General features: G+C 38.8%; 1 protein-coding gene across 1 annotated transcript; it reads left to right on the top strand.

Moving 5' to 3' along the window:
* The first annotated feature begins 19236 nt into the window (after window positions 1–19236).
* On the top strand, window positions 19237–69039 carry ELOVL4 (ELOVL fatty acid elongase 4). The gene is made up of 6 exons (XM_036918783.2): window positions 19237–19478; window positions 59917–60104; window positions 61237–61317; window positions 64232–64403; window positions 65461–65588; window positions 67808–69039. Exons 1-6 carry the CDS (start codon window positions 19379–19381, stop codon window positions 68081–68083), a joined length of 945 nt encoding a protein of 314 aa, XP_036774678.1. The 5' UTR covers window positions 19237–19378; the 3' UTR covers window positions 68084–69039.
* The last annotated feature ends 52857 nt before the right edge of the window (window positions 69040–121896 follow it).

Here is a 121896-nt window from a genome sequence, read left to right as displayed (position 1 = left end):
GAAAGCTCAGCCTGCTTTACCATGCCGAGTGGAAAAAGATGCAAACGGACAAAATGTCCCAAGGGATGTGATAGAAGATTACACAGCACGTGATTAATAACATTTTTGGTTGCTTGACCCAATGTCCAGGGGAATCCTTACTAGCTTGGATGGTCGGTATCCATGAGGCTGGAGCCAATGGCATCAGAGTCGAGCCTGGTAATTGTAATTGCTTTGGCGCAGTAAGTGCTGATCCTTATGTGTAACGAGCTATTTAGAGAATGGACTAGAGCCAATGGAAATGCAGACACTACCGTTGTAGTCCTGGCTGTGGATGGGTGTAATAGGAAATATCTGAACGAGTCTGGGTGGCCTGGCTCTGAATGTCCTTGATACACTCTCTGAGACTGTGTGCAAAGGATTAAGGAGGAAGGTATGAAAATGACTATTTTTCTGGGAAATTCAGAGGTGTACCAAAATATTTTGACAATACAGATTCGGATAAAAATAATTAAGTCTGCTTCTGTGGCTGTAGCTCCAGGTGAAAGCGTGTTCCCAACCCGGAGAGAATAAACCAGTGAAACAAGTGAAGCCAAAATCGGTCAAGGGGAAAGCTAAATGGGAGAAGCTCTTTATTGCTCAGAAGAGGCCTGGCTCCGTTTATGTCTCTCCTGCAGCTACCCTCATCTGCCGTTCCTCCCCAATCTGGGCACACACTCGCCGTTCCCCACGCCCCTTCTGGGAGAAACGCTTCAGGCAGAGCCCCCGCGACTGAGCCCCCGCGACTGACGAGTGCCCGGCCAATTGCACAGCCGACGAGAGGAGAGAACAGCTTCTCTCCACCCCGTGTCCTGGAGGCTGCGATGAGCCGCAGTACATGTAAAAGCCAGGCGGGAGATCCTGTAAATTTTGCACTTTTACCCCACAGTGGTCTATTATAAACAAGTGATTTTGACTCTTTTACTGAATGAAACCAAGCAACCCCTTTCAGAAGTTGTTGAAAAAGTACAACAGTTAGGAGATTTGTGAGACTGCTATAAATCTGAGGAAGGAAAGGAAAAAGGCCCTGGGAGAAAATCAGAAGCAACCGCTCAGGTACCTTGGAAGATGTTTTTACAATTCTTACAGAGTGGAGTTCCCAGGGAAATGTGGGATATGCATAAGAAGAAAGGGTCAGATGTCCTTAAAGCAATGACAAAAATGCTTAGTGGTCCTACCCGATTTCCCAAAGAAGGGCTATTCACTCACCCACAGCCCCACTGGAACAAGATCTTACTGGCCTTTACCCCGCTGAGGCCTGGCCCTCATTAAATCCACCAAGGATTTGGAAAGCCTTTCTCTATCTGTATGACAAACAGGCCACGCCACTGTTGCTTCTTGGGCCTGACATGGTATGAGGCCCCATGTAAAAGCTGTTACATAGTTGAAAATGGATCTTAATTGTTAGTGAGGACTTTAATATACAGGGGCAGAGACCTCATTAATCTATGGGAATCCTAAATTGTTTAAAGGGCAAAAAGTAATTATAAGTGGATTAGGAGGCAAACAAATTTAAGCTACTCAAACCCAATTGATGATGAAAATAGGCAATTGCCTAAATATATATATATATATACTTTTATGATAGTTCCTATTAGAGAATATATTTTTGATATAGATACATTAATAGGAATGATTCTTACTTTAGAATATGGAAAAATATCAATTTGGAGTAAAATTGCTAAAATATGCCTATCCTATTTTGGTAGGAAAATTGGACCCTATTGACTCCCCTCACTGCGGCTGTGCCTAACCTGGCACTTTAATAGAAAGAATTAAGGCACATCCTCTAACTTGGTGTGCTTTTGTAGATTTAGCAAATGCTTTTTTACACAATGCTTTAGAAACATGTATTTAATATATGAAAGCTCAGAGATGGAGATAAATCCCTCAAAAATTCAGGGGCTGACTCAAAAAGTAAAATTTCTTGGTATTTACTGGTTCAGAGGATTTATGTAACTGTCTCACATTGATACATATAGCAAAACTGACCCTTTGGAGAGATGGTATAATTCTCTTACAGATGAACAACGCTGATAAATGCATCCAATGTGACCAGTTGAAGAGAAACTTAAAGGTTTGGCGATACGTGCCCATCAAAACTGTGTTCTTTTGGGAGAAAAAGCAACTGACAGGGGGACTACTGAGAGATGGATAGCTTTAATCTTGGATAGTATTAAAGAAAGTATATCTCAAGGCCTTGTTTGCCAGCTCCTGAAACCACCAGCCTTACCCCTGAGTAATTAAATGGCAAATAGAAGGGAGAATAGTGCCTGGACAAATTTGGCAAATTGGTTATATTGGTCCTCTGTTATGTTATAAAGGATGTTAATACTTACTATGTACTGCTATAGACACCTATTCTGGATATTTAATTGCAATTCACTCTGGGAAAGCCACACAGTAAAATACTATAAATACATTAGAAATCATAAATTTACATTATAGTGTACCCCTATAAATCCAGAGTGACAATGGTTCTCATTTTGAAGGAAAATTAATCCAAGAATATCCTAAACAACATAACATTCGTGGGTATTTCATATCCCATATTACCCACAGGCTGCTCATCTTATTGAAAGAATGGAAAGAATGAATGGCCTATTCAAGAAACAATTATATTAACTAGAAAACCAATCGTATCAAAAATGGTAGGATTATTTATATGATGCTTTATTGATTCTAAATAATAAAATAGAAATGTTCCTAATGCAGATGGTAACTCCAAATTTACAAACACATACGCAACAAGTTAAGCCCTCTACTATTGCCTATTGGGAATGTATGTATCGAAGGAGCTAAGAAGCCCTTTAAGGGCTACCTCTGGAGTGGTTGGTCTTGATTAATATTCATTCCAAGAGAAACAATTTAATGTGTCAACCATTGAAATTTTTGCTACTGTTATTGGTATACAAATGCCCTCTGAACATTTTGGACTAATTGCCCCCTGCAGTGGTCTAGCCTTAAAAGGTATTCATGTGCTAGAAGGAATAGTTGATAGTGACTATCAAGAAGAAATTAAAATCATTCTGCAGAATTTAAGAACAGTCGATCTTCTTATACAAAAAGGGGGTCATATTGCCCAACTATTAATTCTTCCTAATTTCCACGGTGATACTTCCCTTAATGAGGCCCCCACGGTGGTAGCTACTAGGGGAGGAAAAGGGTTTGGGTCTACTGATCCCTTGACCCTGGGGACTAAAATTTGGATGACTCATCCTAATTCACTGCACCCCTCAACCCTGTACCTACAGATATCATTGCACAAGGCAATGATACAGTTTTGATAATGACACCAGAAGAAGAAAAATGGCATTGTGTTCCCCTGTCTCAATGTTCTTATCAAGAATAGGTCTTTCTCTCAATGTGCTTCCTGTGCTTATGCCTGTCAACTGGATCTGCTAACCTGTTTTTGCAATGGGCTAATTATCTACACATGTCAACTGGACTAATTGCTAGACCTGCTTGGAATTTCCTCTTACCACATTGCAAGGACTACCTTGGCATATTTGTGTTGCCAACCTCACAGAATGAAATCTCCTTTACTATAATTGGCCACAGAATAAAAATGTAGATGGGTAGCAACCTATAATCTAAGTATTATACTTTTTAAACATATTAGGGAAACTGTTAATAGAACTATTACCCCTGGGTTTACTTATGTTTGGAATGGAGTGACATGGGAAGTTACTTGGTTTTACAATCTAAGGTTGTTCCTTTGTGTGTTTAACAGGAAGGACATCTTAATCGCACTGTAGCCAAAATAGAAAGACATTAGACATGTTAATGGTGGCATAAGGGGGGTATGCACTGTACTAGGAACTCAACGTTGTGTATACATCCCTGATAACTCCCATGATGTTATAGAAGCTAATCCCACCTGTCCAAGCAAATACATGCAATTGACTCTTTATCAACTCACCCCTTTACTGCTTAGTTATCCTCATTGTTTTCCACATGGTAAACTACTTTATTAATTTGTTTTGCTGTTATCATTATAGTATTGATTGCTCCTGTGTCTTATATGCTTGCTGTATAATGGGAATACAGGGATTGACACATATATTGGGTAAAACATGTAAATCTGTACATACTCCTATCTCATATACCTAATCAATCTTGGGGCTGAATGTAGGGAAAATGAAGATTGCTAAGGTCTGTGTTACAGCAAGCTCTGCCCATAAACAGACCTTGAACAGACTATTAAGAGAGTTTGGTTCTTCATAAAGTACTCGCATCCTGGCCAGTTCTGGGGAAATTGGGGCAGCCAATTATCTCAGCAAGGTCGCATAAAATCTCAATAAATGAGACTTATGTAACAATAGTTACATAAGATGTTTGTACAAGAGTATAAAGGGGGAACTCTAAGGCAGTACCCCAAAGCCTCACCTGTAGAATGGACACATTGTCTGGCATCATTGTCCCACCAAGGCTCTGAGGCAGCTGTTACCTACCCACCTAGTGCAACTTGAATGCCGCATACTCAGTGGTGAAGTTTTTATTTTTACTTTTATTTTCCATTTATCTGCTTATTTGCCTTAATGCTTTGCAATAAACATTTATTCACTTAGTATATTATTGTGTGCAGCCTCATTTCTTCCTTATTGGATCCTTTGAACCTTATCTTTAGCTATATGGTATATGAATTCTTCATACATTTTGGATGTCAATCCCTTATTGATAAATCATTCACAAATACATTCTTCCATAATGTAGGTTGCCTTTTTGGTTCTCCTGATGGTGTCCTTTGCTGTGCAGGGTTTTAGTTTGATGCAATCCTATTTGTTCATTTTTTAGTTTGATTCCTTTGCCCAAGAAGACATGTCCAGAAAAAAAATTGGTCATGCTTATATTCAAGAGGTTTTTGCCTATGTTTCCTTCCAAGAGTTTTATGGTTTTGTGTCTTACATTTAGGTCTTTGATCCATTTCTAGCTTATTTTTGTGTATGGGGTTAGACAGTAATCCAGTTTCATTACTTGCATGTAGCTGTCTTGTTTTCCCAACACCAGTTAAGGATGACACTGTATTTCCCCCATTGTATATTCATGGCTCCTTTGTTGTATATTAATTGACCATATATGTATGAGTTTATATCTGGGCTCTCTATTGTGCTCCATTAATCTATGGTTCTGTTCTTGTGCCAGTACCATACTGTTTTGATTACTGTAGCTTTGTAGTATAGCTTGAAGTAAGAAAGGATAATACATCAGCTTTGTTGTTCTTTCTCAGGATTGCTTGGACTATTTGGTGTCTTTTGTGGGTTCATATGAATTTCTAGTTAAATTGAAAATTTCCATTAGTATTTTGATAGGGATTGCATTGAATCTGTAAATTGCTTTAGGCAGATGGCCATTTTGACTATATTAATTTTCTTATCCATGAGCACAGTATAGATTTCCATTTATTCATGTCTTCTTTAATTTTTCTCATGAGTGTCTTATAGTTTTCAGACTACAGGTCTTTCACATCCTTGGTTAGATTTATTCCTAACTATTTTATTCTTTTTGATGCAATTGTAAATGTAATTATTTACTTGAATTCTCTTTCTGCTAGTTCATTTTTAATAAATAGGTATGTAACAGATTTCTGTGTATTGTATCTCCTGTAACTTTGCTGAATACCTGGAATAAATCCAACTTGGTCATGATGAATGATTTTTTTATGTATTTGTAAATTTGTATTGCTAACATTTTGTTGAGGATTTTTGCCTCTATGTTCATCAGGGATATTGGTCTAAAATTTTCTTTTACTGTAGTGTCTGGTTTTGGTATTACAGTGATGCTGACCTCTTAGAAGGGGTTTGGAAGTATTCCCTCCTCTTCATCTTGGAATACTTTAAGGATGATGGGTAATAGTTCTTTAAATGTTTGGTAGAATTCAATTGTGAAACTATGTAGTCCCAGACTTTTGTCTGTTGGGCATTTTATTATTACCAATTCAGTTGCATTACTGGTAATTGGTCTGTTCAGATTTTCTGTTTCTTCTTGAGTCACTTCTTGGAAGGTTGTATATTTCTTTCCATTTCTTCTAGGTTGTCCAATTTATTGGCATATAATTTTTCATAGACTTCTCTAATAATTCTTTGTGTTTTTGTGATATTTATTGTGACTAATCCTTTTTCCTTTTTTATTTTTTTATTTGTGTATTCTTTATTTCCTTGATAAGTCTAGCTAGGGGTTTATTTTCTCAAAGAACCATCTATGGGTTTCATTGACTTTTTCTAGTGTTTTATTCTTCTCTATTTTATTTATTTCTGCTCTGATTTTTACTATGTCCCTCCTTCTACTAACTTTGGGTTTCATTTGTTCTTCTTTCTCTAGTTTCTTTAATTGTGAGTTTAGATAGTTTATTTGGGATTGTTCTTGTTTCTTGAGGTAGGCCTATATTGCTATGTACTTCCTCAAAGAAACACTTTTGTGGTGTTCCACAAATTTTGGACTGTTGTGTTTTTGCTTTCATATCCATGTATTGCTTGATTTCTGTTTTGATTTGTTCATTGACCCATTGATTGTTTAGAAGCATGTTGTTTAGTCTCCATGTGTTTGTGAGCTTTTTTGTTTTCTCTGTGTAATTTCCTAGTTTCATACCATTGTGTTCTGAGAAGTTGTATGATACAATATCAATCTTTTAAAATTTATTAAGGCTTTTTTGTGTCCTAATATGTGATCTCTTCTGGAGAACATTCCATGTACACTTGAGAAAAATGTGCATCATGCTGCTTTTGGGTGGAATATTTTGTAGATATCTGTTGAGTTCTTCTGATCTAATGTGTTGTTCAGTGCCTCTGTGTCTTTATTTTCTGTGTGACTGACCTATGGATGGGAGTGGTGTATTAAAGTCTCCTAAAATGAATGAGTTTCAGTCTATTTCCCCCTTTAATTTTGTTAGTATTTGATTTACATACTTATGTGCTCATATGTTTGGTGTATAGATATTTATATGCTTATTATAGGGATTGCATTATAACAAGAGGTTATACCCTCTTATTGGACTGCCCCTTTTATCATGAAATATCCTTTGTCTCTTGTTACTTTCTTTGCTTTGAAGTCTGTTTTGTCTGATACAAATACTGCTACTCCTGCTTTTTTCTCCCTATTATTTGCATGAAACATATTTTTCCATCCCTTTACCTTTAGTCTCTGTGTGTCTTTGGGTCTGAAATGAATCCCTTATAGGTAGCATATAGATGGATCTTGATTCTTTTTCCATTGCACCACCCTCTGTCTTTTAACTGGTGCATTCAGTCCATCTACATTTAAGGTAGTTATTGCTACATATGTACTTATTGCCATTTTCTGGTTGTTTCTGTAATTCCTCTCTGTTCCTTTCTTCCTCTGTTATACTCACGCTTTTTGTTATTTGATAGTTTTCTTTAGTGTTGGGATTGGATTTGTCTTTTTACCTTTTTTTGTGTATCTCTTATAGGCTTTAGGTTTGTGGTTACCAGAAGGTTCATGGATAGCTTCCTAACTATATAACATTTAGTATTATGTTGATGATCACTCTATTTCAAACACAATAAAAAATTACTTTTTTATTCTTCTTCTTCCCCTATACTTCATGTATTAAATGTCATAATCTGCATTTTTTGTGCAGCTCTTGACTGATTTTGTGTATAGTTGACTTGACCAGTTTTGTTTTATCGTGTTTTGTTTTAGTTTTGTACTTGCTTGGTAAGTAATTGATCTACTGCCTTTATTGTGAGTTTATTTTCACTGTGAAAACTATTCAGGCTTAAGAACATTTCTATCTACAGAAGTCCCTTTAATATATCCCGTAATGCCTGTTTAGTGGTTGTAAATTCCTTCAGCCTTCATTTATCTGGGAAATGTTTAATCTCTCCTTTAAATTTGAGTGATAACCTTGCTGGATAGAGGATTCTTGGTTGAAGGTCCTTCTGTTTCAATACATTAAATATTTCATGCCACTCCCTTCTGGCCTGTAAAGTTTGTGCTGAGAAGTCTGCTGACAGCCTGATGGGGTTTCTCTTATAAGTAATCTTTTTTCTCTCTTTCTGGATGCTTTCAATACCCCCTCCTTATCTTTAATCTTTGTCCTTTTAATTATTATATGTGCTGGTGTTGTCTTTATGGGCTCCTTTTATCAGGTGCTCTCTGTGCTTCCATGACCTGGGTGTCTATGTCCTTCCCTAGATTGGGGAAGTTTCAACAATAATTTCCTCAAAGAGTCTTTCTATGCCTTTTCCTCTCTCTTCCTTTTGTACACCTATTACGTGAATATTTTTTTGTTGGAATTGTCACTCAACTCTGTTAGCCTTCTTTCTTTTCTAGATATCCTTTTTTCTCATTCCTCAGCTTGTTTTCTTGTTCTCTAATTTCATCTCATTTATTGCTCTACTTGCAGCAAATATTCATGCCCTCCATTGCATATATAATTTCAGTTACTATATTCCTCAGCTCGGAGTGGCTTTTTTGCAGCTCTTCTATTGATTTGTTGAAGTTCTCCCTGAGACCTTCAATACTTTTCTGCCTATCAATGAGCATACTTAAGATTGTTACATTGAAATCTTTTATCTAGAAGATTGGTGATCTCCATTTCATTTAGCCCTTTTTCTGGTGTCTTATCCTATTGTTTTGTTTGGAACATATTCCTCTGCCTCCTCATTTTGTCAGTTTCTGTGTTTCTTCCCTCATAGTAGATGGATCTACTATGCTTCCTGGTCTAGAAAGTAATGGCTTTATGAAGAAGGCAATGTGAGCATTGCAGTGGCCCTTTGTAAGCAGAGCAGGTGGGCTTCTACAGGGATTGTTGTGGATGGGGACACCCTCTTCCTGCCCTGCAGTGGTGGTGGTGCTGTAGAGCTGCTGGGTTTGGTGGGGAGGTCATGTGGCTCTGGGGGTGTCCACATCCATGGGTGCACAGTCACCTGGAGTTGGAGGGGCACACAACTCCAGTCTGGAGGAAGGAAGGAGCACTTGGAGCTGGCTCCTGCAGGCACCTTCCTTTTTGGGCTGTGACAGGGCCAAGAAAAGTGCAAAGCCTCCCTTTGATTGCCAGTCATAAAGACTCCCTCTGTCTGCCAGCCAGCAAAGTCTGTCATTTCTTGGCCAAAAGGGAGGACAGGAGGGTGAACGGAGAAGCACCTTGGGCCTAAGCCACCAGTGAGGGGGATGGAGCATCTGGGCCTCCTGCAGTTGCCTGCAATTTTGGGCCAAGGGAGGGCTGAGGAAGTGTTGTCCACCTGCCATTTCTCCTGCAGAGAGAGCTCTGCCCAACCCTTGCCCCTCTGCCTCCCCTCCAGATTTGCTTTCAAATCTTCAAACTGCTGCCTCTGTTTTGGGTCTCAGTGGACTGATGGAGTACACCTGTCTTCCACAAGTAGCTGGAGTTGCAGCTTCCTAGAGTGCCCCAACTCTCCCTCATGTCCAGCCTTGCTAATCATCATAACCCAGGGCAATGTGGACTTGTGTTCCCAGAGCAAATCTCCAGAGCCAGGTATGCAGAGTTCCTGAAAGCCTATTCCTTCCCTGCTCCATTATTCTTCATCCTACCTGTCAGCTGGTATGGGCAAAGGGTTTGGGTCCCATTGGATTGTGGCTCTGCCACTTTACCCTTCTGTGTTGTCTTCTCTTTTTCCACAGGTGTAGGTTGTCTCTTCTAAAGTCTCCAGGTCATTTTCAGGGGTTCAGGACAGGGTTAGGGTTGGTTGTATTTACTGTAGTTGGTGCGTGTGTGGGAGAAGGTTTCTACCTTGACTTCCTACTCTGCCATCTTCCCCCCTTCTTCTAATTTTGATATCAATTTAGTTTTCCCTCTAGTTCTTTAAGTTAGAAGCTTAGAACATTAAGTCTTTCTACTTGTCTAATACAAGTATTCTAAGTTATTAATATTATTAATTTTTCCTCTAAATGCTTCTTTAGCTGCATCCCACATATTATAGTGTCTTTTAAATATCACTCAGTTTAGGGTATTCCCTTGTGGTCAGAGAACAATGCATATTAGTTCATATTTTTGAAATTTATTGAAAATTATTTGATGGCCTGGAAAGTTGTACCTCTTTATGGATATGCTGTGTGCACTACAAAGAATGTATTTTCTGCTGTAATTGGAGATAGTATCTCATAAACTTCAAACAAGTTATATATGGCTTACATTATGATACAAATGTATATTTTTATCCATTTATTCTATCAATTATAAGAGAGGAGAATTACATTCTCTAACAATGATTTGGAATTTTAGTTTTTCCCTTAAGTTTATAAAAGATTGCTCTATGTATGTTTTACTTACCTTTTACTGATCCTTTTCTCTCTAGTAGCTGTGATCTCCCTACCTCCTGACTTCAAGTAAAACAGAAAAAAACTTCCTATCACATTTTAGGCACTCTTACTTGGAGTTTTTCTATAATATATATATCCAGACATAATACAAATTATATTTATATTATGTAAAACTACACAATACCATGAAGGTACATAAAATGAATCCAACCTAGTTATGGGAATCAGGAAGAACTTCTCCAAGGAAGTCATATATTCATGGTAGGGTGGCAGTTAGCTGTAATGGAGATTGTGGAAGAGTATTCTGAAAAAGGAAAATTCACTTGGAAAAGCCTCAAGGCACAGAGGAGCTTGGCTCTTTGTAGAAATAGAAGGTGGTCCAGAATAGCTTCGCTGTATAGTGAAGGCAGAAGTGGCAGAGGAGTGGTGGGCAGGGGCATATTTCGAGGCTTTGGAGCTTCCTGAGTAGTGGAAGCACTCAAGTGGTTTTAAGTCGAGAGGCACCATGATCTGATGTGCAATTTTAAAAGATCACTTAAAAAATTCTCCATTAGAATAAAGTGTAGGAGGCAAGAAATGGATGCAGAGTCCAGTTAAGATGTGATTGAGGTACTTAAGGAAAGGATACGATGGAGGCTTAGGTTAAAGGGTAATTAGTAGAACTGAGGGAAGTCGAAGGAGTCAGTTTATTTTCTTCATAGAAGTGATATGAGTTGGTTATGGATTGGACATGGGTTGTTAAGGAAGAATAAAGTGTCCATGATAACTTTTAGCATGTGTAGAAATAGAGATATATGAAGGAAGAACAGATGTGGGGGAAGAGAATAGATTCTAATGTGCTGAGATTCAGATGCCGAGGTGTATCAGAGAGAAAGTATTACTTTCTCTTTGAAAGTAAAGTAGGATCTATGCTAGAGATATACATTTAGGAGTTATAGGCATATGGCAGCCAATGTCATGAGAATGGATCACATAACTTAGATAGTATAAGAAAAAAAGAGGACTATGAAACAACCAGAAAGAATTCTAACATTCCAAGGTCAGAGAGAAGAGGAACAGCTGGTGAAAATGAATGAGAAAGTGGGACCAGATATATAAGTGATGGTGTAGAAACCAATACTTTACCTCAGTTGTTGCGTTTTAGTTTTGTCTATGGATTCTTCAGGGTCAAGGCTATTTCTCCAAGATCTGAGTTAAGTCATTAATTTTTGTGTAGTCATTCATTTTTTGTGAGTGTCCCACTTGCAAAACTGCTGAGCCCAAAACACTGTAGTTCATTACTAGCAAATTTCTTTAAATTCATCCATACATAGCCATTTTCCTTGAGGCATTCCCAGAATATCAGGATGGCTGGTGAATGATAGCTTCTGGAATAGGCTAAATGCTAGCTTAGAACCATGAGTTGGGCTTTTATACTAAATTCTTGAAATACAGTTTCTTTTCTTTATCATGGTGAATTAATTTCCTCTTACAGGCCCCTTTTTTTTGTCTCCTATAATGAAACCAGACTGACCTTTAGTAATAGAAAGATAAAAGTTGGGTGAAGAGGTGTTCTTCTTAACACTTTCCACTTATTATCAGATTTCTTTGTCTAGGTTTATATTACTGGTGAAGATGTTATAGGATGCAGTCAGTGAAGGAAACTGGAAATTCAGACAATATTCAATTGAGAGTGACAGAACTTTTCTTGGTGCAACCAAGCCAGGAAGAACTGGCAAACATGCCATGATTTGGCACTCTTATCACTATGTCCTTGAATGTATGACTTGGACTGTGGCTACATGGCCTTGAGGTATGGCTCTGTGAAAAGATATTGGACCAGTGGTGTTCACCTATAAAAGAAAAAGATCATAGACTGACTATACATATCGGTTGCTCCCCAAATAATGAACAGCCAATGTAAGATATTTGTAGTTCATATTTTTGTGAAGGGAGAATATGCTCCTAGAAGTGTGGATCAGGACTGTTCAGGGTTATACAGTTTGAAAAAAATCACAAGGCATTTTGATGTATAATTCCAGTGGAGGTGGTGGTGGGCGAGACTGACTTATCCTTGACCTCCAATATGCCCACTTAAAAATTATTATAATAAATCCAGTAAAAGACAAACTGGGAAAATATATTTGCAACATATATAGCTAACTGTTAATAACTTCATTACATAAAATTTCTTATAGATCAACATGAAAAATTGACACAACTAATAGAAAGTGTGCAAGAAATGCACATAGGCAATTCTCAAAAGAAGCTAAAATGCCAAAAACATGATAAACCATTAAACAACAATGAAATATCACTATTTGCCTATCAGATTGGTAATGATTGCATAATTAAATTCAGTAAGGAGAATAGGGTATGGGGATAGGAGTATACTTTCATCGTGGATTTTGGTTGAGTCGTGAATCGACACATTTTTGGAGAGTAATCAGGCATCATGGATCAAAAATTTTAAATTAAAGCTCCCTAACCCAGAAATTTCCCTTGTAGAAATTTATCTAAGAAAATAATTAGACAAGTTCACAAAACTGTGTATACAGGGACACTAACAGTCAAATTGATATAATAGCCTGAATTACAAACAAGCTAAATGCCCATATATATTTTAGTGGCTAAATAAATTATGGTATATCCATATAATGGAACATTAAGTAGTTTGTATTTTTACATTCAAAGGTGCCCCTGATCTATTGTTAAGTTTTTAAAAAAGCAGATTATAAAACAGAATTATAATAAATAGCCATTTGTATAAAGAAAAAAGTTATAGAAGCATGTAAAAATATGGAAAAATAATCTTTATTAAGAATTAGAGATGAGATTATGGAGGATTTTCACTTCATTGTATTGTTTGTTACTTTTACAATAATAATGATTATCAGTAGAATATATATCCATTTAATATGATAAAAATAGTTGTATACAAAGTAGCAAAAAAGTAAATGTCTTAAAAATCTTTAAATGAAAGATGCTTTAAGCAAAGATTGTATCTCCAAGTTAGTTAAGCATCTGTGTTATCTTATGGGTACTACAAATTTTTAATCTTGTGGAATGGGATAGGACTGGTGAGTGGAATAAAAGAAAAGACTGGATGTAATAGACAGCAGTTAGTATTACCAACGACTTTCTTCATTTTTTGTAAGTATTATCTATTTAGCAAAATTTACTTCTGTAAGACTTAGAATTTTTCACAACTCCTCTGTATCAGACTACTTCCTTTCACTCCTTATTCAACAGATTCCTAGGTTTGTTTTTCTTTGAAAAGAAGTTGCCGAAACTCGACAGCTACATGCAAGAGAATGAAACTGGATCATTGTCTAACCCCATACATAAAAGTAAACTCAAAATGGATCAAAGACCTGAATGTAAGTCATGAAACCATACAACTCATAGAAGAAAACATAGGCAAAAATCTCTTGAATATAAACATGAGCAACTTTTTCCTGAATGCATCTCCTCAGGCAGGGAAAAAAATAAAAAATGAACAAATGGGACTACATCAAGCTAAAAAGCTTCTGTACAGCAAAGGACACCATCAGTAGAACAAAAAGGCATCCTACAGTATGGCAGAATATATTTGCAAATGACATATCTGACAAGGGGTTAACATCCAAAATATATAAAGAACTCACACGACCCAACACCCAAAAAGCAAATAACCCTATTAAAAAATGGGCGGAGGATATGAACAGACACTTCTCCACAGAAGAAATTCAGATGGACAACAGGCAAATGAAAAGATGCTCCATATCACTAATTACCAGGGAAATGCAAATTAAAACCACAATGAGATATCACCTCACACCAGTTAGGATGGTCAGAATCCAAAAGACTAGGAACAACAAATGCTGGTGAGGATGTGGAAAAACAGGACTCCTCCTACATAGTTGGTGGGAATGTAAACTAGTTCAACCATTGTGGAAAGCAATATGGAGGTTCCTCAAAAAACTAAAAATAGAAATACCATTTGACCCAGGAATTCCACTCCTGGGAATTTACCCAAAGAATACAACTTCTCAGATTCAAAAAGACATATGCACCCCTATGTTTATCGCAGTACTATTTACAATAGCCAAGATATGGAAGCAACCTAAGTGTCCATCAGCAGATGAATGGATAAAGAAGAGGTGGTACATATACACAATGGAATACTATTCAGCCAAAAGAAAGAAACAAATCCTACCATTTGCAACAATATGTATGGAGCTAGAAGGTATTATGCTCAGTGAAATAAGTCAGGCAGAGAAAGACACATACCAAATGACTTCCCTTATTTGTGGAGTATAACAACGAAGGACAACTGAAGGAACAAAATAGCAGCAGACTCACAGACTCCAAGAAGGGACTAATGCTTACCAAAGGGGAGGGGTGCATCAGGGCAGGTGGAAAGGGAGGGAAAAAGGGATTGTGGGGTATCATGATTGGTGCACATTGTGTGTGTGGGGTCATGGGGGAGACAGTGTGGCTCAGAGATGACAAATAGGGTCTCTATGGCATCTTACTACACTGATGGACAGTGACTGCAAAGGTGTATGGGGGGGGACTCAATAATAAGGGTGAATGTAATAACCACATTGAATTTCTTGTGAAACCTCCATAGGAGTGTATTATCAAGAAGATACCAATAAATGGAAACACATCCTGTGCTCATGGATAGGAAGAATTAATATTATCAAAATGGCCATCCTGCATAAAGCAATCTACAGATTCAATGCAATTACTATCAAAATACCAACAACGTTCTTCAACAAACTAGAGAAAATTGTTCTAAAATTCATATGGAACCACAAAAGACTCTGAATAGCCAAAGCAACCCTGAGAAGGAAGAATAAAGCTGGAGAGATTGTGCTCCCCAACTTTAAGCTCTACCACACAGACACAGTAATCAAGCCAATTTGGTACTGGCACAAGAACAGACCCATAGACCAATGGAACAGACTAGAGAGCCCTGACATAAACCCAACCATATATGGTCAATGAATATATGATAAAGGAGCCATAGACATACAATGAAGAAGTGACAGCCTCTTCAACAGCTGATGTTGGCAAAACTGGACAGCAACATGCAAGAGAATGAAACTGGATTATTGTTTAACCCCATACACAAAAGTAAACTCAAAATGGATCAAAGACCTGAATGTAAGTCATGAAACCACACAACTCTTAGAAGACAACATAGGCAAACATCTCCTGAATATAAGCATGAGCAACTTCTTCCTGAATCCATCTCCTCAAGCAAGGGAAACAAAAGCAAAAATGAACTCATGGGACTACGTCAAACTAAAAAGGTTTTGTATGGCAAAGGACACCATCAACACAACAAAAAGGCATCCTACAGTATGGGAGAATATATTTGTAAATGACCTATCGGACAAGGGGTTAACATCCAAAATATATCAAGAACTTACATGCCTCAACACCCAAAAAGCAAATAACCCAATTAACAAATGGGCAGAGGATATGAAGAGACAGTTCTCCAAAGAAGAAACTCAGATGGCCAACAGACACATGAAAAGATGCTCCACATCACTACTCATCAGGGAAATGCAAATTAAGACCACAATGACATATCACCTCACGCCAGTAAGGATGGCCAGCATCAAACAGACTAAGAACAACAAATACTGGCAAGGATGAGGAGAAAGAGGAACCCTCCTACACTGCTGGTGGGAATGTAAGCTAGTTCAACCATTGTGGAAAGCAGTATGGAGGTTCCTCAAAAAACTAAAACTAGAAATACCATTTGACCCGGGAATCCCACTCCCAGGAATTTATCCAAAGAATACAACTTTTCAGACTCAAAAAGACATATGCACCCCTATGTTTATTACAGCACTTTTTACAATAGCCAACATATGGAAGCAACCTAAGTGTCCATCAGTAGATGAATGGATAAAGAAGGGGTGGTACATACACACAATGGTTCAGCCATAAGAAAGAAACAAATCCTACCATTTGCAACAACATGGATGGAGCTGGAGGACATTATTCTCAGTGAAATAATCCAGGCGGAGAAAGACAAGTGCCAAATGATTTCCCTCATTTGTGGAGTATAACAACAAAGCAAAACTGAAGGAACAAAATAGCAGCAGACTCAGAGACTCCAAGAAGGGACTAGTGGTTACCAAAGGGGAGGGGTGGGAGAGGGTGGGTGGGGAGGGAGGGAGAAGGGGATTGAGGGGTATTATGTTTAGTACACATGGTGTGGGGGATCTCGGGGAAAACAGTGTAGCACAGAGAAGGCAAATAGTGAATCAGTGGCATCTTACTACAGTGATGGACAGTGTCTGCATTGGGGTACGGATGGCGACTTGATAATATGAGTAATTGTAGTAACCACATTGTTTTTTCATATGAAACCTTCATAAGAGTGTGTATTAATAATACCTTAATAATAATAATAATAATAATAAAGTGTATTATCAGTGATACTTTAATAAAAAAAAAGAAAGAAAAGAGGTTGCCAGCAATATTGACAAAGTGGAAAGGTGGTAACACTAGAAAAAGAAATAGCTTGATTTACATTGTTAACTCTGTATGGGCTGTAAGACATTTAAAAATATTTGCTATTTCATATGAAATCATTTTTATTATAATCATATCCTCTCCCCTAGTTCTTATAGATAATTATTTGTATTCAATCCACAACAAAAACTTTTTTCTCAAAATTTTGCAGACACTATGGATGTCTATATTTGTTTTGTCATGATGTCACCAAGATAGCTGTTAGATGGCTGTTACTATAGGTGAGTGGACATGCAGTTCTCCTTCCCTTCGTACAGACTGGGCAGGCTTTGGTTTTTATCAGCCACTGGTATTCGCAAACCACTCCTGAACTGGACTGTTAGTCTCCATGCTGGGTGACAGGGCTCCAGAGTGATGGCTCTGGGTCCTGGTGTATGTTTGCACAGCTCACAAATGCAAATATTCTAATATTCCAGGAAAAATGTGGAAGAGGTGGGAGAGGTGGAAGTGCCTCCCTAACATCTGTCATGGCCTGTGTAGGATTTTCTTATTTGTGACAGGCATCCCCTAGTGAAGGGAGGGACTTAAACTGGCCTCCACTATGCAGAGGAAACGTTTCAACTATTTCACATTGTGTTAAACAAGTAAACATGCTGAGGTTTTGTGGGTGTGAATAGGAGAGAGGATGGAAGCTCTTTTCTCCATAAAAAACATTCAGAATTCCACAATAGAGAAACAGTAATCAATTTTCTAGATGAAGGTAAAATTAATCAGAAATTTGCTAGATCAACAAAGTACATGAGTAGATCACTGGTCTTTATCCACCTTCCAAATGTAGAGACTTGACTAGATCTTTTTAAAATATGGCAACTAGAATCTGTTCGACACACATAACTTGGGGTTAGACTTGAAAAACCATAATCTTAATAAAAAAATATTAATCTGGCAAACGTATTTGATAAATTACATTTTATAAATGTAATATGATCAAATCAAATATAAACTTATTTGATTAATTTCATTTAATGAAGACTGCGTTGCTTGAGGTGATGCATCAAATTAGTTACTTTTAACTACCTCTCCTCTTCCCAAAGTTCCTACCACTTACAATCCTTATTACGTTCTAAAAGAAATGTATGCTATAATTTTGACATCATCATACTTTATTATTTATAGCACTGGATTAGGTCTTCAACAAGGAACCAAAAATAACTTATCCTCTAGGATGCTTCCAATGTAAAATAAAGTCAAAGAATATATCACTGGGACAACTGGAAAATAAATAAAGTATGATAAAAGGTAGTACTCACATTATTTTAACACTGTCATTAGTTTAATCTGTCAAAGAGAAGAAGCATTCACACACTTGACTCAGTGGCCTTTATACGGACCATTCTAAACCAACAATCGGAAAAAAGTACGTAAACAGAAAGTAGGTGACATGGTCAAATAACAAATAAGGTATTGGACTATTATCAAAGGTCTTGTCAGACAATATCAAATTATGAACCGTATGTAGTGTATTTTTGCTACTTTCAGGGGTTCACTTTTCAGATTATCCTGCCTGCTGTATCCTACCTCATTATCTAAACAAAATTAAAGATTTAAAAAAATGTTCCTCTTTCGTCTGGATGGTCTAGATTCCCCTTTTGTCTCCTGAGAAATTATTTATAGATTCACCCCAACTCCTCCAGGTCCAAGCTGACTTCTCAAACTTTAAGGCTCGCCCCAGTCCTCCCTCTTCTCTGAACCCCTAATAACCTCATTTCACACAATTATATTGCTTCGGTTATTCCATGTATATTACAAGGATCTACGGAGCACATGCAAGCATTCATTCAGATTGTTAATTTGTTCATGTGTAGACTCCAAAGTTCGTTCTCCACCACTGTAGCTTGGCAGACAAATATCATTTCACTAATTTAGAGGAAGGATAACGTGTGCATTTCCCTTGCTGGTGGAGGTGAAGGAAATTGGACCCAAGGAAAACTGGAGTGACAGGTTAAGGACCAAAACACCTGGCCTATCTTCATCCTTGCCTACAAAACGCCCATTCTTTGCTGTCTCCTGAGCCGGACCGCGGCAGGTGTGAGTCCCCTGTCGGCCGGCGGCGTACTCCTTCGCAGGGGCCCAGTGCCGAGGAGGGAGGCGGGGAAGGGGACTCGCGCAGGCAGGCGGCAAGGAGGTGCCCAGACTTCTTGCTCCCGCGAGACCAGGGACGGACGAGAGGGACGCGGGGCGAGGGGCGTCGGGCGGCTCGCGCCTGCGCGGACCCGGCTCCGCCGCCTCTCCGCAACCGCAGCATCCCTGTGCACGAGTGTGCGTGTGCGTGCGCGCGGGCGGGGGAGGAGGGGCGCGCGGGTACGTGACGCGGCTGAGGTGACGGGCGGCGGCGGCGCGGGCGGCAGACTGGAGCGGCCCCGGGCGCGCACAGCCGCATCTCCTGCTCCTCCTCTTCCTCTCGGGAGCTTTGACCGCACCTTCTCCTCCCGGCTGCTCGCCGCCGCCGCCGCATCCCCGCCGCCGCGGCGCCCCGAGGAGGAGGAGGAGGAGGAGAAGGCACAGCGGGGCCGCCGCCGTTAGAGGGACCCCCAGCCGCCGCTCGCCCCCGAGGCCCGCCCTCCCGCAGTTCCCTCTCTGTCCCCCTGCCGCCGCCGCGATGGGGCTCCTGGACTCGGAACCGGGCAGTGTCCTGAGTGTCGTGTCCACAGCACTGAACGACACGGTGAAGTTCTACCGCTGGACCTGGTCCATCGCAGGTAAGGCCCTGAGGCGGACGCCGGGCTCCGACCTGGGGCGCCCGCGGCCGTCGGGATGCTGCGAACCGGGGCGGGAGCCGCCCCGGTCAGTGAGTGCTGTCCGAGCGTTAGGGCCCCCTACCCTCCCCCGGCGCCCCCACGGGTGTCCTCTGAGCTCCCGCCGTCTCCCTCACCAGCTTCTCGAATGCAGGGGCTGACAGATCGGACAGAGCCTGTGCTGCTGAGCGCTCGTCGCAGGAACTGCCCCACCCTGCACTCCCACATCTCCCGAGCTCATCTGACAGTTCTAACTTACAAGCAGAATTGGCTTTAATATTTAGTAATATTTCGCGTGGATTGGTGGCTGCGGGAGAGGGGAAGGTCCCAGTAGTAGCTCTTTTTTGCTTCAGCCTGCTGGTTGTTTTGACAAGCTGCTGACCTGCTTATATTTTCCGGTCCAGATCAACCATATATAGGATAATTTGGAATGAAAAGTAAAAGGCCATATTTGCCTCCTTGACTTATAAGAATGTTAGTTACTAAGGCTTTTTCAACAGCAAATATATTTGAAGTGATCGTGTATAATGGCTTTGCGCAGTGCAGTGCACGGCGGTGGGAGGGAGTTAGGGTGAGGTGTGTGTGTGTGTGTGTGTGTGTGTGTGTGTGTGTGTGCTGAAACACCGCGAAAGAAATCAGAAGTCTTTAGAAAGAGGGTCTCTACAGCAGCACCTAGAGGTCGTCAGAGAAGCCTACATACACAAAATTTTCTTGGCAAACTTATCCTTTTAGCTGTTGTAGTTTATTTGGAAGGCAACATAAATTGGTTGATTGATACAGCTCTTCCAGTGGAAGCAGTTGGGATATTATATTGTTTCTGCATTTTACCACTTATTTTCTTTATTTGTTTAAGTTGCTTTTGGTTTTAAAGCCTTTGAAAGTTTTTGAGATAAAAAATTAGGCTAACAGGATTTTAGAAATGATCCTGTGATGTAAATTTTTCTAGTCTTTTTGCAGTATTGCACTGCATCCCAGCAGTTGAGGAAATTAATAATACACATGACTGCCTTCCTTCCCTAGAAATGAAAATATATTCATATGGTTGTGTGTTTGTTATTAGAGTAAAATAAATGGGACATGAATACAGTACAATAGATGAGGTATATGTTGTGGAGAAAACGTGTGCTGAAGTTATTTCTGTGTGAGACAGTGATTTTTTGATGTTGATATGTTTTTAACTTTAGAAGAGTATGTTCTTTTCTCAGGTTTGACACTGATAGTTAAAAGGCAGTTTTTAGTGGAGTCTTTCCTTTGTAAGTCTTTCTTCTATGTGCTGTTAACACTGAGGTTATGCTGTACCTACAAGAACTGGGAAAGATATACCCTTCCCTTTATCTCTGTGATTTTGGTTATTTAAACATTGCATCAGGGTTTCCCATTACACAATTGTTGCAGAGCTGAACATCAGACAAGCTCCTGGCAGATGATTGCGTCTTACATACTTGAGAGATCAGGCATTGCCGAGGTCCTCCGGATCTCCATAAAGCCAGCACCACGCCCAGGAGTTCTCGTTCCTGTCTGTGTCCCTTCCTATCCCAGAACTCTTTTCCACCTCTTGAGTCTCAGAAAGAATGATTGAGAGCAAAGGTAGAATACACCTTTCTGTGATGATTGATTCCTTCCTCATAATGTTTATGTAAAAAACATCATGAATGAAGTAGAAAATGTTCAGTTGCCTCATGCAGAAGCTTGCTGCTAGCTTGTGAAAGGCCTTTAAATAAATACAATGTTGTGAGCCAAGCCTGAGAAGTGAGAGCTGTCGCTGGAACATGAGTGATCTCTCACTAGCTGGTCAGGGGAATGTATTTGCCTGTGCACCGGCTATCTAGTTACGAAATGTGAGACTGCATCCTTGCTTTCTGTGATGAGCTACCTGGTATATAGGTAGATGGTATTTCTAAACCAACTTGGAGGCTTCATGGAATATAGTCTGTTCTGCCTGTAAGGAGGAATATTTTTCATATTAAGACAGAAAAGACCTGAGCCCTATGGTGTCCCATTTTCTTTCTTTCTGTGCTCTCCAGGTTCCTTTTCTTTGACCCAACTCACTTTGCTCTATGTGCGCTTGAGAAGAATGTGTATCCTGTTGCTTTTGAATGTAGGGTTCTGCAGATGTCTATTAGGTCTATCTGTTCTAGTGTGTTGTTCAGTGCCTCTGTGTCCTTCCTTATTTTCTGTCTGGTGGATCTGTCCTTTGGAGTGAATGGTGTGTTGAAGTCTCCTAAAATGAATGCATTGCATTCTATTTCCTCCTTTAGTTCTGTTAGTATTTGTTTCACATATGCTGGTGCTCCTGTGTTGGGTGCATAGATATTTATAATGGTTATATCCTCTTGTTGGACTGAGCCCTTTATCATTATGTAATGTCCTTCTTTATCTCTTGTTACTTTCTTTGTTTAGAAGTCTATTTTGTCTGATACTAGTACTGCAACACCTGCTTTTTTCTCCCTATTGTTTGCGTGAAATATGTTTTTCCATCCCTTGACTTTTAGTCTGTGCATGTCTTTGGGTTTGAGGTCTCTTGTAAGCAGCATATAGATGGGTCTTGTTTTTTTATCTATTCATTGACTCTGTGTCTTTAGATTGGTGCATTCAGTCCATTTACATTTAGGGTGATTATCGATAGGTATGTACTTATTGCTATTTCAGGCTTTAGTTTGTTGTTACCAAAGGTTCCAGGTTACTTTCCTTACTATTTAAGAGTCTAACTTAACTCACTTAGTATGCTGTTACAAACACAATCTAAAGGTTCTTTTCTATTTCTCCTCCTTTTTCTTCCTCCTTCATTCTTTATATATTAAGCATCAAATTCTGTACTTTTTGTCTATCCCTTGATTGACTTTGGGGATAGTCAATTTAATTTTGCATTTGCCTCGCAATCAGCTGCTCCACCCTTCCTACCGTGGTTTTACTACCTCTGGTGACAGCTATCCAACCCTAGGAACACTTCCATCTATAGCAGTCCCTCCAAAATAGACTGCAGAGATGGTTTGTGGGAGGTAAACTCTCTCAGCTTTTGCTTATCTGGAAATTGTTTAATCCTTCCTTCAAATTTAAATGATATTCTCGCTGGATAAAGTAATCTTGGTTCCAGGCCCTTCTGCTTCATGGCATTAAATACATCATGCCACTGCCTTCTGGCCTGTAAGGTTTCTGCTGAGAAGTCTGATGTTAACCTGATGGGCTTTCCTTTGTATGTGATCTTATTTCTGCCTCTGGCTGCTTTTAACAGTCAGTCCTTATCCTTGATCTTTCCCATTTTAATTACTATGTGTCTTGGTGTTGTCTTCCCTGGGTCCCTTGTGTTGGGAGATCTATGGATCTCCATGGCCTGAGAGACTATGTCCTTCCCCAAATTGGGGAAGTTTTCAGCAAGTACCTCCTCAAAGACACTTTCTATCCCTTTCTCTCTTTCTTCTTCTTCTGGTATCCCTATAATACAAATATTGTTCCGCTTGGATTGGTCACACAGTTCTCTCAATATTCTTTCATTTTTAGAGGTCCTTTTTTCTCTCTGTGCTTCAGCTTCTTTGTATTCCTCTTCTCTAGTTTCTATTTCATTTATTATCTCCTCCACCGTATCCAACCTGCTTTTAATACTCTCCATCGTGCTCTTCAACGATTGGATCTCTGACCTGAATTCATTCCTGAGTTCTTGGATGTCTTTCTGTACCTCCATTAGCATGTTGATGATTTTTATTTGGAACTCCCTTTCAGGAAGAGTCACGAGGTCCATATCATTTAAATCTTTCTCAGGAGTTGTATTAAAAATTTTACTCTGGACAAGATTCCTTTGGTGTTTCATGTTTGTATATGGCGCCCTCTAGTGTCCAGAGCTCTATTCTGGAGCTGCTCAGCCCCAGAAGCAATGTCGGGGGTCACAGGGGAGCAGTACTGGTGCCTGGGGGGAGGAAAGAGCTGTTCCCCACCTCCCGTCTCCACTGCCTGACCCCGTGGGCCGGTCACACAGGTATAAGTTTTTGTCCCAGAGCAGCCGGATATGGATCCCCGCTTTCCACCAGCAGCCGGAATCCCAATCTCCCCAGGAACTCTGCTTGTATTAACTTTCCAACCCGGTAGTCATGCGAGTCTCATGAAAGCACTGTGAAATGTAGGTTTGTGCTCCCAGTGCAGATCTCCGGAGCTAGGTATTCAGCAGTCCCAAGCCTTCCACTCCCTCACTGCTCCATTTCTCTTCCTCCCGCAGGTGAGCTGTGGTGGGGGAAGGGCTCAGGTCCCACAGAGCCACAGCTCTGGTGCGTTACCCCGTTCGCTGAGGTCTGCTCTTTTCTCCAGGTGTGTGCAGTCTGACGCCGTCCTCTCTCCTGTTGCTCTCTCAGGATTAGTTGCGCCAATTAAATTTTCTAACTGTATCCAGTTTTAGGAGGAAGCCTCTGTCTCTCCTCTCATGCTGCCATCTTTAATCCCTAAATCCCCACATTGCTCTAATTCCAAGAGAATATCCTCTTGCTATGATTTCAGGAAAATCTGGGTTGAGGGAGTTTCAAAGTAGAAAAGTAATTTAGTGTAAGAGGCTGAAGAAAAAGTTGAGTCAGGTGTTTGGAAAGGGGGAAATAAAAATGGGGTGGAGAGACAGATGGTCTTGAGAAATAGTGATGTGTGGTGAAAGGATACAAATTATTCAGGGAGAGCAAGAAATGAGCTAGACTTTGTCCCTTGAGTGTTTTTATTCCCAGACTGTACTTATATGTCTCTCTCTTTCTATTCTATTATTTCATTAAACATATCTTGCTACTGAGGTTTCTACCAAGTGTAAATACACCATATCTACCTTGGACTGTCGTAACAGGAATAGGTAAAATATTTGTAGAGTGTATTTGATCTTCCAAGAGATTTTGCCCTAGATCAAACAGTTTCTGGGAAAATGTCATTTTGTGCTATTATGTCAAGTGCTGTGTAATAAAACATGTCCAAAACAATGTATAAAGACTGGGCTTTTCAAAGGCACATATCTAGCAAATACAGAATATGGCCCATAGTATATTAACTCAGAAAATCTTACTTTTACTATGTCATTAACACTTTGTATTTTGGAATTGATACTTTTGAAAGAGATGTACTTTAATAAAAGAGACAACAAAATAATTTCCCACTTCCCTGTATTATATTTTTTGATAGTTTGAACAAGTAAGCTAATCTTGGTTTATATTATATAGGAAAATATAGACTGTGTGGGCCTCTATGCAGTTGTCAGCCTGGGAATAGGTACTCTGATGCCATCGTGTTGGTTTTTTCCTTCTACTCTTTCACTTTATGAGTACATTAAAATTATTAGGACTGGGATCCTAGGCTCAAAGTGTTAATCTAATCAAGAAAAGAAAAGTTGTATGTAAATGTTTAAAACTGATGCATCTTAATGTTCTCCAGTCTGTATCACAATCATCTACATTATCCATTGCATTTATTATTTTAATAATAAAATCAGTAGCCTTTTGTATAGCTGACATTTAGCATAGAAACCTGGAAAACCAATAATAGCCCGCATGCCCACAGTAAGCCCAGATGTCTCCTGACCTACCATATTTGTTTTTGACCACATGTTTTTAAATAGCCATTGCTCCTGGAATATGTATGCACATGCATGTGTGTGTGCTGGGGGGTGGTCGGCATTGCTCTCTGTTTTCAGATACAGTGCCCCATATTTTGGTGAAAATTCTGTGTCTGGTTAGGGTTGAAGTTAAAACATAAAAGGCCAACCTAGCTGGCCTTAAATTCCCTTTGGAGGGAGCAAAAGGAAGAAGGGGGTGAATGGCACAGGAGGAGGGAGGACTTCTGTAGGATGATGATGAAATCTGGGGGCTGCACTTATATAATCATTAAGTCTTTCCTCCTCACTCTTCCAGGCATAATTCTGGGCTCTGGAGAGGGAGTGAGGATACTTGGTCACTGTTCCCGTGTAGCTCACAAAGTCTAGGGGGTCATGGCTGTTCCACATCCCTTGGTATTATGGTCTGAAGGCAGTGTCAGGTCTAGCAGGGGCCTAGGGAAGGTCAGAAAGTCCTCTACACTTCTGTCTTCACCTCTTCTGCCTTTACCACAGTCCTGAATTGTGAGAAGAATACACAAGCTCTGTTTTTAGATTATTTTAGCTGTTTCAGCATGTGAAGTTGATGTGGATACTGTTGGAGAGTATTTGGATAGGTAGACTAAGAAAAATGGCGTCAAAGAATGAAAATACATAAAACTGGGAGTGTGTCTAAGGGCTAATTAATCATCCTGATTTGCTGAAATGGGGGGTTTGTGGGAAAGGATGTTTAACTGGACACACATGAGCTGGGGTAAAGACAGGTCTGTCCCAGGGACTGCTAGGCTCCAGAGGAGCATGTGTCTTTAATATTGTATAGTATATTTACAGTAGTTTTATTATTTTTCAAAGTGAATATATAGTGTTTTGTCTATAGGTTTTGTTTGTTTGACCTAGCCTGGAAACCCAACTACCATTTTTGATGTTTCCTTGAGAAAAGACATTCTAAGTCAGGCAGCTAATTAAAGACAAACATGTAGAACATACTCAGCTCCTAACATGGATCTCCCTTAGCCAGTGTTTTCAGTGAGGTCCTAGAGTTTTTATTCTCCTGCACCATCCCTGAAGCCTCTAGGAGTTCCATGACATTTTAGGATTTTTTGGTTGGTTTGGTTCTTGTGGGTATTTCCTTCACCAAAGTCTGGTTTTTGGTGGCAGACCTCTGGATTTTATTTTCTGATGTTCTTGTCCATTCCCTAAGAGCATAGAGCAAAACATCCAATCACAGATGGAATTCCTGGAGAGTAAAACAGTGCAAATTCTAAACTGTGTTTGGCTTAGCAAAACAAAGTTTTAATAATTATATGATGATACCAATTAGTACTTCTGTGATCTTATGGGCCACAAAGAAGTTGGTCATCCTTTTATAAAGCAGTGTTTTATTTTTTTCTCAAGTCATATGATAATGTCATTAGTGAATGATTTTTCTATGCTAATAATAAGTATTTTGGATTTTTTGAATCATTATCTTGAATTAGGCATATATGAGCCCATAGGGAAGAGTTGTGTAACAGAATCTGTCTTTTCACTTTAGATGGCTTTTGTTTCCTTTTCATTATCAGGACATTTCTCCTATTACCAAATCAAGGTGTCATTGCTTTATTTTCCCTTTGAATGAGAATGTATTAGAGTATATTTTAACAAATCATATGAGTTTTAAATTTTAGAAAAAAGAAGAGAGAAAATACATGGCCTTTCAAAACCAAATTTCCAAGTTTCGTTTCTGAACTGATCAGTCAGTATTTCCCTGTCCACAGACTTGCAGCTCTAGCCAGCTTGGATAATTAGCATTTGAGTAAAACATGTACGTTTCCACCTTTATGTTTTTCATCATACTGTTCCCTGCCTTTGCTGCTCTTTGTCCTGTCTGATTCTCCAGGTGCCCTTTTTGAGAGCCACGCCCAGTTTACCTCCTGCACCCAAAGCCGGGATACGCCGGGGCGTTCATTCCTCCATCTGGTCCCATTGCCTTTGGCAGTTACTCGTGCGCCTTCTTGTGCCATTCCTTCTGCGACCCAATTGTCTTAAACTGTCTTAACTTTCATTATTATTTACCTTTTCATTTCTTTGTATTTTTTCCCCAAAACTAGAGTGCGCCCATGTATTTGTTGATTTAATATGTATCAAGAGATGACCCCCCTTAATCTAGCGTAATTTCAAAATGATATATCCTGACTGTTCAACACTAATAATGTTTGGGTCACACTAAATTATAGAAAGGCTTTTTTGGTAATGATTTTTATCATAAATTAGTCCCAAATTCAATTGATGTTGACCAAATTTAATGAAGGAATCAAACCATTAAGTCATTTATTAGCACAAAACAGTTACTTTCAAGAGATGTAAAGTCATATATAGCTCTTCTCTCTTCATTGTCTGTGCAGAAGCATTGTGGTATGTGTGGAAGTAAGGAAAGCATCATGGTATAGAGAATGGAAAGAACACCAGACTGGAATTTAGATGGTCAAGACTTGAGTCTTGGATCTGCTGCTAATTAGCTGTGAGAGAGTTTAAACAAGTCTCTTTGCTTTTCCAATCTTAACGTTTTTCATCTTTAATTGAGGGAGTTGAATTAGGTCATCTCTGATGTTTCACTGGCTCTTAAATTCTGGATATACATGCAACTTTTACATTTGTTAAAAAGGCAAAGCATTTCAAGTAAACACATTGATCAGTACTTCAAAAACCTCATTCTATGCAGCAATGCCAATCTTTTCCAACAAAACTGGTATTAGTGCTGCCCAAATAGTAAAAATAAGAGATTCATATTTAGTCCTTCTTACTTCCTCTTACCACTCCATAAGAAATAGGTAAAGGAATAGAAAAACAAAGAGATACAGATACTTAAGCATCTGCTTTGATAGGCACTGTGTTTGTTGCTATGACTCTATATCTGTTTAATGAATGCAATCATACATCACATTTATTAGGTGATATGCAACTTCTGAGGAAGGCTTGTTACATGGTATTGCACAAGTTATTCATGATTCTCTGGGTCTCTTATTTCTACCTGTACCATGAGAGGACTGAAACTATATGATTTCTTAAGGCTGCTTTATTGAATCCTCATATCTCCTAAAGCAATAGCTTAAATAGTTTGAACCTGGTCTTTATATTTTTTCTACAGAAAATGAATAATTTTTTCATACATTGTTAGAGATATTTTAAGTTATGAGGGCACTTCATCTTTGAGCATTTCTAGCTTAAGTTTGGAATTATGGCTTAAAATATTTTGTAAAATTGCTACAAGTATGTAGGTCTTAGAATAAGGGAAAACAAAAGAAATTGAATGGTTTTTGTGTAAGCATGTTCCTTAAGCAAAATGCTGATTTTAAGTATCTTTTGTCACAATTTTTCTTCATGGAATCTTGTCATTCTTAAATAAATACAAATTAAGAATGTACATCTTGGAATTTGAAAAGCAAATGCATTAATCACTGAAAGAATCAGTTACTGTTAGGTTTAATCTTAAAGGCATTTGTGATTTTGAATTGGAGAATTCAAAGGAGTAAGCTTCTCTTTTCATTTTTTATCAAACAAAAACTTAGATACAGATATGTACAGTTAAGGAATTTCATATATTTTTGGACAGACATGTTCATATCAGCTTTATTCACAATAGCCAAGAGGTGGAAGCAACCCAAATGTCCACTGATGGATGAATGGATAAACATAATGTAGTATACATATGCAGTGGAATATTTTTCAGCCCTAAAAATGAAGGAAATTCTGACAACCTTGAAGATACTACGTTAAGTGAAATAGGCCAGTCTCAAAAAGACAAATACTGATGATTCCACTTATATGAGATAGTCAAATTCATAGAAACAGAAAACAGAATGGTAATTTCCAAGGGGTGGGGGAAGGGACAGATGAGGGAGTTTTTTTTTTTTTTTGATAATTATTTTTTATTGAAGGGTAGTTGACGCACAGTATTACATTACATTAGTTTCAAGTGTACAACACAGTGATAAAACATTTATATACATAATTCTAGGTTCCAGCTATCACCCTACCAAGCTGTTACAATATCTTGACTATATTCCTTATGCTACACATTATATCCCGGTTACTTATTTATTTTACCATTGGAAGTCTGTCCTTTTTTTTTTTTTTTTTTTTTGTGAGGGCATCTCTCATATTTATTGATCAAATGGTTGTTAATGACAATAAAATTCTGTATAGGGGAGTCAATGCTCAATGCACAATCATTAATCCACCCCAAGCCTAATTTTCGACAGTCTCCAATCTTCTGAGGCATAACAAACAAGTTCTTACATGGAGAACAAATTCTTACATAATGAATGTTACATAGTGAACAGTACAAGGGCAGTCATCACAGAAACTTTCAGTTTTGCTCATGCATTATGAACTATAAACACTCAGTTCAAATATGAATACTCATTTGGTTTTTATACTTGATTTATATGTGGATACCACATTTCTCTCTTTATTATTATTATTTTTAATAAAATGCTGAAGTGGTAGGTAGATACAAGATAAAGGTAGAAAACATAGTTTAGTGTTGTAAGAGAGCAAATGTAGATGATCAGGTGTGTGCCTGTAGACTATGTGTTAATCCAAGCTAGACAAGGGCAATAAAACATCCATGTATGCAGAAGATTTCTCTCAGAACAGGGGGGGTGAGGTTCTAAGCCTCACCTCTGTTGATCCCCAATTTCTCACCTGATGACCCCCCTGCGACTGTGCCTGTCTTAGGTTGTTCCTCCCTTGAGGAATCTTACCCGTCTCTGGCTAACCACTCATCTTCTGGGGCCATACAGGGAAATGTAAAGTTGGTAAGTGAGAGGGAAGCCTTAGTGTTTGAAATGGTTAGCTTTTTATTTCTTTGCATATTTATGCCCTGTAGCTTCTATGCCCAGCATTTGTCTTGAGGTATCTTTACCACTTGGAAGAATTATGATACTCGGTAAATTTGATATGAGGCACAAATTCTATTTCAGGGTTGTAATTAGGAAGGAAGAAGAAAAGCTATAGAAGTAGCAGGCAGAAGAAAACATGGGAAGATTGATTATTTCTGTGACATATCTTCTTGTAGAGTAACTTCAGCATGTATAGGTTTTAAGCTACTACTTAAATTGTGCACACACATTAACATAATAGGAGTATAGTTACATAACCAGAGCATACCTGTAATTACCAGCCATCTCCAATGAAACCAAGAAAACCAGTTAGGCACCTTAGGCATTTGTGAAAACTTATCTATGATATGGTGGATATTGTCCAACTGAACCTGAACAGTCTGAGAGAAATCAGACAAATTAAAACAACCCATTCCTGGGGAATGTTCACATCCCTTATGTTCTTTTAACAGTAAATAGTCTGTAGTTGTAAGATTTTGCACTTCTCCTAATTCTTGGTTGAGTTCCAACAGTACAGATCCAGTCAAATTTGTTGTTTTACTGTCTGCACAGGCCAGCTTAGATATCTCCTTCATTCCCATGGCAAGTCCAGGAACTGGTGGGATGAGTGCATCTACAGCTGTAGCAGCACGTGGATCTTTGTTGGGGTTTTTTGATGATCATCTTCTGGCATGAGTCTTCCAGAGAGTGCTGATGTTGGAAGTTCTCTTTCATAGCGTATCTTAGTTCATTTTTGGCGTAGCCTAATTAGGCTTTGATCTTCTGTATAAACACAAACAGACCCCTTGTCTACACTTTTATATGCCCTTTATACCCTTGTGTAGAACTCATTAGAGGTTACCACACAGGAACTGCCCTTTTTTTGTTTGTTTGTTTGTTTGTTTTGTTTTGTTTTGTTTTTGGTATCACTAATCTACACTTACATGAAGAATATTATGTTTACTAGGCTCTCCCCTATACCAGGTCTCCCCTATAAACCCCTTTACAGTCACTGTCCATCAGCATAGCAAAATGTTGTAGAATCACTACTTGCCTTCTCTGTGTTGTACAGCCCTCCCTTTTCTCCTACCACCCCATGCATGCTAATCTTAATACCCCCCTACTTCTCCTCCCCCTTATCCCTCCCTACCTACCCATCCTCCCCAGTCCCTTTCCCTTTGGTACCTGTTAGTCCATTCTTGAGTTCTGTGATTCTGCTGCTGTTCTGTTCCTTCAGTTTTTCCTTTGTTCTTATATTCCACAGATAAGTGAAATCATTTGGTATTTCTCTTTCTCTGCTTGGCTTGTTTCACTGAGCATAATACCCTCCAGCTCCATCCATGTTGCTGCAAATGGTTGGATTTGCCCTTTTCTTATGGCTGAGTAGTATTCCATTGTGTATATGTACCACATCTTCTTTATCCATTCATCTATCGATGGACATTTAGGTTGCTTCCAATTCTTGGCTATTGTAAATAGTGCTGCAATAAACATAGGGGTGCACTGATCTTTCTCATACTTGATTGCTGCATTCTTAGGGTAAATTCCTAGGAGTGCAATTCCTGGGTCAAATGGTAAGTCTGTTTTGAGCATTTTGATGTACCTCCAAACTGCTTTCCACAATGGTTGAACTAACTTACATTCCCACCTGCAGTGTAGGAGGGTTCCCTTTTCTCCACAGCCTCGCCAACATTTGTTGTTGTTTGTCTTTTGGATGGCAGCCATCCTTACTGGTGTGAGGTGATACCTCATTGTAGTTTTAATTTGCATTTCTCTGATAATTAGTGATGTGGAGCATCTTTTCATGTGTCTGTTGGCCATCTGTATTTCTTTTTTGGAGAACTGTGTGTTCAGTTCCTCTGCCCATTTTTTAATTGGGTTATTTGTTTTTTGTTTGTTGAGGCGTGTGAGCTCCTTATATATTCTGGACGTCAAGCCTTTATCGGATGTGTCATTTTCAAATATATTCTCCCATACTGTAGGGATCCTTCTTGTTCTATTGATGGTGTCTTTTGCTGTACAGAAGCTTTTCAGCTTAATATAGTCCCACTTACTCATTTTTGCTGTTGTTTTCCTTGCCCGGGGAGATATGTTCAAGAAGAGGTCACTCATGTTTATGTCTAAGAGGTTTGTGCCTATGTTTTCTTCCAAGAGTTTAATGGTTTCATGACTTACATTCAGGTCTTTGATCCATTTTGAGTTTACTTTTGTATATGGGGTTAGACAATGGTCCAGTTTCATTCTCCTACACGTAGCTGTCCAGTTTTGCCAGCACCATCTGTTGAAGAGACTGTCATTTCGCCATTGTATGTCCATGGCTCCTTTATCAAATATTAATTGACCATATATGTTTGGGTTAATGTCTGGATTCTCTAGTCTGCTCCATTGGTCTGTGGCTCTGCTCTTGTGCCAGTACCAAATTGTCTTGATTACTATGGCTTTATAATAGAGCTTGAAGTTGGGGAGTGAGATCCCCCCGACTTTATTCTTCTTTCTCAGGATTGCTTTGGCTATTCGGGGACTTTGGTGTTTCCATATGAATTTTTGAATTATTTGTTCCAGTTCATTGAAGAATGTTGCTGGTAGTTTCATAGGGATTGCATCAAATCTGTATATTGCTTTGGGCAGGATGGCCATTTTGACGATATTAATTCTTCCTAGCCACGAGCATGGGATGAGTTTCCATCTGTTAGTGTCCCCTTTAATTTCTCTTTAGAGTGACTTGTAGTTTTCAGAGTATAAGTCTTTCACTTCTTTGGTTAGGTTTATTCCTAGGTATTTTTTTTTTTTTGATGCAATTGTGAATGGAGTTGTTTTCCTGATTTCTCTTTCTGTTGGTTCATTGTTAGTATATAGGAAAGCCACAGATTTCTGTGTGTTGATTGTGTATCCTGCAACTTTGCTGTATTCCGATATCAGTTCTAGTAGTTTTGGGGTGGAGTCTTTAGGGTTTTTTATGTACAGTATCATGTCATCTGCAGATAGTGACAGTTTAACTTCTTCTTTACCAATCTGGATTCCTTGTATTTCTTTGTTTTGTCTGATTGCCGTGGCTAGGACCTCCAGTACTATGTTAAATAACAGTGGAGAGAGTGGGCATCCCTGTCTAGTTCCCGAACTCAGAGGAAATGCTTTCAGCTTCTCGCTGTTCAATATAATGTTGGCTGTGGGTTTATCATAGATGGCCTTTATTATGTTGAGGTACTTGCCCTCTATTACCATTTTGCTGAGAGTTTTTATCATGAATGGATGTTGAACTTTGTCAAATGCTTTTTCAGCATCTATGGAGATGATCATGTGGTTACTGTCTTTCTTTTTGTTGATGTGGTGGATGATGTTGATGGACTTTCGAATGTTGTACCATCCTTGCATCCCTGGGATGAATCCCACTTGGTCATGGTGTATGATCCTTTTGATGTATTTTTGAATTCGGTTTGCTAATATTTTGTTGAGTATTTTTGCATCTACGTTCATCAGGGATATTGGTCTGTAATTTTCTTTTTTGGTGGGGTCTTTGCCTGGTTTTGGTATTAGGTTGATGTTAGCTTCATAGAATGAGTTTGGGAGTATCCCTCCTCCTCTATTTTTTGGAAAACTTTAAGGAGAATGGGTATTATGTCTTCCCTGTATGTCTGATAAAATTCCGAGGTAAATCCATCTGGCCCGGGGGTTTTGTTCTTTGGTAGTTTTTTGATTACCGCTTCAATTTCGTTGCTGGTAATTGGTCTGTTTAGATTTTCTGTTTCTTTCTGGGTCAGTCTTGGAAGGTTGTATTTTTCTAGGAAGTTGTCCATTTCTCCTAGGTTTCCCAGCTTGTTAGCATATAGATTTTCATAGTATTCTCTAATAATTCTTTGTATTTCTGTGGGGTCCGTCGTGATTTTTCCTTTCTCGTTTCTGATACTGTTCATTTGTGTTGACTCTCTTTTCTTCTTAATAAGTCTGGCTAGAGACTTATCTATTTTGTTTATTTTCTCGAAGAACCAGCTCTTGGTTTCATTGATTTTTGCTATTGTTTTATTCTTCTCAATTTTATTTATTTCTTCTCTGATCTTTATTATGTCCCTCGTTCTGCTGACCTTAGGCCTCATCTGTTCTTCTTTTTCCAATTTCGATAATTGTGACATGAGACCATTCATTTGGAATTGCTCTTCCTTTTTTAAATATGCTTGGATTGCTATATACTTTCCTCTTAAGACTGCTTTTGCTGTGTCCCACAAAAGTTGGGGCTTAGTGTTGTTGTTGTCATTTGTTTCCATATATTGCTGGATCTCCATTTTGATTTGGTCATTGATCCATTGATTATTTAGGAGCGTCTTGTTAAGCCTCCATGTGTTTGTGAGCCTCTTTGCTTTCTTTGTACAGTTTATTTCTAGTTTTATGCCTTTGTGGTCTGAAAAGTTGGTTGGTAGGATTTCAATCTTTTGGAATTTTCTGAGGCTGTTTTTGTGGCCTAGGTTGTGGTCTATTCTGGAGAATGTTCCATGTGCACTTGAGAAGAATGTATATCCTGTTGCTTTTGGATGTAGAGTTCTATAGATGTCTATTAGGTCCATCTGCTCTACTGTGTTGTTCAGTGCTTCTGTGTCCTTACTTATTTTCTGCCCGGTGGATCTATCCTTTGGGGTGAGTGGTATGTTGAAGTCTCCTAGAATGAATGCATTGCAGTCTATATCCCCCTTTAGTTCTGTTAGTATTTGTTTCACATATGCTGGTGCTCCTGTGTTGGGTGCATATATATTTAGAATGGTTATATCCTCTTGTTGGACTGAGCCCTTTATCATTATGTAGTGTCCTTCTTTATCTCTTGTTATTTTCTTTGTTTTGAAGTCTATTTTGTCTGATATTAGTACTGCAACCCCTGCTTTCTTCTCACTGTTGTTTGCTTGAAATATGTTTTTCCATCCCTTAACTTTTAGTCTGTACATATCTTTCGGTTTGAGATGAGTTTCTTGTAAGCAGCATATAGATGGTTCTTGCTTTTTTTATCCATTCTGTTACTCTGTGTCTTTTGATTGGTGCATTCAACCCATTAACATTTAGGGTGACTATCGAAAGATATGTACTTATTGCCATTGCAGGCTTTAAATTCGTGGTTACCAAAGGTTCAAGGTTAGCCTCTTTAGTATCTTACTGCCTAACTTAGCTCGCTTATTGAGCTGTTATGTACACTGTCTGGAGATTCTTTTCTTCTCTCCCTTCTTGTTCCTCCTCCTCAATTCTTCATATGTTGGGTGTTTTGTGCTGTGCTCTTTCTAGGAGTGCTCCCATCTAGAGCAGTCCCTGTAAGATGTTCTGTAGAGGTGGTTTCTGGAAAGCAAATTCCCTCAGCTTTTGTTTGTCTGGGAATTGTTTAATCCCACCATCATATTTGAATGATAGTCGTGCTGGATACAGTATCCTTGGTTCAAGGCCCTTCTGTTTCATTGCATTAAGTATATCATGCCATTCTCTTCTGGCCTATAGGGTTTCTGTTGAGAAGTCTGATGTTAGCCTGATGGGTTTTCCTTTATAGGTGACCTTTTTCTCTCTAGCTGCCTTTAACACTCTTTCCTTGTCCTTGATCTTTGCCATTTTAATTATTATGTGTCTTGGTGTTGTCCTTCTTGGATCCTTTCTGTTGGGGGTTCTGTGTATTTCCGTGGTCTGTTCGATTACTTCCTCCCCCAGTGTGGGGAAGTTTTCAGCAATTATTTCTTCTAAGATACTTTCCATCTCTTTTCCTCTCTCTTCTTCTTCTGGGACCCCTATAATACGGATATTGTTCCTTTTGGATTGGTCACACAGTTCTCTTAATATTGTTTCATTCCTGGAGATCCTTTTGTCTCTCTCTATGTCAGCTTCTATGCGTTCCTGTTCTCTGATTTCAATTCCATCAATGGCCTCTTGCATTCTATCCATTCTGCTTATAAACCCTTCCAGAGTTTGTTTCATTTCTGTGATCTCCTTTCTGGCATCTGTGATCTCCCTCCGGACTTCATCCCATTTCTCTTGCGTATTTCTCTGCATCTCTGTCAGCATGTTTATGATTCTTATTTTGAATTCTTTTTCAGGAAGACTGGTTAGGTCTGTCTCCTTCTCTGGTGTTGTCTCTGTGATCTTTGTCTGCCTGTAGCTTTGCCTTTTCATGGTGATAGGAATAGTTTGCAGAGCTGGGACAAGTGACATCTGGAAGAACTTCCTTTCTTGTTGGTTTGTGGCCCTCCTCTCCCCCTTCGCGAGGCGCTGGGTTCTCTCAGGTGCGGATGTGGTCTGGATATTGTCCTGTGTCCTCTGGTCTTTATTCTAGGAAGGGTTGTCTTTGTTATATTTTCATAGATATATGTTGTTTTGGGAGTTGATTTCCGCTGCTCTACTCACGCCGCCATCTTCCCAGTGTTTTTGAGGGAGTTTTTTAATAGAATTTCAGTTTTGTAAGATGAGAAAGTTCTGGAGATTGGTTGCACAACCAAACTGCACACTTAAAAATGGTTAAGATAGAAAATAGTTACTTACCACAATAAGAAGAATTTTATGTATTATAAAATTTATATAGCACCTCTAGAAGTCATTGCTCTTCAGTGTTCTGTGATAAAACAGTTGAGTCTTTGAAAATAAGTAAAGGAAAACCTCCTCGAAAATGGAGTTGGGGAGACCTGAAGGGGGAGCTCTCAGGCATGTACCACTCCTTGCAACCTACTTTATGGCAGGTTTAACCAACTTCCTTGACAGGAAGAGGCTTACCTTACTACCACAACAGGAGGAAGGAAGATTTTTCTCCTGCCCAGCCACAGCCGAGCCATGAAAACTAATACAACTGGGTACAATGAGACAGGGCACTATGTGAGATATATCTAGAAATGAGGCACAGATTCTAAAGATGGTGGGTGAATAGAGTCAGATCAGTTTCCTGTAGACTCAGGTAATGAGCAGGGAAAATATCTGCTTTAAACCAATATGTATTCAGGAGAGGGGATAATGACTTTGACTTGGCTTGGAGAATATATTAAGCATCACATTTTAGTCTAGAACCTAGAAGAACCTTTATGGTGTTATTTAGTTTACCACTGTCATAGAGATAAGATACTTGTCAGACTCTTCTTGACAATAGTTATTTACATTATTCATTAAAAATTTCTTTTAACGAATGTTTGAGGGTGCTCATATATAAGGTGTTGTTATAGAGATACATGAATGAATAAAGACTGCAGCCCCAGCCTTCAATGATACTTATAATAATGGAGGAAGACATTGACTGCCTCCTTAAGGAAAAGACCTCCTTGTCCCTTTGGGTACTTTAGTGTACAATGTGACACTGAATAACAATTATAACCATTATTTTTGTGTAGTCAGTAAAGGCAAATGGATTTTTAACCATATGACTTGTATATTACAGATTAGTAGCCAAGCATTAAAAAAATTGAGTTGATTTGCAACTATTGCTTCTAATTTATTAAAGAAGGATGAAACATTTTAGAGAATAACATTTAGTAAAACTTTTTGATTTCTTGAATGTATTTTTTAAGCTACTCAGTATCTCTGGCTTTTAGACTTGTGTTTTTCTTTTGTTTTGGTTGGTTAAATAGATGTAGCTGTTAAAAGGAAAAGATGTGGCTGATTCATTCAGGCAGACTCAAGGATCAAATAAATCAAACTTTTATAATGTTTATGTATTATATAAAGTAGGCCTATATTTCTGAGTAGTAGACTAGAGCAGTTCTTAGACTTTAATGTGTAAATCACTTGGAAATTTTATTAAAATACAGATTCTTGGTTAGTAGGTGTTGTGTGAGGTCTGAGGTTTTGCATTTTTACTAAGCTTCCAATAGGTGCTTTTCTATAGGTGCATTGGATAACACTTTGAATAGCAAGAGAATGGAGTATTCCTAATTTCATTGGTAATCTGCTACTGGGTACTCCTATGGAAACAGAAGAATTTTTAAATGTCCTTAAGCTATTGATTTTAAAGTTATTTAAAAAAACAAACAATGGCATGGATTTGTATACATTTCGTTGTTGTTGTTTTTTACCCCAACAGGGACTTTATTTATTTTTTAAAACCATATTGATAAGTAACTATTGATCATTTTACCTAAATCAAAAGGGCGGTTTAGAAATGTCTTGAATGTCTATTCTCAGTAGCAGTAGCCATAATAATAATAATATTTATTTTCTAGTACTTTATGGCTTTCATTCATACTGCTAAGGCCCTCGGCCATTTAGTACATCCAAGGTGCAAGCCTTTGTGGCTATAGAGATAATGGATACAGTCCTGCCCATCTGGTATGGGACATAATTAAGCAGACAGGGTCACAACAGTTGCATGATAGAGGATCACAGTGTGCTTTAAAGTGTCAAAAGAAATACATATTTAATATATATATATATTTAAGGTAAATAGGTGTGTGTGTGTGTATGTGTGTGTGTGTATATATATATATATATATATGGTATCATTAATCTACAATTACATGAAGAACATTATGTTTACTAGGCTCCCCACTTCACCAAGTCTCCCCCACATACCCCATCACAGTCACTGTCCATCAGCATAGTAAGATGCTGTAGAATCACTAATTGTCTTCTCTGTGTTGCACAGCCCTCCCTATGCTCCCCCCAGATTATACATACTAATCGTAAGGCCCCCTTTTTTTTACTCCCACCCTTATCCCTCCCTTACCACCCATCCTCCTTAGTCCCTTTCCCTTTGGTAACTGTTAGTCCATTCTTGGGTTCTGTGATTCTGCTGCTGTTTTATTCCATCAGTTTTTCTTTGTTCTTATAGTCCACATATGAGTGAAGTCATTCGGCACTTGTCTTTCTCCGCCTGTCTTATTTCACTGAGCATAATACCCTCTAGCTCCATCCATGTTGTTGCAAATGGTAGGATTTGTTTTCTTCTTATGGCTGAATAATATTCCATTGTGTATATGTACCACATCTTCTTTATCCATTCATCTACTGATGGACACTTAGGTTGCTTCTATTTCTTGGCTATTGTAAATAGTGCTGCGATAAACATAGGGGTCCATCTATCTTTTTCAAACTTGGCTGCTGTGTTCTTAGGGTACATTCCTAGACGTGGAATTCCTGGGTCAAATGATATTTCTATTTTGAGCTTTTTGAGGGACCTCCATACTGCTTTCCAGAATGGTTGAACTAATTTACATTCCCACCAACAGTGTAGGAGGGTTCCCCTTTCTCTGCAATCTCGCCAACATTTGTTGTTGTTTGTCTTTTGGATGGTGACAATCCTTACTGGTGTGAGGTGATATCTCATTGTGGTTTTAATTTGCATTTCTCTGATGACAAGCGATATGAAGCATCTTTTCATGTGTCTATTGGCCATCTGAATTTCTTCTTTGGAGAACTGTCTGTTCAGCTCCTCTGCCCATATTTTAATTGGATTATTTGCTTTTTGTTTGCTGAGGTGTGTGAGCTCTTTATATATTTTGGATGTCAACCCTTTATCGCATCTGTCATTTATGAATATATTCTCCCATACTGTAGGATGCCTTTTTGTTCAATTGATGCTGTTCTTTCCTGTACAGAAGCTTTTCAGCTTGCTATAGTCCCATTTGTTCATTTTTGCTTTTGTTTCCCTTGCCCAGGAAGATATGTTCATGAAGAAGTCGCTCATGTTTATGTCCAAGAGATTTTTGCCTATGTTTTTTTCTAAGAGTTTTATGGTTTTATGGCTTATATTCAGGGCTTTGATCCACTTCGAATTTACTTTTGTGTATGGGTTTAGACAATTGTCCAATCTTATTCTCTTACATGTAGCTGTCTAGTTTTGCCAACACCATCTGTTGAAGAGACTGTCATTTCCCCATTGTATGTCCATGGCTCCTTTATCATATATTAATTGACCATATATATTTGGGTTAATGTCTGTAGTCTCTATTCTGTTCCACTGGTCTGTGGCTCTGTTCTTGTGCCAGTACCAAATTGTCTTGATTACTATGGCTTTGTAGTAGAGCTTGAAGTTGGGGAGCGAGATCCCCCCACTTTATTCTTCTTCCTCAGGATTGCTTTGGCTATTTGGGGTCTTTGGTGTTTCCATATGAATTTTTGAACTATTTGTTCCAGTTCATTGAAGAATGCTGCTGGTAATTTGATAGGGATTGCATTGAATCTGTGTATAGCTTTGGGCAGAATGGCCATTTTGACGATACTAATTCTTCGTAGCCAAGGGCATAGGATGAGTTTCTATTTGTTAGTGACCTCTTTAATTTCTCTTAAGAGTGTCCTTTAGTTTTTCAGGGTATAGGTCTTTCACTTCCTTGGTTAGGTTTATTCCTAGGTATTTTATTCATTTTGATGCCATTGTGAGTGGAATTGTTTTCCTGATTTTTCTTTCTATTAGTTCATTGTTAGTGTATAGGAAAGCCACAGATTTCTGTGTATTAATTTTGTGTCCTGCAACTTTGCTGAACTCTAATATTAGATCTAGTAGTTTTGGAGTGGAATCTTTAGGGTTTTTATGTACAATATGTTGTCATCTGCAAATAGTGACAGTTTAACTTCTTTACCAATCTGGATTCCTTGTATTTCTTTGTTTTGTCTAAATGCCATGGCTAGGACCTCCAGTACTATGTTGAATAACAGTGGGGAGAGTGGGCATCCCTATCTTGTTCCTGATATCAGAGGAAAAGCTTTCAGCTTCTTGCTGTTCAGTATGATGTTGGCTGTGGGTTTATCATATATGGCCTTTATTATGTTGAGGTACTTGCCCTCTATACCCATTTCGTTGAGATTTTTTGTCATGAATGGATGTTGAATTTTGTCGAATGCTTTTTCAGCATCTATGGAGATGATCATGTGGTTTTTCTCTATCTTTTGGTTTATATGGTGGATGATGTTGATGGATTTTCGAATGTTGTACTATTCTTGCATCCCTGGGATGAATCCCACTTGGTCATGGTGTATGATCCTCTTGATGTATTTTTGAATTCGGTTTGCTAATATTTTGTTGAGTATTTTTGCATCTATGTTCATCAGAGATATTGGTCTGTAATTTTTTTTTGGTGGAGTCTTTGCCTGGTTTTGGTATTAGGGAGATGTTGGCTTCATAGAATGAGTTTGGGAGTATTCCCTCCTCTTCTATTTTTTGGAAAACTTTAAGGAGAATGGGTATTATGTCTTCTCTGTATGTCTGATAAAATTCTGAGGTAAATCCATCTGGCCCGGGGGTTTTGTTCTTTGGTAGTTTTTTTATTACCGCTTCAATTTCTTTGCTGGTAATTGGTCTGTTTAGATTTTCTGTTTCTTCCTTGGTCAGTCTTGGAAGGTTGTATTTTTCTAGGAAGTTGTCCATTTCTTCTAGGTTTTCCTGCTTGTTAACATATAGGTTTTCATAGTATTCTCTAATGATTCTTTGTATTTCTGTGGGGTCAATTGTGATTTTTCCTTTCTCGTTTCTGATTCTGCTGATGTGTTTTGATTTTCTTTTTGTCTTAATAAGTCTGGCCAGAGGCTTATCTGTTTTGTTTATTTTCTCGAAGAACCAGCTCTTGGTTTCATTGATTTTTGCTATTGTTTTATTCTTCTCAATTTTGTTTATTTCTTCTCTGATCTTTATTATGTCCCTCCTTCTGCTGACTTTAGGCCTCATTTCTTCTTCTTTGTCCAATTTCAATAATTTCGACTTTAGACTATTCATTTGGGATTGTTCTTCTTTCTTTAAATATGCCAGAATTGCTATATACTTTCCTCTTAAGACTGCTTTCACTGCGTCCCACAGAAGTTGGGGCTTTGTGTTGTTGTTGTCATTTGTTTCCATATATTGTTTGACCTCTATTTTAATTTGGTTGTTGATCTGTTGATTACTTAGGAGCATGTTGTTAAGCCTCTTTGTGTTTTTGAGCCTTTTTGTTTTCTTTGTAAAATTTATTTCTAGTTTTATACTTTTGTGGTCTGAAAAGTTGGTTGGTAGAATTTCAATCTTTTTGAATTTACTGAGGCTCTTTTTGTGACCTAGTATGTGGTCTATTCTGGAGAATGTTCCATGTGCACTTGAGAAGAATGTGTATCCTGTTGCTTTTGAATGTAGGGTTCTGCAGATGTCTATTAGGTCTATCTGTTCTAGTGTGTTGTTCAGTGCCTCTGTGTCCTTACTTATTTTCTGTCTGGTGGATCTATCCTTTGGAGTGAGTGGTGTGTTGAAGTCTCCTAAAATGAATGCATTGCATTATATTTCTTCCTTTAATTCTGTTAGTATTTGTTTCACATATGCTTGTGCTCCTTTATTGGGTGCATGTATATTTATAATGGTTATATCTTCTTGTTGGGCTGACCCCTTTTTTCATTATGTAATATCCTTCTGTATCTCTTGTTACTTTCTTTGTTTTGAAGTCTATTTTGTCTGGTACTAGTACTGCAACATCTGCTTTCTTCTCTCTGTTGTTTGCATGAAGTATCTTTTTCCATCCCTTGACTTTTAGTCTGTGCATGTCTTTGGGTTTGAGGTGAGTGTCTTGTAAGCAGCATATAGATGGGTCTTGCTTTTTTATCCATTGTATTACTCTGTGTCTTTTGATTGGTGCATTCAGTCCATTTACATTTAGGGTGATTATTGAAAGATATGTACTTATTGCCATTGCAGGCTTTAGATTCGTGGTTACCAAAGTTTCAAGGTTAGCTTCTTTACTATCTTACTGTCTACCTTAACTCGCTTATTGAGCTATTATAAACACTGTCTGATGTTTCTTTATTTCTATCCCTTCTTATTCCTCCTCCTCCATTCTTTATATGTTGGGTGTTTTATTCTGTGCTCTTCCGTGTTTCCTTTAACTGCTTTTGTGAGTAGTTGATTTTATTTTTTGCCTTTAGTTAGTATTTGGTTGATCTACTTTCTTTGCTGTGATTTTATTTTCTCTGGTGACATCTATTTAGCCTTAGGAGTGCTCCCATTTAAAGCAGTCCCTATAAAATACCCCGTAGAGGTGGCTTGTGGGAGGCAAATTCCCTCAACTTTTGCTTGTCTGGGAATTGTTTAATCCCTCCTTCATATTTAAATGATAATCGTGCTGGATACAGTATCCTTGGTTCAAGGCCCTTCTGTTTCATTGCATTAAATATATCATGCCCTTGTCTTCTGGCCTGTAAGGTTCCTGTTAATAAGTCTAATGATAGCCTGATGTGTTTTCCTTTGTAGATGACCTTTTTCCTCTCTCTAGCTGCCTTTAAAATTCTGTCCTTGTCTTTGATCTTTGCCATTTTAATTATTATGTGTCTTGGTGTTGTCCTCTTTGGGTGCCTTCTGTTGGGAGTTCAGTGTGCTTCCATGATCTGAGTGACTATTTCCTCCCCCAGTTTGGGAAAGTTTTCAGCAATTATTTCTTCAAAGACACTTTCTATCCCTTTTTCTCTTTCTTCTTCTTCTGGTACCCCTATAATGCAGATATTTTTCCTTTTGGGTTGGTCACACGGTTCTCTTAATATTGTTTCATGCCTCGAGATCCTTTTGTCTCTCTCTGCATCAGCTTCTCTGCATTCCAGTTCTCTGGTTTCTATTCCATTAACAGCCTCTTGCATCTCGTCCATTCTGCTTTTAAGTCCTTCCAGAATTGTTTTATTTATTTATTTTTTTTGAGAGGGCATCTCTCATATTTATTGATCAAATGGTTGTTAACAACAATAAAATTCTGTATAGGGGACTCAATGCATAATCATTAATCAACCCCACGCCTAATTCTCAACAGTCTCCAATCTTCTGAAGCATAACGAACAAGTTCTTACATGGTGAACAAGTTCTTACATAGTGAATAAGTTCTTAGATGGTGAACAGTGCAAGGGCAGTCATATCACAGACACTTTCAGTTTTGATAACACATCATGAACTATAAACAATCAAGTCAGATATGATTATTCGTTTGATTTTTATACTTGATTTATATGTGAATCCCACATTTCTCCCTTATTATTATTATTATTATTATTATTATATTTTTTTAATAAAATGCTGAAGTGGTAGGTAGATGCAAGAAAAAGGTAGAAAACATAATTTAGTGCTGTAAGAGGGCAAATGTAGATGATCAGGTCTGTGCCTATAGACTAAGTATTCATCCAAGCTAGACAAGGGCAACAAAACATCCACAGATGCAGAAGATTTCTCTCAAAACAGGGGGGGTGAGGTTCTAAGCCTCACCTCTGTTGATCCCCAATTTCTCACCTGATGGCCCCCCTGCGACTGTGCCTGTCTTAGGTTGTTCCTCCCTTGAGGAATCTTACCCATTTCTGGCTAACCAGCTGTCTTCCAGGGCCATACAGGGAAATGTAAAGTTGGTAATTGAGAGAGAAGCAATATTCTTTGAAAAGGTTAGCTTTTTACTTCTTTGCATATTTATGCCCTGTGGCTTCTATGCCCAGCATTTGTCTTGAGGTATCTTTACCACTTGGAAGAATTATGATACTCGGTAATTTTCGATATGAGGCACGAATTCTAATTAGGAAGGAAGAAGAAAAGCTATAGAAGTAGCAGACGGAAGAAAGCATGGGAAGATTGATTATTTCTTTGACATAACTTCTTGTAGAGTAACATAAGCATGTACAGGTTTTAACAAACTACTAATTAAATTGCATACACACATTAACATAATAGGAATACAGTTACATAACCAAAGCAGACCTACAATTACCAGCCATCTCCAGTGAAACCAAGAAAACCAGTTAGGTACCCTAGGCATTTGTGAAGACTTATCAATGATATGATCAATATTGTCTAACTGAACTTGAATAGTTTTAGAAAAATCAGACAAATAAAAACAACACATTCCTGGGAACTGTTCACATCCCATATATTCTTTTAACAGTAGATAGCCTATAGTCACATGATTTTGGAGCCCTGCAACTTGCACTTCTCCTAATTCTTGGTTGAGTTCCGACAGTATAGATGCAGTCAAATTTGTTGTTTTACTGTATGCACAGGCCAGCTTAGATAGCTCCTTCTTCATTCCAATGGCAAGTCCAGGAACCGGTGGGATGAATGCAGCTACAACTGCAACAGCACCAGGACCTTTGTTGAAGTTTTTTGATGATCATCTTCTGGAATGACTCTTCCAGAGGATTTTGATGTTGGAAGTTCTTCTTCATATCGTATCTTAATTCTTTTTCTGGGTAGCCAAATTAGGCTTTGATCCTCTGTATAAACACAAAGAAACCCTTTGCCCACACTTTGATATGACCTTTATACCATTGTGAAGAACCTATTGGAGATCACCACACAGGAACTGCTTTTTTTTTTTTTTGAGAAAGGAATATTATCAGAAAAATGTACTTCCATAGCTGATCATCTGACACCCCTTGAAAGATCAAAATTAAGGATATGTAAAGCATGCATTAATCATTGATTTGCAGTTAGTACTATCCTATCAGGGAGTAAACCCCATTTTCTTTCCCCTTTTTTTTTATTATCATTAATCTACAATTACATGAAGAATATAATGTTTACTAGGCTCGCCCCTACCCCAAGTCCCCACCACAAACCCCATTACAGTCACTGTCCATCAGCATAGCAAAATGTTGTAGAATCACTACTTGTCTTCTCTGTGTTGCACAGCCCTCTCCTTTCTCCCACCCCCCACATTATGCATGCTAATCATAATACCCTCTTTCTTCATCCCCCCCCCGTAGTCCTCCCTACCCACCCATCCTCCCCAGTCCCTTTCCCTTTGGTACCTGTTAGTCCATTCTTGGATTCTGTGACTCTGCTGCTGTTTTGTTCCTTCAGTTTTTCCTTTGTTCTTATACTCCACAGATGAGTGAAATCATTTGGTATTTGTCTTTCACTGCTTGGCTTATTTCTTAATAATACCCTCTAGCTCCATCCATGTTGTTGGAAATGGTAGGATTTGTTTTCTTCTTCTGGCTGAATAATATTCCATTGTGTATATGTACCACATCTTCTTTATCCATTCATCTACTGATGGACACTTAGGTTGCTTCCAGTTCTTGGCTATTGTAAATTGTGCTGCGATAAACATAGGGGTGCATGTGTCTTTTTCAAACTGGAGTGCTGCATTCTTAGGGTAAATTCCTAGAAGTGGAATTCCTGGGTCAAATGGTAAGTCTATTCTGAGCATTTTGAGGAACCTCTATACTGCTTTCCACAATGGTTGAACTAATTTACATTCCCACCAGCAGTGTAGTAGGGTTCCCCTTTCTCCACAACCTCGCCAACATTTGTTGTTGTTTGTCTTTTGGATGGTAGCCATCCTTACTGGTGTGAGGTGATATCTCATTGTGGTTTTAATTTGCATTTCTCTGATAATTAGCGATGTGGAGCATCTTTTCATGTGTCTGTTGGCCATCTGAATTTCTTTTTTGGAGAACTGTCTGTTCAGCTCCTCTGCCCATTTTTTAATTGGATGATTTGTTTTTTGTTTGTTGAGGTGGCTGAGCTCTTTATATATTTTAGATGTCAACCCTTTATTGGATCTGTCATTTACAAATATATTCTCCCATACTGTAGGGTACCTTTTTGTTCTATTGATGGTGTCTTTTGCTGTACAGATGATTTTCAGCTTAATATAGGCCTACTTGTTCATTTTTGCTTTTGTTTTCCTTGCCCAGGGAGATATGTTCAAGAGGAGGTCACTCATGTTTATGTCTAAAAGATTTTTGCCTATGTTTTTTTCTAAGAGTTTTATGGTTTCATGAATTACATTCAGGTCTTTGATCCATTTTGAATTTACTTTTGTGTATGGGGTTAGACAATGGTCCAGTTTCATTCTCTTACATGTAGCTGTCCAGTTTTGCCAGCACCATCTGTTGAAGAGACTGTCGTTTCCCCATTGTGTGTCCATGGCTCCTTTATCAAATATTAATTGACCATATATGTTTGGGTTAATGTCTGGAGTCTCTATTCTGTTCCACTGGTCTGTGGCTCTGCTCTTGTGCCAGTACCAAATTGTCTTGATTACTATGGCTTTGTAGTAGAGCTTGAAGTTGGGGAGTGAGATTCCCCCCACTTTATTCTTCTTTCTCAGGATTGCTTTGGCTATTTGGGGTCTTTGGTCTTTCCATATGAGTTTTTGAACTATTTCTTCCAGTTCGTTGAAGAATGTTGCAGGTAATTTGATAGGGATTACATCAAATCTGTGTATTGCTTTGGGCAGGGTGGCCATTTTGACAATATTAATTCTTCCTAGCCAAGTGCATGGGATGAGTTTCCATTTGTTAGTGTCCATTTTAATTTCTCTTAAGAGTGTCTTGTGGTTTTCAGGGTATAGGTCATTCACTTCTTTGGTTAGATTTATTCCTAGGTATTTTATTTTTTTGATGCAATTGTGAATGAAATTGTTTTCCTGATTTCTCTTTCTATTGGTTCATTATTAGTGTATAGGAAAGCCACAGATTTCTGTGTGTTAATTTTGTATCCTGCAACTTTGCTGTATTCCGATATCAGTTCTAGTAGTTTTGGAGTGAAGTCTTTAGGGTTTTTTATGTACAATATCATGTCATCTGTAAATAGTGACAGTTTAAGTTCTTCTTTACCAATCTGGATTCCTTGTATTTCTTTGTTTTGTCTAATTGCCATGGCTAGGACCTCCAGTACTATGTTGAATAACAGTCAGGAGACTGGGCATCCCTGTCTTGTTCCCAATCTCAGAGGAAAAGCTTTCAGCTTCTTGCTGTTCAGTATGATGTTGACTGTGGGTTCATCATATATGGCCTTTATTATGTTGAGGTACTTGCCCTCTATACCCATTTTGCTGAGAGTTTTTATCATGAATGGATCTTGAATTTTGTCGAATGCTTTTTCAGCATCTATGGAGATGATCATGTGGTTTTTGTCCTTCTTTTTGTTGATGTGGTGGCTGATGTTGATTTATTTTCGAATGTTGTACCATCCTTGCATCCCTGGGATGTATCCCACTTGGTCATGGTGTATGATCCTTTTGATATATTTTTGAATTTGGTTTGCTAATATTTTATTGAGTATTTTAGCATCTACATTCATCAGAGATATTGGTCTGTAATTTTCTTTTTTGGTGGGGTCTTTGCCTACTTTGAGTATTAGGGTGATGTTGGCTTCATAGAATTAGTTTGGGAGTATTCTCTCCTCTTCTATTTTTTGGAAAACTTTAAGAAGAATTTGTATTATGTCTTCTCTGTATGTCTGATAAAATTCTGAGGTGAATCTGTCTGGCCCAGGGGTTTTGTTCTTTGGTAGATTTTTGATTACCGTTTCAATTTCTTTGCTGGTAATTGGTCTGTTTAGATTTTCTGTTTCTTCCTTGGTCAGTCTTGGAAGGTTGTATTTTTCTAAGAAGTTCTCCATTTCTCCTAGGTTTTCCATCTTGTTAGCATATAGGTTTTCATAGTAGTGTTTAATAATTCTTTGTATTTCTGTGAAGTCTGTCATGATTTTTCCATTCTTGTTTCTGATTCTGTTGATGTGTTTTGATTCTCTTTTTCTCTTAATAAGTCTGGCTAGAGGCTTATCTATTTTGTTTATTTTCTCAAAGAACCAGCTCTTGGTTTCATTGATTTTTGCTATTGTTTTATTCTTCTCAATTTTGTTTATTTCTTCTCTGATCTTTATTATGTCCCTCCTTCTGCTGACTTTAGGCCTCACTTGTTCTTCTTTTCCAGTTTCGATAATTGTGATGTTAGACTATTCATTTGGGATTGTTCTTCCTTCATCAAGTGTGCCTGGATTGCCATATACTTTCCTCTTAAGACTGCTTTTGCTGCGTCCCACAGAAGTTGGGGCTTTGTGTTGTTGTTGTCATTTGTTTCCATATATTCCTTGATCTCTATTTTAATTTGTTCGTTGATCCATTGATTATTTAGGAGCATGTTGTTAAGCCTCCATGTGTTTGTGAACCTTTTTGTTTTCTTTGTACAATTTATTTCTAGTTTTATACCTTTGTGGTCTGAAAAGTTGGTTGGTAGAATTTCAATCTTTTTGAATTTACTGAGGCTCTTTTTGTGACCTAGTATGTGGTCTATTCTGGAGAATGTTCCATGTGCACTTGAGAAAAATGTATATCTAGTTGCTTTTGGATGTAGTGTTCTATAGATGTCTATTAGGTCCATCTGTTCTAGTATGTTGTTCAGTGCCTCTGTGTCCTTACTTATTTTCTGTCTGGTGGATCTGTCCTTTGGGGTGAATGGCGTGTTGAAATCTCCTAAAATGAATACATTGCATTCTATTTCCCCCTTTAGTTCTGTTAGTATTTGTTTCACATATGCTATTGCTCCTGTGTTGGATGTATATATATTTAGAGTGGTTATACCCTCTTGTTGGACTGAGCCCTTTATCATTATGTAATGTCCTTCTTTATCTCTTGTTACTTTCTTTGTTTTGAAGTCTATTTTGTCTGATATTAGTACTGCAACATCTGCTTTCTTCTCTCTGTTGTTTGCATGAAGTATCTTTTTCCATCCCTTGACTTTTAGTCTGTGCATGTCTTTTTGTTTGAGGTGAGTTTCTTGTAAGTAGCATATAGATGGGTCTTGCTTTTTTATCCATTGTATTACTCTGTGTCTTTTGATTGATGCATTCAGTCCATTTACATTTAGGGTGACTACTGAAAGATATGTACTTATTGTCATTGCAGGCTTTAGATTCGTGGTTACCAAAGCTTCAAGTTTAGCTTCTGTAGTATCTTATTGCCTAACTTAACTTGCTTATTGAGCTATTATATACACTGTCTGGAGATTCTTTTCTTCTCTCCCTTCTTATTCCTCCTCCTCCATTCTTTGTATGTTGGTTGTTTTATTCTGTGCTCTTTCGTGTTTCCTTTAACTGCTTTTTGTGGGTAGTTGATTTTATTTTTTGCCTTTAGTTAGTATTTGGTTGATCTGCTTTCTTTGCTGTGATTTTATATTCTCTAGTGACATCTGTTTAGTCTTAGGAGTGCTCCTGTCTAGAATAGTCCCTCTAGAATACCCTGTAGAGGTGTTTTTTTGGAGACAAATTCCCTCAGTTTTTGCTTGTCTGGGAATTATTTAATCCCTCCTTCATATTTAAATGGTAATTGTGGTGGATACAGTATCCTTGGTTCAAAGCCCTTCTGTTTCATTGCATTAAATATATCATGCCATTCTCTTCTGGCCTGTAAGGTTTCTGTTGAGAAGTCTGATGATAGCCTGATTGGTTTTCCTTTATAGGTGACCTTTTTCTCTCTAGCTGCCTTTAAAACTCTGTCCTTGTCCTTGATCTTTGCCATTTTAATTATTATGTGTCTTGGTTTTGTCCTCCTTGGGTCCTTTCTGTTGGGAGTTCTTTATATTTCTGTGGTGTGTTCGATTATTTCCTCCCCCAGTTTGGGGAAGTTTTCAGCAATTATTTCTTCAAAGACACTTTCTCCCTTTTTCTCTCTCTTCTTCTTCTCGTACTCCTATAATACGGATATTGTTCCTTTTGCATTGGTCACACAGTTCTCTTAATATTGTTTCATTCCTGGAGATCCTTATATCTCTCTGTGTCAGCTTCTATGCGTTCCTGTTCTCGGGTTTCTGTTACATCAATGGCCTCTTGCATCTTGTCCATTCTGCTTATAAATCCTTCCAGAGTTTGTTTCACTTCTGTAATCTCCTTCCTGGCATCTGTGATCTCCCTCCGGATTTTGTCCCTTAGCTCTTGCATATTTCTCTGCATCTCTGTCAGCATGTTTATGATTTTTATTTTGAATTCTTTTTCAGGAAGACTGGTTAGGTCTGTCTCCTCAGGTGTTGTCTCTGTAATCTTTGTCAGCCTCAAATTTTGCCTTTTCATGGCGATAGAGACCTCTACTGGCTGTGCTGGGCAGATGCAAGCAGACGGGGCTTCTGATTCTTGCCCAGTCGCTATGGAGTTTATCTCCACTGTTGCTTTGGGCGTGGACTGCCTTCGGCAGCTCCTCCGATATGGTGGAGCCGTATTGGAGGCGGAATGGCCAGGAGGCTGTTTATCTCCGTGGGGGGCCTCTGAGCTGCCCTGCTATCCAGGGGTTTACAGTGCCCAGAGTTCCTGCTGCTGGACTAAGTGTCCCAGGACACTTCCGTCCAGCTGTGGTGTCCCTGTCCCTTTAAGACTTCCAAAAAGCACTCGCTTTTCTTTGTTCCTGGGGCTCTGGCTGCAGGGACTCACTCACTGGTTTTACTGTTCTGTATCCCTAGTGTCCAGGACCCCACACTTGCACTCTGTCTGCACTCTGGTGCAGATAGCTAGGGCTGGCTATTTAGCAGTCCTGGGCTCACTCTCCCTCCCTGCTCCAACTCCTCTCCTCCCACTGGGAGCTGGGGTGAGGGGCACTCGGGTCCCACTGGGTCAGGGCTTGTATCTTACCCCTTTTGCTAGGCGCTGGGTTCTTGCAGGTGTGAATGTGGTCTGGATGTTGTCCTGTGTCTTCTGGTCTGTCTTTTAGGAAGAATTGTCTTTGTTGTATTTTCAAAAATATATGTGGTTTTGGAAGGAGATTTCCGCTGCTCTACTCACGCTGCCATCTTGGCTCTGCCTGAGATTGTTTTATTTCTGTAGTCTCCCTCTCTACTTTGTCCATTACCTCTTGCATTTTTCTCTGTGGCTCCATCAGCGTGGTTATGACCTTTATTTTGAATTCTTTTTCAGGAAGATTGGTTAGGTCTGTCTCTCCAAGCTCCTTCTCAGGGGTTGTCTCTATTAGTCTGGTCTAGATCAAATTCTTCTGCCTTTTCATGGCGATAGAGGTTGTTGTTGGGAGTTGGCACGTGTGTCGCCTGGGAGAACCTCCCTTCTTGCTAGTTTGTGGCCTTCCTCTCCTGGGAGAACAGGGACCCCTAGCGGCTTGTGCTGGGCAGCTGCGCGCAGACGGTGTCTCTGATTCTTGCCTGACTGCTGTGGAGTAAGCTCTGCCCCGTTGCTGTGTGCATTGCCGGCCTCACTCTGCTGCTCCACTATGGCGGGGCCAGGCTGGAGGGGGAACAGGCAGGAGGCTGTTTATTGCCATGAGGGGCCTCCGAGCTGCACTGCCACCCAGAGGGTTTGGGCGCCTGGAGTTCCCCGGGATTCCCAGCTGCTGGGCTGTGTGTGCTGGGATGCTTCTGTCCAGCGTTGAGGCTCCTGGCCCTTTAAGACTCTCAAAAAGCACTCGTTTTTCTTTGTTGCGGGGACCCTCTTGCAGGTTTTGCTGTCCGGTTTCCCTAGTATCCAGCACCCCATGCACACACTGTGTGTCTGCACTCTGGTGCGGATGGGTAGGGCTGGGTGTTTAGCAGTCCTGGGCTTCCTCTCCCACCCCGCTCTGACTCCTCTCCTCCTGCTGGGAGCTGGGGTGAGGGGCACTCGGGTTCTGCTGGGTGACTTGCATCTTACCCCCTTCACGAGGTGCTGGGTTCTCGCAGGTGTAGATGTAGCCTGGCTGTTGTCCTGTATATTCTGGTCTCTCTTTTAGGAATAGTTGTATTTGTTGTATTTTCAAAAATATGTATGGTTTTGGGAGGAGATTTCTGCTGCTCTACTCATGCCGCCATCTTGGCTCCTCCTCCCATATTTAATATTTTTAAATGCAAAAAGAGTTATAGTTGGCCTACAGAGGGCTTTCAATTTGCAACTGAAAGCAACTCTGTGATTTCGGTAATCTTTTATCACCCCCATATTACATAGGAGGAAACTGTGGCTCAGAGAGTTTCAGTCCTGGGGCTAGAAAATGATCCCGGTGAAGCTGGAATCCAGGCTTTTGATTAGGGTCTTGCTCCTTCCCCTGCGCCGTGCTCCCTGTGCTTCGTGTGGCTTCCCAAGTCATCACCCCAATAGGATTATTTCCTATTGTAACCCTGTGCTCGTCCTTGTTAGTTCTAAGAATTCGAATATTAAAAATTTATTAATTTTTCTTTTGGGAGATGATGACCAGGTCAGACTACCTGGGAAAGAAAGCTCATTTTGACTGGTAGAAATCCTGAGTTGTATAAAACTTTGAAAGATGATCAGGTTTTCAAAGAAAAAACAAGGTCTATTAGAGATTTTTAAAAGATGCTTTAATATACATAGTGATAATTTGTTTTAAAAATTAATTATAGTTTGTATATTGAATTAAGTACCAGGTTCTAAAGGACTTGGGTTACTTCAAAACTATTGGATTACAAATATTTTTTATTTATTAAAATCTGGTTTACATTTTCTTAAAAAAAGTCTTTTTAAACACAGTCTCTAAATATTCAAAATCCAGAATTAGACTTGTTATACGTTTGTTCTCCTGAATAAATTACAAAATGTGCTATCTTGGTATATTTTATAAAATGTTGTGTCTTCTCAGTGAAACTCTTCTCCTAGGATTATTATTGATGGTAATTTTTCTCTAATTTGGTTTAAGTCTTCTCTTAGAAGAGAGGAGGATTTAGTGGTTTGATTATTGTTAGTAATAATGACAATACCAACACTTCTTGAGCTTTTATTCTATGTCAGACACTATACATCTAGTATCTTACTCTTTCCAACAACCTGTTACCAGTCATAAGGCCAGAGAGACTAAGGGACTTGCTCAGGTTTATTCAGCTGTTAAATGAGGGAGCTAGGATTTTAGTGCTGGTAGTCTGACTTGAGAGTCCGTGTTCAGAACCTAGAAAACTCCTCTAGAGATCTGGAAGAAAAAGCCTAGAAGACAGATAGGGCTTGACTTTTAATGGGATGGACTCAGATTATTCCTGTTAGGAGACACACACATGGAAAGATTTGGAGTGGAGAGGAAATAGAGTACAGCAACATCCATGTGTGCCAGGAACTTTCACATTAAATCATCATGTATCAATCCTATAAGATAGTTATTTCCTCATTAAAAAGAAAAGAAAGGAACACTGGATTCTGCATCTGTAGTATCAGCTGCCTACCCTATCATAGTGGAGACATCTTACTATATTGATCTCCACAATGTCATTTTTCTCTTTTTTCTTCCTCTCTGGTTCTTTACTGCCATTTCTCCCACTCTTCCCTTAAGTGTTCCCCAGGGCTCAATGCTTGTTCATTTTATTTTGTCACTCTATATACTTCTACCCTTGTGACCTCAAACTCCAATACGATTTTTATTGCTAGTGACTCCTCTATGTGTCTGAAGCCCTGGCAGTCCTCTGCAGCTCCAGAGCCTACTGGACACCTCCACCTAAGTGTCCCACAAGTACTTCAAACACAAGGTGTTTAAAAATTCACTTGATGGTCTCCTTTCAGATCTGCTCCTCTCCTTTATGCTCTGTCATCGATCATGACTGCACCATCTATGCTACCAGCCAAGCCAGAAATCTGGGAGTTAATCCTGAACTTTTCTTTCACTCTCACCTCTCACATCCCTGTCCTTCACCAAGTCTGTAGATCTTACTCTTACATCTTTCATATCTGCCTGCCTCTGACATCACCAGTGCAGCCCCGTGAATCTAGGTTTCCATCATTTCTTGCATTATAGCCATCTCCAAGCTTGGCTGGTCATTACCAGGGGAACGTGGAGATCAGTGCTGGGCTCCACCCACAGAGATTTTGATTCAGGAGATCTAGAGTGGAGCCTGGGAATCTATATTTTTAACAGGCAGATGATTCTTATGTGGGAAGTCTAGTAACAGACATATTTGAGAACCACTGATGCAACTGGTTTCCCTGCCTCTTGACATATCCCTTTCCCCTTCAGTTCATCTCCCACTGCCTCCACCACGATCTTTTAATTTTAAATGCCAAGTGTGATCTTCTGTATTTAGCCAGTTAAGTATCTCCCCATTATCTACAGGATAAATCCAGGCTCTTCAGTATAGTTTTTGTAAGACACTCCCAAGTCTGATCTGACCTATAAATTACAAATTTGCAGTCATTTCCTGACATCTTTCCTTATACATAAATCCTCTACCTCAAGCCTGCTCATTTTCCAAAATAGGTGTTTTATTTATTTCTTTTGGGCTGTATATACATATGGTTCTCTCTGCAGAAGACCTTCCTCCCTCCTGTCTGCTAGCAAATTCTTCTTTTCTTCAAGAAACAGTTCAAATGTCTGCTCCTGAAGCCTGTCTTCTCCCATCTCTCCTCTCCTACCATTGTTGTTAAGACTGGCCTCTGGTACTGCAATCATCAGCCTGCAAAGCAGTTGATTTTTTGTATCTGCCTTCCCCTGTAACAGAGAATGTGTTCTGAGAGGTCAAGGACCGAATAACCTGCCCCAAGTTAGTCAGCTCAGAAGGGGTGGATGGTCTGACTTCAAAGTCTGTTCTGTCTATCCACCACACTGTGTGATTTTAAGGTACAAGTCAGGTTAAGAATAAACATCTGTTGGTGGAAGGTGTTCAAGGGAAGCCCCACTTCAGATGGATGATTTTTCCTCCCATTTTTTTTATAAAGGTATAACTTACACATAATAAAATGAATGCTTTTTATTAAATAGTTTATGAGTTTTGATGTGCACACACAATTGTGTAACCATTACACAGCTTTTTAGTACAGAAAAAATTGAATGATTGATGACCAAACTAATGTTTGTGAATAAATCAGTCCCACTTGGCATGAGGTTTGTGTTCTAAATGAGTCAAAGGAATTCAAATGTTCTAAATGGAAACGATTTCCCAAGAGAGAGTTAACCCTTAAGAGTCTCGAAGGGTTGAGGAAATGTGTCTTAGTGATTCTTATTATTAAAGTGTCTTGCTCCTAAGCTTGATTTGCTACATATTTAGCTTTAGATTTACTTAAGTTTCATTTAAAACTAGGGTAAAAAAATCATTACCAAAGGAAGAATTCTAGTAACCACAATGTTGCTCATGTAAGTGTATATTAATGATACCAAATATATATATATATATATATCATTTGTACCTATAATTGAGGAAGAAATTAATGGGAAATTTTCTCCCTTTACATTAGTGCACATGATGACCGAGTGGTACTGGAATGGCTGTTAGGATACATGAGGCTCTTTGTCCACCTTCTTAGGCAAGTCTCTTGACCTCTATGAATCTCATTTTAAAGATTAAGGGATCATTTCTAAATAAAAAATTCTACAACTCTTAGTGTAGGTGAAAGGGACCAAATCTCATATTGCCTTTCATGCAACACGAAAGGCTTAAAATTGTTAATCAGTAGGCTCAAAATAAGAGTAAAATCACTAAGACATAAAGGCATAAACATATTAATAGTATAAAATACAAAAGTAAGACAATTTGACAAGTCAACTACAGGTGATTTATATTTGTGACATATTGATTCCCTGCACCAAAGCTTTTCAAATACAGAATTCCCAATAATGTTACATAAAATCCATTTGTATCTTAGTATTCCTTGATGACCGAATTTGACTTCAGTAGTGGCAGAAGGGTTTCCATAAATTATTCTTGTTTTTGTTTTCCTAATAAATTCATGATATGGGATCCCATCCATAATTGTGTAGATTAGGATATTGACAGTATACTGGAAATATATCTTTTATTCTAATATGCATAATTCATATTTAGATTCAGTGTAACTCAAACAACTAAACTCATAGAAAAAGAGATGAGATTTGTGGTTATCAGAGGTGGAGGGTCGGGGGGATGGGAAACTGGAAGAAAGTGGTCGAAAGATACAAATAAGTACTAGGGATATAATGCACAACAGTGCTGGGTGATATACAGGAAAGTTAAGAGAATAAATAAAAGAGTTCATAACAAGGAGAAATTTTTTTCCTTTTTCTTCCTTTTTTATTTTATTCTATCTATATGAGAAGAAGGGTGTTAGCTGAACCTGTTGTAATCATTTCACAATATATGTAAATCAGACCATCATCCTGTACACCTTAAACTTAGTGAGGTTATGTACATTTTTTCTCAAAAAACCTGAAAAAAATGTAAGCAGATATGCACATCTTTCTCAGAAGAATGCAATATATAAAACACAAGTTATTTAGACACTTGAATTAATGAAAAGCTGGATAATTCATTATTTAAGGTTGTATTTTACTGTTTTAACTGTGGAGAAGATCTGTTGGTGAATTTTCATATCATTTTATGACACTGTTGTGACAAGCTCATTCCTTTTTAGTGGAAAAGGAGACGTGGAAGTATAGGGTATTTGAATCTTGTCAGAAGTACTAAAGGAAATATTGATGCAAATAAATTCAGGAAGATAAATGCAAAGACATGGAAGAATCTCACACAGAGTGGGAGTTAACCATGCTGTGGTTCAGGTTGCTGACAGTTGCTACAACCTCCATAATAATCATTGCAGGTGGAATTTTTGAGCGCTCTCTCACCTTTGTGAATTGGAAGAGCTGTTTGAGAAGGATATGGTGTGAAGTGTGGTCTTTTATAGTCTGTGAATGGCTTTGTTAAGTGGTTGCTTGAATGAATGCATGACTTGCCTTATCGGGTAAGGACATTGACTTTTTTCTCTGGAGAAAGCAATGAAGGAAAGACATTGAGCCTTATGGAGCATATGTACTCACTGAATACCGGGTTGAAGAGTTGTTGACTTTAGGCTAAAGTTGTATGCCAATGAAGGAGGATCTGGGAAGACCTTAGGAAAGAGTTGTTGGACACTGAAGAAGCCTTGAGTATCAATGTACTATTAGATTTTGCAGTTGCGATAGAGAATAAAGGACTAATATGAAAAAAAATTACCACTCCTCATTTATTCATCAAATAAATGTTTAGGAACCTTGGCAGGCCTTGCAATACAAGAATGAAAGACCCAGACTCTGCCTTCGGGGATATCACAGTCATCTTGAAGGATGGTCACAGGACAGTGTGAAGAGTGCAGCTGTGGGACAGAACCACGTGCAGGTGCTCTGGCAGTGCAGAATATCTTCCCTGACCAGTGAAAACTGCCTATTTTCTTGATCCAGTTTTTATCACTTTGAATTACATTCTTCCTCTTAATTATTATTTTAAAAAGTAACAGTTTTCAGAGGTTAAAAACTTAACGGGCCACTTACTTTCTTGCTATACTCAAATGCAGAAAATGCAGAATCTTCCTAAAAATGGGCTGCACCCCAGGCCTTACTGAGTCAGAAGATAAATTCATATTGTCAGATCTTGAGCTTCCTACTCATGTCTCTTTTTCTGTCTTTGTTAGTTCTCTCTTAAAAATTTCTCTGTTGAATGAGAGAATGGTACAGGTTACCCACACTATACATAATGAACATTTTTTAAAATTCTTGAATTGGGGTGAATTTTTGGACCTATTTCTCTAATTTTTTTCTACTTGCTGCTCAAAACTTCCTTTGAAGTCAGAAATCCTGCTATGTAGTAAGAGTGAGAAATAACCCATGATGTTAGAAAATAGAATCTCCTTTCAGAGGAATTTATCTTCCTGTCTTTGTTATGTGGATTATCTCAGAACAGTCCTTTTGCTCTTACAAAAAACTGCCTACCCTCTGGTTTGCAGGCAGGAAGAGGGCACCAAAGCCTCTCCTCTAGTGACTTGGAATAGAGCAGCATTCTAGGGCCTAGGGGTGTTGTACTAAATTTTCTTCTGTAATACAGAAAAATAAAGACCTGAGTAGATAAGTAGCCCATATTTTGAGGAGGCCTTTGGCACAATCACTGATAAGACCATAGTGGCACAATGCCTTCAACAAATGTCAGCCACCCCATCTTTTAAGTCACTTCCTCCTTGTATGAGGATTACTTATAAACTCTAGAATATGTTTGGAGTAACAGAACCATAATTTTCATGGATAAATAGTAGGCTTCCTTTGTAAACTATTAAAATTCAGTTTTCGGTTTTTTTATTCTCTTATACATGTTTTTCTTTCAAGTTACTATCCTACCTTTCTAACAACTCTTATTTAATAGAAACCATAGTTATTGTGTCTCTTTCCGACTTTGGAGACTATGTGATTAAATATTCTACTTGTGTTTCATGTCGTGCATCTCATTTTCTATTGACAGCATATATATAGAAACAGACTAATTAATTTTTACGTCAACTATTTTGAAACACAGCTATCTAATCCAGAGCTATTTTGCATATATAGACTTAGTACACTGACAGTTTAAATAGGGGGACATTGTAATCAGCAATTAAATTCATTTAAGCTAGGTTTTATGAATTGGCTGGAAGGTAGACAATCTTTTAAAATTGTAGTATAGTTTATATATTGGGGTATACAGCATAGTGATTTGACAATTATATGCATTACAAGATGCTCACCACAACAACGAGTTACCAGCTGTTACCCTACCGAGATATTACAGTATTGTTAACTTCCCTGTACTGTACTTTTCATCTCTGTGACTTATTTATTTTATAATTGGAAGATTGTACCTCTTTATCCCCTTCACCTGTTTATTTCACTCATCCCCCAACCTGCCCTCCCCAGTGGCAACCACCAGTTTGTTCTTTGTGTTTATGAGTCTATACTTTGTTCATTTGTTTTAGTTTTTAGATTCCATATATATGTGAAATTATATGGAATTTTTCGTTGAGAAAGTAAATCTATTTTTAATATTACAAAAAATACATTTTTTCCTCAAAAAAACATAGAAATGTTTGCATTACCAAGAATAAACCAGACATTAGATTAACAACCTTTAAAATCTGTTTAGCTTTTAGAAATAAATTAATTTCAATATCTTTTTATAATGAATTAGAAATTAATTTTTGTTAACCCACATTTCAATATTTTGCTTCTCCTAGAAATGTTTAACCTGTGGTAAAACTCTTATAAAATTGTTTCAGGGTTGCAGATTGGAATATTAAGGACCGCTGATTCATTTTAAATTAAATAATGAGTTGCATTATGTATATATTTACACATAGGTAAATGATTTACAGTTTTAGAAAAAAACCACATAAATTGGTTACATGCATGGGTAAAAAAATGCTCATGTTCTCAGGGAAAAAGTTAGAAAAATATCTTGACTATGGTAAATATTGAACTCGTAATGAGCTCTAACTTAGTGAACTTTATTTCTTGTCTTTGTCCTCTAGGTTCTCTGTAAGAACTAATGTGTGCCGCGTGTAAGGAATCGGTGTTTGATTTTTATGCCATGAATTTTTTTTTTTTGGTCAGGAAATCAGGAAAACTAAGTGAAAACATAACCTAATGAGTTCATTTTATAAAATATTTATTGTTTAATGAATCTTTTTATTTTGTTTTCCCTATAGATAAACGTGTGGAAAATTGGCCTCTGATGCAGTCTCCGTGGCCTACACTTTGTATAAGTACTCTTTATCTCCTGTTCGTGTGGCTGGGCCCGAAATGGATGAAGAACCGAGAACCTTTTCAGATGCGCTTAGTACTCATTGTCTATAATTTTGGGATGGTTTTGCTTAACTTTTTTATCTTCAGAGAGGTATGTTTTCTAAAGTCACTAATTCCCCAGAATGATTGTAAATTAAAAAATTAGAATATGTAAAACCATCATTGTAATACTGTACCCCCAAATAACAGCTACTTGAGAATTAAATTTTATATTTTTTTGGATAACAAAAGTATGAAGCATACTTAACTTGTAGGACAGTCATTTAAAATGGATTCTAAAATAATGCTCATTAGCTCTTCTAACAATGGAAGCTATTTAACTTTTCTGAGACTCATTTTCCCCATCTGTAAAATGGGGATACTACCTCCCCTCCAGGCTATCAGAGATAAGTGAGGTGATTTTGGCATAGTGTTTGGCACATATTAAGCACTCAGCAAATTTCAGTGTTTTTTTTAATAATTCTTATTCAACACTTCCAGATTTGGTAACTGATGAAAACATTCAGATTTGTAAAATACAGATTCAAGTGAAATCTTGTTGCATAGTTTTCTAATTCAGGTTGGAACTAAAATGAGTTAGCTATTTTACAACTGCTGCTACTACTCATCATGTACTTTCCTGGGCACCAGCACGTTTTCAGCACCAGCACATGAACTTTGGAAAGGAAATCCTAAAGGCTAGATTGACACTCCATTTTTCAAATTGTAAGAGTGAAAGGGAATTTGTTTCCCAAGAGGCTTGTTAAAATTCTTCTGAACTCAGAGAGCTGGACTGGTGATGCTAGGAAAATAAATAGTATTGTCCTTTAAAAAAAAATATTTCTTTAATTGACAAATTGTCTTATAGAATCTCAAGACTTTAATTTATTTGGGTAGTTTTACCTGATTTGTTACATGCAGACTGCTCTGGATCAAGAGTAGAAACCAATGCAACTCTTAGATCTGAGTCATGGTTAATCAAAATTTATCTTACTATTATTAAATAGGTAGAGTTGTCTCAGTCCAAAAATTACATGTTTTTTAATTTAGATTTCAATCTTAGAATAAATTGACACACACTAACTGTTAGAAATTCCAACACATTAAATGTTTAATGCATTGAAAATTTTTTAGGCAATGATTCTTTTTCAAATAATTCTAAGGTTGTATATATTGCATTTAGTATTTTTAAATGCTGTATCTACCTAAACTTCACTCCAAATATTACTCTCCTTTTTTCCCAGTTATTCATGGGATCATATAATGCGGGATATAGCTATATTTGCCAGAGTGTGGATTATTCTGATAATGTTCACGAAGTCAGGGTAAGTACATTAAAAATACTGTTAGTCAGTAGAAGTGGGTTTAATTTTATAGTGCCCAGTCTATGAAAAATGCACTTTAATATAGTGGTAAAAAATGTACTGGATTGTTTTGAGTCAATAAAGCTATGCTTTTTTTAAAAAGTACGTAATTGCAAATTTGTTTTCATAGCTTGAACATCATCTTCCATTTGGCGGTGTGACCATGAACACTAACTGTTAGAAATTCCAACACATTAAATGTTTAATGCATTTGAAAAATTTTTGGCAGTGTTTCTTTTTAAAATAATTCTAAGGTTGTAAAAAAGAATGCAGTTCTTTTTTTTAAAGTTCCATGTTTAATGTGAAGATTGTATTTTGGATTTTTGTTGTTTTTGGCCAAGAATAGAAACTCATAAAGAGTAATTCATTTGTTAAAAAAGTGGGAAAACAAATGTTTCATAAACTATTTAATGTCTAGCAAATTAAGCACAGCATAATTTATATAAGTATAAACTCAGTTTTTATTTTATTTGCAGAAAAATAAACCACTATATAATGTTATGATATTTTATTTCCAATCACTGATATCAGTAAAATTACCACTTTACTCAAGTGGAAGAAGCAATAAGTTATTAAGTATTTATTGAACTTCTCTGTGTGCTGTCATTTATATAGAAAATTTTACATAAAACATACCTATAATGCATGTTGTATATATTTTTTCTTACACATAATACAGGTGGTAATAATTTAATATGTAGTAGCTTTCCTTGAGAAAAAAATAGCTTTCTGGCATTGGGGTTGAACAATATTAATATCACCGAATTGCTTTAATGTACTTACCATTTTATGTCCACGTCTTCCTTTCCCTGTTAGTAGACTTACTTGCTGATGAAAAATCACTCCTTTTGTTGTTATGTTGGTTTTACTCCTTCAACAAATGTATATTGAACATGTACTGTATGCAGATACTGTGAAGAGCACTGGGCACACAGGTGAAAAGGCAGATGAGCTCCCTCTCTTTGTGGAGCTGATATTCTAGTGAAGGATAGGAGAGGCAGATAAAAGTCATGTACACAAATGGTTAACAATAAAACAAAACTTGTGATGTGACTGAGAGAGAATGAGAGGAGCTACTTTATCGAGATTTATTGGCTAGGAAAAAGTGTCCTTCTGATAATGTTATTGCCAGAGGACCTCCTCAGTGGAGAGCTGATGGCTGTGGTCTTGCCTGGTTTGGGAGGTGGAGGGATAAGGAAGGAAAATGTTTAATTTGCTTTCTTTCAGGAGTGCACTTAGAAAAACCCTGTGGGTGAAGCAGCATATTTTTAGAATAAAAGGTTTTTTTTAGGAAAAGATTAAAAATACTGCTCTGGTCATTGTGAACCTACCCTCCTGGCATGCACAAATGGTTAGTTCTTTCAAAAAAAGTAGCTACTGGGAGAAGCTAATCTAGGAAGAGAAAGAATCAAAGATGTACAACAGAATTCATTTGTAATTTTCTTCCCTCTGTGCTCTCTAATATTAGACTTAGAATAAACATTTTACTCAGGGACTCATTTTAGTATTCATTGTTATGTAGGCAAGAAGTATCATTTTTCACTGTGATGTAGCTGGCTATTCAAAGATACCTAATGTAGCTTACAAACTAGAGAGAAGATTATTTATTCCCATTTGTGAATTGTGAAGAATGTAGAGGCCCAGATAGTGGGAAAATGAGACATTATCTCTTACATCCTAGGTAATGTTTACTATGCCAAAATGGTTATAGTTATTTTACTTTGAAGTACTAAATAATAGTAAACATTAAATATAGTGTTGCTCTGAATAGTTAACTATTTCAAGCCTATTTTCAACCAGTGTTATCATTTTCAACAATATTTTTACTCAAGCAAATCCAGTAAATAATTCTCAACCTGTACACACAAGACTTTATTTTTTCTTTGGCCTTTTTCTTTCCTCTGTGCCCATATTTTAAAATTGTAATTTTGTTTTTCAAAAACAAAAACCAAAACCAAACCCCTTGACATCCAACAGATGCAGATATAAGATGAGGAGGACTATCAGCTCTAAACCACCTAAGCCTGTCTGTGAATGAACCTGTCAAACCCTTGACACACACAAGATTTATATCCAGATTTCTGTTACATACTGACTTATTTGTTGTTTCTATGTGGAACACATATCATAGAAAATACTTGACATAAAAAAAGTTGAGTTTTGGTTACTATTATAGTAGAATTCTTGTAACTATTTTAAAACACACATACAGAGGTCACCTCTCACTGGATCTTTGGATCCTTAATGTCAGCATGTGATGTAATCTTTCTGTACCATCTGGTGTCTTAATTAGAGCCCAGGAAAAGACTTATTTATGTAAGCAGGATTATATTTATGACTAGGAAATACTTGTTTTTTGTTTGTTTCAACTTATCATGCTAAAGGTTTTACTAATACAAACAACTATGATTAGATACTAACTTTCTTGCACATATTAAGGTAAGATACAGACATTAACAGAGACCAGTTGCTTCACAAGCAAACTTGCAAGATTATTGAGGTATAATATAGGTTAAGCATGAACAACTGAAATAATGCTTACAAAGCAAATGTCTCGGTTCTCTACCAGATTGAAAAACATATTAGTGTAAATGTGTTTATAGCTCTGTATTTAGTAATTTGATACTGTGGGACATCCAGCTGTGTGGCAGACTAAAAATTTTCTTTAAATTATTGGCATTATGTAGATACATGTTTGGACTCTTCCCCATTTTTTCCCCATAAATGCCTAGGTTTCACACCTACTTAGGCAAATATGATTTCATGCTTCATTCATTTTATGCAGTGAAGATTATTTAGGGCTTATTTACAATGAGTAAAAACCATGATAGTGTTACTTTGGCATTTGTAACATGCTTTTCCCTTCTGTTGACAGATAGCTGCCGCTCTGTGGTGGTACTTTGTATCAAAAGGAGTTGAGTATTTGGACACAGTGTTTTTTATCCTGAGGAAGAAAAACAACCAAGTCTCTTTCCTTCATGTGTATCATCACTGTACAATGTTTACACTGTGGTGGATTGGGATTAAGTGGGTTGCAGGGGGCCAAGGTGAGCATTTTGAGAAACATATCCCCATTATCAAATTATGTAAATGTCAGGTGGAAAGTAATGAGAACCTGGGAATTTGACTTGGTCTATAATTTAACTTGTATTCATGGTTAATTATTTCTGTTAATTTCATTCTAATCAAATTTGAAGAAGGTACAGCTTTAGCATTTTATCTGTGATCAATACCTAAAGATTCACCCCAGAGATGAGCAGAAACTAATCCTGAAATGTAGCAAACAATGTTTTGGTGGGGAGTAGTTTTAATAGTGCTGATCCAAAGAATACCCAGGGAGAATGTCACAGTCTGAAGGCTCTGTCTCCAGTCCAAGCTCAAAGCCTACTCCTGCTTTCAAAATAGGCCTTAAATGAACCTGTCAGTTCTTCCTCAAAGGAAATTGTATATAGACTTGTTAATGTTCAGGAAGATCTAAAATACAGTTTGGTCCAGTTCTGCCTCCAGCTTTTCACATGCTCGGAGACTGAAGACGCTCCTATCACTGAGCTGGACAAAGACCACCCCTTGCGTGGGGACCCAGAGCATGAGTGGTCCCAGTGCCATATGCCTTGCTGCCTGTCCCTTAAGGCTATGTAGGAACCTAAGAAATAAGTACTGGTTTGTTGTAGATGTGTATATTGGCAGATCTAAAGGCAACTATGAGACATTTACAAATATACTTACACAATTATTTGTAACCTGACATTTTTCCCCACAAATAATAGAATGAAAAGTAATATAAGCAGTAGTTCTTTATTAGGGTCTAGTAAGCCACTTGAATACCCAGTTTGAAAACTTGCCACTTTGAAAGTCCTTTGCATTTGAAGAACAACCATTTTTTAAAATATGGTAAGAACATGAATCTGAACTTTAAAAATGCCTACTTAATATGAAGAAAAGGCTTCTTGCATTCGTGCTGCTTTACAACTTTTATTTCTAGTCTGTACTAACGATTACATGTTAGAACATAGTATGGATTCATTTATTTTATATCCAGATGGTTTATTGCATTAAGCTTTATTAACTTTTCTGCATCTTATAATAACTTCTATTTCTCTAAAGCGTTTTTTGGGGCCCAGCTGAATTCCTTCATCCATGTGATCATGTACGCATACTATGGGTTAACTGCATTTGGCCCGTGGATTCAGAAGTACCTTTGGTGGAAACGATACCTAACCATGCTGCAGCTGGTGAGTTACGTGCCTCTAAGGTTTCTTCTGGTGAAATGCAGAAAATGTTTGGATTTATTAATTGTAAAGTTCAGAATCATTTTTGACAACTTTCTATTACAAAGTCGACTTTGTCCATCCTTCAGCTGTGGGAATTGAGACTGCTTAGCTCTGAGCTCCCTGTTCATGTACTCTAGTAGTTGCTGTCTCTGGCTTTTTAAATATCCTTGAAGGACTAGACACAGTTCTTGCCTCTGTAAGAAAAATACTCTTTAAAAATATCTGTGAAGTGATTGAGTAAAAATCTAAGCACACTACAAAGTGCATGGACTCATATGTAACTAGAAAAATAATGTAACTTCTTAGGTAATTTTAAAAAATTAAAGTATTATTATCTCTCTCATCCTGCTCTCGCTTAAATTTTCTGTTTTCTAGTCCATTTTTCAGTCCTTGTTAGCAGATCCCACACATTTAGAGTATAAAAGCTGAAGAGAAGGCAGAGAGCCAAGGAAGGGAATAAGGACCAGAGAAGTCTTAGTTCTCTATCACACATTCCTTAAAGAGCAGAGCCAGGTGTATCTCCAAATGCTAGTCTTCAGAGTAGACAGCTTTAGCACATGCCCCTGGTAGGACATCCTGTAGCGTCTGGGTACCCCAGGGTACCGCTCGGAGGTAGGCTGTAGCCCAATAATGAAATTGGAAATCCAAAACCAACGTGGTAGCCATCCTTCAAGCCTTGGAATTTATAATTTACTTTAAACATAGCATATACCCAATTTTATCAGTGGAATCATATTTAGAAATATTATTCATCTCTGCTTTAAGTTGCTAAACACCTGGCTAACCAAACAGGAAACACAACTTTTGGGGAATGCTGGGTGTGAAGGATTCATTTGTAACTAAAATGCTATGGGAAGCTTCTTCCAGTTTTTGTATAAGCTATATACAGTTTGTGTAAGTCATTTCTCTTAGTAATTACTAAATGGTCCCGAGAAGATGAAAAGATGACCAGAACCCTGCAAACTGTTTGTTTAGTTGGATCCTGCACCTGACTTGCCTTGAGTGACGCCATAATAACTCACACCTGCATACACACCCTTTTTGGGTGATGCAGGTTCTAAGAACCATTGTGAAATCGGAAGTTCTTAAAATATGTATTTGCTATGGAAAACTTAAGCTTTTTAGTCTGATGTAAATTTTGGGCTTACATAGATAAGCTATTTTAATAATGTTTAATACAATAATTAATATTGATAGTGCTGTCCTTGAATGATAAACCACAGTTACCCATTCCAGATAGGATGTTAATTTTGTGAGGGGAGTATATTTCCAAGCCAAGTTAATCATATAAGTTAATCTTGAAAAAAGTTAACCCTTGTTAACAGCATGGAATTCATAATTCTTATATCAAGAACAATTCATTTATTGATATATCAGAATTTAAACATTCACCTCAACTTAATTAAATTAAAGCATCTTACTTTAGGCTTTTTTCCTTTAAAAAAATTTTAACGTTGATAGTGATCTCTCTTTTTGTTATTCTAATAAGTTTTACCAAAAATCTTAGTTTTTAAAAAACAGTGTTAGTTCAAATGCATTATTACCTGTCTGTTGTTCTGTAAGAAACAAATGAATCACTTTGATAAGTCTATTTTTAAAAATACATGTACCAGCTTACAGACAATTTTGTGGAAAGAAATCATTCTAAAATATGACAGAAAACAAAAATTGAAGAGCCTATAATATCATTACCTTACTCTGGTAGGCTATTGGTATTTCCTCTTATTAGGTAACATTATTCAACATTATCCAACAGATACTCATTGACTCTAGACACTGTACCAAGGACTCAGGAATCAGATAGTATGTTATATATAATCAGTTATATACTAGTGGAAATATAGATAATCAAGAAGTCAATAAATGCAAAAGACAATTTCAGATAGTTGTGATTCTTAAAACGAAAAAAACTCATACAAAAAAAGGACCTTTGGGTTCATGGGATTGAGAAGACTAGTTGGATGAAGGTACTTCGGTTCTAGTTTTCAGGAAACCCTTGCTGAGGGATGGCATTTGAGCAGGACCTGAATGAGAAGCAGCCAGGTGTGGAAGCTAGGGAACTACTGGACAGTGTGGCAAAATCTGGGCCCGTCTCAGCTAGATAGAAGATTCTGATATTAAGAGTTGTTTTCTATCCACAGTAAACGTATCCTGCATTGCTGTCTTTTTTTTTTTTTCAGATTCAGTTCCATGTGACCATTGGACACACAGCACTGTCTCTCTATACTGATTGCCCCTTCCCAAAATGGATGCACTGGGCTCTAATTGCCTATGCAATAAGCTTCATATTCCTCTTTCTTAACTTCTATGTTCGGACATACAAAGAGCCTAAGAAACCCAAAACTGGAAAAACAGCTGTGAATGGTATTTCAGCAAATGGTGTGAGCAAATCAGAGAAACAGCTAGTGATAGAAAATGGAAAAAGGCAGAAAAATGGAAAAGTGAAAGGAGAGTAAATTGAACTAGGCCTTATCTGTCGTTGACAGTAAGGAAGCTCCCATTTCATATAAAATTTCAGGGAAAACAGAAGCAAATGAGAGTTTGGGGGTGGGGAGAAAAAGTCAAATGTGCTCTATGTATTAGTAACCTTTAGATTGAGTAAAGTGTTAAATATAATACCCACATGTTCTATTTATGAAGTTTTATTTTAAACATTTTTTATTAGCCTAGATATTGTCCAGACAAAAGCAATTGTTACGTGACTTTGGAGGCTCTCCCCGTTACATCCATTTGTCTAGTGCATGAGATTTTTCATGTATCTTAAAATAGAGTCATTCTTCAGTCTGATGATTGCAGAAACAGTCTTTATGAACTTTTTGGCTAAATTACTAATTACCTACTAATTAAAATCAGTTACCTTACATTTTCTGGTCTGAAGCTGGAAATGTGGATACTTTAAAATTTGCACATTTGAATTCATTTGCTGACTGGAATGGCTGAATCTCTCCACCTCTAGTCCTGAATATACCCTTTTAGGTTGTAATTAAATTTTAAGAACCTGATGATCTCTGTTAGACTCTTAGAGGTTTAATGATGATGGGGTTGGTGAAATAAGAAAGAATTACAGTAAAATCTTGTCAGGCAACCAAAAGGTCACCATGACTTGTGGCAGAAATCACTATGGGAAGCAAGTTTTGTGATGAAAAGGCAGCCTTTCAATACTCCTATTACTATCAGTAATATATTACAAAAATTAAGATTATTGTCTAATTGGAACATGAAACAATTCATGTCTTTATTAGTAACATAAAATAGTTACATATATGTGCTGTTAGAAGAGAGTATGTTGATATTATCGGGCTTTCCTTGTTTTGATTTGTGGCTGTTACCAATTTTTCATATGTGGAAATATACCTACCTCTTCTGTTGGAAAGAACATTTAAAATTAAATAAATTTTAATTAAAAAATCAAGGAGTCCTCTAATGCAAATTTTAATATTAACTTATGAATCCACTAGTATTTTTTTGCTGTTTTACAAATAACATACACCCAACTTTTCTGTGAAACTATCCTTCTCTTTCAATGTGTTTAATTTTCAAGTTGTATTTTCCTTGTGACAAAGTTGCAAGATCTTATTTGCTACCTAGATATGGAAGTGTAAACTCATTTTGGTGCAATATTCTTGACTCCTTGGTGCTAAAGATCTTTAAATTCAGTGCTTGATTGTTACAAGGCATTAAGACACAAAATGAATAAAAGTGATAGTAGTCAGAACCTGAAAAATAAATTTGCTACTTACAAATTAAGTATATCATATAATATGAATGAACAACTGGAAATTCACTAGGAAAGAGAACTTGTACAGTATCTTATTACATAGGTTTATTTGTTAGGGGATGTTGCACAGGGATCATTATAGAAAGAAAATGTGACAAAAACACAAATATTTCTGAGTATTTCAAACCTGTCAAAACTGCATGTGCAGGAAGTATGCTATTTGTGCAAACTATTTCAGAATATTTTGTAAACTATAAAATATTTATTGTGTATTAAAATTACACACATTTTTTCCCCAGAAGCATGCAGTCATTAGAAATACAGAATATTTGCAACACATATAATAATCCTTTGGTCTAAGAGGATTCAGAACCTCTGTTTTTGCTGCTCAGTGTATAATGACTAGAGACTTGTAAATCTTCATGAACACTCTGTACTGGTTCCCCAGAGCTATTCATTCCTGCTCCTAGATTTCAGCACAATAAATATACTACTGCTGTGGGAAAAATGATTTTTTTTGGTTAATCAGTTTATTATAATATAAATTATCTGCCAGATGTTTATTTGATTAGGTTGTTAATATTCTACATTCTTTTCTGCTGTCAATATCTAATGTAGAAAAAAAAAATGAAACCTGAACTTGGCTGTCTGTAATTTCTTTTAGTAAAAGCCTTTTTATGATGGCATATTTTTACTTAAAAAATTAGTTGCCTTTAGAAAAGCTTTTGGATCCAGACATAAAACATGCCATTTTCTTCTAAATTATTCTTACATTTTTCATTTCAGATATAAGCTGTAGCACTTTTTAATGCTGTGCTTTTTTGTTCCAGAAATAAAGTGGGGAGCTCGTTTGTTCTTGTATCTAAATATTCATTCCTTACTATACTTTATGGTTTTTTATCAGAGATGATTTTAAGATGTGATAAACATAGCCCTTTTTAGTAGCTTTCATAGTTTCTCTAGGATCACACTTAGTTGCATGCCTCATACCTAAGTATCAGTGAAGGGGATTGCATCCTCTTACTGCTAAAACTTTGTCACTAATTAAAGAAAATTTTTATTATGTAGAAAGCAGAATCTATTAAATATTTGCTGTAACTAGAAATACCTGAGTCATGTAACAGTGCATTTTCCAAAAGAATTGATGTTTATAATTTTTTTTTTCTCTTTTATTGTCACTTTTGTCTCTGTTGTGCTGATGGGCACTAACTGATAACTAGTTTCAGTTTTATTCATTTAGTCATTCTCTTTTTCTCTTTCCACACACTCTCTAGTCAATCAAAAATATTTTCATGTGGGTTGTTATAATCACATTTTAAAACATGGAATCTAGATGTGTTTTGTGGTTTATTAGGAATATGTTAATTTACAGGTTTGTTCCATATATGCAACTCAGTTACCATATAAGAAAGAGAACCTAGAGGTGAAAGTGATTTTTGCTGTCTTATCAATTTGATAATACAATTCAGTCATTTATGTGTTGACTGTTGGGGCAGAGCTCCTGAATCTCACCTTCATAAGGGTGTGACATCATGTAGAACTGTTTACACTCTCTCGACTCTGTCCTTGTTACACCCTTAATCTCAGCCAACTGTACTCATAAAACATTGTCCTTACTGAGAAAAAGACAATTGCAGGTGGACAGGCTATAGAGTGCTCCGTACAGACATGGATAGTAAATATGGCTGCAGATTTCAGAGCCACTGTGATAATGACCTACATACACAGGAGCACAGACAGTCTACTTAGTGAGATTTGGTCACCTGCCATTCTGCACGCAAGCAATTTTGACAAGTTACCTTGGAAAACAAGTTATTAATAGTGTATTTTAGAATCCATGCTTAATCTTAGTATTTTAGGTAGATGACAACTGAACAAGAAGAATTGTGCAAAGGAAGAGAAGCAGAAACAAATTCCTTGCTTCAAAACACTACATACAAGTAGAGAAGTTGGTTTTCCCAAAGTAAGTTATGGAGGAAAAACACAGCTGTGTTTTTGTTTTCTTTTTTTTTAAGTTTTTAAAATAAGTGGATATAACCTAACCTAATTTTCCATCCTGAAGGGGATTCAAAGTCCTAAATTAAAAACCGCAGTTCACATGTAGAACCACTCCGAGCTGCAGAGGGACGCTCCAGAATGTACCGCTGAAAGAGCATTATGACTTATAAAAAAGGCACTGAATAGTTGTCTTTGGATGATGATTAATTAATAGCAATTTTAGGTGGGCAAGAGATAATTTGAGTTACCTGTTAGTGTTCTTTAGACAGGTCTAGGTTTTGCTGTATTCTTTGAGAAATTAAACATTTTTCTACCTGTCAAAAAAAAGCCCAGAATTTAAATCACTTTACTACATAAAAGCATGTTTACATGTACACATGTGGTCTTAAAAAGAAACTGAGCCAGAAGTTTCTTATTTTTCCCATTCTCATAGGTGAGGGTTTCCCAGGGAATGTATCCTTAAAGTAGTGTCTCCTTTGAGAATAAATACATGCTGAAACACATTACTTGATAGCTAATTATAATTAATGTAGCTGTCAGAAGGTCACATTGTAATTGAACATCTATGCAGAGATTATGTCCAAATTAAAAGCCATTCTAAAAACAAAAATCTTGGAAGGCTTAAGTAATAAACCCATTTCTAAAATGATAGGGTCTTAAAATTATTGGTTATTTCTCAATTTAAATGCAAGACTAAATTATAGAGTATTGTGTCAGTCTATATGCATTTTCCATACATTCAGTCAGTCTCCAGGTATACCCAAATCCCTTTTCTACCAATTCTAGAGAAGCCAATTAGGTTGTCCCTTCCTCAGTTTTAAAATTTTTCTTTGGATTTGCAGTGGGGGAAAGGAAAGCATCCAGTTGAAATTCCTTCTTTGTCATCCCTGATGTATTCTTCTTAAACTGAGTTTCTCCTCCCTGTGAGGAAGCTATCCTAAGAACCAGTCTTTCAAGAATAATGATTACCTAGCTGTTTGATAATGAGGGTGGGAATGAGTCTAGCATGGTAGGTAGCATTATATTAGTGATAGGTTAGTTCACACCTCACTTCTGAATGCAGCTTGTGTTCTAATTAATAAATCTGGGAATCAAATACAATATATACATTTTTGTAAGAATATTATAGAGTTAGGGTTTATCAGCTGTACACATTCAGCTGGATTTCAAATGTCTGAGTTCAGTTCTCAGTACAAATTTAATTTATAATGATGTTATATGGTCACAAAAGAACAAATTATTCTTGAAAGCTATGTTTATTCAACATTTCAGTCTTTTCATTGCACGTGAATTATTACTGTTGGCCCTTGTAAAAGAGGTATGGGAGCTTGTGAGACAAAAGAGCAGCCAGATGAATTTGAGAAACAAATTTCTAATTTGTCATTAGAGTTGAGATTTGGAATTTACATCCTAGAGTCTACCCTAAAATATTTACTACTTAAGAAATCCAGCACCATCTTTAGTGTGCTACATGTTTATTGGCTCTATAAATCTGCTCCTATCCCCTTGATATGTTGTCCCTCCTTCTCTCCCCAGTATTAGAGAGTCTGTACAACTAAAAGTTTCATTTCTCAGGTTCCCTCACAAATTTAGGTTTTGTGAATGTAAGGCACTCATAAAGGTTTTGGAAACAGAAGGGAGGTAGATACCATTCTTCTGTAGTAATGCAGTTGTATCAATGGGGTCCTTGGCAACAACTGAACTACATGTCCCACTACCCTCACACCAGTTTTGTGAATGCAGGCAATGCTAATGGTGGTCATGACAACAATTACAGCAGATATGTCACACGAATTTGAAGTCAAAGACTAGGGGCAGCCTCCTGACTTTCATTCCTCCTTCACCAATAATTTTTTTTTTCGGTATCATTAATCTACAATTACATGAGGAACATTATGTTTACTAGGTTCCCCCATTCACCAAGTCCCCCCCACAACCCCCATTACAGTCACTGTCCATCAGCCTAGTAAGATGCTGTAGAATCACTACTTGCCTTCTCTGTGCTGGACAGCCCTCCCCGTGCCTCCCCCGACATATACTGGGTTCTGTGATTCTGCTGCTGTTTTGTTCCTTCAGTTTTTTTCTTTGTTTTTATACTCCACATATGAGTGAAATCATTTGGTACTTGTCTTTCTCCACCTGGCTTATTTCACTGAGCATAATACCCTCTAGCTCCATCCATGTTGTTGCAAATGGTAGGATTTGTTTTCTTCTAATGGCTGAATAATATTCCATTTTGTATATGTACCACATCTTCTTTATCCATTCATCTATTGATGGAGACTTAGGTTGCTTCCATTTGTTGGCTTTTGTAAATAGTGCTGTGATAAACATAGGGGTGCATATGTCTTTTTCAAACCAAGCTGCTGTATTCTTAGGGTAAATTCCTAGGAGTGGAATTCCTGGGTCAAATGGTATTTCTATTTTGAGCTTTTTGAGGAACCTCCATTCTGCTTTCCACAATTCACCAATAATTTTATAAGCATTTAATCCTTTCACTTAAAGCTCTTCCTGCTTGAAATACCTTAAGTGTTATCTATTTCATGCAGTGAACCTTACATCATTATGTAAATTCCACCAAAATTCAGTCAGGAAATAGACTGCCAAAGATAATAATATGGAATTGGTTGTCTGACCTTGCTGGGTTTACAGACACTTATGATTTCATGACCCTGGGAAATGGGTTACTATTTTCTACATAACAGCTGAATTTTCACCTGTGGTCATCTAGAATGAAATAGCTATTGAAAGCAAAGCATTTACCAGACCAAATGGCTGCTGCATTATAGTATTGTGATGGAAATGAATAATATAAACGTGTGAGATCGCTGTTGCTAATTGCACTACAGAGTTTGCAGAAAGAAAATTAGCTCATGTTTTAAATTATCAGCTACCCTAAGAGGCCCTCTTATATCTTGTAGCTACAGATATGAAACATCTTAAAACAAGATCCAAAGTGGGTTGCAGAATTACAGCTCAAGTTCGCAGCCTCAGTAGTTTCCCAAATGAAAGTTGTGGCATTAATTGGGAAGGAATATGACCCAAAGAATTGAAATGGGGATGTTTGGATAGATTTGGATGAATATAAGAACCTGAATCTTTAAATCTCATTGAATATTCCTGGCCAAGAAAAGCAGCCCCTCCTCCCTTATAAGATGACAGTCCTTTGTTGCTTCACATCATCTAATGACTTCAACCAAGGTAGTTATCTTTCCAAAGGGATGCTGATCTTTATGTCTGCCTTCTACTCTTTCAATGCCATCAGTTCTGTAAGGAGAGTTAGATCACAGCATGCCCCACCAGGCAAGTACGAAGTCTAGCTCGGGGAGATAACTTAGAATTATAGAGTTCATCTAATTTTCACCTGCAGAATTGTATAGGAATAGAGTGTATGAGCACTAGGTAAAGCAGAAACAAGCATATCTTTGGGTTGAAATTGTATAGGTGCATTTACCAGAAATTCTTTATTTGAGGACATGCTTTGCTTTGTGGCACTTTGCAGATACTGCATTTTTTACAGATTGAAGGTTTGTGGCAACCCTGTACCAAGTCTATCAGAGCCATTTTTCCAACAGTATTTTCTCACTTCATGTCTCTGTGTCCCATTTTGGTAATTCTCATAATATTTCAAACTTTTTCATTATTATTATATTTGTTACAGTTTCCATGATCAAGGATTAGTTATAGACAATCAGGGTAATTTAGTTTTTCCACAGCTATTCCAGTTTTGTGTTAAGTTATAACTTAAATTGCACAGGGTTCTTCACATGCGTGTAACTTGGTGACAGTTTGCTCTGCTCTGCCTTGGCTTCAGTATCTAACCTTCTGCTTCCCATCTTCCATAAAACAATTGAAATCTCTCACCTGCTGTGTCCCCTTCATACTCTCTGCAGTGTTAAGGACTTTTAGACATTTTACTAATATTTTACTATCCTTTGAATAGAGCCTTGAGAGGGATGGAGAATAAGCAGGTGAGCTCACTCTACCGCCTTGAGTCATGAGCTCCATAATGTTCCTAAAGAAGAGAACGTTCTTGAACGCATTCTTCAAACAGATGGGGATTTCAAATATGAATTTCATCATTGATATAACTTGGACAAGTTACTCAGTCTTTCTGGGTCTGTTTCTTCATCTTTAAAATGGAAATAATAATATCTAAGTCCAATAGTATATGAGAATTGGAAAAATGTAAGCAAAGTATTCAGTATTCAGTATTCAGTGTCTTGCTTATAGAAATTGCTTAATGTGAATTCCTTGCATTTTTCTTGGTGATTCCTTAAAAGTTCATGCATCCTTAGATTTGGTAGAATTGTTTTATTATTACTTCTTCATTTATTTTGTGGCAGTAATAGAAAAGGTTAGGCACTTTGCAGGGTTGTTGTTATTTCAACAGTCATAAGGAGAACTATTGCCCTGCCCTTTTTTTCAAGTGCAAATGATCTACAATCTGTTTTTATGTTAATCTCAAAAACAGGTTATTCCCCCACCAACTAAACAAATTATTCATTATTTATTTAAGACAATTCATGATTTTCTTCATGTTTTCTATTGATAGCTTAAAGCCTATTCTAAAATCGATTTGCTTTATTGAGAATATTGTAGAGTCTTTCTTTTCAGTTGATTGCATTAAACATTATAAAGATAACAATACACTATGTATATTAACTGCTTGGTAAAGGATTCAGTACATTGTAACTTATATCACATGTTAGCATATTATGACTTATCACTAGCTAGTATCAGTGAGGCTTTGAATTTGAGACCCCCATGGCAAATGTTTATAATGAGATGCAAATAATGAAATCTCCAGTGCAGAAGGAAACCTTCTAATTAAAGAGTTATTGAAGTACTAACTGTACCTCTGCTGTCCTGATATTGTTTATTGTGGATTAATATACTATAATTTGAACTCAAGCAAAGAAAATCACTAAAGGAAATACCATGATTTCTTAATCAAATACTGAAGCACTTCAAAGTTTATTTAATAGCACAATTAATTTAAAGAACATTCTATATTAACTCTATATGAGGAATTAATTTGCACTTGCTATAAGACAGTGCTGTAATAGCTCTGGTTAGAATAGCAGGAAAGATAATCAGATTAGGTCTCATGGTCAGGCACTGTGACAATAATAGAAACTAATGACTTTAAATCCAAGGGGCCTTCAGTGGATTCCTGAATTAGGAACATTACTAATACCATACCCAGCTGTGTATACATCTATAAATCTCCTACATTTTTAATCTAAGTGTAATTACAAATAGAGTTGTTGTAAACATCCATGTGCAGGTTTATATGTGGACATATTTTAATGCCTTTGGGTAAATACCCCAGAGGAAACTGCTGGATCACGTGGTAGGAGTATGCTTGCTTTTTTAAGAAACTGGCAAACTGTTTTCCAAATAGACTGTACCATTTTGCACTCTCACCAACAATGAATGAGAGTTCCTGTTGTTCTACATCCTCACCAGCATTTGGTGCTGTCAGTGTTCTGGAGTTTGGCCATTCTAATAGATGTGTGGTGGTATTTAATTGTTTTTTAATTAAATCCCTAGTGACATATGATGTGGAGCATCTTTTCATATGTCTATCTCCTATCTGTATAATCTTCTTTGGTGAGATGTCTGTTCATGTCTTTTGACCATTTTTAAAATGAAATTGTTTACTTTTGTATTGTTCAACTTTAAGAGTGTTTTGTATGCTTTTAAAAGTGTTTTGTGTATATTATCAGATTCTTTTTGCAAATGTTTTCTCACAGTCTGTGGCTTGTCTTCTTTCTGTCTTGATAAATCATAATTTTTGGGCTAAGTAATTTATTATTATTTTTAGGGCATACAAATTGAAGTAAATATATTCCAAATTTGTTTCATTCTTGCTTGCTAAAGATAAAATGTGACTTTATAAATACATTGTCGTTATAATCCTAGACTGCTATTAAGGCAACACCACTTGCCTCTCAAAATAGTCACAGACATTTAATCACTTATGTTTCTCATTTATATAATTAGTTTCATTTTAGATATTGTCGATTGAATCATCATTTTTTAATGCCATTGGTGTGCTATTGAGTGAGCAGGGGAAAAGGAAGGAGGACTTTTTTTTCCAATGAGAAATTGAGGCAGCTTGGTTCACCCCATATTTCATTTCTGAAGTCAGTTTACCCACTTCTCTATCATAACTAAGTGGTCAGGTTTTGGTGAGGATCCACTGAGATACTGCTTGAAAAACATTTAGCCTAGGACTTGGCACACATTAAATGCTCAATAAATGTCAATATTATCATAGGGTTGCCATAATATTATTGCCACAATATTAATCCTTATTATTACTTTTATTTAATTTAACACTACCTAATAATTCTTTTGACTTATAACATCTCTTTTTAACTTATATTTACCAACAATCTTGGAGAACAGTGCTCTCCTGGTCAGCTCAGTTCAGAAAAAGAATTCTCTTCATTATATACTGTACTGGGGGCCCATGTTAGGCTGTAGCCTCAGCAACAAATAATAAATATATCATATGTAACTAGAGGAAAGGCCTGATTTTTCCTAGTCATGGAATTACAGAAAGTAGGTCACTATGATTTAATGGGACTTCTTACCATTGTGGGTGTGGAATATTAACTATTTTCTAGTAAGGTGAAAGGGACAGGAGTGATGGAGAAGAGTAAGAAAATAAGACTAATATGCATATCATTATTTTTACCATAGATGTACTAAATATTTAGTATAATTTAATACATTTTTCTAATCTTGGTCTAAAGTTTTCTGTATACATAAATAAACCTTAATCTGAAAGGTTTTTTTTAGTGTATATAAAATTAGGGTATAAGTGCTTAACATATCTAAACATGGCTATGAAATTATATTACCTCCTGAAATTAACTATCTTTCAAAAACTTAATATTAAATATCTTCAGTGATTATTAAAATTACAACAATTTGTAAGGGTTGTAAAGGATGTTATAGAAGTTAACATTGCAACAATGTATGCAACCTTCACCCTTTCATATTTAAAGTCAGAGGTTTCCTAATGTAGCCATGATTTATATTAACATGTGTGGGATGGTAGTGGAATTCTGAAAGCAAGACATTTCCTTGTCAGGAAGTAATGTGCCTATGCGAACCTAGATAACATAAAGAAAGCTTTGCCTGTCATTTTTATGGCAATTATACTTTATACTCTCAGATTACTGTTGAATATATTCACTTGACAAATATTCAATGGATTCTTCCTATATACCAATTATTGTGGTAGCCTCAGGAAAATAATAACATACAGCCCAAGCATTTGAAGAAACCAATGACGTGGAAAAGATGGGCAAAGAAACATAATTATATTATAAAAAGTGCTAAAATTGAGGTCTAGACAAGGAGGAGAGACAGAAAGTTAGAAACACTTCATAAATATTACTTCTAATTTGTAAAGATATTTTTAGAATAATATTTTTGTTCCTAGAAATGCAAAAACTTGCCTTTAACATGTATGGTAGCCAGTGCAGTCTTAGATGTGACACTACGGTGGAACCTCTTGACACAGTGTTAATGGGACATACTACTTCTCTATAAATTGATTGAAGAATTCATTGACTGACAAGTGTTTATGGAAATATGAATCTGGGAAGATATTTAATTTAAAAATCACCTTATTTTGACTATGTATATAAGGAATAATCAGGATATAAACCAGAAAAATTTGACCAAGTTTTTACAGCTCAGCCGGAGTCTGAACCAGAACCCGAGTTCTCTCTTTTCTGGTCTGCACTGCCGTCTTTCACAATTAGAAGCCATTAGTATATGTGAAAGAGGTAGATAAAATAATAAGCTCAAAGAAGTAGGTATTTTGCCAGCTTGTTTCAGATCTACTGGAAGTGAGATTATGGCTTAATATAAGAACATGGTACAATTTAAAAGAATATTTAAAGCAAGTACAGTGGATTTTTACTATTAGTTACACATTTCTAGAGTTTATGTTGCCAAAACAAAGACTGTTGATATGGTGCTGGAGAAATCACTAAATTTTAATCTATTCCTTTAAAATGTGGATGGCCAAATGCCAGCATATCACTAGAAGAGTATATAATAAATGCTCTTGAACATTAAGGTATTTTTAAACATATTAAAAATAAGAGCTAGTTGAGACCAAATAGAGCCAGTTCATGGTGTAAGTTTTAATTTATGCAATAATCACTACTAGGTGTTTATTATCCATAGATGATTATGACAGAGTTTGCCTTGCTAAGCAAGTTTGGATTTATTGCTATTAGTTAAAATTGATAGTATGGGAATATTCCGTGGGCACAGTGATATTACACAATGCACTAAACGTCTGTATCAGTATTCTCCCAGTTATTGTTGTGTTGCATTTCAAAAATGTACTGATCATTCGTTTGGCCCTCCAGCTGAAACAATGTCATACATAGGTATCAAATCTCAGGCCTACCCACAGGACTACTGAATTTAAAGTTCATCTGGAATAAAAAGTTGCACTTGAAATTTAACCGTCAAGTAAATGCACAGTATTTATCTGGGAAAAGGCATTCAGAGTTCTAACTTGAGGTACCTGTTCCCTAACTGATATTCCCACCACAAAGGAAGTAGAACTCACCGAGCTGCAAGCTGGAATCCCTAACAGCCTAGAGCAGGACCACCAAAGGTCGAGGGCTGGGTATAAGGGACAGCGATGCACAGAGGAACCAAGCCACCGGGGATGAACCACCAGGTCATGAGCCTCCTGTCAGGTGGTGAGTTCTTTGGGGGCTGAGACAATAGCTTACTTGTTTTTTAAATAGATGCTTCTGCCCCTAGGGTCTGGCAAAAGCAGGCATTTAAAAAATGGCTGCTGTGATTTGTCCAGTAGTGGCCAACATCATTGATAATAAAATTCGTCCCAGGAGTAAATTGTTGGGTTGGACTACATCCATGAACTAAAGAAAAATAGGTGCCACATTTTGAGAAAGCTTCAGATCTTGGAAGTAAAATCAGTATTCCCTGATACGTAATGAGTAGGTGGCAAACACTGCTGTCCTCGCCTCTATTCCCTCAACACCTGCTGGGCCCTCTCAGCACTGCCCTGCTGCTCTGTCTGTCCCAGCAATTTCAGATTGCAACCATACTTATCAGAATTTTATTTATAAAAGTCCACCATTAAATACCCATTTATTTTAGATCAATAAATATTTATTGTGCATCTCCTTGGCATAAGATGCTGTCCTAAGGAATAGATATGTTTAACCAGCGAGACTCAAAACTACTGATTCAGTTAGGAGTATGTTTGGGTGAAAGTAAGAAAGAACACAATAGTAGTTTAAATGAATAGCTTTTTTTTCTTACATAATCAAGTCTAGAAGCAGAAAGTACAGATTTGGTATAGTGACCATTTTTAACAGGTTGACGAATATAATTCATATAATTCTTCAGATAATTTTTATCCCCCTTTCCTATACTGATCCCACCTTTAGTTAAATTTTTTATTATTTTGTTCATCATGTATTTTTTTTTCTGATTTTTAAAAAAATATTTCACTAAAATATTAATCTTGATTTCTGATTTTTTTGTTTTTGTTTTTGTTATCCTCTTAAATTCTGTGCCTGAAGCAAAGGCCTCACTTGCCTTATCCTAGTCCTGGCCCTGCCTATTCCAACTACTATAATAATCCTTGTTAAGCACATTCACATTGATAATTTTTTAATCCATCCCTTGAACTACTGTTGAATTTTCTGACGCTTCAGAACATGGGAAGATATTTCAGAAACAAAAGCAAACAAATTGGAGTTTGTGTTTTCGATTATTCAAAATGAGAGCAGAAAGGCCTAGCCTTGCCTTATTTTAGTTGGTATGTACTGGTTTGTCATAAAACGGAGCTGCGTGGATCAGGGGGCTATTCACAGGAAGAACGGCTCTTGGCCCTGGTCTCCCCCTTTAGAAGCCGTGAGCCAGTGAACAGGTCGCACATCCTCTACTGGCCCTGGGTTTCCTCACCCCCAAAAGGAAGGTCAAAAATTCTGCCTGGTCTATCCCTCAGGGTTGCTATAAAGATCTAATGACGTCAAGAGTGTGGAAAGGCTTTATACGCTGTAAAGATATGAAAGAGCTTTGTAAACTGTGAAGTGCCCATTGAGGAGGTCAGCTGGGGACAGTGACAAGTGTCCTAGACTAAAGACCCAGAGTCACAGAATGCTGGCCATCACCCAGGCCAGCCCTCCCATCTGGACGGCAGATGAGCTGAGGACAGGGATCTCACACCCCTCATGTGCCTTGGACAGATAGGGAGCCATGGAGATGGAGCAGCACACAGGTCTCCTGAGACTTGTCCAAATCCTGGTCTCGTTCTCTGAGTCTAATTGTAATCTCAAAAACATCAGATAAAGGCAGAATCAGGACCTTTAGAAAAGGGGAGACAGATTCATGTCTTTAGTGAGATAGGAAAAGTAACAGGTGCACAGGGAAAGAGGAAAGAGATGGGAAATGAGAGGCCCTGTTTCCGAGGGGTAGGTAATTCCAGCTGGAACTAGCAGAACTGGCATTTCCAGGCTCCCATGCACAGGCATGACCTCACAGACAGACCACAATTAATTAGGCTGACCAGGTTTTTAAATTCTGGCTAGTTTTGCCTCTGGTACATTCACATTAGCTTAACAAAGAGGCAAAAATGAAAACAAGAAAACAGTAACGTATGAATTGGTCACTTTAAGTTCATAAATAAACTGTCTTTGAAAAAATCACATACATTAAAGTAGTATGGCTCTTACATAATAATAATGTACTTTAAAAACTAAATAAAAGCAACTGGAAAAGGATTCACCTTCTTTGTTAATAAAAAAAATTTATTCTCTAAATTTCTTCATTCTCTTGAAATTAAGAGTTTTGCTAAGCTCCACCCAATTCCTCATTACTATATCTGACTCATCGACCTAATTATTAGCTTTTACATAGTACATGTGCTCTAATGGCATAACAAGTGAGACAGTTTTTACTGACATTAGTCTAAAAGTGGAAAAAATTTGCGTAAAGTAAGATCAAGAGAACCAAAATTTGGTTTAATAATCATGTCTCACAGCACACAAATAAGTGATTTAAAATTAAAGATAAATGGCATCATCTCTATTGTGAGCAATGATTTTTAAGGGAACTAAACCATCTGCATCTTCTCTAAGTCATTCTCAAAATCTAAATTTTCCTTAAAAGTGCTTATAAGATGCTGGAAATCACTCAAACTGTTTTCTGGTTAGTATAAATACTTGGCTTGTTTCTGCTGGATGCCACCCAGCAGAATTGAAATTAAGTTCTAACGACCTGTTTGAAATAATTATAAAGCAAAATTACTACATTTGAGGAAGTTGGGGTTCCTATGGCCAGGATCCTCACTGAACTTAAACCACCTGATGATGTAACTGGCCTGTTGCTAGGCTACTGCTTCCACACCTGTAGGCAATAAGCTATTATTGCACTATTTAGAGCACCTCCCCAGTGCTTTGGGCGGAGGTAGAGATGCTAGTGCTCGACCTACCGCCAGGAGAACAAGCCAGGTAATAAACCCTCTCACCCCAAAGAACATTCTGCTGTCAATTTCTTTGGTCACATTGAATCTATAGCAAACTTGCCCGGGGCTGAAATCCATTGGCAAGACACTACATCTGGCAAAATACTAATTCACCTTGGCAATGCCAAATTTCCTAAAGCCTGGATTACCCCTTATGAAAATATTAGGAATCCTACATGAATTGTTTGTCACAGATTAATAGCCTCTAGTCTTCATTTCTGGAAAGAGTGGGTCTACCCCATTTGAAGGGAAATGTTTGGATCTATACTTCTGCACTGAATGGCTCCTATTCTCTCCAAACTTTAAAAGAAAAGATGTGTGCATCTTTTGCAGCCTTAAAACAGGAACTTTTAAAGGTGTTAGTATTGCAGGAAATACACTCACACAAGACTGTTTTAATAATGTCTGCTTTCTGAGAAGGTGGACTCACATGGTCGCTATTGTACATGACGTAGCAACAGAGGATCCCCACTGGAGTGGGTAACCTTTGTCTCTTCCTCAGAGCTTGGGAGTCCAATACAATAAAGCTGTCACTCTGTGGAAGAGATATTTAAACCACAATACAATGTTGTTGATGGTAGTAATATTTTTGCTAGAATGAGGAAGAGAAGTTTAAACAAACTAGGTGTAAGCGGAAGATAAGCTATCTACTCCAATGCTGGGCTTAAGTCTTGTTTAAAAGAATTGTTTAGCTTCTCCATTCATATAAGACTGGATGCATAAAATGTTATCCCTTAGAAGGATTATCAAATCACCCCTCTTATGACCTCCATCCTGTCCTCCCCACCTCTACCTTTACCATTCCTTGTGTCTAATATTCAAATTCCACACATCTGTTGCTTATCTAAGGGGAGCTTTGGCCCCATTAACAGAAAACCAACCTAACTAGGTATCATATGAAGCTGAGTCGTTAAGTGAAAACAGGTCAGAGCATGGTTCTCACATGTCAGCATGTATGAGACTGACCTGGAGAGATCATTGAGCACAAATGTTGGGCTCTACTCTCCAGAGAGGGATTCAATAGGTCTAGGTGGGGCCCATTAATTTGCAGTTTTGATAGTTTCCAGGTGAGAGTGATGCTTCCAACCAGTACACTTTAAGTAGTAGGTGGTCAGAGAGTCACCACCATGAACCAAGGGACTTTAAAGTGGCTTATACAGATGTGGCCATTTCCACACTTACCACTGTTCCCTGGCTGTCATCCCAAAATTATGTTTTAAATCTTTTAGGGGGAACCTAAAAGAACCTACTAGATATCTGATTTAGAGGAGCAGGTATCCAGTAGGGAGTACAGTGTTGCTACTTGTAAGGTAAAATTGAGCTGAAATAACCAGGCAAGGAAGCTACAAAGGAGCCAAAAGTTTAATAGGGCGCAATCCCAGGTGATGTTCGCCAGTCTGGTTAGTCACAGGCCGGAGAAGTCGTGCCCAGCAGGGCAGGCAGCGAGTTTTAAAAGAAGTTAGGGGGAGGAAGAGCATAGATTTACAGCGGTGTGAGGATTGGCTAGCCTAAGGCACCTTTTCCAGGTTGGGAGGGGATTTGGGCACATCATCAGGCCGGAATCTGTTGGTCTTTTTAGGGCTGAGGTCGTCCGACGTGCTCACCCCTTCCTCCGGTGTCTCCAGCCTTACATTCCAGCCTTTTGGTTATAATGGTCGCCGACTGGATCTGGCTACTTCCGGCTGAGGGGCAGCATAGGCAGGGTTAAGGCTGGTGGGAGGCCAGAGGAGGCTTGGAGGGAAGGGGCGAGTACTGATGTACCAGCATTTGGTTTACCACGACACGAGAGAGTTCAGTCAGGCATTGTTGTAGGAACTCAGGAATACAAGGAGCTGCTGACAGAAGAATAAATACAACAATTAGTGGGGTTATAACAGGGAGGAGCCAAGTTGAGAGTGCCACCATCCAGAGAAAGGGCTTTTAGTTAGGTCTTCTCTGCGTTTTTGTAGGTTTTCTTGTAGTTGTTTGATCCTGTCTTTGACTATGCCTGACTTGTTGTCATAAAAGCAACACTCTTCTTTCAGGAACAGGCATATTCCTCCCTCTCTGGCTGTTAGTAAATCTAGGCCCCTCCGATTTTGGAGGACCATGTCGGCAAGGGAGTCTAGTTGTGTCTGTAATTTTAGAACCATGTCTGCCACTTGTTGTATGTCTTCTATTTATTGTGATGATAGTTGTTTATAAAAATGAAGTGAGGACCCCAGTCCCACTGCTCCCGTCCCTACTGCCGCAGTGATGCCTAGCCCAACCATTAATGGTATGAGTTTGACTGCCCTCTTTGTCCGTGTAATAGAGGAACCAATCAGGGGGACTGGCAGGCTCTGATTTCCGGGTGCTATCGAGACCGAAGGAAGTAGAATCACCAGGGTACAGGAGACAGACCACCCCGGAGGCAAGGCTGGGTAAATGGTGGCTCCACACTGGAAGATCATCCCATTCAATGGAGGGCAGAGGGTCTGATTACTGGAAATCACCAGGGTCCTGGAGCAGGCCTGTGGAGGGACCCAGCCTACCCCTAGGGAGTCATTTTGTGTGATGCATTGGGCGGCAGGAGAGTCAGAGGGTAAAAGAATGGCAGGACGGGGTGGGGACAAGAAGCACTGTGTAGGCTGTGTAGGAGGCATCCAATTCCCAGTAATGGGAATTGCTGAGACCCAAGTGAGACCGGATCTCAAACACAGCCAGCAGTCTTTGGAAGACTGCATTATTGAAACAATACTTTTCTCTAAAATCACCCTCATTTTTATTAGAAGTAACCAGGTTAAGAAAGTAATTAACACTTGGTCTTTATTATTTGCATAAGTGCAGCAAGAAGAGCAATTGATTTTATAGGCTCTTTTAAATGTGCTTTGCTGGAACTTCTTATAAGGAATTTCAGATTGGACTTTTAAAGGCCTCTCAGGGACAGAAAGCCAAGCCAGTCTTGCCATCAGGTTTTGCCTGCAGTACCTGTAGATTTGGGTAAATTCCTCTCTTCTTGAGGTCCAAGACTTTCTGAGGTTCCTGCACCTGCCAGGCAGTGACCTTTCTTACTCACCTGGTAAGGCTGCTGGGAACCCTGTAAGCAAGGTATGAGGCCGTTCTTCCAAGGGGCTTTGTTGGCTTTATAAAGTCAACTTTAGTTCCTTAAAGCTGTTCATATCTGAGTCTATGCATGTGTCTCTCAGGTATGTCATTCCAGTCAAAGCCTTGGTAGTATAACCTGTGTTTTTAATTGGGCCTTTTACAAGGAAAGCAGATTCTTATTGAACTTATGCAAATAAAAATACTGCCATGAAATATAAAAATAGTCACTGAGAGTTTTTAAATTCTGGAGGGATCAGGTAGAGAGAAAGATAAATGTTTCAATTCTGCTTATAAAGATAGTCATTTACTAAACTGTTTTCAGCTTAAGAGAAAAAGCTTAAAACACTTTATCAGCAACATTTGAAACAAAAAGCTACAAGATCATCTTCCTTAGTTTACTTAATCCTATGTAACCAATACCTGCTCTGCTGAAATCTAGTTCTTTACTAGTTTAGTAGGAATAAAACAGTGACTGTAAATTACAAAAGTCTTACAAATGTCAGTGGTTAAAGATCTGATGAGAGCTTACTGTAAGACAGTTCACATAAGGAAATTTGGATATTTCTATAACACAAAACATTCAGTAACAAAGTTTAGCATCATTCCCTTTGACAGTGCTTTCTAGGTAATTAAGCAGGTAATTATATATCAGATAAAGAAGCCAGATTAGCCAAATACTTTCTCCAATGAGAAACATTCCTCTGACATGTTCCAGGGGCCCTCTGGAAAATATCAGAGTGAACTAGAGGTAAAAGCACCTTTTTGAATTTGATCTTTTTTTTTGCACTTGCTTAAATAGGATTATAGGTTGCCATGAAGCAATACTTATCCATTTAACCAGAATGACAACAAAATACCTCAAAGGTAAATAAAGAAAAGTTAGCAAAGTTTAGCTTTTAGTCCTTTTAATATTAAGATCTCATTATCTTAAATACTCAACAACTCATTGAGACTTTAAGCATGAGAAACTACTTTGATAAAACAATTAGAGAACCCTTTGCAATCTTTCAATATTAAGAGCAGACTAACAGTTAAGAAAACGTTGTCTTTTTAACTGGAAACAAAATTCTGATTTTGCTGTGTACTTGATACCAAGACTCATTTGCTTTAATTTTATATATAGCATGACCATATTAAATTCTTCCACAAACTTTCTACAACCTTCTTTTTACATTGTTCTCCCTCTAAATAAACAGCTGTACTTTAGAACAAAGTTACTTTCTTTTATTAAAAGACATTCTTTAGCATGCAGAAATGTTTTCATTATTACTTTAAGTAGTTTTAATTAGAACTTAAAACCATTAGGTACCTTAATTTTTAGCGAACACTGAGAAGTAGTCTATTGTAAACTGTTACACTAGCATCCTTTAGATTGACAAATTTATGAACACATTTTATAATTTCTGGAACCGTGTGCTTTGCAGCACAATCTCACTAAGCACAAAATATGTCTAAACTTAGCAAAACTTTAAGATTTTAGGTTACTATAAAAATTCTCAGGCTGTAGGTAGGTATACACACTGTAACACACAATTATTAAGATTTTCACTTGCTACACTTAGTTTACTCATTCTTAACAACTATGCTAGACTACTTATAAAATGGCAGGTGTGGGGAAGGGTGTAGGGTCAGGAGAGAAAGGAGGCAGGTCTGTGCTGGGAGGAGTCTTGTCCATGGCTTCTGGAACCAGAGAGGGGGAGGAGCCTGTTATGGTGGGGAAAGAGGGCAGTGAAGGAGAGGGGGAGGGGGTGACGCGGGCACCGGAAGAGGAGAGGAGCAGGAAGACGGTGTGGCTGGGAGTGAAGGACCTAAAGATGGTGGTGACATGTGTGAGAACAAAGAACTTAAAGATGGTGGTGGCGGAGAGAAGGGGAGGGGATCGCAAGCTGAGAGAGGCAGTCCACCGAGGTCCTCCAGTGGATCTGAAAAGGAGGAAGGACTGGGCAGAGTAAGAGGCTGACAATCCTTAACTGGAAATTGGGCCAGGAGAACCTGGGTTGTTGAACACTTAATGTAAAGGTCTGGGTGGGACCACAATGTCCAAAAGGCCTGGACATATGGGACTTCAGACTACTTCCCAGTTTGGTGACAGAAATTAGTTAGATCGGTGAGGAGGCTAAAATCAAAAGTTTCCTCCGAGGGCCAGTGAGATTGATTGTCTAGAGGATACTGGGGCCAAGTCTGAGAACAGAGTCTGACCAGTTTCCGTTTGCGGATCTCCTCTACTATATCTAGAGTCGCCAGATTGGATATGAGACACCGCAGAGGGGTCTGAGCCTCTGATTTAGAGGACTGGTTCCCCATGTCTGTTACCCGTTTCCTGGAGCCCCTAAACTGGCAAGCCCGGCGTCCCAAACTCTCTCAGGTTAGGAGGAGACAGGGAAGTATTGTACTCTTCCCCGGAGATCTGGGAGCCTGGATAAGGATGTCTCCTCTATCTTGGGACCAGGACAGGCTTAATGCCTGGAGAACCTGGACATAGCTACAATTTTGAACCAGGTGGAGACAGGACTGGGAAAATAGACCAGGGGAAAGGAGGGACTCACTGAATCGCTGTCCGTGGTGCTGAGAGTAGGTGGCGGTCCCGGATCGGGGAAGAGTGGTAGGAGCTGCCGGTGGCCAGCCAGAGCTCTGCACCTTATCTCCTTCCCGGGTTTCAGCACCAGCTGTAAGGTAAAAATCGAGCTGAAATAACCAGGCGAGGAAGCTACAAAGGAGCCAAAAGTTTAATAGGGCGCAATCCTGGGCGATGTTCTCCAGTCTGGTTAGTCACAGGCCAGAGAAGTAGTGCCCAGCAGGGCAGGCAGTGAGTTTTTAAAGAAGTTAGGGGAAGGGAGAGCATAGGTTTACAGCGGTGTGAGGATTGGCTAGCCTAAGGCACCTTTTCCAGGTTGGGAGGCGACAGCAGCTGGGGATTTTGGCACGTCATCAGGCCGGAATTTGTTGGTCTCTTTCTCTTACTAGACTGGGGTTGGGGGCTTTGCTGCCCCCCCTTTCCCTATTTGGTGAGGGCCAAGGTCGTTCGACATGCTCACCCCTCCCTCCAGTGCCTCCAGCCTTACACTACTAAGGATCTAAATAAAAAGGAGGAAAAAGGTTACTAGGCGAGGTCAAGTCTAATAAGGTATCTAGTAAGAGAGAGGAAAGCTGATTTAATTTTTTTGGCTTTATAATGCTTAATCATGTACTGCAAGTCTTTCTTACTAATGGTTTCAAAAAGATATTGGATCCTTTTTACTCATGTATGATGTTGTCTTGTAAATGGTGGTATTCAGAATTTTCATTATTTCCATTTTCTAAACAAGATGCAATTATAGTGGCAATTTCTATTTTACCCTGTCTTGCCAATGGGGTTCATCCCCGGACAAGTTCACTATGGATTCAGTGAGATTGAAAAATGACAATGGAACATTCATGGGGTGAAAGGGTTTATACCCAACTTTATTCCCACAGTGGCAGGTCAGTCCCATCCACTCAGAGCGAGTCTGCATGCAGCGAGCCAGTCTCTGCCTCTGGGCCTCTCTGTCCCTGCAGCCGTCTCAGCCTCTGTCCTCGGCACTGCCACCACTCCAACCTCTGCTCTCCTACAGCCCTGCCACCTTGTTACCCAGAGCACTGTGCGGAGCTCCTTATATAGAGTCAATAACAACGTATTGCCCACATGTGTAGTGAGCTGGCTGACCAGGGCCAAGTGAGAATCCTGGCCATGGGAACCTTTGCTTTATCCACATACTTGAAACATTATTTAGTGATTTTAGATCTCTATGAGGGGCTGTTTTTCTACTGCTGTCAAATATTTTATTGTTAATTTCTGACTTTTTGAATTGTAATCATGTTCTGAGCAACTTCTTTTTTGTAAAATTGCCCTGATGTTTCAAAATGATTATGTTATTATATTATTCAAATTAAAAAATTTTTTACTTCTCACTTCTTTATTACCTCTTGATCCTGTTCAATATTTGTAGTTGCTGAATCTTATGTTATCTCCTGCTGGTTTTACTACCTCTTCTTTTCTTTTCCTTTTCCTTTCTTGATTTTTCTTTACACATCTGTAATGCTTAAGCATTGTATTTAAGTGTGTCTTATGGACACACTTAGTGTCCATTTACTTAGTGGATTGTCAATGGGTTTCAGCCCTGGGCAAGTTCACTATGGATTCAGCAAGACCGAGTAATGACAGTGGAACGTTCTTGGGGTGAAAGGGCTTATTACCTGGCTTTATTCCCCCAGGGATAGGTGGAGGTAGGTCCAGCATTAGACACATCTGCACTCAACAGTCTGTGGGACTGTAATCCTCCTTTTTCTCTGCCTCTGCCCAGAATACTGAGCAGAGCTCTTAATATAGTGACTCAGTCAGTAATAGCTCATTGCTTATGGGTGTGGAAGCAGAAGCCTAACAGCAGTTCAGTTATATCATCAAGTCGTTTTGGTTCAGGTGAGGAGCCTGGGAATATAAACTTCAATTTTCCCCACCCTTAGATTTGGTATCCTGATCTAATAAGAGAGCCTTTCATTCTTAATAAAATATTTTAATCCATTTATATTTATTATCAATTATTAAAGTGTGAAAACTGATATTTGCTGTTCATTTTAATAATTTCTGTATTTTACATGTTCTATTTGTTTTCCCTATTCTTTTAAATATTATTTTGTGTTTTTAAATTCCTAATATTTTGAAAGTGTGCTACAAATTTTATTTTATTAATAATGAGTTTCCATTTTTAGAAACATACTTTCCCCTATTTTACTCAAGTTTCTCACTTCAAGTATGAGACATAGTTAAGTTGCCCTTTAGTTAAAACTGACACAACTTAGGTTTAACATGCGTTCATGCTCTCAGAACAGTCCTGCCATCACCTCAGCTTCCTGGTATTTCTTACTTTGATCTTGGATTTAGATCCTGGATGGTGTTGTTAAGGTCCCCTTCTAAGGATTACATTTCCCATCATCAGTTAAGTCTTGCAGTTATATCACAACAATATTTACCCTTCACACTGTGTTTGATGGTGTTCATTGGCCATCACGGTTCTTGTGTATAATAAGTACTACATCCTTCTTCCTATCACAGTGGACTGAAACACATCTCTGAGAATTTTTTTCAATAAGTCTATAAGTGTTGGTAGAATTTTTTAGTCCCTATATGTCTGAAAATATCTTTATGTTGACCTGACCCTACTGATTTAACAAACTGATTAAATAGTAAATCCTTGGGTCACACTTTCCCCCTCAACACTCTGGATAAGTTTCATTGTATTTTGTGCATCATTGTTACAGAGGAGAAACCCGAGAGTACACGGATATATTTATAATTGAAGGGCCCCCACCAGTAAGATGGTGAACTTCCGGCTTCTCTTCCGGGTCCTCAGTTCCCGACGGCGCCACCTAAAGAACAATCACCTCTCTCCCCACTCCCACTCCCAGCACCTGGCCAATAGCCACCAGCTCCATAGAAGTAACACCACAATCACCCCATGCCCCTTCCTGTATAACCCAGCACCTTTCCCCAATAAAGCGGAATTCTCTGGTGAATTGCTGCTATGTGTCGCTCCCTTCCTTTCAATAATACTGTCTCTAAAAGTTAATTCCACCATATAATAGCAAGGAGTTTGACACTTACTAAATATCAATTTTGTTTGATGGGTCTTTTAAATATGCTGACTTGCAGTTTTAATTTAGAAAAGTTTCCTTTTATTATGTCTTTGGCTCCATCTCTTCTTTTCTCCCTTTTTAGGATTCCAAATAAAAAGACTAGATTTCTAGGATGTGTTCTATGTTTTGTTTCTTTTTTCATCATTTTTATATTCTTCCTTTATTGAGTTCTAGTTAATTATAGGATAAAATCTATTTGGCTATAAGTTTCATGTATCATGTGACGTTAGAGTGACTGCTCATTTTTCCTCCCCAATGAATATCTAATTGTTCCAGGAGCATTGTTAAAAATCCATTTATCTTGGCATTTACAATACAAATTAATAGAATATATCATGTATATTTATTACTGGACTCTTTATTCTATTCTAATGATATAAATGTCTATCTTTGCACCAACATCATGCTGTCTTGATCACTGTGTCTTTATAGTAAAATATATAAAAATACAGTCTTGAAATCGGGTACTATAAACATCCAACTTTGTTCTTTATCAATATTCTTTTGGCTATTGTAGGCATTTTGACTTTCCATATAAATTTTAGAATCATCTTATCAGTTACTACAATCCTGTTAGAGTTTTGATTGGGACTGTGTTGAATCTACAGATGAAATTCAGAAGAATGTCATTGACATCTTAATACTGAATCATCTGATCCAAGAACATTCTATTTCTCTCTACACATATTATTGAAAGTTTTTTTCATTCTTCAAGTGCCCAGCTTTCCTTATTTCAGATTGTTCTTTTCTTCACAATTGCCCACTCTAATTTCATAGACACAATTTTTATCTCAAATTAGAAATTTTATAAAATTACTTTTCTTCTTTGAGTAAATCTATTTAGAAGAAGGGCATTTCAACTTTATTCAAAGCCATCTCTTCTTTAGTAGATTCAATCATTTCTGTTTGCTCAGAGGAAAGCCCCACTCTGTTGACTTTCTGCTGGTCGTAGCCATGTGCTCTGTGAGAGGAAGAGGGAAGTCCTTCCTTGGTGTTGGATTGCTGTGGGCTGTGTTCATTTGCTCTGGAGGGAGCCCACCACACAAGATTTCTGTTCTTTTCACTGCCTGTCCTTGTACCTTGAGTCCCAAACAAAAATATATATGAGTTTTTTCTCATAATGGTATCTAGTGCTAACTTTGCAATGAAGCAAGTCTGTGTACGAAAGTGGGTGAAGGTATAGATGAAACAAAATGACATAGTTGACTGGGCTTCAAGCTGGGTGCTGGGTATGTGGGAGTTCATTATACGTCTCTCTATACTTTTGCATGTATTTAAAAATTTCCGTAATCAAAAGTTTAAAAAGAATCAGGTTGTGTTAAAAACAGAAGAACCAAATTAGTGCTCTGTTTTCCTCTTATTATTGAGCTTATTTTACATTTAAATTCTAAAAATGTATGTGGGGGCATCACTAGCTATCAGGGAAATGCCAATTAAAACCACAATGAGATATCACCTCACACCAGTTAGGATGGCCACCATTCAAAAGACCAGGTACAACAAATGCTGGTGAGGATGTGAAGAAAGGGGAACCCTCCTACACTGCTGGTGGGAATGTAAACTAGTTCAACCATTGTGGAAAGCAGTATGGAGGTTCCTCAAAAAACTAAAAATAGAAATACCATTTGACCCGGAAATTCTACTCTAGGGAATTTACCCAAACAAAACAAGTTCTCATATTCAAAATGACATATGTACCCCTATGTTTATTGCAGCACTATTTACAATAGCCAAGATATGGAAGCAACCTAAGTGTCCATCAGTAGATGAATGGATAAAGAAGGGGTGGTACAAATACACAATGGAATACTATTCAGCCATAAGAAAGATGGATGGAGCTAAAGGATATTATGCTCAGTGAAATAAGTCAGGCAAAGACAAATACCAAATGATTTCCCTCATTTGTGGAGTATAACAATGCAGCAAAACTGAAGGAACATAATAGCAGCAGATTCAGAGACTTCAAGAAGGGACTAGTTGTTACCAAAGGGGAGGGGTGGGGAAGGGCGGGAGAAGGGGATTGAGGGGTATTATGATTAGCACACATGGTGTGTGTGGGGGTCACGGGGAAGACAGTGTAGCCCAGAGAAGGCAAAGAGTGACTCTGTGGCATCTTACTACACTGATGGACAGTGACTGCATTGGGGTATGGAGGGGGACTCGATAATCAGGGTGAATGTAATAACCACATTCTTTTTCTTGTGAAACCTTCATAAGATTGTATATCAATGTACCTTAATAAAAAATAAGAATAAAAATGTATGTGGGGGAAACTTGCCCCCTACACAGGTTGATCACCCACATCCCAGAGATCAGGACTTTGGATGATTGTTGTGCTGCTTGTCCCAAAGCAGAGCTGAAAGAAATGGATTCTCATCCTACTTGACCTCCAGACCATTTAATATCACCGACCACCCGCTTTCTCCTTTTTTTCCTAATGTGCTGGGAAACGTTCATTCTCCTTCGGCCTTTCTGATTTCCTCTGTTGTCTCCTTCTCTTCTCAAGCTCACGGTTTTCACTGTTATATTTTCTTTAGCCTGTTCTGGCCATTTGTCTCCGAACCTACTTTGATTAATTCGATTTGTAGAGTACTCATTCGTTCATTTATTTTCTAAACAGTTTTAAAGCTCTTACTGGGCTCCAGACGCTAGATTGAGCGCAGAAGGCAAAGAGCTGAGGGAGACGCGGTCCCCCCGCCGTCCGCATGGCGAGGCGCCGGCTGCCCCCAGCTGGCTTCCCAGGCGCGACCCCTTCCTAGCGCCCAAAGCGACGGAACTGACGACGGGTGCTCCCGCCGGCTTTTCAGGACATCAGGAAGGAGCCTGGCTTTGCCTCTAGGCCGCTCCTCCTCGCGAGCTTCTCACCGCCGCGCCAAATCAGCCTCCCCTGCCCCACCTTCCCAGCCTTGATGCCCACTCTCACCCGATGCTTAGCTTTCCTGTAGCCAATAGCTGTCCTGAACACACGCCGGCCTCCTCCCAGACATCCAACACCAAAAGCTTTACTCTTAAGAAGTGCTTCCTGGAATCTATTCTGGTAAAAGTTAGTATGCAAGGTGTAACAATATTAAATTTTACATGGCAACTTCTATTCCCGTATTACATGCATTTTCATAATGAATCTTCTATTTATGGCTATCTGAGGGAGATGTGTTATCATTTTGTCTATTATGTGGAGAAATCAAATGACTAGTCCAAAATTGCACTACTGGAAAGGGTCAGGGCTGGAAAAATAGTTTGTCCAGCTCCCAAGTATGTATCCTTTTCACTGCTTGAGGATGGTGGGGAAATTCTTTTCAGTTTTTTCTGCAGCATTTCCCAAAGGAGGTTCCTTGAGATGTTTAATTGATGCTGCTCAAAATAAAAATCTATAGAGACATGAACTTGGAGTATGATAGGAAATTTAAATGGTTTCTTAGAATTCTGCTCATATTCTCTGAGTTTTTAAAATGCTGATGTACACTGTGACTATACAAGGCACAATATATCTTATGTAGCATCTTCCAAAGGTATTAACCAGAGAACAAGTGCTTCACAGTCTCTCTCTGGACTTGCTTTCTCCAGAATAAATCTGAGGAAGTAACATGCTAGAGAAAAGGGACTCTCAATTACAGCACTAGCTCTCATTCTCTTACTTCCCCTTGCCAGTGGAAATCCTAATTTTCAACATACCCCTGACTGACTGCTCAATAACAGGCTTGTTATGAATTGAGCCAACACATCACTTTCAACCCTTGTTGAAATCTTTTCTTAACCTCAGTCCAGCTGACAGTTCAAAATACCCTCATCTTCCAGCAGAGGACCAGTTGTGTCTTTGTATACATGCCTGGGAAAATAATATGAATAATTAATAAGAGCCTCCACTTTGGGGGCACCTGATAAATTCAAGGCACTGAGGCAAGCATGTTTATAAGTGTTATCTTACTTAATCCTCATGCCTACCCTGGGAAGAAGGTACGAAGTGGTCTTTACAAATGGGAAAATGCGGGCTCAGGAGTACCTTCATGTCCATTAACACACAGTTATCAGTGACAAGCTTGAGACTCATCCTCAAGTTTGTCTGACTAGAGCTTATGCTTTTTAGCCCCATGCTCTTGTGCTTTGATTCATTCTCAAAATATTTAAAAATAGATGAATCTGATGAAATGAATAAGAGAATATAACAGAAGAAGCCAGTGTCTGTGTCCATTTAATGATACTTATAGCTGCATGCCAGCTCCTAACATAGTGTCTAGCATGTAAAAAGGTTTAAAAATGCAATTGAATGATTGTGAAGAAGAGCCTTACATGGGAAGTATAGAGACAGTGGTGTGCACATGAAGGAAAGCATCAATTAAACAACCAAGTGTCTTTACCGCAAGTGTGTGGAAACAAAGTCACATCACTCCTTGGAATGCCTGGAATGATTCTGAGAGCTATTTGTTTCACTAGGTCATAATTTCCCTGTTGGTTTATGAAGTCAGTGAACCAGTCACCACTGCTGGGCTGTGGTCATCTCTACTTTTTGTAGTTGCTCCATGATTATCCACTGCAGATGCAGCAGGTATGAATCAGGCATACTTACACAAGCCTGACTTTCCTGAAGGAGAGCCACCTGTTAGTCACAGACCAGCTCGCCTGCCCAGACAGTACATTTCTTCCTAGATACTTGAACAGGTGACATGTCAGCCATATAGACTGAGGTTTCGTAAAGAAAGAAATAAAAAGACGTAAAAATAATTTTCTAGGTACCTTACTCAATTACAAGAGAGATAAATTACTAATGTTATGATACCCTTTTCGAAGAGAAGTGCATAAGTGATTTAGATAAATTTCTTACAACAAGATAAAGGAAATGAAGTATTTCACTGTGGGTGATGACTAGAGAAGGAAATGCTAATTATCTAAAAGTATGAACAGTGCAAATAGCTAAGGAAAGATAGAATTGAGTGGCTTAAGAATTGGTGATTAGGAAAAACAAGGTAGTAAGAGGGAAAGGAGAGAATATTAGTCAAAGGACTTGAAACAACGTTTTTTGGTTCTAATAGTAAGCTTAGCCAGGTGGCTATATGATTTAAAAAATGGGGTTTGGAGGTTACTTCAAGGTGAAGATGTAACACAGCCTCTTTACCAACTTTCAAAGAATTTTGGATTTCTAGTCTCCAGAATGTCTGTTGTTTAAGCCACCCAGGCTGTAGAGCTCTACAGCAGAAGCCTGTGCTGACCGATACACTTAATTACATGAGGTAATAAGAGATAGTGTCTGGCACATACTCGGTAATTATTTTGTTACTTATGAGTTATTCTAAAAAAGGTGAGTACCCGATGTCTCAATTTCCTGTGCAAATACCGCCCTCCTCTGTGAGATGACAGATGAGGACCAAGGTGGAGCCCAGCATATCTATGTAAACAGGGCTTCAAGAGACAGTCTGGTTAAGAGGGGCAAGTTGTAGGGGATTTGTCTTTAAAATACAGAGCAAGATGATTGTTTTTGCTTAGATTCTGTGCTCTTTGGGCGGCTTGAGGGAGACAGATGGAGACTAAGGGCTCTCCTTGTACCCCCTTGCCCCTTAGTACTGCTACCGACAGTGGTGGGGCCCCTAATACCAGGGCTCTTCCATTGTCTGTACCTGCCCCACCGTGACCCCACTAACGTTGGTGGCTGTGCTCCATGACGAGCGACCCCTCTGGAGGAGATGGCTGCGATAGACAGAGTTTCATTTATTCAGCGAGAAATCACAGGGCAGCTGTACTGAAGAGACTGTCTTTCAAGGACGGGATGTCCTCTGGGAGTCCCCTCTGGATTCTGGAACCAATGGTCGGCTCCATTCTACTACCCTGAACATATGTATTGGATGCTAGACACATTACAGAAGACAGGTAAGTGTCTCCACACTCCTGGAGCTTGAAATCTAAACGAACACTCCTTGACAAATCATTTGGGGCCATGGGGAGTGAAGTGCTTGGATTTCTCTCCCGCGGAGACGACCTCTATCGGCCACCGTGAGTGACGGAGTGCGGCCCAGGGTTAGACACTGTCCGTTCATGGGGCTCCGTCGCACTTCTCACTGAGCAAGGGAAACTCCTGGGCTCCTAGGAACAGGGCCGCTCTGCGCAGAGGCCCGAGGGAGCCGAGTCGGGTTCGCGGGCTTTGACCGCCGCCGGCCCCTCCTCGGCGCCGAAGGAAAGCCGTGGGCGTGGCTTCTGAACGGCCGTGCCCGGCAGGGGCGACGTGCCGAGGCCGCCGGAGGGGCGGACGTGCGCGGCCGCGCAGGTGTGGAGGCGCCGCTGTGCGGAGCCGGCTCGGGAGAGTCACTCAGGGTGGACTCAGGATGCCCTGGAAAACAAAGCGTGAAAGCAGTGAAGTCAAAGATAGGGTCACCTGATAAAATACAGGATCCCAGTTAAATCTGAATTTCGGATAAACAAACACAAATATTAAGTCATTCGTTGTTTATCCGAAATTCAGATTTAACTGGCTGCCCTGTGCTTTGCTAAATCCACAACCCTCACTGAGACCAAGGGGACCCTGGGAAGACTGAAAGTCCTTCTAAAATATGCGTTAAAAAGACAATTTTTACTACTTATCTGTTACTTGAATCTAGAGCAGAATGTTGCATCTTTAGAGTGGAAAAGGTTTTTCTCTTCATCACCGGCAGAAGGGCAGTAATGCAGCCTGTGGCCTTGGCTGGAGGGGGCCTGGCGGGCAGCCCTCCACCACAGATAACCTTCCACTACCTTCCCAAGGCCGACCGCCCCTGGGCATCCCTTCCACGATCAGGAATTTCTCCTAAAGCTGTAAGTAACGTTTTTGAGAGAATGTCTTACCTCAGGCTGTCATAACAAAACACTACAGACTGGGGAGCTTCAACAACAGACATTTATTTCTCACAGTTCGGGAGGCTGGGAGTCCACGACCAGCAGGCCAGTGTGGCTGGGTCCCTGGGAAAGGCCCCTGCGCCTGATTTGCAGAGGGCCGCTTTCCTGCGCACTCTCACTCGGAGGAGAGAGGGCACTGCTCTCTACCATACACGGGCACTAGCGCATCACCGGGCCCTGCTCTCACCATCTTCCGGACCTGATCACCTTCCAAAGGCCCCTCCTGCAGTACCAGCACGCTAGGGCTAGGGCTTCAGCATACAGATTTGCAGGGGGACACAGCATTCAGCTCATAGCAGAGGAGCACAGAAGCTTTGTCATGAACACTTTGTGAAAGATTGCTGGGAATCAGCACCAGGCCAGAGAAGGGACAGATTAAAGCCCAGGCTGAGAGACAACAGGCAAGGAAGGGAACAGGGCACCAAGACGAAACGAGGCCCCAGAAGAGGGGGGGCCAGTCGCAGTTGCTGCATTCCCAGCCAACCATTCCTCCTAGGCAAGGAGCCCTTTCAGTGGGTGCATTTAGGATCTGAATAGGTGGCTAATATCAAGTCAACAAAGTGAGTTCTGAGCACCTGGAATGCATGACCGTGATTGCTTTTCATTGGCAAATAACAGTGTTCTCAGACTAAATAAACTCCATCAATCTCAAAGAACAATTTTATTTCTCTGATAGTTGGAACAGAATTCTAATGACCTCTGAGCCCCATTAAGGTCGAAAGTGATCACAAGGGACTCGTGCTCACCATCAGCCAGCACGTCTCCCCAAGCTTTTTTGTTTTGCTCACTTTATTCTGAGTTGACACATGGAATACTGAGAAGGTTCTTAGAACAAGTATTCTTACAAGGCTCACAAAAGAAAGCATTCCTCCTTTACTTTTACTTCCTTTTTTCCCCATGGTCAGTGTCAGCCAAAGAGTTCCTAATTGCTGGGAGAGGCAGCCTTAGCACCCATGAGGACATTTAAATTACTGACCTTGAAGTTACAGCAGCACTATCTTGCAGCTCTGCAGGCAGATATATATTTTTTTAATTTAAGCTGATGATGTTAATATCAAAACAAATCAGCAGGGGGCACAATTTCTTCACATTATATTAGCCCTTTTTTTTTATTATTAGAAAAACACCTAAGCTGTTGCTTTGTGCTGGTTTGAACTGGCATTATCTGATAATCCATATATCAAAATGTCATGCATATAGTCATTTTCTGTAGAAAATGGCAACCAAAGCCATCCAAAAGGGGTTGGCAAATTTACTGACAGTGCCCTGCTAATTATATCATTTATGTACCAATAATTCTTTATTTAAAAAAATAATCATGGGGGATAAAGGGGCATGAAAATCTCAGTGATAATATAAGTTGGTCACAGGGATGGAAGTACAGAATGGAGAATATAGCCAGTGATTCTATAACATCTTCCTATGTTGACAGATAGTAACTGTACTAGTGGGGGTGAGGATTTAATAATGTGTTTAACTGCTTAACCACTGTGTTGTATACTTGAAACCAATAGAATATTGTATATCGACTATACTTCATTAAAAAAAATAAACATGGGTGGGCAGGTTCAGCATTATAAATGTTGGCACTAGAGTGGAACCTGTTGAACTTATTTATTTAAAGTTCCTCCCTATAAACTCCCAGCCTGATAGTGACCCCATTTTCTAGGCACCTAGAAAATTAGTATGAAGATTTTATCTATTGATTTCATCAAGAACTGTGGCAGGAGCTGTGTTTTGCAGATGTCTTGCACACCTTGAAACAGTGAATTCATGTTGGGGCTGGAGTTTGTTCTCCTTGGTTCTTGTCCCTGATACAACAAAGAGTTGAAGGGCAGAGACACAGGACTGAGGCGGAGCAAAAGTTTTATTTGAATGCACTCCAAGGAAGGCATGGGCGCAAGACAAGGCAGACAAAGGCAGGCTTACTTGAGTAAAGCAAAGAGGAAGGGGAAGCTCCTTGATGGGAACTTGCAATCTCATATCAGAGCTCTCAGTATCCTCTTCCTACTTATCTGAAGAAGAACAGAGAGTGTGAAGATCTGTGCTCAAAGTCTGGAAAATAGAATGAAATAGCAAGGTGACAAAGCCACCACTGGAAGAGTGCAGAGACAAACACAGTAAGCTGAGCTATGAGAAATCTTTAAAAATTACACACTCCAAGAGAGGGGAGTGCAGGCAGCCTCAGAGAGGAGGCGCAGTGAAGGGTTTAGGATTCTGTCTTTTAACGCTTTCAAGAATGGGATAAAGGGGGGCTTTGTGTTTGTCATATATGGCCTTTATTATGTTGAGGTACTTGCCCTCCATACCCATTTTGTTGAGAGTTTTTATCAGGAATGGATGTTGAATTTTGTCAAATGCTTTTTCAGAATCTATGGAGATGATCATATGGTTTTTGTCCTTCTTTTTGTGGATGTGGTGGATGATGTTGACAGACTTTCGAATGTTGTACCATCCTTGTATCCCTGAGATGAATCCCACTTGATCATGGTGTATGATCCTCTTGATGTATTTTTGAATTTGGTTTGCTAATACTTTGTTGAGAATTATTGCACCTATGTTCATCAGGGATATTGGTATGTAGTTTTCTTTTTTGTGGTGTCTTTGCCTGGTTTTGGTATTAGAGTCATGCTGGCTTCATAGAAAGAATTTGGAAATATTCCCTCCTTTTCTATTTTTTGGAAAACTTTAAGGAGAATGGGTATTATGTCTTCTCTAAATGTTTGATAAAATTCAGCGGTGAATCCATCTGGTCCAGAGATTTTGTTCTTGGGTTGTTTTTTGATTACCAATTCAATTTCATTGCTGGTAATTGGTCTGTTTAGATTTTCTGTTCTTTCCTGGGTCAGTCTTGGAAGGTTGTATTTTTCTAGAAAGTTGTCCATTTTTCTAGGTTATCTGACTGGATATATGTGAGCATATAGATTTTCATAGTATTCTCTAATAATTCTTTGTATTTCTGTGGTGTCTCTTATGATTTTTCCTTTCTCATTTCTGATTCTGTTTATGTGCATAGACTCTTTTTTTCTTAATAAGTCTGGCTAGGGGTCTATCTATCTTGTTTATTTTCACAAAGAATCAGCTCTTGGTTTCATTAATTTTTTCTATTGTTTCAGCCTTCTCAATTTTATTGATTTCTTCTATGGTCTTTATTATTTCCCTCCTTCTGCTGACTTTGGGCCTCATTTGTTCTTCTTTTCCCAGTTTCAATAATTGTGAATTTAGACTATTCATTTGGGATTGTTCTTCCTTTTTTAAATAGGCCTGGATTGCTACATACTTTCCCCTTAGAACTGCCTTTGCACCATCCCACAGAAGTTGGGGCTTTGTGCTGTTGTTGTCATTTGTCTTCATATATTGCTTGATCTCTATTTTAATTTCATCACTGATCCATCGTTATTTAGGAGCATGTTCCTAAGCCTCCATGTATTTGCGAGCCTTTTTGTTTTCTTTTTTTTTTTTGAGAGGGCATCTCTCATATTTATTGATCAAATGGTTGTTAACAACAATAAAATTCTGTATAGGGGACTCAATGCACAATCATTAATCAACCCCAAGCCTAATTCTCAACAGTCTCCAATCTTCTGAAGCATAACGAACAAGTTCTTATATGGTGAACGGTGCAAAGGCAGTCATCACAGAAACTTTCGGTTTTGATCACGCATTATGAACTATAAACAATCAGGTCAAGTATGATTATTTGTTTGATTTTTGTACTTGATTTATACGTGAACCCAAACATTTCTCCCTTATTATTATTATTAATAAAATGCTGAAGTGGTAGGTAGATGCAAGATAAAGGTAGAAAACATAGTTAAGTGCTGTAAGAGGACAAATGTAGATGATCAGGTGTGTGCCTATAGACGAAGTATTAATCCAAGCTAGACAAGGTCAACAAAACATCCACGGATGCAGAAGATTTCTCTCAAAACAGGGGGGTGAGGTTCTAAGCCTCACCTCTGTTGATCCCCAATTTCTCACCTGATGGCCCCCCTGCGACTGTGCCTGTCTTAGGTTGTTCCTCCCTTGAGGAATCTTACCCATCTCTGGCTAACCAGTCATCTTCTGGGGCCACACAGGGAAATGTAACGTTGGTAAGTGAGAGAGAGGCAATATTGTTTGAAAAGGTTAGCTTTTTACTTCTTTGCAGATTTATGCCCTGTGGCTTCTATGCCCAGCATTTGTCTTGAGGTATCTTTACTACTTGGAAGAATTATGATATTATGAGACTCGGTAATTTCTATATGAGGCACGAATTCTACCTAAGGGTTGTAATTAGGAAGGAAGAAGAAAAGCTATAGAAGTAGCAGACGGAAGAAAACATGGGAAGATTGATTATTTCTTTGACATACCTTCTTGTAGAGTAACATAAACATGTATAGGTTTTAAACTACTAATTAAATTGCGCACATACATTAACATAATAGGAATACAGCTACATAACCAAAGCAGACCTACAATTACCAGCCATCTCCAGTGAAACCAAGAAAATCAGTTAGGTACCCTAGTCATTTGTGAAAACATATCAATGTTATGATGGATGTTGTTTAACTGAATTTGAATAGTTTGAGAAAAATCTGACAAATTAAAACAACACATTCCTGGGAACTGTTCACATCCCATATGTTCTTTTAACAGTAGATAGTCTGTAGTTGCAAGATTTTGGAGCCTTGCAACTTGCACTTCTTCTAATTCTTGGTTGAGTTCCGACAGTATAGATCCAGTCAAATTTGTTGTTTTACTGTATGCACAGGCCAGCTTAGATATCTCCTTCTTCATTCCAATGGCAAGTCCAGGAACCGGTGGGATGAATGCAGCTACAACTGCAACAGCGCCCGGACCTTTGTTGAAGTTTTTTGATGATCATCTTCTGGAATGACTCTTCCAGAGAATGTTGATGTTGGAAGTTCTTCTTCATATCGTATCTTAATTCATTTTCTGGGTAACCAAATTAGGCTTTGATCCTCTGTACAAACACAAAAAATCCTTTGCCCACACTTTGATATGCCCTTTATACCATTGTGAAGAACTTATTGGAGATCACCACACAGGAACTGCTTTTTTTTTTTTTAAGAGAAAGGAATATTATCAGAAAAATGTATTTCCATAGCTGATCATCTGACACCCTCTAAATGATCACAATTAAGGATATTTAAAGCATGCATTAATCATTGATTTACAGTTAGTTTTATCCTGTCAGGGAGTAATTCCCCTTTTCTTTCTTTCTTTTTTTTTTTCGTTATCATTAATCTACAATTACATGAAGAATATTATGTTTACTAGGCTCTCCCCTATACCAGGTCCCCCCCACAAACCCCTTTACAGTCACTGTCCATCAGCATAGCAAAGTGTTGTAGAATCACTACTTGTCTTCTCTATGTTGTACAGCCTTCCCCTTTCTCCCACCCCCCCATTATGCATGCTAATCATAATACCCCCTTTCTTTTTCCCCACCCTTATCCCTCCCTACCCACCAATCCTCCCCAGTCCCTTTCCCTTTTGTACCTGTTAGTCCAATGGGTTCTGTGATTCTGCTGCTGTTTTGTTCCTTCAGTTTTTCCTTTGTTCTTATACTCCACAGATGAGTGAAATCATTTGGTATTTGTCTTTCTCCATTTGGCTTATTTCACTGAGCATAATACCCTCTAGCTCCATCCATGTTGTTGGAAATGGAAGGATTTGTTTTCTTCTTATGGCTGAGTAATATTCCATTGTGTATATGTACCACATCTTCTTTATCCATTCATCTACTGATGGACACTTAGGTTGCTTCCAATTCTTGGCTATTGTAAATAGTGCTGCAATAAACATAGGGCTGCATCTGTCTTTTTCAAACTTGAGTACTGTGTTCTTAGGGTAAATTCCTAGAAGTGGAATTCCTGGGTCAAATGGTAAGTCTATTTTGAGCTTCTTGAGGAACCTCCATACTGCTTTCCACAATGGTTGAACTAATTTACATTCCCACCAGCAGTGTAGGAGGGTACCCCTTTCTCCACAACCTCGCCAACATTTGTTGTTGTTTGTCTTCTGGATAGTAGCCATCCTTACTGGTGTGAGGTGATACCTCATTGTGGTTTTAATTTGCATTTCTCTGATAATTAGCGATATGGAGCATCTTTTCATGTGTCTGTTGGCCATCTGAATTTCTTTTTTGGAGAACTGTCTGTTTAGTTCCTCTGCCCATTTTTTAATTGGATTATTTGTTTTTTGTTTGTTGAGGTGGCTGAGCTCTTTATATATTTTGGACGTCAAGCCTTTATCAGATCTGTCATTAACAAATATATTCTCCCATACTGTAGGGTACCTCTTTGTTCTATTGATGGTGTCTTTTGCTGTACAGAAGCTTTTCAGCTTAATATAGTCCCACTTGTTCATTTTTGCTTTTGTTTCCCTTGCCTGGGGAGATATGTTCATGAAGAAGTCACTCATATTTATGTCTAAGAGGTTTTTGCCTATGTTTTTTTCTAAGAGTTTTATGGTTTCATGACTTACATTCAGGTCTTTGATCCATTTTGAATTTACTTTTGTATATGGGGTTAGACAATGGTCCAGTTTCATTCTCCTACACGTAGCTGTCCAGTTTTGCCAGCACCACCTGTTGAAGAGACTGTCATTTTGCCATTGTATGTCCATGGCTCCTTTATTGTATATTAATTGACCATATATGTTTGGGTTAATGTCTGGAGTCTCTACTCAGTTCGACTGGTCTGAGGGTCTGTTCTTGTACCAGTACCAAATTGTCTTGATTACTATGGCTTTGTAGTAGAGCTTGAAGTTAGGGAGTGAGATCCCCCCTACTTTATTCTTCTTTCTCAGGATTGCTTTGGCTATTCAGGGTCTTTGGTGTCTCCATATGAATTTTTGAACTATTTGTTCCATTTCATTGAAGAATGTTGCTGATAATTTCATAGGGATTGCATCAAATCTGTATATTGCTTTGGGCGGGATGGCCATTTTGACGATATTAATTCTTCCTAGCCACGAGCATGGGATGAGTTTCCATTTGTTAGTGTCCCCTTTAATTTCTTTAAGAGTGACTTGTAGTTTTCAGGGTATAGGTCTTTCACTTCTTTGGTTAGGTTTATTCCTAGGTATTTTATTCTTTTTGATGCAATTGTGAATGGAATTGTTTTCCTGATTTCTCTTTCTATTCGTTCATTGTTAGTATCCTAGGAAAGCCACAGGTTTCTGTTTGTTAATTTTGTATCCTGCAACTTTGCTGTATTCCGATATCAGTTCTAGTAGTTTTGGAGTGGAGTCCTTAGGGTTTTTTATGTACAATATCATGTCATCTGCAAATAGTTACAGTTTAACTTCTTCTTTACCAAACTGGATTCCTTGTATTTCTTTGTTTTGTCTGATTGCCGTGGCTAGGACCTCTAGTACTATGTTAAATAACAGTGGGGAGAGTGGGCATCCCTGCCTTGTTCCCGATCTCAGAGGAAAAGCTTTCAGCTTCTCACTGTTCAGTATAATGTTGGCTGTGGGTTTATCATATATGGCCTTTATTATGTTGAGGTACTTGCCCTGTATACCCATTTTGCTGAGAGTTTTTATGATGAATGGATGTTGAATTTTGTCAAATGCTTTTTCATCATCTATGGAGATGATCATGTGGTTACTGTCTTTCTTTTTGTTGATGTGGTGGATGATGTTGATGTATTTTCGAATGTTGTACCATCCTTGCATCCCTGGGATGAATCCCACTTGGTCATGGTGTATGATCCTTTTGATATATTTTTGAATTCAGTTTGCTAACATTTTATTGAGTATTTTTGCATCTACATTCATCAGGGATATTGGTCTGTAATTTTCTTTTTTGGTGGGGTGTTTGCCTGGTTTTGGTATTAGGGTGATGTTGGCTTCATAGAGTGAGTTTAGGAGTATTCCCTCCTCTTCTATTTTTTAGAAAACTTTAAGGAGAATGGATATTATGTCTTCTCTGTGTGTCTGATAAAATTCTGAGATAAATCCATCCGGCCTGGGGGTTTTGTTCCTGGGTAGTTTTTTTATTACTGTTTCAATTTCTTTGCTCGTAATTGGTTTGTTTAACTTTTGTGTTTCTACCTTGGTCAGTCTTGGAAGGTTGTATTTTTCTAGGAAGTTCTCCATTTCTTCTAGGTTTTCCAGCTTGTTGGCATATAGGTTTTCATAGTAGTCTTTAATAATTCTTTGTATTTCTGTGGAGTCTGTCATGATTTTTCCATTCTCATTTGTTATTCTGTTGATTTTTGTTGAGTCTCTTTTTCTCTTAATAAGTTTGGCCAGAGGATTATCTATTTTGTTTATTTTCTCAAAGAACCAGCTCTTGGTTTCAGTGATTTTTGCTACTGTTTTATTCTTCTCAATTTTGTTTATTTCTTCTCTGATCTTTATTATGTCCCTCCTTCTGCTGACTTTAGTCCTCATTTGTTCTTCTTTTTCCAGTTTCGATCATTGTGATGTTAGACTCTTCATTTGGGATTGATCTTCCTTCTTCAAGTGTGCCTGGATCGCTATATACTTTCCTCTTAAGACTGCATTAACTGTGTCCCACAGAAGTTGGGGCTTTGTGCTGTTGTTGTCATTTGTTTCCATATATTCCTTGATCTCTATTTTAATTTGTTCATTGATCCGTCGATTATTTAGGAGCATGTTGTTAAGCCTCCATGTATTTATGAGTCTTTTTGTTTTCTTTGTAGAATTTATTTCTAGTTTTATACCTTTGTGGTCTAAAAAGTTGGTTGGTAGAATTTCAATCTTTTGGAATTTACTGAGGCTCTTTTTGTGACCTAGTATGTGGTCTATTCTGGAGAATGTTCCATGTGCACTTGAGAAGAATGTATATCCTGTTGCTTTTGAATGTAGAGTTCTATAGATGTCTATTAGGTCCATCTGCTCTACTATGTTGTTCAGTGCCTCCGTGTCCTTACTTATTTTCTGCCCGGTGGATCTATCCTTTGGGGTGAGTGGCATGTTGAAGTCTCCTAAAATGAATGCATTGCTGTCTATTTCCCCTTTAGTTCTGTTAGTATTTGTTTCACATATGCTGGTGCTCCTGTGTTGGGTGCATATATATTTAGAATGGTTATATCCTCTTGTTGGACTGAGCCCTTTATCATTACATAATGTCCTTCTTTATCTCTTGTGACTTTCTTTGTTTTGAAGTCTATTTTGTCTGATACTAGTACTGCAACCCCTGCTTTCTTCTCTCTGTTTTTTGCCTGAAATATGATTTTCCCTCCCTTGACTTTTATTCTGTGCATGTCTTTGGGTTTGAGGTGAGTTTCTTGTAAGCAGCATATAGATGGGTCTTGCTTTTTTATCCATTGTATTACTCTGTGTCTTTTGATTGGTGCATTAAATCCATTTACATTTATGGTGATATTCTTATTGCCATTGCAGGCTTTAAATTTGTGGTCACCAAAGGTTCAAGGTTAGCCATCTTACTGCCTAACTTAGGTCGCTTATTGAGCTGTTATATACACTGTCTGGAGATTCTTTTCTTCTCTCCCTTCTTATTCCTCCTCCTCCATTCTTCATATGTTGGGTGTTTTGTTCTGTGCTCTTTTTAGGAGTGCTCCCATCTAGAGCAGTCCCTGTAAGATGCCCTGTAGTGGTGGTTTGTGGGAGGCAAATTCCCTCAACTTTTGCTTCTCTGGGAATTGTTTAATCCCTCCTTCATATTTTAATGATAATCGTGCTGGATACGGTATCCTTGGTTCAAGGCCCTTCTGTTTCATTGCATTAAATATATCATGCCATTCTCCTCTGGCCTGTAAGGTTTCTGTTGAGAAGTCTGTTGATAGCCTGATGGGTTTTCCTTTATAGGTGACCTTTTTCTCTCTAGCTGCCTTTAAAACTCTTTACTTGTCCTTGATCTTTGCCATTTTAATTATTATGTGTCTTGGTGTTGTCCTTCTTGGGTCCTTACTGTTGGGAGTTCTGTGTATTTCTGTGGTCTGTTCGATTATTTCCTCCCCCAGTTTGTGGAAGTTTTCTTCAAAGACACTTTCTATCCCTTTTTATCTGTCTTCTTCTTCTGGTACCCATATAATATGGATATTGTTCCTTTTGGATTGGTCTCACAGTTCTCTTAATATTGTTTTATTCCTGGAGATCCTTTTATCTCTCTTTATGTCAGCTTCTATGTGTTCCTGTTCTCTGGTTTCTATTCCATCAATGGCCTCTTGCATCTTATCCATTCTGCTTATAAATCCTTCCAGAGTTTGTTTCACTTTTGTAATCTTCTTTCTGGCATCTGTGATCTCCCTCTGGACTTCATTCCTTAGCTTTGCATATTTCTCAGCATCTCCGTCAGCATGTTTATGATTTTTATTTTGAATTCTTTTTCAGGAAGACTGGTTAGGTCTGTCTCCTTCTCTGGTGTTGTCTCTGTGATCTTGGTTTGCCTGTAATTTTGCCTTTTCATGGTGATAGAAATAGTTTGCAGAGCTGGGACGAGTGATGGCTGGAAGGACTTCCTTTCTTGTTGGTTTGTGGCCCTCCTCTCCTGGGAGAACAGCGACCTCTAGTGGCTTGTGCTGGGCAGCTGCACGCAGAGAGGGCTTCTGATTCCTGCCGGACTGCTGTGGAGTTAATCTCCGCTGTTGCTGTGGGCGTGGCCTGGCTCGGGCAGCTACTCCAAATTGGTGGAGTCACGTTGGAGCGGGAGCTGCTGGGAGGCTATTTATCTCCGTGAGGGGCCTCCATGCTCCCTGCTGCCCAGGGGGTTAGAGTGCCCAGAGATCCCCAGATTCCCTGCCTCTTTTCTAAGTGTCCTGGGACGCTTCCGTCCAGTTTTGGGGTCCCTGTCCCTTTAAGACTTCCAAAAAGCAGTTGCAAAAAAAAAAAATTAAATAAATAATTTAAAAAAAAATTTTTTTAAAGCCGCTTGCTTTTCTTTGTCCTCCAGCGCCAGCCTCAGGGACCTGCTCACTGGTCTTGCTGTCCTGTTTCCCTAGTATCCAGGACCCCACGCATGCACTGTGTCTGCCCTCTGGTCCAGATGGCTTGGGCTGGGTGTTTAGCAGTCCTTGGCTCCCTCTCCCTTCCCGCTCCATCTCCTCTCCTCCCACTGGGAGCTGGGGGGACGGGTGCTCCTTCCCGCCGGGCTGGGGCTTGTATCTTACCCCCTTCGTGAGGCGCTGAGTTCTCGCATGTGCGGATGTGGTCTGGATGTTGTCCTGTGTCCTCTGGTCTCTATTCTAGGAAGAGTTGTCTTTGTTATATTTTCATATATATATGCGGTTTTGGGAGGAGATTTCCGCTGCTCTACTCATGCCACCATCTTGGCTCCCCCTCTTTTTGTTTTCTTTGTACAATTTATTTCTAGTTTTATACCTTTGTGGTCTGAAAAGTTGGTTAGTAGAATTTCAATCTTTTTGAATTTACTGAGGCTTTTTTGTGGCCTTGTATGTGGTCTATTCTGCAAAATGTTCCATGTGCAGAAGAATGTGTATCCTGTTGCTTTTGAGTGTAGAGTTCGGTAGATGTCTCTTAGGTCCATCTGTTCTAGTATGTTGTTCAGTGCCTCTGTGTCCTTACTTATTTTCTGTCTGGTGGATCTGTCCTGTGTACTGAGTTGTGTGTTGAAGTCTCCTAAAATGAATGGATTGCTTTCTATTTCCTCCTTTAATTCTGTTATTATTTGTTTCACATATGTATGTACTTCTGTTTTGGGTGTATATATATTCATAATGGTTATATCCTCTTGTTGGACTGACCCCTTTATCATTATGTAATATCTTTCTCTATCCCTTGTGACTTTCTTTGTTTTGAAGTCCATTTTGTCTGATACTAGTACTGCAACACCTGCTTTTTTCTCCCTGTTGTTTGCATGAAATATCTTTTTCCATCCCTTGACTTTTAGTCTGTGCATGTCTTTGGGTTTGAGGTGAGTCTCTTGTAAGCAGCATATAGATGGGTCTTGCTTTTTTATCCATTCCATTAGTCTATGTCTTTTGATTGGTGCATTCAGTCCATTTACACTTAGGGTGATTATTGAAAGATATGTACTTATTGCCATTGCAGGCTTTAGATTCGTGGTTACCAAAAGTTCATGGTTAGCCTCTTTACTATTTTACTGTCTAACTTAACTCGCTTATTGAGCTATTATAAACAGTCTGATGATTCTTTATTTCTCTCCCTTCTTATTTCTCCTCCTCCATTCTTTATATGTTGGGTGTTTTATTCTGTGCTCTTTTGTGTTTCCTTTGACTGCTTTTGTGGGTAGTTGATTTTATTTTTTGCCTTTATTTAGTATTTGGTTGGTCTGCTTTCTTTGCTGTGATTTTATTTTTTCTGGTGACATCTATTTAGCCTTAGGGTTTCTTCCATCTAGAGCAGTCCCTCTAGAATACCCTGTAGAGGTGGTTTGTGGGAGGGAAATTCCCTCAACTTTTGCTTGTCTGGAAATTGTTTAATTCCTCCTTCATATTTAAATGATAATCGTGCTGGATACAGTGTTCTTGGTTTGAGGCCCTTCTGTTTCATTGCATTAAATATATCATGCCATTCTCTTCTGGCCTGTAAGGTTTCTGTTGAGAAGTCTGATGATAGCATGATAGGTTTTCCTTTGTAGATGACCTTTTTTCTCTCTCTGGCTGCCTTTAATACTCTGTCCTTGTCCTTGATCTTTACCATTTTAATTATTATGTGTCTTGGTGTTGTCCTCCTTGGGTCCCTTGTGTTGGGAGGCCTGTGGGCTTCCATGGTCTGAGAGACTTTTTCATCCCCCAGTATGGGGAAGTTTTCAGCAATTATTTCTTCAAAGTCACTTTCTATCCCTTTTTCTCTCTCTTCTTCTTCACCCATATAATTCAAATATTGTTCCCTTTGTTTTGGTCACAAGCTCTCTTAATATTCTTTCATTCCTAGAGATCCTTTTATCTCTCTCCGCCTCAGCTTCTCTGTATTCCTGTTCTCTGATTCCTATTCCATTAACAGTCTCTTGCACCTCATCCAGTCTGCTCTTAAATCCTTCCATTGTTTGTTTCATTTCTGTTATCTCCCTTTTGAATTCATCCCTTACCTCTTGAATAGTTCTCTATAGCTACATCAGCATGCTTATTATTTATTTTGAATTATTTTTCAGGAAGATCAATGATTTCAGTCTCACCAAGCCCTCTCTCTGGTGTTTGAGGAATTTTGAACTGAACAAGGTTCTTCTGTTTTTTCATGGCAGTGGGAGTGGTCACCAGTAAGTGGCACATGTGTCAGTGGGTAGAACAAATCCCTTCCTGCTTACTGGTTGCCTTGCCTGTCTCCACTGTCTGTGCCAGTTGCCCACACACAGGGAGCAGCCTCTTGGTTAATCCCCTGAGCTGCTGTGGGTGGGTGGCCTTTGAGATATCCTAGAGCAATGGTGCTGGTTGCAGTTCAGCAGTGTGTGTTTTGTCACAAGAGCAAAGCCCCTTTGTCCCTCCCTGTCTCCATGCCTGTCTTTGCTGTCTCTGCCAGTCAGCTACATGCAGGGAGTCACCTCTGGGTTAATCCCTGAGCTGCCATGGATGATGTGGCTCTCTTGGAATAGCCTAGGGCACTGGTGGGGATCGCAGGTCGGCAGCGTATGTTCTGCCTCAAGAATAAAACCCCTTTGTGCTTCCCAGACTCTGCACTGTCTCTGCTGTCTGTGCCAGTCAACCACACACAGGGAGCAGCCTCTGGGTCTGGGCTGGTTAGCTGTATGCGGGGAGAAGCCTCTGTGTTAAGCTCTGTGGTTGCTGTAGGCGGTGCTGCTCCCCAGCTGTTCCACAGCAATGGCGGGTCAGCAGGTTTGCTTGCAGTGCCGGCAGAGGGGAAGGAAGGGCTGGCTGCTTATTGACATGAGTGTGTTTGGAGCTGTGCTGCCACCTAGGGTGCTAGGGCACCTGAAGTTCCTTAAAGTTCCCAGCCTGCAGGGATGAGTGTGCCAGGACAATTTTGTCCACCTGTTATACTCTTGTCCCTTTAAGACTTTTAAAGCACCTCCTTTTCTTTCATCCCAGGGCAGCTGGCTGTGGGAACCTGTTCACTGTTTTAATCTCAGATTTTGCTTTTCTGCTCCTCTTCTATCCAGAGTACCATGCAATGTGTGTCTGTGCTCCCAGGAAAGTTTACTAGGGCTGGTTATTTTGCAGTCCTGTGCTTCCACTCCCTCCCCACTCTGACTCTTTTCCTCCTGCTGGTGAGCTGGGGTTGGGAGAGTGCTCGTGTCCTGCTGGATCACGGCTTTGTATCTTACCCTTTTCCATGAGATGTTGGGTTCTTGCAGATGTAGCCTGGCTGGTGTACTGTGTCTTCTGGTCACTCTGTTAGGAATAGTTGTATTTGTTGTATTTTATAAATATATATGGTTTTGGGAGGAGATTTCTGCCACCCTACTCATGCCGCCATCTTGAGAATCAATCCACTGAGCACCTATTATGATAAGGAAAATTTTCAACACAGCCGTCAAGGTCAGAAGAACACTTCAGTCCCCCTCCCCTCACTTTTCCAGGCTCCTCTTTCACCCTACTTGCTGCATATGCCAAAATGCTACATATCAAAAAAGTATAAATCTCTCCTCTTGCCTCTGCTTGGGGCTCAGACCTTTGGAGATTGCTCTCCTGTGAGCCCACCAGTGTAAAATAAACCTCCACCCTCCAAGACCTCCGAGTGCCGCTTGGTTCTTCCATCAGTGATCCTGTCCAGGTTTTCAGGTTTTCCATAACAATTATACACATCAAGATACCGGAAACAACAGCAACAAAGCAAGACTAGTCCCCGTCTTCTAGAAACACTGCCTACTTGGCCACAGCCCTCCTCAGTGTCCCCAGCCATGGGAGAGTTGAGGCCACCAAGCACCTCCAAGGCGGAGAGAGAGCCAGACTTGGACTTCCTCTTTCCAGGCCATGGCTGGGGGTACTATGGATTCTGACAGTTAAGCCATGGCCCCAAGGTCAATTCATGTTTCAGAATCAACTTATTTAAGGGCAAAGTAATACAGCGGCCCTCAGAGAGCCATGAACAATAAGTGAGAAGCTCTGGAGCCTGGGCAGACAACAGGCACTCGGGGATCCCTCCTCCGTGATGCCAGGGTTCTTGTTCATAGAGTCACAGAATGAACTTCAAAAACACTCAAGATAGGAGATCAAGGCAGAGGCTTATATTTAGAGATAAAGCAAGAGGACAGAGCTCCTGGCTCAGGCCAGGAGGGGACAAGAGAGCCCTGGGTTGTGTGTTGTCTGGGGATTTATAGGTGGTTGAGAGACAAAGGGCTAAGGATGCACACCTGCTAAGTGGTCCCAAAATGTTATCTTTGAAGAGACATTATGTTTCTTATCAGTGCTCTGGTTATTTACAAAAAATTTACTTCTCTGATTTCCTCCTGGGAGAGCAGCTTCCTGATCTGGGAGCACATCAGTCAAGACTGCCTGCCTTGCTTCTAAGGTGGGCTGAGTTATTGTCCATCTGTTAGAGAGTATGTTAAGACACTTACTTTTTAACTAATTGGGTTTTAAAATGCAATGTTTTCTTTAAGATGGAATCCTTCCTGTTTTCACTACATTGTTTATGACTGGGCTTGCTTGCTAAATCAGTTGCCCAGGTTGCAAATCACTTGACTACGTCTGGAGAAGCAAAAGGCAGCACCCAGGTAAAGTCAAAAAAATAAACTGGGCCCCCCAGCAGGCCAAAGAAAATCCCACAATGGCATGATTCAGTTGACACAGTGAAGACATGGACTATGCTGAGGTATTTTCTCTGGGGGATGTTCAAACATTCCAGTCCAAGTTACTCCTGGCTTTTTAGTTTTAACTAATTTCACTGAAGAATGCCTCTAATCCTAGTTTGATATTTTTACCCTAGAAAATTAATGTGACACTGACTTTGCTTAAAGCTTAACAAAGAGTTTTGGTAGGGATTTCTTTGTACATTGTTACATTGCTCCCACTGTGATTATCTTGCTTTGTTCCCCCAGCCTCCAGGTCTTCACCCTACTCTGTCAAACCCACCATCCCTGTCTCACTGTGAAGCAGTCTCATGGCCCTGTTCCCACCCACACTCCACACACTACAGCCACGCAGGCTGCTGAGAGCTGTCGGTACTGCCATTTCCACCCCTTCCACACATTCACCCAACAATATTCATGGAGGCCAGCTCTGTGCCTGGGCTCATGCAAGTCTGTGAAGTTACTAAAGTGCTGCAGAAGGCAAGAAGCTTACCACCTCATTGGGAGGGTCCCAGACTTTCTTGGTTGACAGCTCCTTGGTGTCTCTGAGATTCATTCATAGCACCCTCAGCCAAAAGAAATTCCTGCAGCCCCCTTGATTAGAAGTTAGGTCCTGTCAGCTCCCCCCTGCCTTTGACCCACAGATTTGGAGGGAGCACAATGGAATGCTGAAGATCTGAAAGGCCAGCCAAGCTACTCAAGGCATCACAGCATGAGAGTAATGCTGAAAAGGCACTCCTCATACATATTGAGCAAATGAACTTAAACACCTAAAGAATTCTGAGTAGGGGGTTCAACACATGATCAACACACAATCATTATCTGACCTGAGTCTAGCCGTAGGGTGTGACGCTTCTCAAGGATACCAACACCATGTGAGGACAGTCACAAGTTGTAGGAACTGTTTTGGCTTTAATCATTCTGTTTTTGATCACACATCAAGAGTCGAGGGGAAAACAATCAAGTCATATGTATTTGTACATTTGATTTCTATATTACTTGATTTATGTATTAATCCCATTAATCCCACAAGGTCCAAACAATTTAGCAAGTCTTTATGTCTGAACGACTTGGTAGCTTTTTGAAGATATGCCTATAAAAAGAAAAGGCACTACTTTTATTTCATTCTAGGGTGTGCATTCCTGTTGGGCACTACACAACTTCTCAAACGTTGGAACCAGATCGGACAACACCATCCTCATTTGCTTTTCCACAGAGACTTATGTGGTTCTAGCTTTTTATCACAGCTGTTGAAAACCCAGCTTTGCAGAGATTTTATGTCATTCAAAGAGAGGTAGTGGAAAATAAATGTAGCCTGATGTGACATTGTGAATTATATCTACTCACATTCAAGATGACAGACGTTTGATCTGTTTTCCTCAAATATTTAAACTACCCGGCTGTGGATATGACCATCCTGGGTCTCAGATTTCTTGTCAATAAAATAAAAGGATTGGACTAGAAAATGCCAGGTGGGTTAATTACCCTAGGCATTTATGGAAGGCTGCAAAATCAACCAGCAAGTATCAATTACAGTTGAGAAAGAAAAACTCAAGGGTCGGAGGGGTGGAAGATGGCGGCGTGAGTAGAGCAGTGGAAATCTCCTCCCAAAACAACATATATCTATGAAAATATAACAAAGACAACCCTTCCTAGAATAAAGACCAGAGGACACAGGACAATATCCAGACCACATCTGCACCTGAGAGAACCCAGCACCTCGCAAAGGGGGTAAGATACAAGCCCCGGACCGGCGGGAGCCGAGCGCCCCTCTCCCCAGCTCCCGGCCAGAGAAGAGCAGGCAGAGCGGGAGGGAGACGGAGCCCAGGGCTGCCGAACACCCAGCCCCAGCCATCCGGGCCAGAGTGCAGGGCGCTCGATACTGGGAAAACAGGGCAGCAAGAACAGTGAGCGGGCACTGGAGGCCAGGTGCCGGAGGACATAAGAAAAGCGCGCGACCATTTTTTTTTTTTTTTGCTTTTTTGCTGTTTTGTTTTGGCGAGCGCTTTTTGGAAGTCTTAAAGGGATAGGGACCCCAATACTAGGGAAACAGGGCAGCAAGACCGGTGAGCTGAGGCCTGAGGCTGACGCCAGAGAATAAAGAAAAACGAGAGGCCACTTTTTTTTTTTTTTTTTTTTTTTGTGGTAGTTGTTTTGTTTTGGCGGGTGCTTTTTGGAGGTCTTAAAGGGGCAGGGTGGGACACGTAATCCAGAGGTAGGGAATTCGGGGATCTCAGGGCACCCTAACCCCTGGGCTGCAGGGAGCAGGGAGGCCCCTTACGGAGATAAATAGCCTCCCAGCCGATCCTGCTCCAATGCGACTCCACCACTTTGGAGCAGCTGCCCGAGCCAGGCCACGCCCACAGCAACAGCGGAGATTAACTCCATAGCAGCCGGGCAGGAAGCAGAAACCCTGTCTGCGCGCAGCTGCGCAGCACAAGCCACTAGAGGTCGCTGTTCTCCCAGGAGAGGAGGGCCACAAACCAACAAGAAAGGAAGTCCTTCCAGCCATCACTCATCCCAGTTCTGCAGACTATTCCTATCACCATGAAAAGGCAAAGCTACAGGCAGACAAAGATCACAGAGACAACACCAGAGAAGGAGACAGACCTAACCAGTCTTCCTGAAAAAGAATTCAAAACAAGAATCATAAACATGCTGACAGAGATGCAGAGAAATACGCAAGAGAAATGGGATGAAGTCTGCAGGGAGATCACAGATGCCAGAAAGGAGATCGCAGAAATGAAACAAACTCTGGAAGGGTTTATAAGCAGAATGGATAGAATGCAAGAGGCCATTGATGGAATTGAAATCAGAGAACAGGAACGCATAGAAGCTGACATAGAGAGAGACAAAAGGATCTCCAGGAATGAAACAATATTAAGAGAACTGTGTGACCAATGCAAAAGGAACAATATCCGTATTATAGGGGTCCCAGAAGAAGAAGAGAGAGGAAAAGAGATGGAAAATATCTTAGAAGAAATAATTGCTGAAAACTTCCCCAAACTGGGATAGGAAATAATCGAACAGACCACGGAAATACACAGAACCCCCAACGGAAAGGATCCAAGAAGGACAACACCAAGACACATAATAACTAAAATGGCAAAGATCAAGGACAAGGAAAGAGTGTTAAAGGCAGCTAGAGAGAAAAAGGTCACCTATAAAGGGAAACCCATCAGGCTAACAGCAGATTTCTCAACAGAAACCCTACAGGCCAGAAGAGAATGGCATGATATATTTAACACAATGAAACAGAGGGCCTTGAACCAAGGATGCTGTATCCAGCACGACTATCATTCAAATATGATGGTGGGATTAAACAATTCCCAGACAAACAAAAGCTGAGGGAATTTGCTTTCCACAAACCACCTCTACAGAACATCTTACAGGGACTGCTCTAGATGGGAGCACTCCTAGAAAGTGCACAGCACAAAACACCCAACATATGAAGAATCGAGGAGGAGGAATAAGAAGGGAGAGAAGAAAAGAATCTCCAGACAGTGTATATAACAGCTCAATAAGCGAGCTAAGTTAGGCAGTAAGATACTAAAGAGGCTAACCTTGAACCTTTGGTAACCACGAATTTAAAGCCTGCAATGGCAATAAGTACATATCTTTCAATAGTCACCCTAAATGTTAATGGGTTGAATGCACCAATCAAAAGACACAGAGTAACAGAATGGATAAAAAAGCAAGACCCATCTATATGCTGCTTACAAGAAACCCACCTCAAACCCAAAGACATGTACAGACTAAAAGTCAAGGGATGGAAAAAGATAATTCAAGCAAACAACAGTGAGAAGAAAGCAGGGGTTGCAGTACTAATATCAGACAAAATAGACTTCAAAACAAAGAAAGTAACAAGAGATAAAGAAGGACACTACATAATGATAAAGGGCTCAGTCAAACAAGAGGATATAACCATTCTAAATATATATGCACCCAACACAGGAGCACCAGCATATGTGAAACAAATACTAACAGAACTAAAGGGGGATATAGACTGCAATGCATTCATTCTAGGAGACTTCAACACACCACTCACCCCAAAGGATAGATCCACTGGGCAGAAAATAAGTAAGGACACGGAAGCACTGAACAACACAGTAGAGCAGATGGACCTAATAGACATCTATAGAGCTCTACATCCAAAAGCAACAGGATATACATTCTTCTCAAGTGCACATGGAACGTTCTCCAGAATAGACCACATCCTAGGCCACAAAAACAGCCTCAGAAAATTCCAAAAGATAGAAATCCTACCAACCAACTTTTCAGACCACAAAGGCATAAAACTAGAAATAAACTGCACAAAGAAAGCAAAGAGGCTCACAAACACATGGAGGCTTAACAACACGCTCCTAAATAATCAATGGATCAATGACCAAATCAAAATGGAGATCCAGCAATATATGGAAACAAATGACAACAACAACACTAAGCCCCAACTTTTGTGGGACACAGCAAAAGCAGTCTAAAGAGGAAAGTATATAGCAATCCAAGCATATTTAAAAAAGGAAGAGCAATCCCAAATGAATGGTCTCATGTCACAATCATCGAAATTGGAAAAAGAAGAACAGATGAGGCCTAAGGTCAGCAGAACGAGGGACATAATAAAGATCAGAGAAGAAATAAATAAAATTGAGAAGAATAAAACAATAGCAAAAATCAATGAAACCAAGAGCTGGTTCTTTGAGAAAATAAACAAAATAGATAAGCCTCTAGCCAGACTTATTAAGAAGAAAAGAAAGTCAACACAAATCCACAGTATCAGAAACGAGAAAGGAAAAATCACGACGGAACCCACAGAAATACAAAGAATTATTAGAGAATACTGTGAAAACCTATATGCTAACAAGCTGGGAAACCTAGGAGAAATGGACAACTTCCTAGAAAAATACAACCTTCCAAGATTGACCCAGAAAGAAACAGAAAATCTAAACAGACCTATTACCAGCAACGAAATTGAAGCGGTAATCAAAAAACTACCAAAGAACAAAACCCCCGGGCCAGATGGAATTACCTCGGAATTTTATCAGACATACAGGGAAGACATAATACCCATTCTCCTTAGAGTTTTCCAAAAAATAGAGGAGGAGGGGATACTCCCAAACTCATTCTATGAAGCTAACATCACCCTAATACCAAAACCAGGCAAAGACCCCACCAAAAAAGAAAACTACAGACCAATATCCCTGATGAACGTACATGCAAAAATACTCAACAAAATATTAGCAAACCAAATTCAAAAATACATCAAAAGAATCATACACCGTGACCAAGTGGGATTCATCCCAGGGATGCAAGGATGGTACAACATTCGAAAGTCCATCAACATCATCCACCACATCAACAAAAAGAAGGACAAAAACCACATGATCATCTCCATAGATGCAGAAAAAGCATTTGACAAAATTCAACATCCATTCATTATAAAAACTCTCAGCAAAATGGTAATAGAGGGCAAGTACCTCAACATAATAAAGGCCATCTATGATAAACCCACAGCCAACATTATATTGAACAGCGAGAAGCTGAAAGCATTTCCTCTGAGATCAGGAACTAGACAGGGATGCCCACTCTCTCCACTGTTATTTAACATAGTACTGGAGGTCCTAGCCACGGCAATCAGACAAAATAAATACAAGGAATCCAGATTGGCAAAGAAGAAGTCAAACTGTCACTATTTGCAGATGACATGATACTGTACATAAAAAACCCTAAAGACTCCACCCCAGAACTACTAGAACTGATATCGGAATACAGCAAAGTTGCAGGATACAAAATCAACACACAGAAATCTGTGGCTTTCCTATATACTAACAATGAACCAACAGAAAGAGAAATCAGGAAAAAATTCCATTCACAATTGCATCAAAAAATATAAAATACCTAAGAATAAACCTAAACAAAGAAGTGAAAGACTTATACTCTGAAAACTACAAGTCACTCTTAAGAGAAATTAAAGGGGACACTAACAGATGGAAACTCATCCCATGCTCGTGGCTAGGAAGAATTAATATCGTCAAAATGGCCATCCTACCCAAAGCAATATACAGATTTGATGCAATCCCTATGAAACTACCAGCAACATTCTTCAATGAACTGGAACAAATAATTCAAAAATTCATATGGAAACACCAAAGTCCCTGAATAGCCAAAGCAATCCTGAGAAAGAAGAATAAAGTAGGGGGGATCTCACTCCCCAACTTCAAGCTGTATTATAAAGCCATAGTAATCAAGACAATTTGGTACTGGCACAAGAACAGAGCCACAGACCAATGGAACAGACTAGACAATCCAGACATTAACCCAGACATATATGGTCAATTAATATTTGATAAAGGAGCCATGGACATACAATGGCGAAATGACAGTCTCTTCAACAGGTGGTGCTGGCAAAACTGGACAGCTATGTGTAGGAGAATGAAACTGGACCATTGTCTAACCCCATATACAAAAGTAAACTCAAAATGGATCAAAGACCTGAATGTAAGTCATGAAACCATTAAACTCTTGAAAGAAAACATAGGCAAAAACCTCTTAGACATATACATGAGTGACCTCTTCTTGAACATATCTCCCCAGGCAAGGAAAACAACAGCAAAAATGAGTAAGTGGGACTATATTAAGCTGAAAAGCTTCTGTACAGCAAAAGACACCATCAATTGAACAAAAAGGATCCCTACAATATGGGAGAATATATTTGAAAATGACACATCCGATAAAGGCTTGACGTCCAGAATATATAAAGAGCTCACACGCCTCAACAAACAAAAAACAAAAAACCCTTTTAAATAATGGGCAGAGGAACTGAACAGACGGTTCTCCAAAAAAGAAATACAGATGGCCAACAGACACATGAAAAGATGCTCCACATCGCTAATTATCAGAGAAATGCAAATTAAAACCACAATGAGGTACCACCTCACACCAGTAAGGATGGCTGCCATCCAAAAGACAAACAACAACAAATGTTGCTGAGGTTGTGGAGAAAAGGGAACCCTCCTACACTGCTGGAGGGAATGTAAATAGTTCAGCCATTGTGGAAAGCAGTATGTAGGTTCATAAAAATGCTCAAAAGAGACTTACCATTTGACCCAGGAATTCCACTCCTAGGAATTTACCCTAAGAATGCAGCAATCAAGTTTGAGAAAGACAGATGCACCCCTATGTTTATCGCAGCACTATTTACAATAGCCAAGAATTGGAAGCAAACTAAATGTCCATCGGTAGATGAATGGTTAAAGAAGATGTGGTACATATACACAGTGTAATACTACTCAGCCGTAAGAAAAGGGCAAATCCAATCATTTGCAGCAACATGGATGGAGCTGGAGGGTATTATGCTCAGTGAAACAAGCCAAGCAGAGAAAGAGAAATATCAAATGATTTCACTTATCTGTGGAATATAAGAACAAAGGAAAAATTGAGGGAACAAAACAGCAGCAGAATCACAGAACTCAAGAATGGACTAACAGGTACCAAAGGGAAAGGGACTGGGGAGGATGGGTGGGTAGAGAGGGATAAGGGGGGGGGAGAAAAAGAGTGGTATTAAGATTAACATGCATGGGGGGGTAGGAGAAAAGGGAGGGCTGTACAACACAGAGAAGGCAAGTAGTGATTCTACAACATTTTGCTATGCTGATGGACAGTGACTGTAAAAGGGTTTATAGGGGAGACCTGGTATAGGGGAGAGCCTAGTAAACATAATATTCGTCATGTAAGTGTAGATTAGTGATACCAAAAACAGAACAAAACA

This window comes from Manis pentadactyla, chromosome 12 (assembly GCF_030020395.1).
Source record: "Manis pentadactyla isolate mManPen7 chromosome 12, mManPen7.hap1, whole genome shotgun sequence".
In the NCBI taxonomy this organism is placed as follows: domain Eukaryota; kingdom Metazoa; phylum Chordata; class Mammalia; order Pholidota; family Manidae; genus Manis; species Manis pentadactyla.
The sequence above is the reverse complement of the archived record's forward strand: the minus strand, read 5'-3'. Positions and strand labels throughout refer to the sequence as shown.

What these genes read in the sequence shown, in the direction of transcription:
- ELOVL4 (XM_036918783.2), top strand. Translation starts at nt 19,379, where the DNA reads ATGGGGCTCCTGGACTCGGAACCGGGCAGTGTCCTGAGTGTCGTGTCC. An exon ending in ATAATGTTCACGAAGTCAGG is followed by an intron (nt 61,318 to 64,231) that starts GTAAGTACATTA and finishes TTCTGTTGACAG; the next exon opens with ATAGCTGCCGCTCTGTGGTG. An exon ending in GTGGGTTGCAGGGGGCCAAG is followed by an intron (nt 64,404 to 65,460) that starts GTGAGCATTTTG and finishes ATTTCTCTAAAG; the next exon opens with CGTTTTTTGGGGCCCAGCTG.